Source organism: Microcaecilia unicolor, chromosome 3 (genome assembly GCF_901765095.1).
Source record: "Microcaecilia unicolor chromosome 3, aMicUni1.1, whole genome shotgun sequence".
In the NCBI taxonomy this organism is placed as follows: domain Eukaryota; kingdom Metazoa; phylum Chordata; class Amphibia; order Gymnophiona; family Siphonopidae; genus Microcaecilia; species Microcaecilia unicolor.
In genome coordinates this window covers 189,580,336-189,723,226 of record NC_044033.1, presented here as the reverse complement: position 1 = coordinate 189,723,226, position 142,891 = coordinate 189,580,336, and the positions used below count along the sequence as shown (strand labels likewise).

Here is a 142,891-nt window from a genome sequence, read left to right as displayed (position 1 = left end):
CAGCTGAAGTAATATTTAAAAAAAACGGCAGGAGCGGACCTCGGGGGTAGGTGACCGCGGTAGGCGGGGAAAGGGTTGGCGGTAGGCGGGGGAGGGTTAACGGTGGTAGGGGGGTTCCAGGGCGAAATATGCGGGGGCCCAGGCCCCTGTGGCCCCATGCAGATACGCCCCTGATATCAAGTTCTGGAAATAAATAAAAATAAATACTAAAAGGTGCGGTAGGCCTAACGTGGGCCTACTGCATGCTAAAAAGGCACTACCGTGGGATGCGCTGAGGTGTTCCGCGTTGTTTTCCGCTTAGCATGCACTAATCCCGTGCTGGAAAATATTTATTTTCTAGTCTTAGAGGCGTGACCATGGGTGGAGAGTAGGCATGCCTGCGCTAATTGGGTGGCATGGGCTCATTACTGCGACCTACCCAATTAGATTGAGAACTCTTACTGTCTCCTAAATAGGTTGCGGTAATGGCCACGTGCTAATGGAAATGTGGCCATTTTACCACCATGCTAAAAGTGGCCGCAGTGCATGGAAAACCCAAGTGCTGACAATAGTGCTAGCCACTTTTTAGCTTGGTAAAATACCCAAGAGCCCTTTTACCAAACTGCAGCAAAAGGGGGCCAAGGCCCCCTTTTACCGCAACTGGTAAAGAAATGGCCGTGCGGCAAGTAAAACACTTGCTGCATGGCCATTTCGGAGGGGAGCCCTTACCGCCACCCATTGAGGTTGCGGTAAGTCTCCCGCGTTAACCTTGCGGTACTGGGTAGCGTGCAGCACTGCCCGATTATCGCTGGATACACTCCAGCGCTACAAAATTTTTGTAGCGCCGGTAATGATGGCACGCTAGGGGTGGGAAGTACCGCCGGGCTGCTGCGGTAGCCCGGTGGTACTTCCTGTATAACGAGCAGTAAGCCTGCATTAGGCTTACCACTGCTTACTAATAACTAAGGGCTCCTTTTACTAAGTAAGGGGTCTTAACAGTAAAACAACACATCCCACTTCAATAACTTCCCCCCTAGTTCTGTTTACTTTTTAAACCATAGTTCAAACTGTACTTCAATGACTGTGATTTACATTATTGAATGTCCATGTAGATTAAGTGATGTAGGAAAAGACAATGAGAAAATAAGACACAAATGTTAGAAGGCAGAAGCAACATAAAACATGGGGTAATCACAACTCCTTTAGATGAACACTAGCATTGCGCATGGTCATTCTTTTAAAGATTTAACTTTAAAAAAATTATAATTGGTACTTGGATCATTGAGTAGTGGACAAAGTTTATAGAGAACTTTATTTCCTTTAAAATTTTTTTGTTTCCTTCTGTATTTTCTGAATATTTCCATTTACATTATATTGTGAAATAAAATGTAAAAAGATATAAAGAATTAAAAAAAAATTATAATAAGATCACAAATCTTCGCTGTATAGTCACAGTGCCAGCCACAGCGAAGATGAACACATTAGTTCTGTGATAAAATCCTGTTTTTATAAATTGCGTCTAATCTACCCGATCCATCAATCCCTAACTACTTCTGCTTTGTGGTTCATTATATACTCTTTAATTATATCTCAGACTATTGTAATTTGCTTTTGATTTGATCTTCTGTGTCGGAACTTCAACGTATCAGCTTGTGCAAAATTCAGCGCACCACCTGTGTACGCCTAAATATGATCACATTGCCCCTTCCTAATGTGCAGAACATTGGTTGCAGATATCTTCTCACCTTGTTTATATGATATCTTTGCTGATCTTTAAGGTTCTGGTTAGTGGCTTTGCCTACCTATCTTGTAAAGTACTTCCCTATATACCTAGATGTTCATTAAGATCATCCCAAGTTAACTTATTAACAATGCCCACCTATACTATCATGCGTTTGAAGTGTTTTCACAAATGTTTTTTTGGTATTGTGAGACCCAACTTTGGAATCAACTTCCATTATCTCTCTGTCTGGAAGAGTAAGGAAGGCTTAAAAACTCAATCTGTTTAATACAGCCTTTCTGGACTGATAATCTAGTGTGGTGTGACAGAAGGGTGGGCCTCCTCTGTGTACTTTATGTTGTTTGTGTTTTTATGTTTATGTGTTTTTATTCTCTTTTCATTTTTCTCTCTTTATATGCTTTATTTTTACTGATTCTTTCCTATTACATTTGTAGTTCCTTACTTTTTAAAGAATATTTTGTAAACTGCTCAGGATTCTAATGACGTGGTATATTAAATTGCAATAAACTTGAAACTTGGTTACTTAGCTCAAACAGTATTACAAAGATAAGCAGGAAAGACCCAACATTAGGTGTGTTTCGCCTATATGCCTGCATCAGGGGTCACAAATTAACTAATTCTACACTCTTGAATCTGTTGTGACACTTTGAATTTATCTGTTTAGCTGACTGGAGTTCTGCTACACATTTTTTTATCACACCTTGCCACAATAGGGGTGCCACTTATTCGTGACCCCTGACGCAGGCATATAGCTGAAACATGGTTGCTGCTGGGTCTTTTCTACATATCCTTACAAATAGTTCTTGAGTTAATAAATCCTTTTTACACATTTTACTTGCCTTGTCATTTTTATTCTAGATAGTATTGTTTAAAAATTAGCATGCCTTCTTGGAGGCGAGGTGATACAGATACAAAATTTGTTATAAGAGGAACAACATTAAATTTTTTGGTTAGACTAATACATCAAATCTTTTGAATCATGACTGATTTTCAGATATTTTATGAAATAGACCCTAACATCGCATATCATGACCTTCACATTACATTAAAAAGAAAATATTGCCATCAGCTTTTTGAATAAATTTAACCTCCTTATTTTAAGCATTTTTGAATTGTTCCAGTGCCTTATTATTTAATTAATTTTATTATTATTATTATTATTGTGGCCCTTTTACTAAAGTGCATTAGATTTTGCAGTTACTGCATCTTAACGTAAAAAATAAACAAAAGTAAGTGTAAATCTAATGTATTAACTACTGGGGTAGGGGGAAGTTCTTATACCATCTTCTCTTATCTAGCCACATTGAGCCAGCAAAAAGGTGGGATAATGTGGGGTACAAATGCAATAAATAATAATACCAGATTGTTTTGGGGGACAATTTCACTAAATGGGTTAGTTTTGTGCATGCTATGACAGGAATGAACCTTACTCCTAAGCCAGGATGGCTGGTATGATCCTTTTTATTCACTACTTCAGGGGCGATGGCCTGAATTAATCAGTTTCCATCATCTCCCACTTCTAACTTTAATACCTCAGAAGTATGGGATGCCATACCAAGAATGCTGAGACCCCTGGACCAGGCTCTCTGAGGTAAGGGAAACTGTATTAAGAAACCCTATGGTAAGGAACCAGATACTTGGAGGCATAGAATATTATACCAAGAAAGGCCAGTTTAGTGGCTCCAGCTCTTGGGAAAACGGGATTATAGAATGCACGTGAGGAAAGAGAGGCGAGGCCACGTGCACTGTGCCTCTGTAACTGTGAAGCAAGAATGTGAAGCTCAGTGTAGGATATGCCACAGCATGTTTCTTTCTTTGGCTGCTCCTATCCTTAGGTCATCAAAGTATTTCAGAAACCACCCAACTCTTCACTTTCTACCACGCTTAAAAAAAAAAGTAACACAAACATGAAAATCATATTTCAGCATATTCCATGTTAGCATATAACTATAATAAATAAAGAGATTACCCAACCCACAAAAATGATCATGGTGGGACACAGAACAGGAACCCAGGGGAAAAAAAAGACAGACAGAGATATAGGGAAAGGGAAATGAGTGGAGGAGTGGCCTAGTGGTTAGGGTGGTGGACTTTGGTCCTGGGGAACTGAGGAACTGAGTTCAATTCCCACTTCAGGCACAGGCAGCTCCTTGTGACTCTGGGCAAGTCACTTAACCCTCCATTGCCCCATGTAAGCCGCATTGAGCCTGCCATGAGTGGGGAAAGCGCGGGGTACAAATGTAACAAAAAACAAAAAATAAAATATACCGCCTTTCTGTGGTATTTCGCAACTACATTCAAAGAGGTTTACATATATACAGGTACTTAGGCCCAGATGCATCAACCAAACGTAAAAAATCTAAAACGTAAAAGTCCTTAACGAATTTTAAAAAACGAAGAATGCACCAAAAAAAACAAGCCGAACATGTTCGGTGCGGTATTGTTAAGTACAATGCATTGAAGATTCGTTAAACTGGTGTAATCCACGTCGGTAATCGGCCCCTAAAGCATGCGCAGAGTTGATGAGAGAAAGGAAGGGAGGGGGGCCGGGGCTGCTAAAGTTTTGATTTTATTTAATGCGGGGGGGGGGGGGGGGGGAAGCGGGGAGCAGCGGCGACCTCGGGGGGGGGGGGGGGGGGGCAAGGCCGTCCATAAAGGCCGCTCCTGACGAGCGCCTTTGCCCTCTCCCGATCCTTTTTTTTCACTTTTACATTGATGCAGGGGGAGCGGGGAGCAGCAGCAACCTCGGGCGTCAATAAAGGACGCCCCTGATGCGCGTTTTCGCCCCCCTCGCTTTTTTTTGTTTTTACATTAAAGTTTTTAGTCGGACTGCCCTAACGACAGGTACAGACCTGTCGTTAGCTTTCTGGCAGTTTTCCAGCGTTAGGGCAGGTGGAAAACTTTAGTGCATCTCATTTCAAGAGGGTTTCTACACAATTTGCTCATCTGCATTCCGTTTTCGTTTGCTGCTACAGTCGTCGGAAATTGGGCTTTAATGCATGCCAAGGTAGGAAAACTGTTTGTTAAAGGGTCGTTAAAGTTTAGTGCATCTGGCCCTTATTTTGTACCTGGGGCAATGGAGGGTTAAGTGACTTGCCCACAGTCACAAGAAGCTTCAGTGGGAATCGAACCCAGTTCCCCAGGATCAAAGTCCGCTGCACTAACTACTAGGCTACTCCTCCACTCAAAAGAGGTGGGGGGGGGGGAAGAAAAAAATATATAAAACAGATAACAGGTATTAAAAAAAAAAAAAAAAAGATACACACATACAGATAAAAGGAGGAAGGGGGAGAGGGCAGGCAAGTGACAGCAGAGAATATTAATAAAGCAGATGAAGAGGGGAGAAGGAAGAACCAGTAAGAAAAGTACTAGTGTTACAAGAGTCTTGCCACTGGCATACCTAAGTGTGGTTTCTTAACCCTGAGCCAGATGCACAAAGGTCCCGTTAAGGATCCGTCTGCGTTTCCAAATCGGTAAAAATTTACCAATTTAGAAACACAGAGGGATTCACAAAGAAAATCACATACACATGAGCTGCTCGTTGCTTTTGCGACCCAGCTCATTTGCATGCAATATGGGGGAAGCAGGTCGGTGAGCTGAGCATGCGCAGAATGTATGCGTGGCTGCTCTGCGCATGCTACAGACGGCTCTCATACATGCAGACATGCTGCATGTGTGAAAGAAGTAGATTTAATCTTTTTTTTTTTTTTTTTTGCAAGCACAAAAGCGCTTTTTTTTGGATCGGCATACCTGTATTGCAGCTCCCTGCCTCCTGATGCTGGGAAAAACCTCTCTGCTGCTCTCCGCTCTTCTGTGAAGAATTCCCTGATATCACTTTAAAGTAGTGAACTGATTGGATCTGAACTTCCTGGTGTTCCCCTCCTGTAGTGAGTGGGCGGGACATCCCAGGCTGATGCTGTCCAATTGGTTTAGCTCTTCCCTGTGGAGAGGGACACCAGGAAGTTTGGATCCAATCAGTTCACAGCTCTAAAGTGATAAATGCTATTACAATGAAACCTCAGTTTTTGTCGATAATTAGTCCGAAAATAATCGACGAAATCCGAGGCAATTTATTTTAAATTCTTCTAAATGAATAAAAAGACTAATCCTACTATATAAATGATGATGCGGCACGTCACACAACGCTTCAGATATTATAACAGGCTGTAACAGCGCCAACAAGCTACTAAGGGCAAATCAGCGCCCCGATCAAGAGGACTCCGGATTCCCCTGCCCCGCTTACCTCCGCCTACCCCCCAGTGCACGTCCCCAACCAGCAACTACTTACAACGCACCACATCTGCAAATCGCTATCCCGTCCCGCCCTCACAGATCAACACACACCTCCTCCACCAGCCCCTCTCTAACGATCCCACACACTTAAACACACCCACCTCCTGCTCCCGCCCTTCAAAAATGCTAAACAAATGCAAACAGGAACAAGGGGAAGGGGGGAGTGGCACTAGAAATATCCCACGCCTTCCACACCAACAGCCAGCCAATGCAATTAACACACATGATGTAAAACACACCCACCTCCTGCGCACGCCCTCAAATCACTAGCAATAAATGAACATTTAACATGGCATTTACCGACGAATTCCGAGGCGACCAACAAAAACAGAGACAAAAATGTCGCGAAAAAAAATTGACGATAACTGAAAACAACAAAATCCAACGTCAACGAAAACCGAGATTTCACTGTATCGATATTTTTTATTGTGGTGGGGAGACAACACAAGCTTGAAAGCCTTTTTCTCCTAGTTAAACCAAAGGGATCCATATCTCACATTCAAGTTACCGTATGATCATTTTGACATTAAGTTTTTTAGACCTACTTATCTGTAAAAAAGAATATGGATTCACCACCAATATGTACTAGAAACCAACAGACAGAAATGCATTCCTATATTACTCTAGTTCTCCATAATCCCTCATTAAAACGCAACCTACCATATTTTCAATTTCTATAACTGAAAAATATCTCCTCTGACTTTGAAGATTTTCAACACCAGTCAAATATCATAAAGGAGAGATTTGAAATGAGGGGCTACCCTAATGCACGCAACAAGGAAGGATACCAAAATGCCAGCAACAAACCCAGGAGTAAACTTCTAACAAGGAAGGAGAAAAGGGCACCTGATGCAATATGCACTCTAAAATATTCACACACAGCAGCACAAATTCAGAAAGTCATCAGGAAGTACTGGCACATTCCTGAAGGGCACGAATGTTTTAAGAACAAGGACTTAGTAGTAGAGTACTCAAGGAACAGAAAACAAAGACAAAATAGTGCCATCTGCCCTCCCAAATCCCTTTGATGATTCTTTTGAAGACATTTTCTTTGGAAACAAGAAGTGTGGCAAATGCCTTGTTTGCCCCCATGCCCTTGAAGTCACAAGCTTCACTCATCCTCACACCAGTAAGACACACTTATTAAGACACAACTCAATTTACAATACAACCCAGGCCATTTACATCACCATATGTCCATGTAAACCCCTGTACATAGGCAAAACCAAATGCCCCTATTAAGACACGTATTATAGAGTACAGGAGTTGTATCAGACGAAATGTGGTACTTGCTCCATTAGTAGAACATTGGTATAGCTTAAACCACACTATCAGTGACCTTCAATTTCTGGTGTACAGAGTTGTAAAAATGTCCTGGGGAGACATGGACAAATACCTCCTGCGAGAGGAGCAAAGAACTATTACATGAATACTCTGATTCCTCATGGTCTTAGACTTCTGGCCTTTTTTTGTAACAGTTTTTTTTTTTTTTTTTTTAACTTTTCCAATTTTTATTGAATAAAGATCCAACATACAACCATAAATTTAGGTACACAGTCGGACACCCTCCAACATATCAGTATAACATCTTCAATACATTTTTAACCAACTGTTTATGGCCCCCTTTCCCACCATCCCCCCTCCCCCCTATTGAATTGTCAGGGTAGAGTCTGGTCGTGCCAACCACTCCGTGTAGGGGTCCCAAATTCTGTGGTATGGCAGCAAGCGACCCAGACGCATCGCAGTCAACTTAGACATCAGCTGAATATAGTCTAATTTGCGCAGAATCGACTTCAGTCCCGGCAGCGTCTGCTGCTTTCATGCCGCCGCCAGCACCAGTTTGCTGGCCACCAATATCTGAGTGGCCAATTGGTGCGCGTGTGTTTTGCTGCCCTGAAGTCGCATGTGTAACAAGCAATGGTCCATTTTCATGGGAAAAACAATTTTTGTTATACTCGCAATCAATTTCAGAACCCTCATCCAATACTGTTGAGCCTGCGGGCAAGCCCACCAGATATGGACCATGTCACCCTCCATGCCACATTGGCGCCAGCAGAGAGCAGACCCCCCCCTTAAACATCTTGGCTAGTCTCTGCGGTGTGCAATACCAACAATATAATATTTTATAGCCATTTTCTACCAATGCATTAGAGATTGACACTTTAAGTAAAGATGTAAACACCCTTTCCCACATATGGTATTCATAAGATACTCCCAATAGTTTTTCCCACTTCTGTGTGTAGTGCAGGATGGGCTGCGACTGTAATAGGAGCGCTTTATATAGTCTAGATATCCCTCCTCTTCCTCCTCCTCCAGCCAGTGCCCGCTCTAATTGTGTTTCCTCCAAACACAGCTCTTCTTTTGTACGCCTCAGAATAAAATCTCTTAACTGGCGGAACTGAAAGGCGTTGGAGGCAGGAATCCCATTTTTGTAGCAGTTTTTGTTATGGATTTTACATTTGGAGCCATACAAGTGATCTTATAAATACTTCACACATGAGTACCTAAGCATAGCCTCTATATATAACTAGCCGTTAAGCCCATTAAAACGGGCGCGTATTGGAATGTTTTTTTTTCCCAAGGCCCCCCTCCCGTTGCAGCTGCAAGGCCCCCTGCCATCCTCCTTCCCTGCCAGCTCCAAGGCCCCCTCTGTCCCTCCCTCCCAGCTCCAAGGCTCCAGTCCTCCCTCCTTCCCAGCTGCAAGGCCCCCTGCCCGCCCTCCCTCCCAGTTCCAAGGCCCCAGGCCCTCCCCCCCAGCTCCCAAGGCCCCCTTCCCTCCCTCCCAGTTCCAAGGCCCCCTGCTCTCCCTCACAACTGTAAGGGGCCCCATTCCCTCCCTCCCAGTTCCAAGGCCCCTTGCCCCCCCCCCGTGCCTTCTTCCCAGTCAGCTGGAAGGCCCCCTTCAGTCCAGCCCTCCCAGCTCCAAGGCCCCCCCTCCTCCTTCTGAGACCTCCCATGTCCCCTCCCCCCCCAAGGTAGCCGCTACCGCCCCCCCACCCCGGAGTCGCCCCCTCCCCCCCTTCACCCGGCCCGGGCCCTCTCTTCGTTATTCAACTTACAGCAGCGCCAAAACAGCAGCAAGCTGCAGCTCCCGTTGGCCTTCCTTCACTGCCTGTGCCTCGCCCTCGTGTGATGTCACGTCGGCGAGGGCGGGGCACAGGCAGGGAAGGAAGGCCGACGGGAGTTGAAGCTGAGCTGCTTGCTGCTGTTTCGGCGCTGCTGTAAGTTGAATAACGGAGAGGGCCCGGGCCGGGTGAAGGGGGGGGGTTGGCGACTCGGGGGGGGGGGGCGGTAGCGGCTACCTTGGGGGGGGAGCGGTAGCGACGTCAGCAGTTCCCTCCCTCCCCTTCCGCGCAGTTTCCCTCTCTGTCCCGCCCCCCTCGCCCCGTCATCACGTCTTGACGCGGGGGCGGGACAGAGAGGGAAGTCTCTACTGCGCATTTGCAAGTGAGTACGGTCACTTGCCTTTTATATGTTTGATGCTTCATTTCTTCTCTGTGTAGGTGTGTTTATTTAGGTGAACCATTTATTTTATTGATACAATGTTTATTCATACAATAGTTTCCATTCATATGTTACATTCTTACATTTTTGAGACCTTGCCCATTATATTTTTTTATAACTGGTTAAATATATAACTGGCTACATACATAACTGGTTAAATCACATAGCCACAGGTTCAGTTTCCATATGGATATTTTTTTTTGTGACTTTGTACCCCGCGCTTTCCCACTCATGGCAGGCTCAATGTGGCTTACATATACAGGTACTTATTTGTACCTGGGGCAATGGAGGGTTAAGTGTCTTGCCCAGAGTAAACCATAGTAACATAGTAGATGACGGCAGAAAAAGACCTGCGCGGTCCATCCAGTCTGCCCAACAAGATAAACTCACATGTGCTACTTTTTGTGTATACCTTACCTTGATTTGTACCTGTCCTTTTCCGGGCACAGACCATATAAGTCTGCCCAGCACTATCCCCGCCTCCAAACCACCAGTCCTGCCTCCCACCATCGGCTCTGGCACAGACCGTATAAGTCTGCCCAGCACCATCTCTGTCTCCCGCCACCGGCTTTGCCACCCAATCTCGTCTAAGCTCCTTAGGATCCATTCCTTCTGAGCAGAATTCCTTTATGTTTATCCCACGCATGTTTGAATTCCATTACCGTTTTTGTTTCCACCACCTCCCGCGGGAGGGCATTCCAAGCATCCACCACTCTCTCCGTGAAAAAATACTTCCTGACATTTTTCTTGAGTCTGCCCCCCTTCAATCTCATTTCATGTCCTCTCGTTCTACTGCCTTCGCATCTCCGGAAAAGGTTCGTTTGCAGATTAATACCTTTCAAATATTTGAACGTCTGTATCATATCACCCCTGTTTCTCCTTTCCTCCAGAGTGTACATGTTCAGGTCCGTAAGTCTCTCCTCATACGTCTTGTAACGCAAATCCCATACCATCCTCATAGCTTTTCTTTGCACCGCTTCAATTCTTTTACATCCTTAACAAGATACGGCCTCCAGAATTGAACACAATACTCCAGGTGGGGCCTCACCAATGACTTATACAGGGGCATCAACACCCCCTTTCTTCTGCTGGTCACACCTCTCTCTATACAGCCTAACAACCTTCTAGCTAGGGCCAGCGCCTTGTCACACTGTTTCGTCGCCTTCAGATCCTCAGATACTATCACCCCAAGATCACTCTCCCCATCCGTACCTATCAGACTCTCCCCGCCTAACACATACGTCTCCCGTGGATTTCTACTCCCTAAGTGCATCACTTTGCATTTCTTCGCATTGAATTTTAATTGCCAAACCTTAGACCATTCTTCTAGCTTCCGTAGGTCCTTTTTCATGTTTTCCACTTCCTCCGGGGTGTCCACTCTGTTACAGATCTTAGTATCATTTGCAAATAGGCAAACTTTACCTTCTAACTCTTCGGCAATGTCACTCACAAATATATTGAACAGAATCGGCCCCAGCACCGATCCTTGAGGCACTCCACTACTCACCTTTCGCTCCTCTGAGCGAATTCCATTCACCACCACCCTCTGGCGTCTGTCCGTCAACCAGTTCCTAATCCAGTTCACCACTTCGGGTCCTTTCTTCAGCCCATCCAGTTTATTTAAGAGCCTCCTGTGGGGAACCGTGTCAAAAGCTTTGCTGAAATCTAAGTAGATTACGTCCATAGCTCGTCCCTGATTCAATTCTCCTGTCACCCAATCAAAGAATTCAATGAGGTTCGTTTGGCACGATTTCCCTTTGGTAAATCCATGTTGTCTCGGATCTTGCAACTTATTGGCTTCCAGGAAATTCACTATCCTTTCCTTCAGCATCGCTTCCATTACTTTTCCAATAACCGAAGTGAGGCTTACCGGCCTGTAGTTTCCAGCTTCTTCCCTATCACCACTTTTGTGAAGAGGGACCACATCCGCCGATCTCCAATCCCTCGGAACCTCTCCCGTCTCCAAGGATTTATTAAACAAATCTTTAAGAGGACCCGCCAGAACCTCTCTGAGCTCCCTCAATATCCTAGGGTGGATCCCATCCGGTCCCATGGCTTTGTCCACCTTTAGCTTTTCAAGTTGTTCATACACACTCTCTTCTGTGAACGGTGCTCTATCCACTTCAATCTCATTTGTACTTTTTGCAGTCCATCGCGGTCCTTCTCCAGGATTTTCTTTTGTGAAAACAGAACAGAAGTATCTAGTTAGCAAATTTGCTTTTTCTTCATCATTATCCACATAGTGGCTCGCAGTATCTTTTAGTCTCACAATTCCCCTTTTAGTCAGTCATTCTCCTTTCACTAATATACCTGAAGAAAATTTTGCCATCCCTCCTTACATTTCTAGCCATTTGTTCTTCCGTTTGCGCTTTCGCCAGACGTATCTCTCTCTTGGCTTCTTTCAGTTTCATCCGGTATTCCTCCTCGTGTCCCTTTTCTTGAGTTTTTTTGTATTTCTGGAACACCAACTCTTTAGCCTTTATTTTCTCAGCCACTTGCTTGGAGAACCATATCGGTTTCCTTTTTCTCTTGCTTTTATTTACTTTCCTTACATAAAGGTTCGTGGCTATATTTATAGCGTCTTTCAGCCTGGACCACTGTCCTTCCACTTCTTGTATTTCCTCCCATCCCATCAGCTCCTTCCTCAGGTATTCCCCCATTTTACTAAAGTCAGCATGTTTGAAATCCAGGACTTTGAGTTTTGAGTGGCCACCCTCCTCTTCAGCCGTCATATCAAACCAAACCATTTGATGGGCACCCACTCGGACATTTGACACATTATCCCCATTTGTGAGTACCAGATCTAGCGTCGCTCCCTCCCTTGTGGGTTCCGACACCATTTGTCTGAGCAAAGCACTTTGAAAAGCATCCACGATCTCTCTACTTCTTTCCGATTCCGCAGACGGAACCTTCCAATCTACATCCGGCAGATTGAAATCTCCCAACAACAGCACCTCTCTTTTCTTCCCCAACTTTTGAATATCAGCGATCAGATCTTTATCTAGGTCCTCCAATTGTGTTGGGGGTCTGTAAACAACACCCACATGGACAGAGGTTCTATCCTCTCTTTTTAAGGTGATCCATATCGCTTCTTCCTTTCCCCAGTTCCCTGTCATTTCAGTCGCTGTGATATCATTTCTCACATACAGAGCTACTCCTCCACCTTTACGCCCCTCTCTATCCTTCCTAAAAAGATTATAGCCTGGTATGTTTGTATCCCATTCATGGGAATTGAGCCATGTCTCTGTGATTGCAACTATGTCCAAGTCTGCCTCCAAGATTAGGGCATGAAGGTCATGAACTTTATTGCTTAGACTGCGAGCATTTGTGGTCATCACTTTCCATCTACATTTCCAAGTATGTGTTTCGGTTTTAGTGATTTGGGGGTGTCTTTTCTCTTTGGGTACCTTCATATCTTTTTGTTCCACCTTCTTTGCTTTTTCTTTCGCCTCAGTTTTATTTTCAGGAGCATCACAGTGCTTGGTCTTGAAACTAAAGCACCACAATTATTACAGAGAATAAAAGTCATCTTGATTTGTTGAAATGGGTATGAACAGGTGTACTATGATGGGGTTGTAATTAGGGTGGGGTTAATTTATGATGTGTAGTATATTTGGTAAAGCTATATAGGAAGTGTCAGTCTTGGGGTGGGTGGGCTTAAGCGTAAGACCTATGGAATGTGTTTGCTGTAACCTATCTCTAGAACAGCATTGAAATGCCCAGAGCCACAAGTGTAAGGTAGGGGGAATCAGAAAATAATCTTATCTGAGAGCACCCAAATCCGTCCAGCTTCTGTTCTGTGTAGAGACAAAAACCACGTGGAGAGAGAAGCTCCACCTGTGCTATGCAATTACCTTACAACAAAAGCAGATAGAGGAGGGGAGGAATTCCACAGTATGGAAGCAGAAGGGAAAAATAAAAACACAAGAAAAACTACTACCGATTTTAAAGCACTTTTTAAAAAAAATTATATTTATTGATAGGTAAGTACTGCTAATACAATAATATAAACCTAGGAAAATTACGAAAATTTCTTATTAGCGTCCTTAAGGTTCACAATTAGGGAGTCCAATATTCCAACTATGGAGAAAAAAAAAAGGAAATTAAATAACTTAATACAAAATCGAGACGTATTCGTTTACAAGCTCAATTAAATTTTTTCTTGAGAAACCTTTTTTGATGTTATAAAGGTAACCAAACATTTATAGGGATATTTTAAATAAAAAGTTGCTCCTATCTGTAGCGTCTCTTGTTTCAATTGCAAAAATTTTTGTCTACATTTTTGCGTTTCCCATGCCAGGTCTGGAAATACACGAGTTTGTAATCCTTTGAAATTTTTTTCCTGTTTCTGAAAAAATTTCTTTAGTATCCAGACCTTATCCGAGGTTAACAGAGGTGTCTTTGCAGGAATGTAAAAGACCTGTACCATAGGTGGAATGTGTTCATCACTTATATCCAAAACTTCTTTAAAATAACACTAACATTTTCCTTGGGGAAATCAGAGGTTGAAAAGGAAAATTAATGAAATGCAAGTTATTGCCTCTAGACGTATTTTCAAGAAATTCTGATTTCCTCCTCAGGTTTAATAAATCTTTCACCATAGTCATTTGTACTGTCTGTATCTGTTGAGATTCTTTCTCCAGTTTATTAACTTGTGATGATAGTGACCTCACTCTCCATTTCTCTTACTTTCCCTTCAAAAACAACCATTTCTTCTTTCATTTTCATTATTTGGGGGCATATTGCCCTACCAAGGTCTGCAATTAGCAGCCACAAACTATCTAATGTTACTTCCGCAGGTTTTTTTTTAGGAAACTTGTAATCAAAGTATCTTCTGTCTCACCAAGTTGTTGTATTTTCTCACTTCCAACCACTCCTCTCGAATCCTCATCAGATCTTATAGCGGCGTGTGCAGTTGGAGTGGGGGTTGAAAAACACCCTAATTCTTCCGATAACAATAAACTTGCCTCCCGTCCTGCAGAACCCGCAAACACTCTGGTACTCGGGCCTACTGGTGCCGCTATTGGAGAACTGCTTCTCATCGGTTGAGGGGGAGAATCTCTTCCGTCGGGGCTCAAAGAAACTTCCAGCCCATTGCTCTGCCCACTGTCTCCATTCCTGGGCTGAGCCTGAAGGCTGCCCTCTGGCGGTATTGTCGAGCTTGCGGCTCTCTGCAAATATTGAATAGTCGAGCCCGATGAGGCTGGAGTCCTTTGCTGCTGGGAGGCAGCAGCGGCAGCTCTTCCCCTCCTCTTCGGCATAATCACAGGAAAAAGCAACCATCTAGCGGAAAGTCAGAGAAGCATTCAAACGCGTCCGTCTCGATCGACGGCCATCTTGGACTCCCCATGAGTAGGGTTATCATACGTCCGGATTTACCCAGACATGTCCTCTTTTTGAGGACGTCCGGACGGATTTGGCCAGCCTGTTTGTCCGGATTTCTGGACAAACGGGCTGGCTGGCGGGGGACTCCTCTCCCCTACTCTACTATCCCTGGTGGTCTAGAGGTACCTCTTCGGGACAGGAAAGAGCCCCCTCTTTCCTGCCCGGAGCGCTGCTGCTAGCTGCCCTGCATACTGTGAGTCCGGCTCTCGGCGTTTCAAAATGGCCGCTGAGAGTTGAAGCAGCCTCACGAGACTTCAACTCTCAGCGGCTATTTTGAAACACCGAGAGCCGGACTCACAGGATGCAGGGCAGCTGGCAGCAGTGCTCCGGGCAGGAAAGAGGGGGCTCTTTCCTGCCCCGAAGAGGTACCTCTAGACCACCAGGGGAGGGGAGGTGACAGGGGGGAGGGGAATATGCGTCAGGGGCGGGGCGAGTGCCCTCTTTTTATGAGGACAAAAAATGGTAACCCTACCCATGAGTAAATCATTTTTATGTATTTAAAACTAGCGTGTAAGCATTGCCGCCTTTTCATGTAAACATTTATTGCAGCAGCACTTTCATTTTGGTGCCTTTTTTATGTTTGTTAACTACAGTGTTTTAACTAGATTCTTACATTGTTAACCGGACACAGTATCTACATAACTGGCGATCCAGCACATAGATAACCAGCGTTTTATGTAATGTGAGCCACTGCTGTAACATTTATAGCCTTTCTTTTTGTACTTTTTAAATATGCTTTTATTATATGGTTACATTTATATGCTTTTCATAAGCTTTTTACCACATTGTGATAATTTATTTATTGTAGTCCACTTTTTATTTTTATATTCTATATCTTATATCGTTTATTTGATGGATGGTTTTAGAGATGTATCTTTTTATGTGAAATTATGAATGCTTATTTATTATGTTTTCTTTTCACAAACAGTTGTGCATAGTGACCCCTGAGGCAGGCAGCTGCATCCGCCAAAACACAGCCCATATTGGGTCCACTTGTTTTGGTGCTTTAATAAATCCGCTTTAAACTACATCTTCCTGGTGGATTTGGAATTATGTCATTCTCTACTCCTGTACAGGCAAGGTCAGGAGGCAGGCAGCAGACAGAGTAATCCAGGTACAGGCTAAGTCAGCAACGAAGAACAAAGTAGAGGAGAAGCACACTACTGAGCAAGTAACACCTACCAAAGTAGAAGCCGAAGCAAGGAGTGTAGGGAGAGCTCAGCTGATAGAAGTGCTGGTGTCTGACATAAGCAGAAAGAAGGGGCACAGCCATAGGACAAGAGCAGGGGAAGGAGGAACCGGAAGACCAATAGGAGAGAAGCAAGGGAAGCCAGGCAGAGGAAGAGCAGACCCAGGTGGGTGGAAGCAAAGCAATCAAGGAGCCTGCAGCCAGAGAAGTACTACACACACATGACTCAGGGCTGTGCCAGTCAAGTGTGCATGTCGACGGGACCCTGCGCAGCCCAAGGACACCACTTGCGTTGAGGTAGGGGACATGACATTATGACACTAGTGGATGAACTGACACTGATCTCCCGCTAACTTGCAACTGTGGTAGACCATGATTGCTGATAGATGCAGGTACACCAAATGTATTTTTAGGCCAGAGTAGAAGAACATCAAGAGGAAGCTTTGACAGTTTTTTTTGTAAACGCCAGCTGGTGAGGTGGGTACATTTGGGTCAGTAAGATTTGTTGGTGGATGGTTTTCTGGAGGCAAGAAGGCTGTTACAGTCATCTTACAATATGCTCTTCAATAGCCATGCTTTCAGTAAAAGGGATCTGAACCTGGGTTAGGACAGAGAACTTGCTGGCAACAGGAACCACGTCTGGTGAGGCCACTTAAGAGCTAGGTGGATGATGAAAATTATGAGTGCAAGGTCTTTTGTATTAGTTTTGACGGCAAATGAACTGGAGGGAGCACATACAGGAGACCATTATTCCAGCTGATGACAAAGGCAGGCCTGTAGGAACAGAAAAGCCAGCACTTGCTATTCTGATAGTGGTTGAACAGGTCTATTCTGGGCATCCTCCAGCACAGGGGTTCTTAACCCAGTCCTCAGCTCAGCACATACCTAGGCAGTCAGGTTTTCAGGATACCCACAATGATGTGCATGCACTATTCCCACTGTATGCAAATCTCTCTCATTGTGGATATCCAGAAAACTTGACTGCCTAGGTATGTCCTTAGGAGTGGGTTGAGAACCCCCTGCTCCAGTGACTTGAATATGGCGTGCACAACATCCTTGTTGAGGAACCATTAGTGAGAGCATAGTCTTATTATAGGACCAAGCACCATGCATCTGGCATAGGACCAAATCTAGAGCCTCTTTGTTTACCGATATGTCAGTCTGGATAAGGATAACACTATCTATGGTCCATGCCTGAATACTCACAAACTGTGATAAACAGCTGTGTTCAAACTGGTTATGAAGGGTGCTCTTATTCATCCACACAGGGGCGGACCAACCATTAAGCAACCTGAGGTAGGGGCCTCAGGCAGCACTCTTTCAGGAGCAGTATCTCCCCCCTTCCTTCCTCCACCTCGTTCCCTGATTTTACCTTCTTTTTACATTGTTTTTAAAAGTCAGCAGTGGTACAGATTCCCATATGATGCACTGCCACCGGCACCTGCTTCTTCCCTTTACTGCGGCTGCCTCTCTGATGTAACTTCCTGTTTCCTCGAGAGGCGGCCGCAGCAGAGAAGAGGTCGGTGCCAGCAGCAGGGCAGCGTATAGGAATCGGTGCCACCACCGGCTTTTAAAGAAGATAAAAAGAAGGTAAAATTAGGAAATGAGGTGGAGGAAGGAAGGAAGGGGGAGATGCCAGAACTTGGCCTGGAGGGGGGCATCTCAGCTCAGCCCCAGGCAACATCCTTGCCTTGGGCCGCCCCTGCATCCATAGTCCTAGACTGCAGAACATACATAACCCACCTTGCTGTAAGCATCGGTGGACAGGGTGAGGATGCGTTGAGGTGACTGAAAAGTGCACTCTTTTAAGGCTGGAAGGTGTTTGCCACCAAAGTGCTTATTTCTTGACTGATGTCATTTGAGACCTCTGTTGTCCAGGGCTAGCTCTTACTAGAGCTTGAGCCACCACTAAAGGGTCTCGTATGTGGCCCCAGAACTTGAAGGACAGTGTGAACAGAGGCCATCTGTATCATGGACTGCTGTCAATACAGAGTGCACACAAGGAGTATTCTGCTGTCAGGAAGATATGGAGAAATTAGATCTTACCTGATAAATTTTCTTTCCATTAGTCCTTCCCCACTATTCCAGAAACTGTGGGATAGCTATGTCCATCAACCAACTATCCTCAAATATAACTTTCTTGGCGTTCAGTCCAGCTCCTCAGTATTTACGTAGACAAGCAGTAAGGAGAAACTCTGAATAAACACAACAACCTTAAACAAGTTGTTAACCCACCAGACAAGCAAACATGTGTGGATCTCTCTCATCCCTTGACAATTTGTAGAGAACAAGAGATATGTAGGAAGCGCAATGCAAGGTAACAGTCGTTATCTGACCCATTACTTTGCACTGACTAAATATCTAAGAAACCTTGGGCGGGCTTCTGGAATAGTAGGAAGGGCTAATGGAAAGAAAATTATCATCAGGTAAGACCAATTTCTCCTTCCATTACATAACTTCCCATTATTCCAGAAACTGTGGGACATTCAAAAGTTATCTCTAGAGTTGGTGGGATCCTGACACTGCTGCCACCACCGCCCTGAAGACTGAAGCCCCAAAATTGCTTTCTGAGCATGCAGCAACATCTACCCTATACTGCTTGGCAAAGGTATGCAGTGTCGACCACTTTGCTGCCTTGCATATATCCATCACAAACAGTAAAGGTAGTCTCTACCCAGGATGTCACTGTACGCTTCATAGAACTTGAATTGGGGCCCCGGCCAGAAAGGAAGCCAAGTCGCATAAGGCATTCTGCACTGCCCTGAGCTCTAAGTGATCTAGTAACCACTGAGACTCCTGTTCCATCCAGGTGCCTTGTGCCTTATGGAATTTGTAATGAGCTCCCCAACCCAATTTGCTGACATCCGTTGTTATTGGAAAGGGAGCTCTGACAGTCAAATTCCTGGGCGACAACCACCAATGCATACTGCATCTGGCTACCAGTGATCAAGGATAATGAAGGCCATATTTCTGTGACACCGGAGACTAACAGCTGAGAAAAAGATTCCTGTAATGGCCGCCAAATGAGCCCTTGCCCATTGCACCACTTCCATTACTACCACTGCTGTTATTGATCCCAGAACCTAGGCCTGCCTTGACTGAGGAGAAAATGAATCTGTTGAACCAGCTCTGACCTCCTGTGCTCCATGAGGAAGATCCTCTACAGTGCTGTGTCAAATAGAATGCCCAGATATTCCAGCATCTGTGATGGAGTTAGTCTGTTCTTCTTGAAATTGATTGCCCAACCCAACAACTGCAAAAGACAGTCAACTTTGTCCATCACCACCACACAATCTGAATAGGATGACACACAAATGAACCAGTCATTGAGATACGGGTGAACGATTCCCTGGCACCGGATGACACCACCACCTCAGTAAAAGTCTTGAAGCCGTGGCAAGACCGAAGGGCAAAGCCCTGAACTGGAAGTCCAGCACCACAAAATGTAGAAACCTTGATGCAGCGACCATATGGGTATATGCATATGCACCTCCTTGAGATCAAGGGTGATGAGAAATTCTCCAGCTTGAACCGCGGATATGACTTCCTGAGCTGGTACATCAAGCTCCATCTCTGGCCATCTTCAAATCTAGGCTAAAAGTCCACCTTTTTTGCTGCTTTTAACTCCTAACCCTTACTCATTTGTTCAGTACCCACGTTTTATCATTCCCACCATAGTAATTTCCTTATCCCTTATTTGTCCTAATTAGATTGTAAGATCTGTTGAGCAGGGACGGTCTCTTCATGTCCAGTAGCACTGTAAAAATAAGTAGTAGTTTTGATACCCTACATCCTGGAGACTATCTAGGTGGCTTACAATTAAAAGTTATAACTATGAGATCACAGGGAAGCAGGAGAGAGTAGTCTTGGCTAAGGATACAGGAGGACAAAAAAAAAAAAAAAAAAGGAAGAAAGCATAATCACTAGCTACAAGGTATATGCTGGACTATACAGATACACACACAAGAGTCCCTGCTTCATGGAATTTACAAGCCAGTAAAGAGGAACACAGCAAATAAGTGTTTGGGAGAACTAAGGTTAAGAAGTCTATATCAGCAAGTTTGCTGGAAGAATAATATGGGGAAAGTTAGGGTGGTAAGGCTGGGACTCTCAGTGGTGGCACAGCACCTACATCTCATTAAAGTTGGGCTGAATTAAAAGGACCTAAAGAACAGAATTTTTGGTCACACAGACATTTCTGGGCTACAGCACAATATTCCTCTTGCTACATCTGGGAGCCTGGTGCAGGCCCACCTCCAACTGCCTCTTAATCTGCTTATTGCCCAAGATATTAAATTCCATCGGACCCAGACAGCATTAGTCATGAACAGGGAGGGTGGGGGGGAGCCAGGGAAGTGAAGATAAGGAAATATTCAGAGTCTTGTACACTGAGCAACAAGTTAGTTGCAGCTTTTACCTGCACATAAATGTGAGGCTGCCAAGAAAGTCTGGAAAAATTCCCACTGTGGGAGAAGAGAAAAAGCTGGAGGCCGTGATACAGGGGGTTGAGAAAAGTGATTTGGAAATCCAAGGCAGTTTAAAGCAATGTGGCTAACGTATTAAATTAGTACACTTGAATACACAGAAATAGAGATTAAAAATAAGGACATGCCTTATTGAACAATACAAGAAACTAAACAATGATCTTTGAAGCATATTTGATACATAAATAAAAAGAGATACAGTACTAACAAACTTCACTTCTTTCCAGAACAAATTCTTCTGACAAAAGTTGACAATGAACATGGAGGGGCAACAGAGCGTAGAAAACGAGAAAGGGTTCAGGGTACAGGACTAGGAAGATTGGATACAAAGAAAATGGAATACATTTTCCTCCTTGTTACCTTTCTTTTTATGCCCTCTTTTTTTCTAGGGTTTATTATTCTCTATGCTGATCCTAGACTTCTCCGTAATTACGCTATTTGCAGTCATACATATATCATCCAATGCCAATTCAACAAAGAGCAAATTATATCCGCCAACTGCCTACAAATCACTCCTACAAAACAATAACAGCACTCTCTAAACTCACTAACCTTGTAGAAGAGAACTGGCCCACGTACAACACCTGCTGGTATCGCAGGGAATACACGGCAATACCACAACCGCTCCCAACCAATCACAAGACCCTACCACGAGATTCCTCCTCTCCACGGCCGTCGCTAAGGAACCTCCTTGGTTTCATTTGCCCCGCTGTACGTCACCGGAAGTACTCGCCGGTGCCGGCCGGCCGGGTCTTTCTAGCCGGAAGTCGTGGTTACTAGGAGACAGGTTTATACATTTGGCGCGGAGGATCTCCGGAAATTTTGCAGGTACCGGGGGTGAGGGGACCGTTAATGATGCTACTAGGAGGCAAAAGGTAAAAAACGGATACAGCGGGATGCTCCCGGATTCGATTTAAAAACCTTTAAAAGTTAATTTTTTTCTTTGCCCAGTCGTTTACATATGGACGTTTTACATATATCCTCCAAAATAAATGTTTTTAGAAGAAGACAGCTGATGTATTTAACGCTGAGGATTATTCTCCCGGGATCCTCCTATTTCCTTACCAATCTTGTCCTCCTTAAAAGTTGCGATCCTCCGTGCGACGGTAACATTACGTCACAGGGGGTGTAACTTAGCGGATCGGGCGTTCTGAAGCTTAAAATAAGGTTTAATGACAGAAGGAGAGCTTTTTTTTTAAATTATATTTTTATTAAAGGTTTTGTCATACAGAGAATACAAAAGTAAACACAAAATCAAACAAACCCCCCCCCCCCCCGGAAATTAACCCCCCCCCCCCCCTCAAAAAAAATCATAAGCATAATCAAAGTCAAAGTTCCATGGCAATACCTGGAGACAAATTGCAGGGTTACACAAGGTCAAGGAGTGCTATGTGGCTCCTGACAAAAAAGGTCTAAACGAGCCCAGGTCCTCAAAACAGACCTAATGTTTCGACGTCTATGGGCCAAAATTGTTTCATATTTTCTGATCACGCATACATAACTCCTGATTCATTATAATTCAGGTACACATTATTTTTCCAATTGGAGACAATTAAATGCAAGGCAACAGCTAGCAGTATGTTATACAATTTCTTATCAGACTCCAAAAGAGGGATAGTAGGACAAGAAGCTCGTAAGATCACAACCTCATAAGAGAGCGCAGTGGACTCAGGCAAGTGAAAGATAAGACACATTTTTGACCAAATTAGTTGCCAGTAAGCTCTGACGTTTTTACAATAGAAAACCATATGTGCCAGTGAACCATCTCTTTCCTGACAAGAGCTTCTTGGTTTTCACGGCTGCTACTGCTTACACTATGCAGCGACCACCAGCCATAACCCAGCGCTGCACAAATGTTTTAGAAAGTTAAATAAAGAGGTGCAATAGATTGGAGTGGAAGTGAGCCTACCTAGTCCACTGTAATTTAAGCCTAAAGCTGTTTCAGTTGGATTGGCAGGTCTTACAAGGTGGTGGATAAAAGACATAATTGGGGTGACATAATACAGACGTTCAAATATTTGAAAGGTATTAATCCGCATTCAAACCTTTTCTGGAGACGGGAAGGTGGTAGAACTAAAGGACATGAATTGAGGTTGCAGGGGAGCAGACTCAGGAGTAATGTCAGGAAGTATTTTTTCACGGAGAGGGTGGTGGATACGTGGATGCCCTTCCGCGGGAGGTGGTGTTGATGAAAACGGTAATGGAATTCAAACGTGTGGGATAAACACAAAGGAATCCTGTTTAGAAGGAATGGATCTATGGAATCTTAGCGGACATGGGTGGCAACACCGGCATTTGGAGAATAAAAAAACTTCTATGGTCTGTGCCCTGAGAAAGGCAGGGCAAATCAAACTCAGATATACAGTGCAATCCGCTTAAGTGCAAGGGTCTGGGACCAAAGAAATGCATGCAGTTAACCATTGTGACCCAAAGAAGCTTGACATCTGATAAACATATGTACAGTACTGTTTATTATTATACGTACAGTATACAGTCTCTGCTAACTGACATTAGGCTTACTTGAAGTAATCAGTGATAGTCCTCTGTACACTAATGGGTCTGTGAGTTCCACTGACTATGTCTGCTAGATGGTAAAAACTGTCATAGTACTGACATCCAGTGGCCTCCTAATAGGCCCGCACGATGTTGAGACTCTCCAGCACTCTTGCAAAAGTGACAGGTGGAGGTTGTTGAATTTTGTCAGTATGTGCCTCACTGCTCATTTCATCCTCTGTTTCATCATCGGCCGTTGTTGCCTGCATGTAGGCACGTATATCCACATCAGTGCTGTCGTCAGCTGTTTGTAGATTATAATCAACAGCTATGTAGCGATGAAACTTCTCTTCAGTAACACCGGCTGAGATGTCAATAACCTGTTCATATGACACGTTTGCAACAGCTGCATCTGTTTCGTCCCTCTCCACATCCGTAACAAAGCTTGCCCGCTTGTAGCAGTTCACAATGGTTGCCTGTGTAACATGATTCCAGGCTTCTTTCTGCATATGTAGGGAATCCAACAGTGATAGATTACGAGCCAGTTCAACAGCACATTTATCCTTGCCAGTCTGGTCATCCATAATGCTCATCAGACGACGTAGCACAAGAGCCCGATAATGTTGTTTGAAATTGGCTATTATGCCCTGATCCATAGGTTGGATCAGAGAGGTAGTGTTTGGTGGCAGGAAGATCACCTTGACGTTAGACAGCCTGACATCATCCCTGTGTGCAGCACAGTTATCACAAACCAACAAAATCTGACTCCTGCCTGCATTCTAGTGTCTAACTTCTTTAGCCACTGCTTCAAATTTCCCTAGTCATCCATGAATTTGCATTAGCCTCGTATGACACAGGAAGTCGCTTAACTTTCTTGAAGCAACGGGGCTGTTTGCTCTTTCCAATGACGAGGGGTTCCAACCTTCTCACGCCCATCCATATTGCAGCAAAGGAGGATCTTGAGTCGGTCCTTCGACGTTTTACCTCCAGTAGTTTCGGCATGTTTGAATGCAAGTGTTCCATCAGGAATCGCTCGCCAGTAGAGACCGTTTTCGTCAGCATTGAAAATGTCACGAGGTGTAAACTCGTTCAAGATGGTAGGAAGAACTGAAACAACCTAATTTTCAGCACCAAAGTCATCAGCATCTTGTTTCTCACCATGCTGTTTTTTGAATGTTATGTTGTTCCTCTCCTTCCATCTTTCCAACCATCCAAACCTGGGCCTCAGAAGCCAAACTAAAGCTAAACAAAGAAAAAACTGAATTCATGGTCATTACCAACCTACAGTGGTGGAAATAAGTATTTGATCCCTTGCTGATTTTGTAAGTTTGCCCACTGACAAAGACATGAGCAGCCCATAATTGAAGGGTAGGTTATTGGTAACAGTGAGAGATAGCACATCACAAATTAAATCCGGAAAATCACATTGTGGAAAGTATATGAATTTATTTGCATTCTGCAGAGGGAAATAAGTATTTAATCCCTCTGGCAAACAAGACCTAATACTTGGCGGCAAAACCCTTGTTGGCAAGCACAGCGGTCAGACGTCTTCTGTAGTTGATGATGAGGTTTGCACACATGTCAGGAGGAATTTTGGTCCACTCCTCTTTGCAGATCATCTCTAAATCATTAAGAGTTCTGGGCTGTCGCTTGGCAACTCGCAGCTTCAGCTCCCTCCATAAGTTTTCAATGGGATTAAGGTCTGGTGACTGGCTAGGCCACTCCATGACCCTAATGTGCTTCTTCCTGAGCCACTCCTTTGTTGCCTTGGCTATATGTTTTGGGTCATTGTCGTGCTGGAAGACCCAGCCACGACCCATTTTTAAGGCCCTGGCGGAGGGAAGGAGGTTGTCACTCAGAATTGTACGGTACATGGCCCCATCCATTCTCCCATTGATGCGGTGAAGTAGTCCTGTGCCCTTAGCAGAGAAACACCCCCAAAACATAACATTTCCACCTCCATGCTTGACAGTGGGGACGGTGTTCTTTGGGTCATAGGCAGCATTTCTCTTCCTCCAAACACGGCGAGTTGAGTTCATGCCAAAGAGCTCAATTTTTGTCTCATCTGACCACAGCACCTTCTCCCAATCACTCTCGGCATCATCCAGGTGTTCACTGGCAAACTTCAGACGGGCCGTCACATGTGCCTTCCGGAGCAGGGGGACCTTGCGGGCACTGCAGGATTGAAATCCGTTATGTCGTAATGTGTTACCAATGGTTTTCGTGGTGACAGTGGTCCCAGCTGCCTTGAGATCATTGACAAGTTCCCCCCTTGTAGTTGTAGGCTGATTTCTAACCTTCCTCATGATCAAGGATACCCCACGAGGTGAGATTTTGCGTGGAGCCCCAGATCTTTGTCGATTGACAGTCATTTTGTACTTCTTCCATTTTCTTACTATGGCACCAACAGTTGTCTCCTTCTCGCCCAGCGTCTTACTGATGGTTTTGTAGCCCATTCCAGCCTTGTGCAGGTGTATGATCTTGTCCCTGACATCCTTAGACAGCTCCTTGCTCTTGGCCATTTTGTAGAGGTTAGAGTCTGACTGATTCACTGAGTCTGTGGACAGGTGTCTTTCATACAGGTGACCATTGCCGACAGCTATCTGTCATGCAGGTAACGAGTTGATTTGGAGCATCTACCTGGTCTGTAGGGGCCAGATCTCTTACTGGTTGGTGGGGGATCAAATACTTATTTCCCTCTGCAGAATGCAAATAAATTCATATACTTTCCACAATGTGATTTTACGGATTTAATTTGTGATGTGCTATCTCTCACTGTTACCAATAACCTACCCTTCAATTATGGGCTGCTCATGTCTTTGTCAGTGGGCAAACTTACAAAATCAGCAAGGGATCAAATACTTATTTCCACCACTGTATTTGACCAAAATGACTACAACAGTTTCACAATTGACAACACTTCATTCCCCATTGACAGTAATCTGAAAATTCTAGGTATAATTATAGACAAACATTTAACATCTGATACTCAAGTTTCCTCACTAATCACAAACTCTTTCAGGTCTCTTTGGAAACTAAAAAGGATCAGACCCTATTTCTCATCAGAAACATTCAGACTTTTGGTACAATCATTAACACTATCCAAATTCGATTATTTTAATGTCATATATGCTGGCTGTAAGGAGAACCTGTAGAAAAAAACTCCAAACAGCTCAAAGCACTGCAGCCAGGTTCATATATAAAATCTCTCGTTTTGAAAGTGCCTCCCCTTTATTAATCAAATTACACTGGCCCATACCTTTATTTTTCAAATACTAAATGGCACAGCTCCGGACTATATGGTACCATTAATAAACTTACCTCAAAGAAACACTAAATATGAGGCAAGAAACTATCTCAGACTATCGGCCTTATTTTCGAAAGTGATGGGCACCCATATTTCGACCCAAATTGGGAGATGGACGCCCATCTCACAAAGGCGCCCAAATCGGTATAATCAAAAGCCGATTTTGGGCGTCTTCGAATGCACTCCGTCGCGGGAACGAAGAAAGTTGATGGGGGCGTGTCGGAGGCGTGGCGAAGGCAGGACTGGGGCGTGTTTATTGGCCGAGGAGAGATGGGCGCCTTCGGCCGATAAAAAAAAAAAGGGTGGCAGAAGCGAGAATTTGGGTCGCTTTTGCTGGACCCTTTTTTTTCATAACCCAAGTCCCAAAAAAGTGCCCCAACTGGCCAGATGACCACCGGAGGGAATCGGGGATGACCTCCCCTGACTCCCCCAGTGGTCACTAACCCCCTCCCATCACAAAAAAAGAACTTTAAAAACTTTTTTTGACAGCCTGTATGCGAGCCTCAAATGTCATACCCAGCTCCCTGACAGCAGTATGCAGGTCCCTGGAGCAGTTGTTAGTGGGTGCAGTGGACATCAGGCAGGTGGACTCAGGCCCACCCCCCCCCCCCCCCCCCACCTGTTCCACTTGTGCTGCTTAATGTTGAGCCCTCCAAACCCCCCTGCACCTTTTAGGGCTATGGTAATGGTGTAGACTTGTGGGCAGTGGGTTTTGGGGGGGGGATTTGGGGGGCTCAGCACACAAGGGTGCTGTGCACCTGGGAGCTATTTTAAATTTTTTTTTTAATTTGTAAAAGTGCCCCCTAGGGTGCTCAGTTGGTGTCCTGGCATGTGAGGAGGACCAGTGCACTACGAATCCTGGCCCCTCCCACGACCCAATGCCTTGGATTTGTTCGTTTTTGAGCTGGGCGCCTTCGGTTTCCATTATCGCTGAAAACCGATAGCGCCCAGCTCAAAAATGTCCAAATCCTAGGCATTTGCCCCGCACAACCCGTATTATCGAAAAAAAGATGGGCGCCCATCTTTTTTCGAAAATACGGTTTGTCCAGCCCCTTTGCGTGGCCGCCCACAGAGATGGGCACCCACTTTCGATTATGCCCCTCCACACCTCCCAAATTGCAAAAAAGTGATCTACTAAACAGTCCACTCTGCCGACTTCACTTACCTAGGAACCAAATGGTAGAACTCCTTACCACCCAAAATAAGAAATATACAGGAATATACTAGATTCCGCAAAATCCTCAAATCATTCCTATTCAAACAAACCCTCACAAAGAACAACCATATCTCAATTAATTATTACCTGAATTGGTTATTACTCTATTTACCATTAACTTTCTCTTTGCTTCATGTACAATTTCTTATTCATAATATATTTTCTAAATGTTAATATCCATAGTTATCCCAATATGTTTATGATACTGTATTATAAAATTGGATTCTTACAACAAATTACTTTCTTATGCATTACTCTTTGTTATGTATCCTATACTATTTATTGTAAGCCACATTGAACTCAAACTTGTTTAGGATAATGTGGGATATAAATGTCACAAATAAATAAATAAATAAATAATGAAAGGTGAGTTTAAGTTTACTTCCATTTAATTTCAATATAGTTCATCTCACTTTATAACACCAGGCTTCCTAAGGCACATTACAACAGCTGTTAAGATGAACCCATCAGGAAAAAGGATATCTTCACTGAATTTGGCAATCTCTATTGTATAGAACAGAGTAGAAAAATGAGCACAAAATACAGAGTTTACAACTGCTCGGCAGCCACCCGAGATACGTTTATTCAGCAGGAAGGAGGTCTTCAGCTGGCAGGGCTTGGGGATCCCCGCCAGCACAGGTACTTCATTTACTTTGGCTGGGGGGTGGAAATTAAGTTAGGGTTTTGTTTTAGTTGAAGGGGTCCAGGGGATCCAAGATTTACCCGACCCCAGGTGGAAATTAAATTAGGATTTTGTTTTAATTGGAGGTTCCACATTAGGAGTCACCGACCGGGGGAGGGATCTAGGTGTCATTGTTGATGATACATTGAAACTTTCTGCTCAGTGTGCAGCGGCGGCTAAGAAAGCAAATAGAATGTTAGGTATTATTAGGAAAGGAATGGAAAATAAAAATGAGGACGTTGTAATGCCTTTGTATCGCTCCATGGTGCGACCGTACCTTGAATATTGTGTTCAATTCTGGTCACCGCATCTCAAAAAAGATATAGTGGAATTAGAAAAGAGGAAAGGCTAAAGCGGCTAGGCTCTTCAGCTTGGAGAAGAGACGGCTGAGGGGAGATATGTGATATAGAGGTTTATAAAATACTGAGTGGAGTGGAACAGGTAGATGCGAATTGCTTGTTTACCCTTTCCAAAAATACTAGGACTAAGGGGCAAGCAAAGAAGCTATTGAGTAGTAAATTTAAAATGAATCAGGGAAAATCTTTCTTTATTCGACGTGTAATTAAACTCTGGAATTTGTTGCCAGAGAATGTAGTAAAAGCAGTTAGCTTAGCGGAGTTTTAAAAAGGTTTGGATGGCTTCCTAAAGGAAAAGTCCATAGACCATTATTAAAATGGACTTGGGGAAAATCCACTGCTTAATTCTAGAATAAGCAGCATAAAATATATTGTACTGTTTTGGGATCTTGTCAGGTACTTGTGACTAGCATAACCCTGACCAGAAAAGGAAGGTCCTGTTGAGGGAATAAAAGTCTTGCACATAGGGGCCAGAAGTCGGACACCCAAGGTCCCCAAGGGAGAAAGGAGACCAGGTGGAGTGGGTCGTTGGGCACAAGGGGTCATCACAACATACAGCAGTCAGTTCTATGACATGGATGTAGCACACTGATTTATTTATTTATTAGGATTTATTTACCATATTTTTGAAGGAATTCACTTAAGGCGGTGTACAGTAAGAACAGATCAAACATGAGCAGGAGGCAATTAGAGCAGTAAAAATATTCGAACAACAATACAAAGTATGGCATGGTATACTACTTGCAATGACAAGACAATATGTACTAGAACACTACAACTGGTAGTGAAGGGTAAGGCAAAGTTGCAACATACAGATGAGTAAGAAAGCAGGAAGAATTAGAAAGTAAGGTGATTGATTTGAAGAAAGTTGCACATGAGGTCAGAGAGATGGTTAAATATTATCTCAGCTAGGGTAGGAGTGTATAAACATGTCCCGCTGCAGTATGTGCAGCCCAAGTCAATCCTTGTATGTGTGAGTGAGACTAACAAGTTAGTTACTTCTTCCGTTAAAGGCTTGGTTGAAGAGCCAAGCTTTCACCTGCTTCATGAAGTAGAGGTAGTCTTGTGTTAAGCAGAGCCTTTCAGGCAATTCATTCCAGAGTGTGGGGGCTACTTCAGAGAAGGCTTGGTTGCGGATATCACATCGTGTAATGCCTTTTGGAGAGGGTGTAGTTAGTGAAAGTCCTTGGGGGGACCTTAGTGTCCTTGGCGGTGTATGGAGGATCATCCTATTCTTCAGATACTCGGGGCCATTTCCTTTCAGGGCCTTGAAGATCAGACATAGAGTTTCACCTGCTTTCTGAAATATAGCTAGTTTTGTGTTAAGTGAAGCCTTTCAGGGAGTGCATTTGTGGATGATGCCTCTTGGATACTCTGGAGTACAAGTGTGTCATGGCCCTATTATAATGTGGCTGGAGATAGAGTGCTGTGAATTTGAGCTATGGTGGGCTAAGGTAAAAAAAAAAAAAAAAGTAATCTCAAACTATGTATTTTATTTTTGGGATTCTTCTCACTTCAGTCACACGAAGTAGGATCTTGAACTGTTGAGGGGATGGGAAAGGGGGGACGGGGTGGGGGGCAGGAGTTCATTTATTGATCATAATGTGCACTGCATATGCAACTTGGACACTTGAACACGTTTCTTTATTGTGTTTTGAATACTGTCGTTACAATCCGTACATTTTGCACTGATGCCAATAAACAAGAGTTATTAAAAAATGTATTTTATTGTGTTTGCAAATGATAGTAAGGTACCTCAACATATGTCCCTGATTTTTTGTATCTCTTTTGACATAAGCTATGGCTAGGTCTCCAAAAATGTCGCAGATGAATGAGGAGGAGAGATTGCTCTTCATGCAGCAGAAGCTGTTAGCAGAGGAAGAAGAAGCCAAGAAGAAGGAAGACATGTTGACACAGTTTTTAAAGGTAACCGCTTTCTGACTGCATTTAAATTCCTGCCAGTGAATAGGACAAAGATGGAGAATATCCTGATTGGCTAGTATGGTTGCTTGATCTTTGATTTAGGACAAGTTGGCAAAGGAGGAGCGGAACAGTGCGATTAACCTGAATAAGCTGACTCTGCAGTGGCGCACAATCCTGCGAGAGGCAAAGGCAAAGGAGCTCCGCAAAGACATGGAGATCCTTAGCCAGACCTTTGAAAGAGTGGTGGACTGCAAGGATAATGTCATCAAGGTGGGCTAGTCAGTGGTGGTGACGGAATTATATCCTTTTCTGCACTTCTTCCAGGGACAGTGATACACCTTTTTAGTTAGAGAGGCTAAACAAACTAATCACCTCTTCCAAGGTCTTTAGTTACTGATCCTGTGTTGGGCAAAATATTGGTAGGGCCACACCCCAAGTGGCCCACCCCATCCCCTGTACATACCTTCAAAGCAGAATTTGTACAGTTCAAAGGCATGAGCCTGCAGCATCTCCAAATGTGAGCTGTATGGTTTAGCCTTGTGAAGCTGATGAATATGAATTCTTAGTAGGAGTAAAAAAAACACACAGTATACAAATTATTGTTGTTTTTCTGGCTAGGATGGACAGCAGATCTCACTACTGCCATATATACTTCTTACTGTGTGCCAGTTGTCTCTAGTAAACATGGCATACAACCCTTCTTTCTTCCACCAATATGAGTTCTTCAAACCCCAGCTGGCCTATAAACCAGGAACCCAAAATGAGATGGAACCTGTAGGTTTGCATGCAGTCAGTGCCATACCTAGACTCCTGAAAAACCCCAGGCAGACTTTTAGTATCGGGTCCCCTTTCCTCCAAAACCAATTTCTGATTCCTCCCCTCGTATCTCTAGCACTTCTTTGGAATAGTGCTCTAAAGCCTTCCAGTGGCCCTGGCTCTCCCATAATTTTCTAAAAGGAAGCTTATGCAAGAGGAGAGGGGGGCTATTGCAGGGCCCCCATGTGCATGCCTCCTGATAGACCCCATGCTGATTGTCCTTCTCGTTGTTGCTGCTGTAGCAGGCCCCCAGGACTCATTCATCTCGGGTCCACTTGCACTATACACTTGGGTGCTGTTTACACCACTCTGCAGATTTTTCAGTTTTGGACCCCTTACTGTCTGGGCATCCAAGCAGCCACCTAGTTCGCTCAAGCCTTTCCTCTGTGTTGAAAATGATATATAGGCATTGGTTCCTGAACATGTCTTCTAGCTTTACTCTACCTGCTTTTACTCAGTCATTAGCAAAGGATGTGCAAGAAGCGGAAGAACAGTATTCATACACACTACGGAGTCATTTACACAATGTGGACCAGTTAATTCATCTACAGAGGCAACGCCTGGAACACCTGAAGCAAGAGTATGATGCAGAAGTAGAGACTCTGACAGAGGAGTTTGAGTCTGAGAGGTATTGTTGGCCTAAAAAGTACCTGGTAAAAATTGGGGGCAACCTCTGAAAAGCAGAATCGTGGGAGGGTAAGAGTGAGAGACACATACATATCTTCTGGAAGCAAAGAGGAAGGGAGGAGGTGAGGGGAATGCAGATAAAGGGGCACCTGGGAGATGAGACAGGTCCAGAGAAAGGAAAAAAAAACAACAACCCAGAATTGTTAAGGAGAGAGAATGGCAGGAAGTAAAAGCAAAGAAAGAAGTGAGAGGTGTTGGGCATCCTGAATGAGAGACTGCAGATTAGAGAGGAGACTCCTGTTGCAGAAAGATGTGTGCAGCAGTGTTTTCTCTTCTGTCTTTTTAGGAAAGTGATCATTAACCAGAGTATAACAGAGAGCAACTACCTGCAGAATGTGCTTCTTGCCATGGAGCAGAACTACACAGAGAACGAGTTTGAAGCCAGGCAGGAATTTGAAAGTTTAAAGGACGATATCAAAAACAAGGTAGGGAGAGGAGACATGTGAAGGATATTGGGAGGATAGATCAAGTGGGGACTACAAGTAAGATTTCATGTTTATGATATGTATTTGACTAATGTAGACACACAAGATATGGGGCTTAACTGTCACGGATACGTAAGACATGGATTGTTTGACTGTCGAGGGAGCTTGAGATCTGGAGCATGTCTGACTGCCACAAACATACAAGTTATGAAGTGTGTGAGGCAGTAATAAATGGGGCACAGAGCTTATGTATCATGTTCTTGCTTCAGAACCTGGAGGAAAAGCATGCTCTGCGGATCCAGCTGGAGGGGCTCGTGGAAGACCTATGGAAACAGTTCCAGCACGCACTGAAGAACTACAATGACTCCACAGAAGATCGGAAGATTGCCTTTGAGGCCCTGAAGCTGCGGGATGAAAAAAGTGCCCGAGAGATTGACATGCAAATGAAGAAACTGCAGAAGCTTCAGGTTAGTTGGAATTGGTTGCTATACACCCACTCCTCAGTTGCATTCACTGAAATGACACAGGCCCCGATGCTCAAAAGTAAATGCAAATGCTAGAGGCCATTAGCACCCTACTAGCTCCTGCATTTGCCTCACAGAAAGTTCAGAGGCCTGGAGCGCAGGAACAAACAAGCGCACAGACAAACAACGCAAGTAGCGTGCTAATGTAGTCAAGTTTATGTCAATGAGGTAATTTTGTATTCCTCCTCAGTGCTCAGAAAAGATCACCCGAAACAAAACTGCCTTACTGCTGCAAAAAACAGCGCCAGGTCAGAGCAGGCATTAGGGTGCTGGAAGAGAGGATTTCTCATGATTCTCATGCTTCTTTCATGATTCTTTCTGAAGTAGAGAGGTGTGGTAGCCGTGTTAGTCCACTCTTAAAGGTTATCAATAGAAATTAAACAAAATAAAACATGGAAAAGAAAATAAGATGATACCTTTTTTATTGGACATAACTTAATACATTTCTTGATTAGCTTTCGAAGGTTGCCCTTCTTCGTCAGATCGGAAATAAGCAAATGTGTTAGTTGATAGTATATATAAGTGAAGCTTCAAAGCATTTCAATGACAGTCTAGCAAGGTGGGGGTGGGTAGGAGGTATGCATGGGTACATCAAAGCATTTCATTTCATTGATAGTCTAACAGGATGGGTGTGGGTAGGTAGGTAAGAGGAGAGAGATAAACAGAGAAATACAACTTTATGGTTTATAATGGGCTAGAAAACCCAGATCCTTGTTAAGTCCTGTCTGTTGGGTGTCAAAATATTCAATCATTCTGACTTCAAAGGTCTTACGTTCCTGTATTGTTTTAAAGTTACGCTTCAGGATTCTTACTGTGAAATCACTGGTGCAGTGTCCTGGTCCTGTAAAGTGTTGGCCCACAGGGGTGGGAATCTAACTGGCACCAGCTTTCTTCATGTTGTGTCTATGTAAATTGAATCTTGTCTTAAGCATCTGGCCTGTTTCTCCAATATAGCATCCTTCGTTACATTTTTTACACTGAATAATATATACCACATTGGAAGATGAGCATGTGAAAGATTCCTTTATGTTGAATGTTTTTCCTTTGTGAATGACTGTGGGGTCCTGTGAAATGTTTTAGCATAGCTTGCAGCTGGATATGTTACAGGGAAACGTGCCCTTTTCTTTTTCAGTCTGTGTTGGGAGTTTACTTCTGATTAGCTTGTGTTTTAAGTTGGGTGGCTGTCAGAAGGCCAGTTTCTTTCTGCAAATTCTGCTGGTTTTGATTGCTTTTGGAAACAGCAGGAAGCCCGTGCAAGCCCTTAAGCACTGGTTGTGAGTAACAGCAGACCCAAGTGAAAGCACACGGCATCTCTAAATTTAAAGCATCCATGCTTAACAAAAAAAAAAATGTAAAACTCCCAAAATGAAAACACATATTGGCGTCTGTTTCCTGCGTCTAAATATAAGCATCCAAGCTAAAAAAAAAAAAAAAGAATTAAACATACATATTTTTAGGCCACAGAAAACAGACGCCAATGTGTGCTTTCACGTTCGGGTTTTAGCAGGCGCATGTGCACAGGAGCCAAGCTTACCGCAGAAATCTTCTCATGCACCAAGCACAATCCTCCTGCCGAATTCCCTAATGCTCAACGGTATGAGCGCACCTATATTTGCATCTCATTATCATTGAGCATTAGGGCGTTCTGCGCTATTCGGAACAGCGCTTGAGTTTTGAGCATTGGGGCCAAAATTCCTCCAGGACTTAGTTGGCAAGAATGACGTGCACTCACTATGTTCTCCCACTTGCTCCCTACCCTCTATAATTTTGTAGGGGAGGGCAGACTGGTGGAAGTATATGGTGAATGCGTTTCTTCCCTGACTGCACATCACCACTCATATGCAGCTGTGTAACCTTAATCAATCTCTCTCCTTCAACACCACTTCCTTGTGGCCTTTTCACTCTACTTCACCTTCCACCCCTGTGCAGTCCAGTGATTCTACCCTTTCCCCACTACAGCTCTTTCAGTCATCCTCTCTCCCCCCCCCCCCCCCCAAACCCCTCAGCTGTCGTGCTCTTCTCTTTCTCCCACCACCTCAGCTCTCCCCTGCTCTAGTCAGCCCTCTCACTCTCCTTTAATCCCCTGCCCATGCTACAACCCTTTTCTCTCTGTGGTCATTCTGCCTTCCAGGCCCTGATTGAGGTGGAATATACACTTCTCCCACTCCCCCACTGTGACTGGCATTGAAGATTCTTCTGCAATCCCTTTGCTGTGCAATTTTTGTCTGAGGGAGGGGACATTCCCATTTTGCCATCTCCACTGTTTTCTCTCTCTGCTGCCTCAAGGTTCTTTAGTCTTGATTTGCCTGCTTGCTAGCATTCACAATGAACTAGCTGGTAGCGAGCAGGTAAGTACATTTTTAAAAAGTTGTATTTCTCTGTTTATCACCCTCCTCTCACCTACCCACACCCATCCTATTAGAATATCAATGAAATGCTTTGATGTCCCCATGCATACCCCCACCCTCCCACTGTGTCAGACTGTCAAAGTAATGCTTTGATGTTTCTCTTATATATACTATCTGCTACCACATTTGCTTATTTCCGATCTGACGGAGAAGGGCAACCTTCGAAAGCTAATCAAGAAATGTATTAAGTTATGTCCAATAAAAAAGGTATCATCTTATTTTCTTTTCCATGTTTTATTTTGTTTGATTTCTATTGATAACCTAAAAAGCCTAGGAATGCCTCCCCTTACTATACTTTCTCCTGCTTCAATCCTGACCCCTGGGTCCTCAATTGAGTCTAAAGGCACTGGGTAATGGTGCCATATAAGCTCCAACTCATCATCTTCCTGGTTGCATTGCAGGAGTCCATTGCTGTGCTGCGAATCAAGATTGCACAGCATGCTCGAGAGAGTGAGGAGCAAAACCGGCGGCTACGGGAGGAAAAGGAGATCATCCATAAACACTTCCAGAAGCTGAAGGGTCAAATGAATCAGGCCCGAGCCAATGAGCGAAACCGTTTGGCTATGCTGACACTACAGAGCAATGCAGCCATTAAAGAAATGAAGCGTATTGTTGCAAAAGTAAGGGCCAAACTACCAACACTTTGCTCATTCATCTTGCAACTTTGGAACCATTTGCTACATCTCCACACTGGTGCAACTCTTTACCGTCATCTGTACGGCAAATATCTCATTACTGACTTTTAGAAAGGCTCTTCGTTTCGAGTTTTTTCATGTTATGTTGATACTTTATATTTGACCTTTTTTGTATCTTTTCTTTAATCTGTCATTTTGTAATTGCATCCTTTGATTGCCCAGTATCTTTTAGATTGTACACCACATTGAACTCTATTTGGGGACCCTGCAGGATAGAAGTATAGTATTGCATTGTGTCCACTTGTAACGCCGCTTAGGAGTTGCATGCCACATTCAGTCACACTGTAGGCTTGTGAGCTCCTGCTTTGCCTAGTTTTGGTGCAGCCTTGTGATTAGTGATCTTGTTCCATGACCAACTGAAGTCCATTGAGAGCTAACAAGCAACTAATGAAATGCCAAGAATGTGGATATGGCAGTGCTTTGTCTTGTCCCTTTCAGTTTTCTCTGTCTTAAGCATATTGCTGTTAATTCGTCACCTCTCATTCACACAATATCTTCACCCAGGGAGACCAAATCCTGCGCTTGACCGAAATGTGTAGGAAGTTGGAGACAGAAGAGGAGAAGGTGTTACCGTTTTATGTTTCCTCACTTAGCCCAGAGGAGGAGGAGGAAGTGCAGCAAATCAGCATGGAAAAGCCCTCTGAGCAGCTGGCTGAAGTAAGTACATAGGAAGAAAGTATGATCTGGGATTTTAAAGAGAAAAAAGTGGAGAAGGGAAGAGAATGGGAGTAGAGAACAGAGAAAAGATTAGAATTAGGCCAGAGTTGAAGTGAATTTAGCTGCATTATAAGAATGAGAAGGTGGATTGGAGTTGGGCTGTAGAAGACAGATGGGGAGGGACTGTAGAAGGAAGGTAGGAAAAAGGGTCAGAATTAAGCTACAGGATAAAGATGAGAAAGAGGTTGGCTATAAGATGGGGACATTTAAGTCTGTCATTTAATGACTTTCTCTTTCTTCTCTTCCTCTCTCACAGCTCATGGAGCTTTATGTATCTCTGGATGAATTTTGGAAGCGGTACAATAAGCTGCAGTTAGATCGCTGTACACTAGATCGGGAAAAAGCCATTCTGACTCAGGATAATCAGAAGCTACGATTCCTTCTCAAGCAATATCTGGATGGCATATCAGTGAATGATGAGGTGATGTCCCAGCTGAACCCTCTGCTGATCCTCAACAACAAGAGCAACATCCAAATGCATGTGCCTGTCACTGAGAGCCGGGTGAAGCGAGCTAGGCCTCCTGTCGTGGAGGCTGCCCATGTGGTGCAGCATTGCCTTTGAGCTCAGACGGAGGCATTCTCCTATCATTTGAGCCACCTCTGCAAAGGTGGCTTTTGATTGATTGTTATCTGTGCCTGACTTCTGGCTGCAATGAATTTAATATTAAGAGGTTAAAGCAGATGCTGTTCTATTTTTTTAATTGTACTCTTCCTACCCTTGGTTGAAGGTTACGGTGCTGTGCACCCTGTGATTGCCTTTTATGTATCAGCTAAAAGTAAGGTGTTTCAAGAGAAAGAAAACCCTCACTTTAACACTGAGGGGAGTCCATATAAGCTTCATCTGGGTTTCCAGATCCGGTACTTGAGATTCCTTAACAGGTCTGTTTTTAGAACAAGCCAAATATGCAAAACAACCTGGTTGCCGGGTGGATTTAGAATGTAGGCACTGCTCAAACAAAATTAATTTATCAAGGGAAGGTGGGGATGTGAGCCTCATCTATCTTTAGAACTCATTAGCTGATACAGATGCCGAGACCGATCCTCCCCTCACTTCTGGGGGCCTGCCACTGCTATCTTCCTTATTATCTCCAGACTTTTCACACCCCTCACATGTTTCCAGAAGTCCTCTAGGGTCCAGCAGCCTCCCGTGCCTGAAGAATCTGTTCTATTTCCTGGAACTCTGCACTTCCTTTTTATAGCCCTGCAAGATGGCGCTGACTGATGATCACTTCCTTAAATACATCCTGCCTAGGTATTTAAGGAAGTGCCCTACACTCAACCAGTGCCTCAGCAATAGGCTTCCTGGTGTCTTGCAGACTTCAGTTTGCTTTGCTCCAGCATTCTGATCAGCCTGTATCCTGGACTTTGTCAGGTGTCTGTGTCAGCAGCTGTCAGCAAGGACCTGTGCAGTGCTTGTGCTGCACAGGTAGAGCCAACTTCGCTGTGGTCCAAGGGCTGACTTCTTTGAATTGTGACAAGGCCATTCCTAACAAGCGGGTATATACTGTACTAGCAGATGGGGAGACTGAGAACAATTGAGTTACATCACGTAATAAGGTGGTGTGCAGCCCTGAGCTACCCACTATTTTTCAGTCTCCTCAACAGCAGATGGAATGTGAGTGCAGCCTTCTCCTTTTTTGGACATATTTTATTGGTGCACCTTCTTTGGGCCAACGTTTGGTTGGTCTTTGTGCCTTTGCAAAGGGGTTTGATTCCCTGTGACAACAGACTTTTAAAAAATTATTAATAAAGCTAAAGCCTGCTCAGATCAGCCTTGAGAGGTTGGCTGCCGCTACAGGGGGTGCAAACGCTGGTCTCCTGATCCTCCTGAGTTGGAGCCAGTGCCTTGGCCACCTCTCCCATGCCTAAAAAGGGTTCGTTAAGGCTTACTTCATAGATATTTTGAGTGAAATTAAAAAATGCATCAATATTAATGAAAATTGAGCAAATGAATTCCAACTGAAACTTAATCAGGAGAAGACAAAATTCCTGTGACTAGGCTCTCAAAAAGAGATTTGAGGGTAAAGGAAATTTTTCTACCAATAAGATGCAATTTAGATTTGAATTTTTTTTCCAGGAGTTTAGGAATTGAAGTGGATAGAAATTGATGATGATTAATCAAATTAATAAGATAGTAAAACATTTGTTCTTCTTATTAAGAAAATTAAGATTGATTCATAAAAACTTTGAACAACAATCTTTTAGACTTATTATTATCAAAATTAGATTATTGCAATGTGCTACATGGGATGCACCAATACTTTATTGAAGAGGTTGCAAATGATGCAGAATTTAGCTATGAGTGACTTTTTTCTTTAAGATCGGATGTATGTATTACTTATTATTATTATGAGTTACACTGGCTCCCAGTTATAAAGCAAGGCATCATTTAAAGTTGTGTGCACTGGTTTATCAGACTGTACAAGGAAATATACCTGTTTATTAGGTGGGATTTTTCTCTGTATTGAAAAGACTGCTTTTTGAGGGGGCAAATATCTTTGTTATTTCCTACAGTTAAGTCGGTTAAATATCTTAACAACTTTCAGCTTCAATCTCATATCAAGCCACAAAAATATGGAATTCTCTTCCTCCTTCTGCTCGCTCTCTATCTCATTTGTGGTCCTTCCATAAATAACTGAAGACGGTTTTATTTTAAAAATATGTGAAATGATTATATTTGAAGTATTGCTTTTATGTTTTGTAAATTCTGGTTCTCTTTTTAACTGTTATCTGCATGGAGCTGATCAGGTTATTGTGGAAAAATTCTTGATGTAATGTAATGGTGGTTGGAAACAGCTGTTGAGAAGAAAAAAAGACTAGGGTTCATGAATTTGATATACAACCTTTCTGTGATACAGCCAAAATGGTTTACTTATATTTATCTGTAGGTACTTTCACTGTCACTAGTGGGCTCACAATCGCTACCAAACAAGGCAAGACTTGGTGGAGCAATTGGGCTTCTCTGCGGCTCTGGAATGAGTGGCATGGAGTTCTGAGTAGGCTGATAGATGTGGCTGTGCGGGTTGCAAACAGAGGTGCATCGGAGAGCCAGCCCAGTGCAGCAAAGTCTCTTCAAACTTCTGCGGAGGCCCCAAATTTGGTGGGAACCTCTGCCGTCTTTGGGCAAGCTGCCACTGTTGCTGCCACTTGAAACCTCCGACCCTGACCAGGTATGATGCGGGGGAGGGGGGGTGCTACCTTCTCCCTGGAACTTGTTCTCCTGCTTCATCAGGCTTTTTTCCTGAAGTAGGGTCTGCCTGTGCCATCCTACCTGGAGCCTTCAGGGACACAGGATAGTGTTAGACCCTTGGTCCTTAAGAGAGATCAGTTAGAATATCTGGCCTCCCTTCCTCCCTTGGATGAGGATCTTCACGGGGATGTTTTGGGCCTGGATGGACCTTTGGAGGATGGGTCTGACCTTTGTCCACATTTTCAGGCAGCCAGAGTTGCCGTGTTTAATTATTCAAGTTCTGCAGATTTTGAGCTTAGAGGATGACCAGCCTCAGATACCTAGGAAAGGTGATCCCCTTCTGATAGTTTATTAAATTTGCTATAGTGTTTGGCTTTGTTCAAGAACACAGCAGCAGTGGTGTACCAAGGGCGGGGTGAACGGTGCGGTCCACCCCAGGTGCAGGCAGTAAGGGGGTGAATTGAGCAGGTGTGCAGCTGTCAGTTCCTGCTCGATGCACCCCCTAACAGCTTGGAGGAGGAGGAGGGAGGTGGAGGGGTGGGCAGCCTGGAGGAGTGGAGTATTCTGCCCTGTGTGGCAACCAAGGTAGGTACACCACTGCACAGCAGGTGTATATAATAATAGAAGCTATTGTTAATAATATGTAATTTATCCTTAAAATCGAGCGTGGTACCAGAAGATTGGAGGGTGGCCAATGTAATGGTGATTTTTTAAAAAGGTTCCAGAGGAGATCCGATAAATTATAGACCGGTGAGTCTGACGTCGGTGCCGGGCAAAATGGTAGAGAATATTATTAAGAACAAAATTACAGAGCATATTCAAAAGCATGGATTAATGAGACAAAGTCAACATGGATTTAGTGAAGGGAAATCTTGCCTCACCAATCTACTACATTTCTTTGAAGGGGTGAACAAACATGTGGATGAAGGTGAGCCGGTTGATATTGAGGCATATTTTCAAAGCACTTTGGGAGGCTAAGTTCCATAGGTTTCTATGGAACTTTGGGAGGCTAAGTGCTTTGAAAATGAGCCTGATTGTGTATCTGGATTTTCAGAAGGCGTTTGACAAAGTACCTCATGAAAGACTCCAGCGGAAATTGGAGAGTCTTGGGATAGGAGGTAGTGTTCTATTGAGGATTAAAAACTGGTTAAAATATAGAAAACAGAGAGTAGGGTTAAATGGTCAGTATTCTCAATGGAGAAGGGTAGTTAGTGAGGTTCCCCAGGGGTCTGTGCTGGGACCGTTGCTTTTTAACATATTTATAAATGACCTAGAAATGGGAGTAACTAGTGAGGTAATTAAATTTGTTGATGACACAAAGTTATTGAAAGTCGTTAGATCGCATTACTTTCTCTTGCTCTAGTACTGCACTGTATGAAGAATCTGGCTTCTTGGTTCAGTTTAATTTTTATTTCTGTTTTTATTTTGTGGTTACTTATTCTATACTGGGTGTTCTGTGTGTGTGAAAGAGATGTAGTTTTCTGTTAGCACTGACTGCATGATCGATCTGTTCTAATCTGGTTTGTTTAGTTTTCCAATAGGTTTATTAATGTTCTAGTGTTACAGTGTTTGTGGTACTGTTTTTTCCTAGGTAGATGCTTCTTGTGTGACTTTGGAAGTTGCTGCTATTATAGTATGGTAGACTTGCTCTGTAGGTCCTGAGTGACATTTGTAGTGTTTTGTATAACTTCACACTATGCCTGGTATGCTCCAACCATATTTGGAAACTGATCGCAAACTAAGGGCTCCTTTTATAAAGCCGCAGTAGTGATTCCCACTCAGAAAAATTCGATGAAGCCCATTTCAATTGAATGGGCATCATTGTCATTTGCTGTGCCGGGAATCACTACCGTGGCATTGTATAAGTGTTTCTGTGCATGTCTGTATATGTATCTGTAAGAAGTGTTGAGAAGGTAATGTATTGGAAAATTTTTGCTCATGTAAACTCAGTCCTTTGCTTGCGCAGAAAAAGTTTTGCTCGTTCCAATGCATTGGCTAGCACCTAGCAAAATTTGGTGCCAGGGCAATTGCGTATATCTACATTTGGGCCTGCCTGGTTGTTAGGTTAGATCTTTGTAAATTTCTTATGAATATGCACTAAAGATGTCCTGGGCACCAGATCCGATGGAGATTCTCAAGGCCTGAACATGGGGATCAGTAGCGTTGGGTAATGATCCCTTTGTTGCCATTCTGAGGGATAGCAGTAGAACAGATTGGAGCAGTCCTTGAAGGCAGAGGAGAGAAGAGGGATCTGCTTACAGTTCCATCCCTATTCCTTCACGCACAAACTCTTAATATTCTACACACACAAGAACAAATTCTACTGTATGTATAACAGGATTTATCTAGAAATTTTACTATTTATCAAATATGTAGTTGCTGAGTCTACTGTTTTAGACTCGACAACTAATAAATAGACTTCCAGGAATCATTTTGTAATCTTAAGGCCTGGTCTTTGAATTGAGCAGACCACACAAACTACTACTACTACTACTACTTAACATTTCTAGAGCGCTACTAGGGTTACGCAGCGCTGTACAAATTAACAAGGAAGGATGGTCCCTGCTCAAAGGAGCTTACAATCTAAAGGACGAAATGTCAAGTTGGGGCAGTCTAGATTTCCTGAGTAGAGGTGTAGTGGTTAGGTGCCGAAGACGACATTGAAGAGGTGGGTTTTGAGCAATGATTTGAAGATGGGCAGGGAGGGGGCCTGGCGTATGGGCTCAGGGAGTTTGTTCCACGCATGGGGTGAGGCGAGGCAGAAAGGGCAGAGCCTGGAGTTGGTGGTGGTGGAGAAGGGAACTGAAAGGAGGGATTTGTCTTGAGAACGGAGGTTAACCAGATAATAAGGTAATATACAATTTATTGAAGTGGAAAAGATTAAATAACAGCACCTAACGTGGCCACATTTCGCTTACAGAAGGCTGTGTTGGGGCAAATAACTAGAGGGAATAATTAAAATGCACTTCACTCTAGAGTTAACAGTAATAATGGAAAACAGCCACAGCAGTACTCCGCACAAGTTCTCTCAGGCTTTCCTTATTTCTGGTTTGTGTGGTCTGCTCTATACTTTTGCTGCCTGAGCACCTGCTGATCCTGCCTCCTATTGTGCTCTGCTGGCCTGGAATTGGAATGCAGTGATAGAGCAGACCAATCATATTCAATCACATCTGGTACACCTCAGTTGTTGAGCCATGCAATCCACACTATTTCTTGCAGCTCAGCTAGCTTCATTCTTCACTGACACACCAGTGGACTTATCCACCACTAAGAGTCACTCTGACAGCTATAAAGCTCCATTAGGAATTTACTGTAACAACCAGTTGGATAAAATCCCATACGTGTTTGGATCAGCCTATTGCAGAGTGTATGCCTGTTAGGTTTAATCTATAGATGGGACCAGCTTTTAGACTGTAAGAATAACAGACCAAAGGGATGGGACTCTATTAGGACACACTCTGCCATTTAGATCACAATCTTCAATTAGTTTAAGGGTTGATATTTTTTTTAACAAAATGCTAAGACTTAGTGTTTATTGAAAAAAAAAAATCAGTTCAAAATGCAGGACCTATTTGAAAATTCATGATGTCCCATTGCTAGAGCATCGTTGTTGCACACATTGGGCCATATTAGAAATGATTAGTAGCAGGGGCGTATCTGGACTCTGGCAGTAGGGGGGGCCAGGGCCAGAGGGAGGGGGCACATTTAGCCCCCCCCCCGGCACCACCGACCCCCCCCCCCGCCATTGCCAGAGTCCCCCTGCCACCAACAACTCCCCCCCCCCCGCCATTGCCAGAGCCCCCCCCCTGCCACCAACGACTCTCTCCACCTCCTCTCCCGCCGCCAACCCTCCCCCGCTGACGTTGTTTACCTTTGCTGGCGGGGACCCCAACCCCCGCCAGCCGAGGTCCGCTTCTGCCTGCTTTTACAAATAATTCTTCAGCTGGCGGGGGACCCCAACCCCCGCCAGCCGCCGAGGTCTTCAAAGTTCTTGTTCGTCGTCCTCCTCCGTGGCCATGCTGTAAGCTGCTGATTCGGAGTCTGTCTGACGTCGCACCACGTACGCGCGTACAACGTGGTGCGACGTCAGACAGACTCCGAATCAGCAGCTTACAGCATGGCCACGGAGGAGGATGACGAACAAGAACTTTGAAGACCTCGGCGGCTGGCGGGGGTTGGGGTCCCCCGCCAGCTGAAGAATTATTTGTAAAAGCAGGCAGAAGCGGACCTCGGCTGGCGGGGATTGGGGTCCCTCGCCAGCAAAGGTAAACAACATTAGCGGGGGAGGGTTGGCGGCGGGAGGGGGGCCAGGGCGAAATCTGCGGGGACCCAGGCCCCTGTGGACCCATGCAGATACGCCCCTGATTAGTAGTAGTAAAGAACTTATTCAATTCTCTGATCCAGGCACATATTCATATTTATGCAGGCAAATGTTAGAATACTAGCATGTGTGTGCATATACCCATGAAAGGCCAGCAGGGGGCCCAAGTGCTATTCTGCAAATACATACTTAAATTACATAGCAGTGCTCTCACTTACAGAATGCTGTAAATGATGCATATCCCTGCTACATTTAGGCACCCGCACTTACACCAGCTCTAGGGCCGGGGTAACTGCAGGCACCTGTTAGGTGCGCTGATTACGATAGCTATGCGCCCAGGTGCCATTACAGAATAGGCTTCTACCGCATGGCCTTAGGGCACCTAGCTGGAGGCATTCAGGTGTACAATTGACCCTTATGGCCAGATGATCGAAAGCCCCGCGCTATTCCAAATAGCGCTCTAAAAATAGCACTGGAACAGCACAGGACTTTACTGCCCCTATGATCAGAGATAATAGCATGCAAATTTATGTATGCTATTATTTCTGATCATAAAGTGCTAGAGGATTGGGCTTGAACGATCCTCCCACACTTATTTGACAGGTCTGGGCTGTCAAAAGCCCAGACCCCAAACAGCATGGCCCTGGTGGCTTAGTGCCTCCACCAAACCCCCACCCTGAGCCAGTGACACAGGGGCTGGAGGTCCTCCAGTCCCCCCGACTCCCCCCCCTACAAGTTCATGGAGGGGCTAGAGATCCAGTGGGTCTTCAAGAAAAGCCCTGGTGGCCTAGTGGGCTGCAAATCAAGCCCCACCCCGCACTGGTGGTCCAGTGGACCTCTTTCCTGACCTCTCCCATACCTTTGTTGGAGGAGGGAAGTACACCTCCTCTTCCAGCAGTGCCTCCTTGAAAATGGCGGCGCCCGGCCCTGCCCAGAGCATCCTGGGAAATGCTAGGCGGGGCTTCACACCATATGAGTGTTTTCACACCATATAAGGGAGAACACTTCCTTATATGGTGTGAAGCCCCACCTAGCACATCCAGGATGCACTGGGCAGGGCTGGGCACCACCATTTTCGAGGCGGCATTGCTGGAGAGGAGGGAGTCTACCTCCATCCTCCAAAGGTACAGGGGGAGCGGGGAAGAGAACTACTGGGCCACCAGGACTTTTCTTGAGGAGATGCTAGATAGGGTTAGGGGGGTTGGAGACCCCACCTAGCATCTCCTCAAGAAAAGCCCTGGTGGTTCAGTGTGTCGGGGGAGGGGAGGTCAGAGGGACTGGAGGTCCGCCAGACCTGCAGCACACATGGCGCAGGCTCAGGGTGGGAGGGTCGGGGTTCCTGCTTCTGCAGGAGGGGGGCTGGAATGGGGGGCCTGCTAGTGTGCCAGTGTTTGAAGAGCTGCTCGCTGAGGAGGAATATGTTTAGCATGCATTTGCATGCTACTTGTGCTAAGAGCCCTGTTTTGCATGCATTTGCACGCTAGTTGCATTCAGAACCCGCAAGCGCGTTGTATCATGTGCTCAGGGGCTCTGATCATGGGGCGGTAGCAAATGTAAACACTAGTATTGCGCTAACAGCCTCTAGTGCTTGTGTTTGCTTCTGATCATCGGCCCATTAGTGAATATAAGTCTAAAACTATTAGCTAAACAGACCATGGTGTATGCAGCTCCAGAGCTCATCACAAGTAAAAGACTGGAGCCTGGATCTCATAGCAAAGTCTTTATTTCTTTTTAATTTTGTTCCTTTTCTCCTCCTTGAGCTTTTTCTTGGAGATTTGAGGGGTCTTGGCTTTGGAGTAGAGATGGATGCCTATCAGTACGAGAAGAGCCGGCACCAACCCAATACAGATCATGGGCAGAACTTCATTTTTGATCTTCTGCCAGAATGTGGCCTTCAATAGTGCTATTACGGTTGTTTCAAACTGTAAAACTGCATTCTCTGCAAGACAAGAGCAAAGACAGGTAGGTCAGAAGTGTGCTTCTACTCAGCCCTTCTATCCTACACTGATCAGGACCCATCCTATAAGCCTTTCCATCTTGTTTTCACTGGGCAGACATTGTGCACAGCTTGTCTCAGGGGTAAGTTTGGGCTTTTCTAAAGTGCCTTGTTTCTTGGTCTCTTCATAGCACTTCATTCAATCCACTCTGCACACTTTTCTTTCTCATACGCCACTTTCCCTACTTACATATCAATTGCAGAAAGTATAGAACCATACCCTCTGCATTCCAAAAATGTCAGACCAGTACCTCAGGCCATGTTGAGATTGTAAGAGGGAGGGGAGACACAAACATTAATATGATTTCATAAGCCAGGTACCAGGTCAAGGCCACCACTAGCCTCCTCCTTCCAATCTAACTGTAGTAGCAAAAAGGAAGCCAATTCAAACAAGTTCCAGTTCAGTGGCCTAGTAGAAAATTACTACTGGCCTATTCCTATTCTTTCCTATCTTGTTCTCATCCATGTGGAACATTGCACAGTCTTCTTACCATGGAACAAACATGCACAACCTTTCTCCTTTTCAGCTGGCTCTCAGCCAGTTCAGCTCTGCATCTTTTAATGTTTCCCTGGAGCTTTTGCGTGTTGTTCCCCAAAAGCACCTTCTTTTTTCATTCTAAACCAGCATTTTCCTTTTCTGTTTCTTTGTGTTTGGATCTGGCATCCTGAGTTTTTACTTACAACTGCTACTTGGATCACTTCTCAAAACTATTAGGGGTGCTAATCTAAACGCAAATTATCGCTGCTTGGCTGTAATGAAGGCTTTTGCTCACCCACAGAGCTGGCACTTATGGCAACTACCTTACGGATTTCCCCGTTTTATATTTTGTGTCTTCCCTATAACATACATACTCTGATCATTGCAGCGACATGGTTGGGCTGGAGGTACCATGGCTCCTTTGAGAACCGGTACTTATAGGCTCTGAATCTAACCACTAACGTCACACTTTTTTAATGCATGTTTATCGGAGATATGAAAGAATTAGCTTTTCTACACAAATACAACTGAAATAAAATTCCACATTTATCATGTTAACCAGGTACTTTAGCTTAGGGTTTAGGATAGTCTAATACAAAAATGTGTCCCTCCTATCATTTTTTTTTTTATTGGGGGCTGATGCTCAGGCTCGTGGTAGAGTGAAGACTCTACCACAAAATTAGCACCAAAAAAATACAGCATACTCAAACTAATGAGCATGGAATTGCTGTCAAGTTAAATCGTGGCAGTAATTTGCAGCTTAACACAAAATCTCAACTTTCCTATCAATGCTTTAGCAGTGATTGGCTCAGGCACTGACAGAAGGATTGGCATTTTAAAAAACACACAAGCAGCATCGGCCCCAACTCCCAATCTGATACTTCCAGCCCTCCTCCCCCCAAAAAACATATCCCTGGTGTCTTGAAGCACCCACCCCCACCCCCCCCCACGACCCTCTTCCCCAAATTAAAAAAAACATGCATATTATCAGCTCTTCATGGGTATGTTGTATGTAGTGGAGTTTGCAGAAAATCTTCTAGAGAGAGGGCCAAGGAATTCTGCATGCTTATAATTCATGGGAAGGAGTGTGGAAAATACATGGTCCATTTGACCTATATTTTTTATATGGCATCAAGAGCTTCTGCTATGGCTATTCACGCCCACAGACTTTCCTTGCTGAGGATCTCAGACCTGAGATTAGATGTGAAAGTTAAACTAACTGACGTGCCATGCCGTGGAGAGAATCTTTTCACTGACACTCTGAACCCTCTCCAGGCCCACTTCCAACTTCATCTCCTTTTCTAGGAGTTATCAGCAGAGGGCAATGGTATAACTCTTATAGGTATAGATATCCTCTGCCCTCCCACTTCTCCCAGTCTAGACAGGGATCTTGCTCTCATCCCAGGCAACAGAAGGCCCAAAGGTCCAAGCCTTATGTTAAGCCTGTGTTGCAGACAAAACCAGGGCTGGATTTTGACTGCCTTCACAAGAACATATCTTCAGTCCCTGTATCCTTTCCGGATGACCTTTCTGTAGAAGGGAGCTTAAAATCTTTTGCAAGCAGATAGCCTCTATAACCTCAGACCAGTGGGTTCTCAAAATCATCTAGTAGGATACTGTGTTCAATTAGTGGATCAGCCTCCAAATTGCCCACTGACAGCATTATAGTCAAGCTTTCAGCATTAGGAAATAATTATAAAGGAACTTTCTTTCCTCTTACAGGTCAGTGCAGTTGAGCCTTGTACACCACAGAAAAGAGGGCTGGGATTTTATTCCAAGTATTTCCTGATCATAAAAATGAGAGAATTCTGCCCCATTCTAACTCTAAGAGCCCTGAACAAACATTCAGGATTGTTTTGTTAGGCCAAGTCTTCCAAAAGGGGACTGGCTATGTTCTCTGAACTTGAAGGACCCTTGTACCCATAACAGACACATCCCAACATGCAGGTGATTCATTATAAGAAAACACTACCACTAGTACTGGAATCTACCGTTTGGCCTTACAAAAGCACATTGGGGGTTCAAAAACTGTTTAGTAGTTGTAGAAGCATATCTATGCAGACTTGGGGGGTGGGGTGCATGTGTTCCCTATTTGGATGATTGGCTGGTAAAGAATGCAAGTTGAAAAAGAGCTTTAAGATCAGTTCACTCAATCATTTGGGTGCTGGAGTTGCTAGGGTTCATCATAAATTATCCAACCTCTTTTTTTTAAGCCCAGCGTAACAATTGGTATTCATAGGAGCCTTGTTAGACATGACTCAAAGAACTGCCTTTCTTTCACAGCAAAGGATTTCCACTCCAAAATCTGTTGTAGAGGAAATTGAGGAGAGTCGGCAAGCATCAGCTGGACAAATGTTGAGGATAGTGGGCCACATGGCATCAACAGTTCATGTCACACCGATGGCACATTTCTATGTGAGACAAGCTCAATGGACCTTATCCCCTTCCAAATTCAAGCAACTCTAATGATGGATGCGTCCAAATTGGGCCAGGAACTCATCTAGAGGAGCTCCAACCCAGAGAACATGATCTGCTCAGGAAAAAAATTCAGCAGATAAACCTAGAGCTAAAAGTAGTGTGGAATGCTCTAAAGGCTTTCAGAGATCATTTATCCAACAAAATTATTCTGGTTCCAACAGACAATCAGGTACCCATGTACATTACTCAGATAAGATCCGGGAAACATGATTCTCATATCCCCCTATTGGCTGAGGCAGGTCTGGTTCCTGCTTCTGTTGGATCTTTCCGTAAGTCCAGTGTTTTCTAATGCTAATCACACAAGAGTGGGGTACATTACAGCATTCCAACATCAATTTCTTAGCCCTCATTTCTTGGATGTTGAGAAGTTAACACTGGCTTCCCTGAATTTGCCTGATAGTGTCTCACAGGTCTTGCTGGCTGACAAAAAGGATTCCACTGAGGTAGCATATGGGTTTACATAGAAGTCTGCCGTTTGAGGGCAGGGCCTTAGATCTTTTTCTTGCCCCACATAAAATCTGTTTGAATACCTTCTCCGTCTGTCAGAGGCAGGTCTCAAGACCAGCTTTGTTAGGGTTCATCTTAGTACAATTGGTGCTTATCTCATAGAAGATGAATAATTAAAGGCTATACAGAGAATGGGTTTATTTTATGTAAGGTTTGCTTTTCTATTAAAGCCTCCTGCTGTGACATGGGACCTCTAACTCTTATTTGGATTTGGTCCACACCTTTTTCAGCAGTAGCTCAAGGCAAATTAAATTTGGGTACAGTAGAATTTGAACCAAGCTTCCCTGGTTCTCAGTCCACTGCTCTAATCATTAGGCTTCTTCTTGTTGTACTTACCCAGCTGATGAAAGCTCTATTTGAGCCACTAGATACCTACCATTTGAAATACCTGACCTGGAAAGTCGTAATTTTGGTGGTGGTTACTTCAGTTTGCAGGGTTAGGTGAGCCCCAGGCCCTAGTGACTTATACAACTTACACTAAGTTTTTCAATAACAGAATGGTTCTGCACAGTTCCTTTCCAAGATAGTGTTGGCGTTCCATCATAAGAAGTCAATAGTCCTTCCAACCAACAATTAAATTCATGAACCAGATTGAATTGAAGACTCCTGCCAGTGGTGTCACTAGGGTGCCAGTGAAATGTTTAAAAAATGTAGGTGTAATACCAGTGAGGCCTGGAGACTTACCTAGTAGCCCACAGTACTTACTCCTCCCCTATTTCTGTCTCCATGATATCCCATTCTCCTCCCTCAACAATGGCAGATCTATCTTAGCCAAGTACATCTCTATTCCTTTTTCTCTGTCCCAGTATCTGAGGTATTGACCTCTAAGATATTTTAGGGACTGAACGACCTCGCCCCTTTCATCCATCACTTGTGGTATTTATTTATGCACGCATTCTTGTATCCCACTATTATCCCAAAACAAGTTTTGGTTCAAAGTGGCTTACAATTTACATTTAGGTGAAGTTACACTACTATATTATAGTAACAAAGTGATAATGGGACATCTGTTCCATTATTTAACTATAGAATGTTTTTGAAAAGGTACGTAGGTCTTCAGTTCTTTTCTGAATTGAAGATAGTAGTGCTTCTTGTAGTCTTGGGTATTGAGTTCCACCATTTGGATCCCAGATAAACGAAATCCAGCCATTTACATGATTTTATAGTTGGGTAAGTGAAGAATTAAGTAGTTTCTGGGCTTGCATTTCTTGGAGATAGCTCAATCAAATCTAGCATATGTTCAAGAACCATTACAAATATTATTTTTGAAAATGAGAGTGGTGGTTTTAAAAAACAGTCTTGCCTTGATTGGAAGCCAGTGTAGCATTTCAAGCAATGGTGTTGCTCTTTTGTATTTCGACTTTTTAAATATCTGTTTGTAGAGATTTTAGTGTGTTCCCTTTACATCCTACATATTCTTCATTACAGTAGTCTACTTGTGACAATTTCAACAATTGCACTATTAGTTGGAATGATTGTTTAAGAAAATAGTCTCTGATCCTTCTCAGTTTCTTAGTGTTTTGAAGCTTTTTGCTGTGACTGCTGATACTTGACTGTCCATAGATAGATGTTTATCAAGTATAATTCCCAGTATTTTTAGAATTTGCTGCATCTGCCCTCTCAATATGAATGCCAATAAGCAGCTGGCCTGGTCCCTTGCTCAAAGAAAACTTGTCTGGCTCTCCTGCAATTATAATCAGTATCAGTTGTTCTTTTATCTCCCTCTCAGTAGGGCAAGTTGTTCCTGCCTTGCTTGACTAGGTCTCGCCTAGTTTTCCCTTTCTGTTTTGATATATCTTTATGTTTAAACAATTTTATTGAGAAAGCAATGGAACACTTAACAACATATCTGTATTTTGTCATACAGGAATAGCATCCTCATCTAAAACATTCCAGCTCTTCCCTTATCCATCTCCCCACCAATCCAGGACAGCTCCGAAAGTCTGTACTCTTATGACCTTCGGGCTCCAAATAAGGAACATACCAATCTATCTCCCAACTGACACCCCCCCCCCCCCAGGTCCCTTATACCTGAGAAATCACTCAATATTCAAGACATGTGTAGTCCTTCAAAATCCAATCCCCCTCAGATAAATGTTATAAGGTATTAATGAGTAGACTACGGCCTTTGGGATGCAGAGATTGAAGGTATGGCTCCCATACCTGGAGAAATCATTTCCATCTCTTGGGGAATCCTTTAGCGTCTCTGGCCTCCCAGGTCAACTAAAGGTATAGCTGGTTCCTCCAATGCCAAAATTTGGAGGCTCAACAGCTATCCAGTGTTGCAATACGCATTTCCGCACTACTAAGCTCATCTTACATAAAAGCATAGTTTTACCCTTAGACCTACTCCCATAAGCCCCTTTCTTATCCAGTAAGAACTGCTCCAACGCACCTGTCACCCCTCCCCCTACCAGTGAGTTCATGTACCTTGTGATCACTTCCCAAAAACCCTGTACTTTGGGACAACTCCATAATAAGTGAAAAAAGGGGAGCTCGGATGACCTCCGCATTTTACACAGCTATTAGTTCGTATCCCCCCCCCCCCCCCCCCCGCCCACACACACTCACACAATGTGGAATAATTGAATCTGAGCAAAGTAAGCATGACGTATCACTCTGAAATAGCATTCTTGCAGCCTAGCACATGGCGTTAGTCTCGGAGTGCTAGCCAAACTCACCAAAATCTCCCATGTTGCTAAGGACCTACCCATCAATCTGCCTTCTACATACCTCCCAAGTACATAAGTATTGCCATACTGGGAAAGACTAAAGGTCCATCAAGCCCAGCAACCTGTTTCCAACAGTGGCCAATCCAGGTCACAAATACCTGGCAAGATCCCAAAAAAGTATAAAACATTCTATACTGCTTATCCCAGAAATAGTGGATTCTCCCCAAGTCCATTTAATAATGGTCTATGGACTTTTCCTTTAGGAAGCCGTCCAAACCTTTTTGAAACTCCGCTAACCTAACCGCCTTTAACACATTCTCTGGCAACGAATTCCAGAGTTTAATTACACGTTGAGTGAAGAAAAATTTTCTCCGATTAGTTTTAAATTTACTACATTGTAGCTTCACCACATGCCCCCTAGTCCTAGTATTTTTGGAAAGCGTAAACAGACGCTTCACATCTACCCATTCCACTCCACTCATTATTTCCCCTCCCAACTGCTTTATAAGGGTCTTCCACACAGCCCGAACTTGTCCCAGTACTAAACTATATTTAAAATCTCGAGGGATATAAACGGACGGATGTAGTAATGAATAAAAAATTATAAGGCACATAGAACGCTCTCTCAAATTGTAGAGGGGTATAGAGGTGTGCCAGAACCAATCCCCTAAATGTCTTAGCAAACAATCTTGATTATACAGCTTTAAACAAGGTAATCCCGATCTCCCTTGTCTCCATCCCACCACCAAGAATGAAAATCTAATTTTCGGCTTTTTATGGGCCCAACAGAATTTCGATGTTAATTGATCAAGCCCCTTCAAACCTTTCTGTAAGAGGCATAAAGGCAAAGTTTGTAAAAGATATGACCATTGTGGGATTATCACCATTTTCAGCAGGCTGATTCTGCCCGGTAACGCCAAGGGTAGATCACCATCAACTGCCCAACATTAAACTGATAAATCCGTGAAATGTCCATAGCGAGTTGGATTCCTAAATACCTAAAGGAGCCTTCTGCCCAACATAGAGGGAAATCTGTACCCCTTTCTCACCGCACCCGTCTAGATGAAAACTGAGCCTCAGATTTATCTAGGTTCAGATGAAAACCTGCATAGTCTCCGTATTCCCTAAATGTTTCCAACAACACCATCAAGGAGTCTCTGGGTTGCGTATTGTATACTAAATGGATCATTGGCAAAGGCAGCCACCTTAAAGTAGTATGGTCCAACCCCCACTCCATATATCGCTGGATTGAACATAATATCTTGAAGCAAAGGATCCAGTGTCAAAATGAACAGGAGTGGGGAAAGGGGACAACTCTGTCTTGTCCCTCGAACGATTGAAAAAGATGGTTATTCTATCCCATTAACCATCAACCGAGCATGTGGGCTGGAGTATAGAGTTCTAATGACCGCGAGAAATGAACCTGAGAACCCATACCAGTCTAGCACCGCATAAATTCCCAGTGGACGTGGTGAAATGTCTTTTCAGCATCAAAACTTACTAAAAGTGATTCCACCTCCATCCGCCTTCTCATTTCCAATGTTGCCACAATTTTACTCAAATTCTTTGCAACAGACCGCCCATGGACAAAGCCCACTCGAGACTCATGAATAAGAGCAGCAGTACTCTAGTTAGTCAATTTGCCATTATTTTTGCAAGCAATTTCACCCCTTAATTTAATAAAGATATTGGCCGATATGATTCTGGTAGAACTGGATCATGCCTCTGTTTGGGGAGCACAATGATTTGTGCTAAATTCAATAGTGATGGAAGGAATTCTGTTGAGACAACTTGGTTAAACACTTTGGTAATAGGTGACACTATCTCTTCCCCTAGCAGCTTATAAAACAACTCGAAGGCCATCTGAGCCAGAGGCCTTCAGGAAGGTGCTGCATTGAATAGCCCAGTGAATCTCATCCTCCTGTATTTCTTCATTTAGGAACTCCCTATCAGATTGTGTCAGTACAGGCAAATCCAAATTATCAAAATATAGGTTGCTCTATCGAGGCTGCATAAAACTGTTGGTAGTAGTCCTGAAACCTGTCACATATACTCTCGTCACTCTTGACTAGGCCTCTTTTCTCATTACTCAAAGTTAAAAGCTTACAGCGACCCCCTCTTTGTGAAACCGAATGGGCTAACAACTTTCCGGTTTTGTTTCCATGGCGGTACAGCATATCTCTCTAGTAAAGTTGTGATTTAGATACCCGTCAGTGAATCAGTTCATTGAGCGCCATCTGTATTTGCAGTACCTGTTTATGTTCCTCATCATGCAAAAACCCCAAATATTGGCGCACCTGCCTCAAGCTGGTGCCTAGACGCAGTATCTCTCTATCATGGGCCCTCCAGGTATGATGGCAATAGCTGATAATCTCACCATGTAACACCGCTTTCACAGCTTCCCAATAAGTGACAGGATTAGTTTCATGAATAACATTGTGACTTTTGTACTCCTTCCAACATTTAATCAATCTATCCTTGAAAACTGTATTGTTATAAAGTTCTAAAAGAAACACCCATTTCCAACCCCTCTGGGCCTTCCCCCCGGGAACAGACCAATCCAGCCACACCCAAGCATGAAATGACATAGGGGCTTATCTCCGTTCTAGTTACAGTGCCAAATAACTGCCTCGAGACCAATAATCTATCCGGGACTGTGTGGAATGACCCCTTGACATATGTGTATAATCCCGCTCTGTAGGATGAAGCACCCTCCAAACATCAACAAGGTCTAAGATTCTACACAAGTTGGGTGGGCCCCGACCTTGGGAAACCTGTGGGGAGAACTCATCCATCTTGGGACCACACACCATATTAAAATCCCCCAAACTATTAAATTTTGACTTTGGTTGGGCAAATGATAGTCACTTTTTGAAAGAACTTGCGGTCAAACTGTTTAGGAGTGTACACATGATCTATAATCAGTTCACTACCCACTACTATTCTACCCACTAGATCTTGAAAAAGAGTACGTTTACTTTGCTACACCTTTCCTGATTAATATAGCCACTCCTCCCTTTTCCCCTGTGCCACAGCTGCTATACCATCTCCCACCCACCATGTACAATGTGGAGTCTCAATGTGTGGATGAGACAATGGTGCAGGGAGGAGGGTTTTAGATTTGTTAGGAACTGGGCAACATTCTGGGGAAGGGGGAGCCTATTCCGAAAGGTTGGGCTCCACCTTAACCAGGGTGGGACCAGGCTGCTGGCATCGGCATTTAAAAAGGAGATAGAGCAGCTTTTAAACTAGAAACTGGGGGAAAGGCCGACAGTCGCTCAAAAGCGCATGGTTCGGGATAAGGTATCTTTCAAAGATATCACCAAAACAGGGAAGATAGGGTATCCTGATAGTGAGGTTGTAAAAGAGACCATAGTAGATCAGGTGTTCTTAAATAAAAATAAAACATCAGACAAAACATTGCAAATTAATAGTCAAGTACTGAGCATGATGTAAATAGGAACAACAAACATAGTTTGAAATGTCTATATGCGAATGCAGGAGCCTAAGAAATAAGATGGGAGAGTTAGAATATATTGCACTAAATGAAAAATTACATATAATAGGCATCTCTGAGACCTGGTAGAAGGAGGATAACCAATGGAACACTGTCATACCGGGGTACAAATTATATCGTAGTGATAGGGTGGATTGAATTGGTGGAGGGGTAGCATTGTATATTAAGGAGAACCTTGAATCAAATAGATTGAAAATTCTGCAGGAAACAAAACACATCTTTGAATCACTATGGATTGAAATTCCATGTGTAACGGGAAAAAGGATAGTGATAGGAGTGTACTACCATCCACCTGGCCAGGATGAACAGATGGCTGCAGAAATGTTAAAGGAAATTAGGGACGCAAACAAATTGGGAAATACAATAATAATGGGTGATTTAAATTACCCCGATATTGACTGGGTAAATGTAACATCAGGGCATGCTAGGGAGGTAAAATTCCTTGATGAAATCAAGGACTGCTTTATGGAGCAGCTGGTAAAGGAACTGACGAGAGAAGGAAAAATTCTACACCTAGTCCTTAGTGGAGCTCATGATCTGGTGCGGGAGGTAATGGTGCTGGGGCCACTTGATAACAGTGATCATAATATGCTCGGATTTGATACTAGCTTTGAAGTATACATAGGAAATCAAATACGTTAGCGTTTAACTTTAAAAAAGGAGACTATGATAAAATAAGAACAACGGTGAAAGAAACTTAGAGGAGCAGCTGTGAGGGTCAAAAATTTACATCAGGCATGGATGCTGTTCAAAAACACCATCCTGGAAGCCCAGGCCAAATATATTCCACGTATTAAAAAAGGAGGCCGCAAGACCAAACGACAGCCGGCATGGTTAAAAAGTGAGGTGAAGGAAGCTATTTTTTTTTTTTTTTTCAGGGGGGTTTTGTTTGATTATGTGTTTACTATGTAAGGCAAAATCTTTAATAAAAATATAATTAAAAAAAAAAGAAAATGGAAGAAGGAACTGACTGAAAATAATAAACAGCATAAGGAATATCAAATCAAATGCAAAGCGCTGATAAGGAAGGCTAAGAGGGCCTTTGAAAAAAAAGATTGCGTTGGAGGCAAAAACACATAGTAAACATTTTTTGAAATGTAGGAAGCTGGCAAAAGAATCGGTTGGACCACTAGATGACCGAGGGGTAAAAGGGGCCATCAGGGAAGACAAAGCCGTAGCGGAGAGATTAAATGAATTCTTTGCTTCGGTCTTCACCGAGGAAGATTTGGGAGAGATACCGGTGCCAGAAATGGTATTCAAAGCCGATGAGTCGGAGAAACTGAATGAATTCTCTATAAACCTGGAGGATGTAATGGGGCAGTTCTACCAACTGAAAAGTAGCAAATCTCATGGACCAGATGGTATTCATCCCAGAGTACTAATAGAACTGATAAATGAACTTGCGGAGCTATTGTTAGTAATATGTAATTTATCCTTAAAATCAAGTGTGGTACCGGAAGATTGGAGGATGGCCAATGTAATGCTGATTTTTAAAAAAGGTTCCAGAGGAGATCCGGGAAATTATAGACCAGTGAGTCTGACATCGGTGCCAGGCAAAATGGTAGAGACTATCATTAAGAACAAAATAACAGAGCACATTCTAAAGCATGGACTGATGAGACAAAGTCAGCATGGATTTAGTGAAGGGAAGTCTTGCCTCACCAATCTACTGCATTTCTTTGAAGGGGTAAACAAACATGTCGACAAAGGTGAGCCAGTGGATATTGTGTATCTGGATTTTCAGAAGGTGTTTGACAAAGTACCTCATGAAAGACTCTAGAAGAAATTGGAGAGTCATGGGATAGGAGGTAGTGTTCTATTGTGGATTAAAAACTGGTTAAAAGATAGAAAACAGAGAGTAGGGTTAAATGGTCAGTATTCTCAATGGAGAAGGGTAGTTAGTTGGGTTCCCCAAGGGTCTGTGCTGGGACTGCTGCTTTTTAACATATTTATAAATGACCTAGAGATGGGAGTAACTAGTGAGGTAATTAAATTTGCTGGTGACACAAAGTTAGTCAAAGTCGTTAAATCGCGGGAGGATTGTGAAAAATTACAAGAGGACCTTACAAGACAGGGAGACTGGGAGTCTAAATGGCAGATGACGTTCAATGTGAGCAAGTGCAAAGCGATGCATGTGGGAAAGAGGAAACCGAATTATAGCTACGTCATGCAAGGTTCCAAGTTAGGAATCACAGACCAAGAAAGGGATCTAGGTGTCGTCGTTGATGATATGTTGAAACCTTCTGCTCAGTGTGCTGCTGCTGCTAAGAAAGCAAATAGAATGTTAGGTATTATTAGGAAAGGAATGGAAAACAAAAATGAAGACGTTATAATACCTTTGTATTGCTCCATGGTGCGACCGCACCTCGATTATTGTGTTCAATTCTGGTTGCCGCATCTCAAAAAAAATATAGTGGAATTAGAAAAGGTGCAGAGAAGGGCAACGAAAATGATAAAGGGGATGGGAAGACTACAGTGGCTAGGGCTCTTCAGCTTGGAGAAAAGGCAGCTGAGGGGAGATATGATAGAGGTCTATAAAATAATGAGTGGAGTTGAACGGGTGAATGTGAAGCGTTTATGCTTTCCAAAAATACAAGGACTAGGGGGCATGCAATGAAGCTACAAAATAGTAAATTTAAAACGAATCGGAGAAAATGTTCCTTCACTTAACATGTAATTAAACTCTGGAATTCGTTGCCAGAGAATGTGGTAAAGGCGGTTAACTTAAAAGAGTTTTAAAAAGGTTTGGACGGCTTCCTAAAGGAAAAGTCCAAAAACCAATATTAAATTGGACTTGGGAAAAATCCACTATTTCTGGGATAAGCACTATAAAATGTTTTTGTATTTTGGGGAGATTTTGCCAGGTATTTGTGACCTGGATTGGCCACTGTTGGAAACAGGATGCTGGGCTTGATGGACCTTTGGTCTGACCCAGTATGGCAATACTTATGTACAGAGATTGGCATGCTGTTGAGCCAAGAGATGTGTTTCCTGGAGAAGGGCTATATCGATTTTATGGCATTGTAAATGCTGTAGAATTTTTGTTTGTTAAATAGGTGAGCTTATCCCCCCCACATTTCACATTACAATTTTCACAGTAGCATTTCCAGAGTTGGGCCATCACATGTTAAATATCTCCTGTGGAACCTTAGGGTTTGCTGACCCAGCCTAAGGCCCCCCTCCTATGTACAACAAAGAAACTCTGCCCCAACTTCTGCATGCTTATAGAATAAACAGTCTACCCGCAAGAACTGATGCATCTACACGCAACCCTTCCCTCCCCCCCCCCCAAACATCTCCCTGGAGCCCACCTCAGTCCCACCAATGGAACTATCACGACTAACGCTTCCCCCCTCTTATACTCCCCTGTTGCAAAATTCCAACAAGAATGACAGCTGCCCCTATAAACCTCCATTACACCCATTTTTTGTTTTGATATATCTTTATGTAACTCAATTAAAACCTCTTTCTTGTTTGGATGCCTACATTTAAAGTTTGGTCTTTATGACTGCCTTCATGGCATCCCATAGCTCCTTAGTGGCAGTATCTTCCTTGTCATTAAGTTCAACATATTCTTGCAAATCACTCTGGATCTGTTGTACTGCTGCTTCTTCATCCAAAAGGTTATCGAGGCACCTGAACCCTAGACCTTTAGATTCTAAATGGGGTGTGATTGGATGAAAATATGTTCTCAGTCCCTGCCCTTTCAACTCTTCACTACTGATCTATTCAATCAGGAAATATATCAATCGTCAAATATGAATATGGTTAGGAAAAAAAAAAAAAGGTGAAACAGAGCTAGCATGGAGGGAATGTCAGACTCTCTTCAATTTTACTCTATCCTATACCCTATGCATCTGTTCCCTGGTACTGTCCGATGATTTGGAGACTGTCAGGTTGAAAACACCTCCAATAATTACTCCCCCTCCCCCATATCTCTCATACTCTCCTCCAGGCCATTTAGAAATTTACCCTGGCATGCATTAGAGGCATGCAAACTAATTTACTGTCGCGTTCTCGAGGGCCTTGGCATGCTGTCAGGTCCTCAAGGTAGCACTGGGAATTGTGAGCCCTTGGGTCCCTGCTGCGGAGCGGCATAGGCAGGCAAGACCGTCTTGGAACTGGACGTCCGGAAGGACCGGACCGGAACTCTGGACTGGAAGTAGGTAACTGAACCGGCAGAACCGGAACCGCTTCACCTGTACTTAGCCACCTTTCCGCTAGAGTTGAGCTCTAGCGTGCGGGCGGCTGACAGGACTTGTAGGGCAAGGCCGGAACTGAAGATCCAGAGGACCCACCTCGGGTCTAGGAAACATGAGGGAACAATACTAGACTGCACTAAGCGCTGCACGCAGCCGCTAAGCCAGACACACCAGACAGACTAGACAGACAGAAGCTTATCAGGAGCAGGGACTAGGGCAGACATGCAAGCAAGGAAGAAGGGGAGACAGGGAATACCCACAGGGCAAACCCACTAGCTAGGTCGAGGCAGGTAACAGGATAAATCCCCCAGAAGATACACGCTAGCTAGACAGATACAGGAATCAGGATACATAAGCAGGGATCCGGATAAGCACACAGGATATACAAGCAAGGTACAAGGTAGACACACGGGACAGAAGGTAGCTAGGCAGAGCGGAAAACCGGATAACACTAGCTAGCCAAACCCAGGACTCAGGACGAACAAGCAGGGACCAGGATGTGCACACAGGATATACAAGGTTCAGGATGTGCACACAGAATATACAAGCAGGGAGTAGGGCAACACAGATGGGGAAACCCGGACTGAGCTGCAGAGGCTACCTCCACAGTGAAGGCAGAAGGACTAGCAGCCAGGATGTGCACACAGGATATACAAGGTTCAGGATGTGCACACAGAATATACAAGCAGGGAGTAGGGCAGGCTGCAAACACAGACAGGGAAACCAGGGCTGAACAGCAGGCTCTAAACACAGACTAAAGGCAGAAGGATAGCAGCCAGGATGTGCACACAGGATATACAAGGTTCAGGATGTGCACACAGAATATACAAGCAGGGAGTAGGGCAGGCTGCAAACACAGACGGGGAAACCAGGGCTGAACAGCAGGCTCTAAACACAGACTAAGGCAGAAGGCTAGCAGCCCACAGGTACTGGGAACCGAAGGGCACTAGCCCACACAGAAGGGCAAGCAGCCCACAGGTACTAGGCAGAAGGGCAAGCCCACACAAAAGGGCAAGCAGCCCACAGGTACTAAGCAGAAGGGCAAGCCCACACAGAAGGGCAAGAAGCCCACACAGAAGACAGGCTTAGAAGCAGCGCAGCAACACACTAACTAACCTGTCAGCCTCTGGGCATGACACCAGACAATGACACCATGCGAAGGCCCTGACTACAAGCCCAGGCCTTCCTTATAAAGGAACTCACTGATGAGTCACCACCAGCAGGATAGAAGCAGGAAGTTCCTTGCCTCCAAACAGAGGCTTGACACACAGAGGAAGTGAGCCCACAGGAAGGACAAGCAGGAGCCATCTTGGATACTGGCATAAAAGAGGCGGCAGCCATCTTGGAAGAGGCATAGCCCACACAGGTGAGGTCCAGTAAGACAATTAGCACACAGAGCCAGAGAGAAACTAAGACAGACACAGAGACAAGCAGAAGCCAGCACAGCCACTGACTCTCAGAAACAGGGTAAGTATGAGGGTGGTCACGGCCACGGACGTGACAGTTACTTTTCATCCCCCAAAGATACCTTCACAATTAAGAACCTCCCCAATGAATCACCAAATTTAGCCAGATAGGACAATTCTTAGTAGTCAATATACCTATTCTCCCTATTTTCTTTTCTACTTGGTTAGAGGCAAAAAAAAATATGTTGGTAAGTTTCAAGGATCTTACTAAGTGCTCATCCTTTTGCAATACATGTGTTTCTTGCACTAAACAGATGTTTTCTTAAATGACAATTGCTCTTCCATGGATGTGTTTAATCTCTTAATATTAAGCGATATGATGGAACTATTCAGTTTATTTTATTAAGTAGCTTTGGATAAGTTGATCACTGTATACCATTGATGTTGGTTACGTTGTTTTCTGTTTTGTCATCAATAAAAACCGTTGAAACTTAAGTGGTAAGATCCTAATCTCAACTGCCCCCATTATAATGCACATTTTTATCCTATTCCTCCCCCTCTACCTACACACTCTGACCCATCTATATCTGCATATAAACCACATCTACCTTGTGCCAGGAACCCTAGTGCACCCTTCTACCACCCCATTCCCCAGATTTTCTTTTTACTCTCTTCTGATATAGAAGCAGTCTAGCCTGGAGGTGTGATTCCAAGACCCTTGGACACCTTCCAGTAGTTTCCAGCCCTCTCCCTATTACCCAGTTCCTGGTACTAGTCCATGTTAAACACATCCCTTCCCCAATCACTGTGTTTATCGAATGCATCTGTCCCTTCCACTAATACCACTCTTCCCAAGCTCCACCTCTATTCGAAAGGGTCCACTCCTGTCTCAGTGGTCCCATGGAATTTTCAGGTTATAGCTCTCAGTGGGGACTCAGGGTCATCTGAATTCTTTCATGGTAGTGCAGTGGCCTAAGAACCTGGATAACTGGATTCGATTCCCACTGCAGTTCTTTACAACTCTGGGCAAGCCATTTAACCCTCCATTACCCCAGGTACAAAATAATGTCAGCAGGTCACCACCTTCAGGCCTTCCTGCAGATATGAACTCAGCTGACCCTGGAAGGGCCCTTCCCTGGACACAGTACTCACAGAAGCAGACTCCAAAAATAAGCTTAAAACCGCTTTATTCCATCAGCAAGGCCAAGACATTTCCTCTTCCAGACACAGTCCTCGGTTACAGGACATATCACCCTTTGTTCCTTCCCCCCGCCGACCACAGTTTCTGGATACAGTTTAAATCATTCACTGCTTCCCCAGCATGGCCTGATTCCTGGACACAGTTTTAAATCACTCACTGTTTCACAAGCATGGCAGTGTTCTGAACACAGTTCAAGTCACTCACTGTTTCCCCACCATGGCTCCACTTCTGGACACAGTTCAAATCACTCACTACTTCCCCAGCATGGCACGACTTCTGGACACAGTTCAAATCACTCACTGCTTTCCCAGCATGGCATGACTTCTGGACACAGTTCAAATCACTCACTGCTTCCCCAGCATGGCATGACTTCTGGCCACAATTTAAATCACTCACTGCCTCCCCAGCATGGCACGACTTCTGGACATAGTTCAAATCACTCACTGCTTCCCCAGCATGGCCAGGTTCCTGGACACAGTTCAAGTCACTACCTGTTTCTCCATCCGGGTCTGAGTTCTGGCCACAGCTGAAATCATTCACTGCTTTGCAGCACGGCACCTCTCTCCCCATTGAGTGGAACAGCTGCTTAACTTTTCCTCCAAGCTTTCCCAAGCCTTGAAGAAGGTTTGTTATGAAGCCTTTCAAGTTCTTCCCTTTTACCTGAGCTAGAGCAGCAATCTCCATGGGCTCACTTCCCCAGGCATCTTGGGCTTGGATCTCCTCTCCGACCTCTTTCTCCACATCCCATTCCATGGGCTCCTCTCCCTTTATGGTCCCCAGCTGGTTCTCTCCCTCCTGATTATTCCTCCTCAGCCAATCCCCCTCCTCTCCCTCGGGATCCTAGGACTTGTAGTTCCCTTGCTGCTCCCTTTGCTTGCCCCCAGCTCCTCCCTTCTCCAGCTCTTGGGAAACTTATGCCTCCGTGGGGCCGTGGCTTCCCAGCCCCTAGGATCCTGGGACTTGTAGTTGGAATCCCAGGTATGAAACCTACCCATCTTGCTCCTCTCTCGGATCCCTTCTTCCCTGACCCTCAGGGGTTCCTCACAATAAGTACCTGTATATAATATGTAAACCGCTTTGACTGTAACCATAGAAAGGCGGTATATCAAGTCCCATCCTCTTTCCCTTTGCATAGGGAACAAGATATTGTGATAAATAAGGATGGAATCCCAGAATGCAGAATTTTATACACCAAGGAAATTATCTTAAAGGTAATCCTATGAAGTCCTTGGGAATAGATTTGCAAAAACCTCTACTTGATGTGCCTCCTACCTTAGTTTTCTTCCTTGGGATGACTGCTATTTTATCCTTGAAGGGAGTCATGAAAACAGGCAATAATATCTTTCAGGACAGGGCCGGCCCAAGGCAAGATGCTGCCTGAGGCAGAGCTAAGAAGCTGCCACCGCCCCCCTCCCCCCGGGTGTTTTACCTTGTCACAGTGACGTTCCAAACCCGGCAGCGATTCCCATATGCTGCCCTGCCACCTGCCTCTTCCCTTTACTGCCTCCTTCCTGTACACATTAATTGATTTGATTTGCTTACTTTATTTTTTGTCTATTAGATTGTAAGCTCTTTGAGCAGGGACTGTCTTTCTTCTATGTTTGTGCAGCGCTGTGTACGCCTTGTAGCGCTATAGAAATGCTAAACAGTAGTAGTAGTAGTACTGCCTGAGCCTCTGATGAAACAGGAAGTTACTTCAGAGAGGCAGCTGCAGTAAAGGGAAGAGACGGGTGCCGGCAGCAGCAGGGCAGCATATGGGAATCGCTGCCGGGTTTGGAACGTCACTGTGACGAGGTAAAACGCCAAGAAGCTGCTCCCCGAGATGTAGAGTGCCGCCTGAGGCCCCCGCCTCAGGTGGCCTAATAGTCGGGCCGCCCCTGTTTCAGGACATTTTGGTCACTGAATCCCTTTTTGTTAAGAGACTAGCAGATGTTCATACCCTTGTGATAGCAACATTATATATTTTTTTCTTTTTTCATAACTTACGCAATAGCACTCTGTCATCCATGGTTTAATCGGCATGTTTTTATCTTACATGCTCTCCTGCACTTTTTTCCAAGCGTTTTTTTCTAAACTTTATTTTGATATAAACCTCGACATTGGCTTTTCAGGCATAACCTTGGACATAATCACACTTGCCTCTCTCTTATGTGAGACCTCACCTGCATACTTTGATAAGCGAGAACACAATAAGTATTTAATCAAACAGTGTTTCTTTTTTTACACTTTAAAATGTATCCCCTTGTATTGAGTCCTTTTCTGATTCCATATATGCTGCTTTGGCTGGGTTTTTAAACCTTTCAATTGCAGGCTTTTCAGTACTTCTCCGATACCACATTTAGTACTTCTTTGTTTGGTTCTTTGTGTGCATATTTAACTGGTATCCTCTCCCATATATTAACTCATTTTGGAACCTTTTTTCTTCCCTTTTTTTTTTCTCCGTTTGAATACATCACTTCTGAGATGTCAAGCACTCAGTCGACACGATGTGTTTACACCATAGGTAAGAAAAGTGCTTGCTTTTTTATGTCAGTAACTTTTATTAAAAAAATCTTTTTTTTCCTTGGTTTTTCCTCTTGACCTTATGCACAGTACAATTACTTTATTATATTTTTCAATATTCAATTTTGGAAAATTTTACGTTTATTGTTCAAACGTTTTTCCCATATGTGTCTTTTTTCAATTTTGAGAACAATATCGGGTGGAGGAGTGGCCTAGTGGCTAGAGCACCGGTCTTGCAATCCAGAGGTGGCTGGTTCAAATCCCACTGCTGCTCCTTGTGTTCTTGGGCAAGTCACTTAACCCTCCATTGCCTCAGGTACAAACTTAGATTGTGAGCCCTCCTGGGACAGAGATATATCCAGTGTATTTGAATGTAACTCACGTTGAGCTACTACTGGAAAAGGTGTGAGCAAAATCCAAATAAATTAAAAAAAAAATGTCATTAGTGACTGATGAGTGAATGTTGTTTTCATTTTTTCTCCCTCATGTAGGATTTTCAACATTAGCTTTGTTTCTTGTATTAAAAACCAGAAAACAAGGACATTTCCTTCTCTTTATATTGGACCTTGGAAACATCATCTCATTACACCATAAGGTTAGTGGTCTAGTGTTCCACTTGCACCTGATTTTCAATGTTTTATGTTAACTTGTCACTGTTATATCATTGGTGGATTTGATGAGGAAGTTTATTATTATTTCTATTATTTTTATTTTGTGTATTCATATTTTTATTCTTTATATATGCAAATTTATACGGTAATTTTTCATTTAATATATTTTCTGTTTACATATGTATAATTTTTATCATCATGTTTTGCATATTTATACTTTTATCATTGTTTTAGTGTCATATGTTTACATCAGCGTTTACACGTTTTGTAGCCTCCTGAGGCAGGTGATTTGGCACTGTAACACAGCAGCTGTGTCGAGTCGTTTGGTACTTTTCAATAAAGATCTGGAATTGTACATACACCTCCCTCGTTGTTTGGAAAGAGCCAGCTTACCCAATTTTTTTTCTTACCCTTCCCTCCACAGCATGCTCAGGTCCAGGGACTGAACTCAGGACCTTCTGCTGACAGTACACAGCAATGCTATCTGCCTTTATAGTTTAGGTACTACGAAAGTGATACATTTTATTTCTTTTAATCTCCATTCTTAATGCATTATCTATCATTCATTCATTTATTTCTGTGTGTAAAACATTTCTAGACTGCCCAAGGCAGTGTACTATAAAAATACAATGCTTGCTACAAAACATAGACATTATATCCTACAAATAACAAAATACAAATAAAGGAAGAAGTTGGATCATAAGACTAGCCCAAAATGTGAAGCATTTCTGCTCAGTTCTGTGAGCAGCTTATGCAGCCAGTGAAAGAATTACCTGGAATACTGGGTGGATATCCCCGCTTCCCATAGGCCAGGTGTGGTGGGATAGTCACTTTTCGCTTCTCTCTGGCAGAACAAAACATCAAAGGATTCATGAAGCAGCAGAACAAAGAAAAGAGGCAAAGCGTTATGGAGTAACTGCATGATCTTACAGAGGGAAGGAACTGTATAATTAGCTCACATTTGATGTTGCTTTTTGGGGTTTTTTTGTTTGTTTTTATTGATAACAAAATATAAGAAAACTCTTCCAACACAGTTGCCATACAATGAATAAAGTGTCAAAGCTTATAAAAAAACCACATAGTAACATAGTAGATGTCAGCACATAAAGACCTGTACAGTCCATCCAGTCTGCCCAACAAAATAAACTCATTGTATTTGATACTTTATATGTATACCTGTCCTTGATTTGCCCTTGCCGTTTTCAGGGCACAAACCGTAGAAGTCTGCCCAGCACTGGCTTTGCTTCCCAATTACCAGTGTTGCCACCCAATCTCCATTATGCTTCTGTAGATTCATTCCTTTGTGTATACCCCACAAATTTTTGAATTCTGTTACTGTTTTCATCTACACCGCCTCCCGCGGGAGGGCATTTCAAGTATCTACCACCCTCTCTGTGCAAAAATACTTCCTGACATTATTCCTGAGTCTGCCCCCCTTCAACCTCAATTCATATCCTCTAGTTCTACCGCCTTCCTGTCCTCAAACTCATCCAACCAAAGCCATTTCCAAAAAGAATTGTCATGGAAAGAGCAGAGGAAGAGTTTGTTTTTATAGCCCCCCCCCCCATATGAGAAAACCAACATTTCTATTTCCTCCTTCCCTCCCACCTCAGAGCCCCATATTCCTGTCCTAACCCCAACCCCCCCGTCCCACCATCCTTTTATATTCAACAAGCCAAGTCTACTGGCCATCCTTTATCATATCAGTATTCAACCTATAAATGCCTAGATAGTTCTCTCCAAAACATTCAGAATTTGGCTTTGAGCACTAGGGAATAATGCTTGTAATACAGTCTTCCCAAATGTCCAAAAAACGTTTACAATGCTTGCATAGGCCATTCACCCCTTGAAGTTATGGTTTATTTTGACTTACTATGCCGCCCTTCCTGTGAGTATCAGAGGGTGGTTTACAATTAATTAAGAAAACCAATACAAGTAAAGCACAAAAAAGAACGCCAAATGTAATAGGAAAGCGACAGTCGTACACACATGCATAGAGAAAACGAAAACCTGAAAGTGTGTCAATGGACCATGACCATTCTGTCCCAGGAGGGCTCACAATCTAAGTTTGTACCTGAGGCAATGGAGGGTTAAGTGACTTGCCCAAGAACACAAGGAGCAGCAGTGGGATTTGAACCAGCCACCTCTGGATTGCAAGACCGGTGCTCTAGCCACTAGGCCACTCCTCCACTCAATATTGTTCTCAAAATTGAAAAAAGACACATATGGGAAAAACGTTTGAATAATAAACAATTGCTGCATCACTTCCAAATGCAGTTTGGAAAAGTTGAGTTTTAAGTGCTGAGCGAAATTTGGGATAGGATGACTCTAAACACACCTGCTATGGTAAAGCATTCCACAGAGAGGGAGCTAGATAGAAAAATTCAGTGTCTTTGTTGATTTGAGCAAGGCATCCCTAGGAGATGGGATGCACAGCCGGTGATCATTCAAAGGTTGAAGCAATCTTGGTGGAGCGTAGGGTATTGTAAGCGCAGCCAAATAAGAAGGGGTCCTAGAGTGAAAAGCCTTAATTGTAAGAATTTTAAACTGAATATGAAATGCTTTTGGAAGCCAATGATGAAGAATAAAGAGTGGGGTTATATGGTTGTATCTCTTGGAATGAATCGCAGGGCTGTATTTTGTACAGTCTATAGATGATGTAAAGGAGGTTGCTGACAGGCCAGAGTATACAGTATTACAGTAATCTAACCTGGAGATGACAAAAGCATATACGAAGGTTTCCTGGGAGAATTTGTATAGTAGTTGGATAATACAAAGCTGACGAAGATGGAAAAAGGCAACCTTGGTCAAAGATTCAGTTTGCTCCTTAAAGGATAATTCTTGGTCTAGAATGATGCCAAGATATTTAAAGGATTAAATTAGGTTAAAAGGCTCACCATTTTTGTGTGGGGCAAGTGAAGAAGCTGATGATTTGCCTGTGATTCAAATAGCGACTATCTTTGTGTGATTAAAGATAACGTGATTTTCACTTAACCAGGAATATTTTGACGACAGAGCAGAATTAAGATTAGTTAGATTAGGGGACAGAGAGTCAATATGAAAAATTAACATATCTTCTGCATAATAGAAAGAATGTAAACCAAGATCCTGAATCAGTGTGGTTAAAGGGCTGAGAAACAGACTGAACAGTAAAGGGGTCAATACTGAACCCTGAGGAACTCTTAAGGGAACAGGGAAACTATCTGACGTGGAATCTTGAAAACAGATGGAAAATGTACACAAGGATAGAAAGGAAAAGAACCAGTGGGGTACAGTCCCAGCTATCCTCATGTGGGAAAGCCAAGAAAGAAGACTTTGGTGTCGAAAGCAGCTCTGAGATCTAGATATATCACTGTGATCAACTGTATACCGTAAGTTGCTTAGTAAAGTGGTCAGAATGGTTTCACAACTATGACCATTATGGAACCCAGATTATGGGCCCTGCTATGGCACCACAATATGCCAACCTTTTCATGGCAGAACTGGAAGAGACTTTTTTTTTTTTATACTTATTAGACTAAAACCCTTAAATACTATTGGTATATCAATGACATTATGATTTGGACTGAGGCAAAAGAGAGACAAACAATTTTACAATTCTTTCAGGGCATACCATCCTTCAACGAGATTCACAATTGACTACTCCACAGAAAAAGTCAAATTTCTAGACACCAAAGTTTCTATCAACAATGGCTATAAGGAAACATCTATATACAAGAAACCAACTGACAGATGCAGCTACCTTCACAATTATAGCTTCCACCCTTCGCAGAAAGTCCATTATACACTGCCAAGCTACATGACACCACTGCATCTGCTCTGACCTAAGAGACAAACACCTCAAAATCCTGACAGGTAGATGATCAAAAGCAAACGCCGGCGCTAGAGGCTGTTAGCACCATACTAGCGCCGGTGTTTGCTACCACCCCATGATCAGAGCCCTCGAGTGCGTAAAACAACGTGCTTGAGGGCTCTTAGCGCAAGTAGCCTGCAAATGCATGCTAATCAGCGCTTAACGCATTCATCCCCAATGATCAGCATCCAGCGCACCAAAGACTGGGTCGCTGGCTGCAACAAACCCTACGCCAGCTCCGAGCTGGTGTTAGGGTTTGCAGATCATTGGGGAGGAATGGTGAGCCCTGTCCAGCATGCATTTGCATGCTGGCAGGCCCCCATTCCCCCCTACAGCAAACCTGCCAGCGAGGGCAGTTGAGGACGTCCAAAATTTGGATGTTTCGGCAATGGGCAGTTAAGGACGTCCAAAATTGGATGTTTCTATGAGAAAGATGTCTTTCTCATAGAAACATCCAATTTTGGACATCCTTAACTGCCCATCGCAGAAACGTCCAAATTTTGGACGTCCTCAACTGCCCCGTCGCTATACCTCCAACACCCCCTTGAAATTTGGCCATCCCTTCAACAGGGCAGTTGAGGACATCCATCTTCCGATTTAAAGATGGACGTCCTTCACTTTTCATTGGTCTCCAGCTCAGACCTGTCAAACAAGTACGGGAGGATTGTGTTGAGCGCATGCTCAGGCACAATTCTCCCACACTTCTACCTCATAATCAGAGATAATTGCGCTGCTTAAATTTGCATGCATTATCTCTGATCATAGGTCTAATAGCGCCCCGTGCTGTTCCAGCGCTATTTTAGAGTGCTGTTTGGAACATCGCGGGGCTTTTGATCATCTGCCTGTGAGTGAATCCTTCAAACAAGAAGGCTACAACCCAAAAAATCTCCAAGAAGATTGCTTCTTCCCTTAAAACACCCAAGGAAAATCTATTGCAGTACAATGCAGAAAATGTGAAGGAGGATTGGGGAAACAGGAAATATGCTAGAGACAAGAATCAGCTCATATCAGCACCAGGTTAAACACCACAGGAAGATAACTCCGTGGGAGAGCACTTTGCAAGACGAGAGCACTGCAGCAATGACTTGATGGTCAGAATATGAAGAGGAACTTTTAAAACAATCCAGGCACGTGAGATCTTTGAAGTTAAGATGATGAAATATTTTAATATCAACAAAAGAGGTCCTAATAGATCTGGATTCCCTATCATATTGCAACCAAAGTGCCAAAAAGGAAAACAGGACAAACCCTCCGCAGAACACCAACGGAAAGCTACACAGGAGCAGAGGGTGACAAACTGACTTCCAGCCTGGGAGAGAGTGTTCAAAGGTTCTTTATTTAAAGGCAACAGAGAAATGACTCGACACGGTGGACAGAGTTGCCTGCCTCAAGGGTCACAAGAAACACTCTGTGTCTATGCAAAATGTTTGCCCTTCATTGCAGCTGTGCATTGAAAGCTGTTTTGAGAGGTTGCATACTGTATATCCAGTGCAGTCTTTTATCCTGGAATCTACATTCATCTATTGCACCAGGTTCAAATTCCATTTTACACAGACATAAGAGTATTTCTTGTGACCCCTGAGGCAGGTGGCTGTGTCCACCGAAACATGGACCCCTGATGCCTTTAAATAAAAAACCTTTGAACATGCTCTCCCAGGCTGGAAGTCAGTTTGTCACCCTCTGCTCCTGTGTGGCCTATCCTGTTGTAAACCATGCAATTATACTCTTTTGTCACCTTCTCATCACTCATCCATTTCTCCCTATTTCTCTCCTCCCCACCCCTACCTTTCCTTGTGAACACTGTCACCAAAATGCTATTATGATTCACATCTTTTCAAGAAGTCTTTCCCTCCTGGATCTGCCTAATCCCACACCACCTTACAACACGAAAAGTTCAGAAATGGAAAACAATAATATTAACCTCTCTCACAATATGCTAATATATCAAATGGCAGATGATGTTTAAAGTAAGCAAGTGCAAAGTGATGCATGTGGGAAAGAGGAACCCAAACTATAGCTACATGATGCAAGGTTCTGCGTTAGGAGTCACCAACCAGGAAAAGGCTCAATGTGCAGCGGCGGCGAAGAAAGCGAATAGAATGTTACATATTATTAGGAAAGGAATGGAAAACCAAAATGAGGATGTTATAATGCCTTTGTATCGCTCCATGGTGCAATCACACCTTGCATACTGTGTGCAATTCTGGTTATCTCATCTAAAAAAAGATATAGTGGAATCTGAAAAGGTACAGAAAAGGGTGACAAAAATGATAAAGGGGATGGGACGACTTCCCTATGAGGCTGAAACGGCTAGGGCTCTTCAACTTGAAGAAAAGACAGCTGAGGGGAGATATGATAGAGGTATATAAAATAATGAGTGGAGTGGAATGGGTAGACGTGAATCGCTTGTTTACTCTTTCCAAAAATACCAGCATTTTCGGCACACAATGAAGCTACAAAGTAGTAAATTTAAAACAAATTGGAGAAAATATTTCTTCACTCAACCTGTAATTAAACTTTGGAATTCGTTGCCAGAGAATGTGATAAAAGCAGTTAGCTTAGCAGGATTTTAAAAAGGCTTGGATAACTTCCTAAAAGAAAAGTCCATAAGCCATTACTAAGATGGACCTGGAAAAATCCACTGCTTATTTCTAGGATAAGCAGCATAAAATGTATTGTACTGTTTTGAGATCTTGCCAGGTACTTGTGACCTGGATTGACCACTGTTGGAAACAGAATACTGGGCTTGATGGACCTTCGGTCTGTCCCAGTATGGCAACACTTATATACTAACTTAAGCGTTTATTGTACTTGTGTGTTATGTACTAGACTTCTACAAATCTAAATTTTGTAACCGTCTTTTAAGTAATATGTAAGCCACATTGAACCTGCCATAAGGTGGGAAAATGTGGGATACAAATGCCATAAATAAATAAATAAATAAATAAATAAATAAACAACTATATATTCTGATACACTCTGTCGGATGATATCATCCATATTGTGAGAATTTGTATCCTGCCTGCTGTCCGAGGGAGAACAACTGTAATAGGTAAGTAACTGTTTTACTGTTTTGCACTGAACTGCTGTTCCATATTGATAATCCCAGTATAATCCCTCTCTTAGGGGTCCTTTTACCAAGCAGCAATAAGCACTAATGCGTGCTTACCACACGATAAAAGGTACTACCTCAGGACGTGCTCAGGTGCCTGTCAGCTATCGTTGTCTAGGGTTGGTCCCGGGGTCCACTTCACAGAGGCAGTGGGTTCCCAAAGAATACGCAATCCACACAGATTTGGATATATAAAGTATATTCTATTTGCATATATGTATTGGCTCACAGCACTTAGTACAGGAAAAAGGGTACAAGCTGTCTTGGGGTGTGTATTTAGAGGGAGGGAGAAAGAAAGGATAGGGTGTTTGTTCATAGGAAGAAAGAAACCTTGGACTAGGGCTTGTCTGAGAAGGGGGGGAGCAGAGCCAGGTGCTCTGGTGGCTAAAGATGGAGGTGTGCAGAGAAAGAAGAAGAAACAAAGACAGCCCAGCAGAGTCCCGTGCCCTCTGCTGCAGGGAGAAAGAAAGAAAGAGGGAGACCTAGTGCCCTGGACACAGAGAAGCACCCGGGGACAGAGAGAGGGGGGGCAGTAGACCCCAAGCTGAGCTCTGTGCTCTGCTGCACCGAGAAAGACAGAGCTCCAGAGAGCCCTAGTGAGCTCTGTTTTATACCTAATAAGAACTGAGAGGGAACAGGAGCAGAGAGAGATCAAAAACTTCTCTTTCCCAGTTATATCCTTTACAGAACTCCAGATACTTTCTGAAGTCAGGAAAGGTGACAACTTTGACAGGTTGTCCTGGAGCCACACTGTCTAGCTTTGGTTGCTCTGAAGCCCTGCTCCCCCATGGAACAAAAGGTATGTTAATCAAGAGTAATTGAGAAACCAAAGGGCTATCAGGCCTCTCTGAGCACCATTTGGCCCATTTCATCCTCAGTGGTTCCTGCAGGAGAGGGGGGAGAGTTTATCAGAGGTCAGAAGGTGGTTTAATATTGTCAAACTGATTTCATATTAATATAAGTATGTCCAGCAATAATTTTGACCTCCTGCAATCCTGACAGTGCCCTGCAGTAGTTCTGGGATCAGCGTGCACCAATCTGGTGCTAAAAAATATAAAAACAAATTTTTAACATGGGGGGCATATTTAGGGGTGGAGAGTATTGGCAAATCAGTGTGCACAACCGATTAGTACAGGAGTCCTTACTGCTTAGTAAATAGGTGATGGTAAGGGCTATCGTGCTAATGGCCACTTGGTAATTTGGCCATTAGCTTGTGGCCATTAATGGAAAAAAGAAATTGCAGCAACTTTACAGCTATGCTAAAAGTGGCCTCAGTGTGTGGGGAAACCCACACGATAAAAATAGCGCAGGCCACTTTTTTTTTTATCATGGCTTAGTAAAAGGGCCCATTAGTAATTAATAAATATGCTGCTTGAAACATGTAAATTACATGAATGCATGCATTACACCCAGACACCTCATCAGCTATATGCATATACCACCTCATAAACCTACCTAAACCTACACTATCCAAATTGCAAAGGCCTGAAATACAAAACAACTTACGCATCCGGCTTCTCCTACATAAGCGCAAAACTATGGAATAGCCTCCCTAAAGCTGTGAAAACAATACATGACCACCTGAACTTCAGGAAATCACTAAAAACCATCCTCTTCAAAACGGCCTACCCCAACGACCCCACGTACACCTCTTCACCCAGCAACACAGCACGACTATAATCGTACTGGACAACACGCAATCTTCATCCCTTGTGACCCTCCACTTGTAACTCATACAACTATGCAACCTTGTATCTGTTATCAACCGACTGTGCAAATACCTTTGATACTATGTAAGCCACATTGAGACTGCAAATAGGTGGGAAAATGTGGGGTACAAATGCAATAAATAAATTAATAAGCTAAACAGCACAGGTCCGTGACTCACCCAACACACATCTCCAGCAAGCTCTGCTCCAAACCTGTAGTAGTGGTAGAAACAAGATATGAATGTATTTCAGAATCCACATCCCTGGCCAAATATGCTCTATGACCCTCTGTCATCACTGTGCCAAGAGCTCCAAATAATGGCAACAAAAAACATAGCACATCTAACATGGGGAATAGGCGCTTCTGAATGAAGCACTGGACCTGCTCACAGATTATTTTTGGTGTATGCAGGGAGAGGGGGGCAGCATAACAAAAAGAAATATAAAATCATAGCAATACATACAACAACAATTTACCATTAAAATGGAGGGGTAGGGAATGGAAGGGGATGCTGAACACAGGGGAAGAGGGTAGTGTTTTGAGCCACTCTTGGGGGCAGGGGGACATCAATACCCTTGAGCTGGTGCAACACTACCCTCCTGGGACCACTCTAGTTTTCACAAATAGGATACTATACCTGGGATCACTTGCTTCTTCCCAAGCTCCACCACCAGGGGGTCCCGTGACAGGGAGCTGTCAATTACCCTTCCGCTCTCCAGCAGCTTCCCCTAAAACACAGAAAAGATTTGCAAGCTAGGCTTGGTGGAGGAGAACTGAAAGACAAACTGATCACAGATACTAAATCCAGCTACTGAGGGAGCCATCTGTCTATACTTTTTCCCACCTGGGGACCAAACCAGGAACACACTGGATCCCGACCCCTATACCTGAGCAACAAGGGAACTACTGTATATTGTAATGCTCTCAATTCTTGGTACTATGTTGTTTTAAGTAACTATTGGGGGTTAATGCTGAATTGGGTAGATTGTGAGCTCTTTGAGCAGGGGCTGTCTTTTCATGTATGTGTACAGCGCTGCCTATACCTTGTAGCGCTATAGAAGTGATAAGTAGTAGTAGTCCTTCTCCCCGCTGTCAATCTGATTTTCTTATCCTTTGCGTCTCCCTCCTTCCCAAAAGAAACCGCTGGTTAGGAGCCGACAGCTGTTTACCCTCTACTGGACGTGCTGCCTCCTTTCCCCTCCCGCTTTCTCTTTCCCCTCCCTCTCCCCCTTACTTCCAGATCCCTGACTTAGTGCTGACGTGTTATTCTTTACAACTCAAGTTTGTGTCACGCTGCAGCCGGGACCCCCATCCCCAATCGCTGCCCCACCCTCCTCTCACCGTATAGTGAATGTGCAGGGTGTCCCCCATAGCAGCTGTCACAGAGCACGACTCCGGCTTCAGCTACAAAACAAGAAAGGCGCATGAGAAATCAAAAGGCAAGAGACCAAAGAGAGAGAGAGAACCTAATGTCTGCTTCGTGTACAGCCTGGACTACGGAAAGGGTGCAACTTTATCAGAGAAGGAGCGGATACTGGAGGAGAGAGGAAGGGGGGGGGGGGGGCGCAGAGCAGTGGTGTTGTGGATCTCACCAGGGTCTCGATGAATAGCTCTTCAATGGGTTCGGTGTCACTTTGGGCCCGAATGAGAAGGCAGCAGAGGAGCACAGCAAATCCCCGCAGCATGGCTAGAGGGGAAAGGGAAAGAGTGTGACAGCTAGAAAGTGCAACTGCAAACGGAACCCAAGCCAGGCACTGCTGCCTGCCTGTCCAGGAGATGGAAAAAAAAAAAAAAACCACAGCAGAAAGAATAGGCAAACTGCCTGCCCGTCCAGCAGATGAAAGGAAAAGAAAGTAACAGAAACTCGGCTTCTCCCAGCCTGAAACAGGAAAGTCCCGCCTACTCTTGCCTACCTCCTTCACCGCCCAACAGTTTCCTGCCCTTCCCTCCACCACCTCCTACCTATGCATTCCTCACTCTCTTGCTTTCCTTGTGTGCCTGCTGGCTAGGGACAGCAGAGCAGGGAATCAGGTATCTGAAATCCACACAACTGTCCTTTCTGCTTTATCATTTCCCCCCAGTGCTCAGTGCTGCCACCAGCCCCATCTGGAAGTCTGTTCTTCCTCACCCAGCAGTCACCAACTTTCTTTGCATCATTTTCAGCAATAATGAACAAGGGATTTTGTTGTTGTTGTTGTTGTTGTTCAGCCATGAACGGTAGTGTTTAGTGTGTCACAGGCGTGAACACCATCTGCCAGGTATGTCACAGTGGAAGAAAGGTTGAGAACCACTGCGCTGTGTCTATGGGCTTCCTGCATAGGTGCAGTTGGCTAAAAACAGAAGGAAAACACTGAGCTGGAAAGATCAGCCTCCCTACTAGTACAGTCTGGCGTCCCAAATGGAAAATCAAACAAAGCTTAGAGGCATGAACAGGATGCATATAACAACTGTGGCTGACAGCAGAGTATAAATCCGTTAAACAAATAATACATAATTAAATCAGGCAACCATGGTGCAAGACATATGAATAAGCAAGGTGAATAACTATGGAAATCAGATTCCGATTCAAATAACTTTGTTGGTTTGACAATTGGCCAAATACATGTACCGGTTAAATTTAAAAAAAAGGTGGGGGTGGGGAGAGATAATGTACTTCCCTCTTTAAAATCTATGAATGACCCAACCTGTACCTATAGATTGATGTAAGACCATAAGAGTCTTACAGAGGCAATTTTCAAACAACTGGAATAGTTGAACCAATGGGGGGGATGCTTGTAATTCAAGTCCCTTGTACAGATTGCCAAAGGGAATATTACTTAGTTTGTTTCCCTTCGAAATTTAACAAACCTAAAGTACATTGGGTGGATGATGGTGGCAAAACAGCACAAATACTTCTGAAAGAGTAAAATGTCTAAAAAGTGGCATAAAACGGCATTTGGATTTTTTTTTCTCACAAAAACGTCCACATTGGTATTTTCAAAACCAATCTTTAGAGTTTTTCTATGAAGTCTGTCAGAAGTGCATTCAAATCACAAGGGGGTGTGTTAAAGGCAGGATTTGGTCGTTCCAAACACTTGGACGTTTTTCTGCCATTATGGAACAAAACAAAACCACCCAGAACCACGCGCGTGCAGCGGTTTGACGAGACCACGCGATTATCTTCCAAACAGTCTTTTTCAAGACTATTATACCACTGTTGAAGAATCAATTACATCATTATCCAGTCATCTTTTGTGTAAGAGACTGTTGTGACATCTTCAAAGAATCTCCCATCGTCATTTTTCTGAACCACCCTGCACAGTAGACTCCTGATGCAGGCCTGACGGCCGAAACACGATGTTGTGTCGAGTCTTCGAAACTCTTAATAAACTTTCATTTTAAGAACATCCTCCAGTCTCTCATATCCTTGGTCGCTCTCCCACTTTCTGTTCTCTGTTGTCTTTACCGTGGGGTGTTTGAGTTCTCCGCTTGCCAGCGGATTTTCTCTCACATTATAATGAATAAGGCACCTCTGGAGGGAATAAGGGATGTCTTCCCCTTACTCCCCCAGTGGTCACTAACCCCTTCCCACCCACAAAAAAATGGATTAAAAACATTACCAGCCTCAGATGTGATACTCGGGTCCATTAGAACACATGTAGGTCCCTGGAGTAGTCTAGTGGTGAGTACAGTGCACTGCAGACAGGTGGACCCAGGCCCATACCTCTCCCTACATGTTACACTTGTGGTGGAAACTGTGAACCCTTCAAAACTCACCAGAAACCCACTGTACCCACATGTAGGCGCCCCCTTCACCCATAAGGGCTATTGTAGTGGTGTACAGTTGGGGGTAGTGGGTTTTGGAGGGGCTCAGCAGACAAGATCAGGGAGCAATGGTGAGATGTGTATGAACCAAAAAACAAAACGTCCAAAGCACAAAACTTTGTTTAAAACAGTATTTAAAAAAAAAACATTTTTCTTTTTCGAAAATTACCTTTTTTCCTATTCAGATTTGGACCTAGACATCATATCGAAAATGCCCCTCCTAGTAACATAGTAGATGATGGCAGATAAAGACCTATATGGTCCATCCAGTCTGCCCAACAAGATAGACTCATTACATATGGTATATACCATATGTATCCCTGGTCTTGATTTGTCCTTGCTATTTTCAGGGCATAAACTGTAGAAGTCTGCTCAGCACTGCCCTTGTTCTAAAAATTTCTGAATTTAATGTTGAAGCCCCTGAAAAGCTCCACTCCTGCCTATCCAAATTTATTCAGCCATAATTAGGGCACAGACCATAGAAGTCTGCCCAGCACTAGTCTTTTTCTCCTTCTGAAGCTGAATCTGTCCAGCCACGATCAGAGCGCAGATGATAAAAGTTTGCACAGTACTAGCTTTGCTTCCCAATTGCCAGTGTTGCTTTCGAATCTCCGCTAAGCTTCTTTGGATCCATTCCTTCTATACAAAATTCCTTTGTGTTTATCTGATGCATTTTTTAATTCCATTACCATTTTCATCTCCACCACCTCCCACAGGAGGGCATTTCAGGTATTGACATTATTCCTCAGCCTGCCCCCTTTCAACCTCAATTCATGTCCTCTATTTCTAGCGCCTTCCTGTCTCTGGAAAAGGATTGTTTGCAGATTAATACCTTTCAAATATTTGAACATCTGTATGATATCTACTACTACTACTTAACATTTCTAAAGCGCTACTATGGTTATGCAGCGCTGTACAGTTTAACATAGAAGGACAGTCCCTGCTCAAGGAGCTTACAATGTAAAGGACAAACGTACAGTCAAATAGGGGCTATCAAATTGGGGCAGTCTAGATTTCCTGAATAGGTATAAAGGTTAGGTGCCGAAGGCGACATTGAAGAGGTGGGTTTTGAGCAAGGATTTGAAGATGGGCAGGGAGGGGGCTTGGCGTAAGGGCTCAGGAAGTTTATTGCAGGCATAGGGTGAGGCGAGGCAGAAAGGGCGGAGCCTGGAGTTGGTGGTGGTGGAGAAGGGTACTGAGAGGAAGGATTTGTCCTGTGAGTGGCGGTTTCGGGTGGGAACATAAGGGGAGATGTTTTTCTTTTCCTCCAGGGTATACATGTTCAAGTCAGTAAGTCTCTCCTTGTACATCTTGCAATGCAAATCCCATACCAGTTTTGTAGCTTTTCAAGTCTTTTTTATATCCTTAGTAAAATACGGCCTCCAAAACTGAACTCAATACTCCAAGTGGGGCCGCACCAACAACTTGTAGAGGGGCATCAACACCTCCTTTCTTCTACTGGTTATACCCCTCTCTAAGCAGCCTAGCATCCTTCTAGCATCCTTCTGGCCATTGCCTTGTCGCATTGTTTCATCACCTTCAGATCCTCGGATACCATCACTTCAAGGTCCCTCTCCTGAGTCGAGCTTACCAATCTCTCCCCACCTATCTGGTACATCTCTTTTGGATTTCTGCATTCCAAGTGCATCATCCTGCACTTCTTGGCATTAAATTTTAACTTCCCAAAATATCACAGGAAACTATAAAATAATTAAATTATATATGGCATAAACACAATAAATATAAATAAATACAGAACAGAAAAGTGAAAGTATTACAAGATACAACCTACAACTGCCATGCAAATATCTATATAAATAATTCTCACCTGCAACATTCTGAAGCTCACTCTGTGGGAGGGAAACACCGAAGGCTAGGCTGTCAGCAACACTCACTCACACTCATGCACCACTCACTCTCACTCATGGACCCGCCCTCAGCAACGCCCCTTCCGGACATAATTCGCAACCCCAACGTTCTAAATGAAGCCTCCAACCGGAAGTTGAGGCGTTGAGACTACTTTTCCCCCATTACTGTGTGCCCCGCCCTCGCGTCACAATGTGATGACGAGGGCAGAGCACTCACACTCCCTCTCCGATTGGCTATGATTGCCTCCTGCCGCTCCCTGGACCACCCTCCCTCTCTCCCCTCCAACTTCCAGCCCTGCCCTTGGACCCGCAGCACGCTCTCTCCCTCCCCCCGGGCCCCCTCCTCTCTCAAGTCGCCGGCACAACTGCACATCACCCCGCCCTCAGCCCTCCCTCCCTCACTCACCCTCCTCCCCGATGTTCACTGCCCGCACGCTCTGGCCGCAGCAACCCGGTTACAGGACCGACCTCCAACCACTCGAAGGTGCCGCAAGTGCCACTGACTGAGTTCGCGCGTCAACCCTCCCAGCCATGGAGCTTAGTAAACCCTTCTTCTTCCTACTAGCCCTTCCCCTTTCTTCCCAACCTCCTCCATCAGGGTTGCGAAGGAGGTGCAGCAGCGGCTTTTGCGGAAAGCCAAGGGAAATAAAGGCGGCCAATCACGAGCGCCGAATGGGAGGTGTGTGTGCGAGCCGACACCATCAGCTGGGAGCGTCATTTCCGGTACCTGCGCTGACACAAACAAGGACGTGCGAGTCAGCAACTGCTGCAGCCACAGCTGTTGTCCTTGCTCCATGGGGCATAGCACCACTTGCCTCTTCGCCAGGCAGCGGCTATTCCCCGCTCCCGCACGACGTAAGGCTGCTCTCAACTTTTTCAGTCAGAGGGAGGGCAGAAAGTTGCGTGCAGCGTGAACACATCTAACAAACAAGCCTTACAGTTCGCCAGATTGCATGTGTCAGGACTTGCTGTCACCCTTTCTCTGAGCGACGCTTCGCTGTGGTACGGTCGCATGGTTCCAAATCTGCCACAAAGTTTGCAGGATGCCAATTGTGGGGGGAGAAAGGGAGAGGGGGGAGGGGCGAAAGGGAGGAACAAGACGGGGGGCAAACGGGAACACTAGGGGTGGGGGAAGGGAGAATGGCGGAAAAACACATTCTCTCACACTCGCTGTGTCTCACATACCCACTCGCACACACTCATTCTGAAACACACACTCACAGATACAGAAGCACCCAGAACTGTCTCACATATGCACTCGCGCACACTCATTCTTAAACACATACACACTCACAGATACACAAGCACCAACTCTCAATCTCTCTCTGACACACAATCCCACAGTCACACTCTCTCTCTCACACAGTCACTATCACACACACACTCAAACATACACACTACAAGGAAAACTTGGCTAGCGCCCGTTTCATTTGTTTCAGAAACGGGCCTTTTATATTAGTTTATTATAAAACTAGTAAAAAAGGCCCGTTTCTGACACAAATGAAACGGGTGCTAGCAAGGTTTTCCTCGGCTCCCCTGCAGCCACCCATATCCAGCGACCCTCCTCTCCCCCTGTGCCCCCTGCAGCCACCCATGTCCAGCGAACCTCCTCTCTCCCCTGCCCTCCCTCCTGCCACCCATGTCCAGCAACCCTCCTCTCTCCCCTGCCCCCCCTCCAGCCACCCATGTCCAGTGACCCTCCTCTCTCCCCTGCCCCCCCTCCAGCCACCCATGTCCAGCGAACCTCCTCTCTCCCCTGCCCTCCCTCCTGCCACCCATGTCCAGCAACCCTCCTCTCTCCCCTGCCCCCCCTCCAGCCACCCATGTCCAGTGACCCTCCTCTCTCCCCTGCCCCCCCTCCAGCCACCCATGTCCTGTGACCCCCTGCCCCCCCTGCAGCCACCCATGTCCAGCAACCCTTCTGTCTCCCCTGCCCCCCCTGCAGCCACCCATGTCCAGCAACCCTCCTGTCTCTCCTGCCCCCCCTCCAGCCACCCATGTCCAGTGACCCTCCTCTCTCCCCTGCCCCCCCTCCAGCCACCCATGTCCAGCGACCCTCCTCTCTCCCCTGCCCCCCCTCCAGCCACCCATGTCCAGCGACCCTCCTCTCTCCCCTGCCCCCCCTCCAGCCACCCATGTCCAGCGACCCTCCTCTCCCCTGCCCCCCCTCCAGCCACCCATGTCCAGCAACCCTCCTGTCTCTCCTGCCCCCCCCTCCAGCCACCCATGTCCAGTGACCCTCCTCTCTCCCCTGCCCCCCCTCCAGCCACCCATGTCCTGTGACCCCCTGCCCCCCCTGCAGCCACCCATGTCCAGCAACCCTTCTGTCTCCCCTGCCCCCCTCCAGCCACCCGTGTCCAGCGACCCTCCTCTCTCCCCTGCCTCCCCTCCAGCCACCCATGTCCAGCGACCCTCCTCTCTCCCCTGCCCCCCCTCCAGCCACCCATGTCCAGTGACCCTCCTCTCTCCCCTGCCCCCCCTCCAGCCACCCATGTCCTGTGACCCCCTGCCCCCCCTGCAGCCACCCATGTCCAGCAACCCTTCTGTCTCCCCTGCCCCCCCTGCAGCCACCCATGTCCAGCAACCCTCCTGTCTCTCCTGCCCCCCCTCCAGCCACCCATGTCCAGTGACCCTCCTCTCTCCCCTGCCCCCCCTCCAGCCACCCATGTCCAGCGACCCTCCTCTCTCCCCTGCCCCCCTCCAGCCACCCATGTCCAGCGACCCTCCTCTCTCCCCTGCCCCCCCTCCAGCCACCCATGTCCAGCGACCCTCCTCTCTCCCCTGCCCCCCCTCCAGCCACCCATGTCCAGCAACCCTCCTGTCTCTCCTGCCCCCCCTCCAGCCACCCATGTCCAGTGACCCTCCTCTCTCCCCTGCCCCCCCTCCAGCCACCCATGTCCTGTGACCCCCTGCCCCCCCTGCAGCCACCCATGTCCAGCAACCCTTCTGTCTCCCCTGCCCCCCTCCAGCCACCCGTGTCCAGCGACCCTCCTCTCTCCCCTGCCTCCCCTCCAGCCACCCATGTCCAGCGACCCTCCTCTCTCCCCTGCCTCCCCTCCAGCCACCCATGTCCAGTGACCCTCCTCTGGACATGGATCAGCTGTGAGGCATGTTCCCCCCCCACCCTGGGTTGTGAAGTTGACATCATAATGGCTATGGTGATGTCAGCCTGATCTACGGAGCCTAGCAGACCAACTCGGAATGAGCCACGGTCCCAGGCAGCAAGTCAGAACATTGGAGGTGAGAATTATTATATAGGATAGAACAATGCACACTTATAATCCCCACATACATAAACCATCTGTAGGAAGTTGGAATAATGTCCACAAAAATGTCCAATAATAAAGTGCAGTCTATCAGTATAACAGCTCTAAACGTTTCTTCACCCTTGGGTTCTCGGTAATACACGCTCAATGAGAGCCCAGGACTTATTTGAAATCAAAATACTGTCAAACTGAGGACATTTATGATGCAGTCAAACAGCAGATCACTGTTGCTGGCATAAGTTGACAAAATCCTTGAACATATTAAAATCATGTGAGAGCACAAACATAAAATGCTCAATCAAATCCATCTTCCATGAGGGAACTTTTATCTAATCCCAAACTTTTGGTGATATGGGTCACTTTAAATGTGGAGCTTGCACCTATTGCCAGTATGCTCTTGAACCTACAACAGTACAGATTCCCCATTCAGTTAAATTATTTTATTTGTACTCAAGGACTGATTGTAATTCTGCTGGGGTTGTTTATTGTATCATCTGCCCCCACCCCTGTGGACTTTACTACATTGGTCAAACCACTAGAAAGGTGAAGACATGTATTAGTAGTATTAAAACTAATAAGAAGCATGTGTCTTTAACAGCTCATTGGAAGGAATATAATCATTCAATTACTGAGTTGAAGTTTCTGGTGTTACTGCAAGTTCAACTCTGGGGAAATGTGAACCCAGATAGATTGATTTATAAGGAACAGCGATTTGTTCATTTGTGGAACACCACACAGCCGGGGGGGATTGAACAAAGAAATTATTCCAGGTGCCCATGTGAATACATTTACATTTATTTGTACCCTTTGTGAAGAAGGGGATAAGGGAACAGAGAGGGGGGGGGGGGCTACCGGTGGAGGAGAAGATAAGGCCCAGAGGAGGGGACAACCCAGATTCTTAGCTCAGGGAGTTCCACATGTCAGGAGAAAGCATAGATCATTTTCCCCAGAGGGCTGGAGGCAGGGTAAAAACTACGATTCCCAGCAGCCCTTGAGGAAGTCTGACAACAGAATCAAAGACTTCCTATCCCAGCAGCCCCCCAGTGGAGCCCAAGGGAAAGGCAGGTAAAGGTGAAACCCAAGACACGGAGGGGAGGCCAGGAATGGAGGGGGAGCCTCAGCAGAGCTAATCAGGGGGAGGAGGATCAGCTGGGGAATGGGTGGGGCGAGGAGCCCATGGAATGGAAGAAAAGGAGGAAGAAGTGAGGCAAGAGTTGCTGATGAAGCCCTGGCAAGATCCACAAGTAAAAGGTTCAGGCAGCAGGTAACTGCTTGGTGCGGGGTCTTGGTAAACAAGGGAAGGCAGTGGCTATTGTGGAGGAGCCAGGGAGCGATGGGGTTAAGTGGGAGGAAGCCAGGAGATAGAGCTGGCCAGAGGAGGAAGGGGACCCCTGGGAGCTCTCTGTCTCTGAACTGCTGATGGGATTTCTAAACTGCTTGTTTGAACTGCCTGTTTGGAAGTGCTTGTTTTCCTTGAACTGCTTGTTTTTCTTTGTGGAACATTTTTTGCTTTTGGGATTACTTATTTTGAATTGCATCATTGGGACTGCTGAGATTCATGTCCTGTTGGTTTATGAACTGCATTTTTGAAGCTGTGGAGATTCCTGAACTGCTTTGCTTTTGGAACTGCATTATTAAAAACTACTTTTTCTAAACTGTTTGTTTTTGGAATTGCATTCTTGAAACCGCTGGGATAATTTCCCTGGTGGATATCTCGGGAGCTGTGCTGGAATAGTACTGCTGACGTACCTCAGGTTGGAGGGTACACCTGGAGGATTACAGGGAGTTGTACCTAAGTGGAATATCATATAGAAAACTTGGGCCGGAGACCAGAGTTTTCCTGAGAGGAGCAGAGGGACCCTTCACACCTTACAGAATAGCACTTATTTATTGGGATTTATTAACCACCTTTATGAAGAGATTTACCCAAGGCAGGTACAGTTTAACATAAAACTTACAATTTTATTAACAGCATAACAATAGTAAAATTGTATTTATGTATGTAAACATAAATACAATAAATGAGGTAAACTTGAAAACAGTAAATTGAAAGCTAATAATAGCAGTATAATAACAGTATCAAAAATATACACATTTAACAGCACTGGAACTCAAATACCAGAGATATAATAAATTGTTAGCATAATATTAATGAAACACCTAATAAGCATGCATTAGAACATTCAACTAACATAGATATGATGCTAAAGATTTTCTACAATACAACTTACCATATAGTTGAAGGGCCAAGTGATGGGAACAAGATGTGTGTTTCGCTACCACTTTGGGACACAGACCATAGACTGCTCAGTACTGGTCCTACTTTTCAATGACTGGAGTAGCTGCCAAAGCCCACTCATCTTGATCGTGATTTGTTTTTGCCATTTACGGGACCCAGACCGTAGAAGTCTACCCAGCATTGGTCTTACTTGAAGCTGCCGTCAAAGCTCACTCCAGTCACGAGGTCATTAAAGTTTTGCTTTCATTGGACTCCATCCTGTTTCCTGAATAAGTGTATACTTGACCATGAGAGTGACAGCATAAAGGCAGTGCTGTGTTACAGCTTTCCTTCCTCAGTGTCCAAGAATCTTCCTCACATATGTGACACACTCAGCGCTAATGATAAACATAGATGGTAAATTCTATAAATTGCTGCCTCATTTTACGAGCCGAGGCATACTTCGTGCCAATTTTATAACGGCTGAAGGACACGCCTCATAGAATATTAGTAGAAAGTCACATTGGTACACCGAACGTTAGGCATAAGACATAGGACATAAGCATCGCCACACTGGGACAGACCAAAGGTCCATCTAGCCCAGCACCCTGTCTCCGACAGTGGCCCATCCAGGTCACAATCACCTGAACTGCTATGGAGAGTCAGCGCCGGCAGCAGGCAAGAAAGACTGGGGATCTTTCCTGCCTGCCCCGAAGAATCCACTGGACCACCAGGGTGGTTGACTTCTTCAGGTATGTACTGGAATCAGAGCCTGGGACCCTGTAGCTTGTGGGGGAGGGGGGGAGGAGAGCTGGCTCGCCCTGCAGCACAGAATCTCAGTCTTCACAACATTTTTACCGTATGAAAACTTTCATCTTATATGTGGTTTAAAGATCAGCTATGCATTTATTATTATGCCTAAGTAGCAAACCTTATGACAAATTGAAATCATGGTATGGATGGGCAGATTTGATATGCTATTGGTCTTTATTTAGGGTACTATAAAAAAAGTTGTATTTTCATACATGCTGGCTTGTGCAGCATATGGATACATACAGAGGAAGTATAATAAGGGAATAACTTTTCATAGGTAGAGTAGTAATTTGTTATAAATCGTAATCGGTGTGTCATTTGGAGGGACTGGTTATAGGGTCACCCTAACCCTGTTATATTGGTGCAGATATTTTTTTTTTCTCCTGGAAAAGGCCTTCTAAAACAGACATCATGTTATGAGAATCAGGTGCTGAACGTTAAAAGTTTCTATTTATTTACTTATTAGATTGTAAGCTCTTTGAGCAGGGACTGTCTTTCTTCTATGTTTGTGCAGCGCTCCGTATGCCTTGTAGCGCTATAGAAATGCTAAATAGTAGTAGTAGTAATGGCATTTTATCCCACATTAAACATGAATTAGATTGGAACCTGGGAGCATTTAATTTTTTTCCTGGAGAGAATAATGCATTGCCCCCCCCCCCCCCCCCCCCCCCAGGTTCTCTCCCCGGCTATAGTCAGCTCTGCAATTTAGGGGGGTGCAGAGGTGGACCGGGGAGAGAGCCTGTTGTTAAAAATTTACCAGCACACCACTGGGACTAGGTGTGTGATTGGGCGGGGTGAGAGGAGTCGGTGTGTGATTGAGAGGGGTGAGAGGAGTGTGAATATGAGGAGCAAGAGGACTGTGAGTGGGAGGAGTGACCGGAGTGTGATTAGGAGGGGTGAGATGAGTGAGAGGAGTGGTGGTGGTGGTGGTGGTGAGCATGGTGTTGGTGGTGGGTGTGGTGTTGGTAGTGGGTATTGTGTGATGGAGCAGCAGGAGAGGCCAAGTAGAAGCCAAGGCCATGAGCCAGCATCTGGGTCAGGTGGCCAGGCCAGTGGTGAGGTTAACCTGACACCTGAGGAAGTTAGGGAGGAGGCTGCACAGGCACCACCTCCAGCAAGAGAGGTCTCTGCACCTCCACCTTGCCTCGGCAAGGGGGTGAAGAGAAAGGCCAGCGGCAAGACATCAGACCAGCCCCCAGAGCGGCTGTGGGCTGTGCGGTTTTCAGATACAGAGAATGATTTCATAGTGGAAATGGTGCTAGCAAACTATGATGCCCTGTATGGGGCAGCCAGCATTCGGATGTCCAGGGCATCCAAAGACTGTATCTGGGCATCCATTGCAAGAGCTGTCACCAACCTGGGAGTGGACAACCGCACCATGGAGCAGATCAAGCACCGGTTCAGGGACATAAAGTCTGATGTCAAGCGGAGGAGAGCTGCCATAGCAAGCCATGTTAGAGGAACAGGGGGAGTGGGAGCCCATGCACAGAGAGGACACCATTACATGAGCAATTCATTGTCATGGCTGGCCCAGAGGACTTTGGAGGCCTGGGGGAGCAGTTCGACACTGAGGCCGAAGGTGCAGGTGGGTGTACAGAGGAGCACTTTTCAATACTATTAACAGACTCTAAATATATGTACATTTCAAAATGGGTTTGTGACTGGGTGGAATCCTGGTAGGCAGACGTCGACAGCTTACCAGAAGCATGGGCACAGATGAATATGACCATTGAGCCTAACATCAGACAAATGTAGTGGGCTATGTGACTGCATCATCCTTTATAATAATTTGCACCTCCAACATTCTACATCTGGATGCCTGGGTTCGTAACATCCATTCCCACTCATTGCCCCGCCCTCGTGTCAAAACGTAATGACATCAGAGGGTGGAACAATGAGGGGGAAGGGAACGCTGGAGGCGAGATGATGTCAGGATGGGTGGATGGAGGAGAGGGCAGAGGAGAATGGAGAGTTGCTGGACATGGATGGATGGAGGGGAGGGAAGTCAGGAAGGAGATGCACATGGATGGAGGGGAGGGAAGAGAGGAGAAATGCTGGATATGGATTGAGGGAAGGGAAGAGAGGAGAAATGCTGGATGGCAGTGAAGAGGACAACACAGCGGGCTCGCCTCCAGCTTCTCCCTTCCCTCACACAGTGCCCCGCCCTTGCAGAAACAGGAAATGATTTGATTGAATGGAACACGGTGATTTAATTTATTTGACTTATCATCTTCCCGTGTGTATTTAATCTGTGTTCATTTGGGGGAAATAGAGATGACATCATTTCCTGTTTGGGATCAATTTATATTCCTCAGATGGAATGGAGGATACTGAAAATGATAACAGCGGCACCTTTTTCTTACTTTATTTTTCTATATCATATTTGAGTTCCTGAAGAAGTTTACATGAAACCCTGCAGAGTCGGACTCTTTATGATACATTGAGAGCGCAGGAGCGCTTCGGTGCAAGGACAAAAATAAGGACAGTTTGTTTATTGGATTCTTTACCATTGATATTGTGGAGGGCGCCGAGGTGCTGCTGTGGAAGGACTATATAAGCTTGAAGTGTTTCCAGTAGAGAATCTGTGGAACTACAAAGTAACTGTGATAGGTTCCCCGAGTGGAAGAAAATATTGAACACCGACGGGGGAATCCATTAATCACATCACGATAAGTGCCCTATTGTTTATATTGTTCTATTTTGAGGTCAGAAGAGCAATATATAGGACTGATTTATTCAGACACTTTTTAATAAAAAATTATTTAGATCACTTATTATTTGGTAAAGAGCACAGGTGTGCGGTTTATTGACACAGTAATAATCACGGAGAGGTTCTATGATTGAGAAGCTTATCCACCCTTAGAGACATGTAAATCACTTTGGTGTTGTCTCACTTGGGTGAGATTATACTCTGAGAACTCTCCATTATCACAAAAAAAATTTTTCATAAAGATTTTAGTGTCTGGTAAATCTATCTCATATATATTTTGTATCCTTTGTTGTACTCTGGTTATTTGATGCATATTACCACAGCATTAAAAAATGTACTCTGATAAGAAAAACAGTGCCCCTCACCATGATTATATGTTGCCATTTTCTATATTGAGCAGCTGTTTTTTTCTTTCTCCTTTCCTGTCAGCTTGTAAACCAATCTCCATTCAGAATTCATGACTTTCCCCCTTTAAAAAGGCCAGGGCCGCCGAGAGACTGGGCCGCCTCCACCACCGAGCCGGGCCCCTTCCATCCAAACCCCCGCCAGCAGAAGTGCTGTCTTCTGACTCCGGCGTGCGCAGTCCACACAGACGCTCTCCTCTCAGCTGATCTTCGCTGTACTCTGCAAGGCTTCTGTGCGTCTGACGTCCTGCATGTCAGATGCACAGACGCATAGAAGCCCTGCAGAGTACAGCGAAGATCAGCTGAGAGGAGCGCATCTGTGTGGGCCGTGCACGCCGGAGTCAGAACAGAAGACAGCACTTCTGCTGGCGGAGGTTCGGGTGGAAGGGGCCTGGTGGCGGGTGGGACTGCGGCGCCGGGCCCCCTTGGAGGCCCGGGCCTCGGGAATTTTGTCCCCCCCTCTCGGCAGCCCTGAAAAAGGCTATTTAGGTCCAGAGCATCCCTGCCCTGGTTACCTGGCACAGTGAGGTCCTTGGACAGTGGAAAAAAACAGTGAGGTGAATCCAAGGAGGATAACACTTGCATCACTTACATTAGCCGGCAACACAGCTGTTTTCCAGCGTTCTCGCAAAACAGAGGATAATCAAAGGATTTTACAGCCAGGACCTTGCTTTAGACTTACCTGTTGTTAAATACTATGTTATAACATCAGAGATTCATCAAGACCCCTGAGGCAGGCCTTCGGCTGAAACATGGCTGTGTCGGGTCATATTTTAGCTATTCCCAATAAAGGGAAATGGGATGATATACTGCCTTTCTGAGGTTTTTGCAACTACATTCAAAGCGGTTTACATATATTCAGGTACTTATTTTGTACCAGGGGCAATGGAGGGTTAATTGACTTGCCCAGAGTCACAAGGAGCTGCAGTGGGAATTGAACTCAGTTCCCCAGGATCAAAGTCCACTGCACTAACCACTAGGCTACTCCTCCACTCCACATAAAGACTACTTTGTTATCCTCCTTGGATTCACCTCACTGGTTTTTTCCCACTGCTCAAGGTTTCGTGAGGATTGTTCCTCCTTTTTGGTTGTTTCATTGTTACAGTGAGGTCATTGACCAGAGAGTCTCTGAAGCTGCAGCACACCCATGGATGAAGCATCCAGCACTGTCCTCTTCTTATACCACCATTTTTAAAAAAGACAGCGCATCAGAACATACCATACCATACAAATTTATAACCCATTAATACCTCACAGTTCAAAGCAGATAACAAGGTAAGGCAAAACCAGAGCAAACCTCTGGGAATAATAATACAATTAAATTAATTTAAAACAGATTTTGAAACAATAAAGTCTTAATCTTTCTCCTAAATATCATATACGAATCAGCGAACAGGAATATCTGCAAACTCTTTGCAATGTCGAGCAGCTTGGAATGCTAAGGTAAATTCTAACATTCATCAACTTCCTTTTTCCTGTGAGTGAAGGAAAGGAGAACAAGTGATTACAATTAGTCCTCATAGATCTGACAGAAATTGCAAACTAAAAATGTGAATACAGATAATCCAGGGCTAAAACTCTATCCTCAAATGCTAGCTGTTGATGCTCTACATATTTGATTATATTTGGTCAAACTAAACATCAAACGGACTGCAGTATTTTGGACAGTTTGAATTCTTTTCAGTTGAGATTTTGTACATCTTAAGGGAGTCTTTTACTAAAGCTTAGCTCGAGTTATCTGCAGCAGGGCCTATAGGAATAAAATGGGCCCTGCTGCAGATAACTCGAGCTAAGCTTTAGTAAAAGACCCCCTAAATATGCTAAGTTTCAGAAATCCAGCTGTGAACAAAGCAAATCTTGTATCAGTAAATGAAATTAAGTTGTTTCAAAATAATTATGAACATAGCGTAGTTTTCTTATAAGTCTTTCCTTCACTTAGCAGAACTCTAATATGATCTAATAAGGAAACAATTACTGTTTCTGTACTATACATTGAACGAAACCCAAATTGTGAATCATGCAAGATATTATGTTTAGCCAAATACAGTTCCAACTGTAAAGTAACTAGACCCTCAGTGAGCTAGGTGTTGAAGCTATTGGTCTATAGTTAGAATACTTTACTATCAGAGTTATTATTATTCCTCTTAAAGCAGCTGGAAAAATATCTTCAGAAAGCTGTAATTTGATCCAATCAAACAGATAATCAAGAAAAACTTCTGGAGCTGATTGAATGAGTCTCAAGCATAGCAGGAAACACTATACTTTTCATAAAGCCGTATAAAATCATTCCAATGGAGTGGGGGAGGAGGGGGGGGGGGGGGGTAGAAAAAATCCAACCAAGGGGCAGATGCACTAAAGCTAAATGAGCCTTTAATGACTCTCCAACGAGGAAAATTTGATCCGTTGCATGCATCAAAGGGCTTTTACCGAGGAAGCCAGCAGCTAACGAAAACGGAATGGAGATGAGCAATTAGTGTGAAAACCCCATTGAAACGACATGCACTAACCTTTTCCAATTGCCTTTACGCAGGAAAAAGGCAGGAAAACTAACGACAGGTCTGGACCACTCGTTAGGACAGCTCTGTGCCAGGAAAAATCATTAAGAGAAAAAATAAACAAACTTTGAGCCAATCCCAGCGCATTAGCAGAGCTAAAAGCGCTGTGATTGGTCCAAAGGACGTCAGAAAAACATAAATAAATAAAAATAAAAAAAAAGGGTCGGGAGGGGGCAAGGGCGCTCATCAGGAGCGTCCTGTACGGACGGCCTTGCCCCCCCCTGCTGCTCCCCACTTTCCGCCGCTCCCCCCACCCCGAAAAAGCAAAATTCGAGCAGCCCCTGCCCCCCGCCCTTCCTCACTACTCTCTCACCTCAGCTCCGCCTCCCGACATCCTCCGTCCTGTCCCCCGCCCCCTTTTGGGGTCGTCGCCGCCATTCCCCTCCTCCATCGGGCCCCCTCCCTCTTACCGGGCCCGTGCAGCGCCTCTCTCCTCTGTCCGAAGGCGCTGCACGGGCAAGAAGATCAACTGGTATACCATCCTTATTAGATAAAATAAAATGTTCAGAAATCAAATCAGGGTATAAGATTCTGAGCTTACTTAGTTTACTCTGGAAGTAATCAGCTAGTTGATCTGCAGTTGGAGTAAGCCCAGAATCTTCTGAGTGAGATAAGCAGGGCTTTTTTTGAGGGGGTACTTGGGGGTACTGAGTACCGGCACCTTTTCCATTGTTAATTAAAACTGACCCATGGATCCAAAGTTTTAATGAAAAAGCTCAGGCTCTACACACCAATTCTGCCTTGTCATAGATTCTGCGACTGGTTGCAGGGGGCCTGGCTGTTGTGGGGTGATCACCCCACCCCTGAAGGGTGGCCTAGCATTTGAGTACCGGCACCTTTTTTGCTAGAAAAAATGCACTGGAGATAAGGAAGTATCAACGAGAGTGTTAAGAATCTGAAACAAATATTTGATATTGAGTTGATCAATTTCTATTAATTTGGAAAAATAACTTTTTCTAGATGATTTCAATTTTTTCTTATAAACATGAACAACCTTCCTCCAAATCTGTCTAGATTGCTCTGTTTTATCCTTCATCCATTTCTGCTCAAGCTTCCTACAGTTTTGCTCTAATTTCAATAACTACTACTACTTATCATTTCTATTGCGCTACTAGACGTACGCAGCGCTGTACACTTGAACATGAAGAGACAGTCCCTGCTCGACAGAGCTTACAATCTAATTAGGACAGACAAACAGGACAAACAAGAGATAAGGGAATATTGAAGTGAGGACGATAAAATAAGGGTTCTGAACAAGTGAATAAGGGTTAAGAGTTAAAAGCAGCATCAAAAAGGTGGGCTTTTAGCTTAGATTTGAAGACAGCCAGAGATGTAACTCAGATGTAAACCATTTATTGCTACTTCTGGGATACTTAACTTTCAATTTAAGTGGAGCAATCTCATCGAGAACTGCAGAGCTTATCCTTTGCCAATCATCAGTAAATTTGGCATCGAGTGGCAAAAGTGTCCCAAAAATGAACAGGATCAACTTTGCCTCTGGTGGCATACTGAACAGGTTCAGATTTAGTAATATCTCTAGCTTGCTTCCAATGCAGTATAAAAGAACACCGATAATGATCTGACCAGAGATTTTGTTCCCAATTAATATCTGCTAAACTAATATTTGAGATTGCAGTAGTAGTATCACAAAAGGAAATTAAATCCAATTGATGCCTCTTATCATAGCGCCTGAAGTCAGGCACTGCCATTTTTCAAAATGGCAGCACTAGATACAGGATCGAGTGAGCATCAGTCCTGCTTCCTAACCAAACAGTGGGGTGTTCATACCTACTTGGGCAACCAGGGATTTTTTTTCTAGGTAGGGGGCATTCAGAACCCATTTGGGCCACAAAGGATTTTGCGGCAGCCCATAAAGTTAGGAATTATTAGGAAAGGGATAGAAAATAAGTTCAAGAATATTATAATACCTCTGTATCGCTCCATGGTGCGACCATACCTTGAGAATTGTATGCAATTCTGGTCACCAAATCTGTGACCAAAATGATTAATGAGATGGAACTCCTTTCATATGAGGAAAGGCTAAAGTGGTTAGCACTCCTCAGCTTGGAAAAGAGATGGCTGAGGGGGGATATGATAGAGGTCTACTGAGTGGTGTAGAATGAGTAGAAGCGAATCCATTTTTTACTCTTTCAAAAAGTACAAAGATTAGGGGACAAGGAAATTACATGATACTATTTTCAAAACAAACAGGAGGAAATATTTTTCACTCAACAAATAGTTAAGCTCTGGAACTCATTGCCAGAGGATATGGTATCAGCGGTTAGTGTATCTGGATTTAAAAAAAAGGTCGAACAAATTCCTGGAGGAAAAGTCCATAGACTGCTATTAAGGTAGACATGGGGAAAGCCACTGCTTATCCCTAGGATCAGTAGCATGAATCTTGCTCCTATTTGAGATGTCAGGTACTTGTAACCTGAATTGGCCACTGCTGGAAGCAGGATACTAGGCCAGATGGATCATTGGTCTGATCCAGTATGACTATTCTTATGTTCTTATTTCAGGGCTCACTTGAGAGCTTAGTTATTTTTTTGATGAGGATGGAGGGGGCTTTAGGGCTTACTTAGGCCATCAGAAACCTTTCATTGCACTTCACCTCAGATGATCCTTGTGCTCCTGTGCTAGAATCTTTAAAGCTCAGAGTTGTAGGAAAGATTTGGTGTTAAAGGGAAGTGAAAAAAAAAACACCTGTTTTTTTTCCATCATGTGCAATTTCTGATTCTGCTGGTATGCAGACTGTGCTACCCTTTAGTGTGGTAGTTATACTTAAGATTCTTCTGTGCTAAAACCCTTACTTAGTACATTGAGTAGTAAGATCAATGCAGGGAAATCCAGAGTAAACCACTGCATTAAAGGATAGTACAGCTTATTACATCAGCTCCTCAGTATGGGGATGGTGCTAGTCTCAGGGTGGAGCTTTGTTTCCATGAATCTTTATCAGAAATGATAAGTAGTAGCAGTAGGTCTAAATGCTGAGGTCATTTCAGCACAAGTGCTGGTCTCAAACTTTGGCACATTTCACCATGCTACCAGAAGATGGCAGCAAACTATCAAACATTTAGCACCACTAAACCTCATGCAGTCATATCAGTGTATGAATTTTGGAGTCCATATGTCTGAGGAACTGCAGTAGCGCACACTGGGGTCTCAGCTGGAACTGCTTGCACAGTTATGAGCAGCAGGTCTGATGCAAGGTTATTAGACAACCTAGACAAAGCTTCAGAAGGCTGAGAGACATGAGCGTGGGCAGAATTAAAAATGGCAAAAGATGTAAAGTGAGTGACAAGACTTTTTTTAGGTTTATTGGAGAAAGGAGGAAGGCCAGAGCTGGAATTACTACCAGGGGCGTAGCCAGACTTCAGCGGGAGGGGGGTTCAGAGCCCGAGGTGAGGGGGGCACATTTTAGCACACACCCCCGGTGCCGCCACCCCCCCGCCATTGCCGACCCCCGCCGCCGCCGCCGCTGCCACCTACAACTTTGACGACCCCTGATGACGACCCTCTCGACCCCCCCTCCCACCGCCAACCCTCCCCCGCTGATGACATCATCGCCGTGGGCTACCTTTCCTGGCGGGGGACCCCAATCCCCTCCAGCAGAGGTCCTCTTCTTCCCGCGAAGGCTTCGTTCTGTTTCTGACATCCTGCACATTGTACGTATAGGATGTCAGACTCACAGAAACAGAACGAAGCCTTCATGGGAAGAAGAGGACCTCTGCTGGAGGGGATTGGGGTCCCCCGCCAGCAAAGGTAGCCCACGGCGGCGACGGTGGCAGGGGAGGGTGTGGTGAAGGCGGAACTGGGGCGTGGTTATCTGCCGAACAAAGATGGGCGCATTTCACCGATAATGGGAAAAAAGTATGCGTTTTTAGCTAGAATTTAGGAGGGGGTCGAGAGGGGGTCGAGAGGGTCGTCATCAGGGGGGTCCAGGGCCAAATCTACGGGTGCCCAGGCCCCCGTGGCCCCACGTAGCTACGCCACTGATTACTACACTCAAGGATACTGATGGTCAATGTATAGATAGTAATGGAGGAAAAGTGGAATTACTCAACAGTTATTTCTGTTCAGTATTTATGGGAGAAAAACCTGCCAAGGTCCGCAAATGTTTGCAAAGATATATATAGGAATGGTGTAGATATTGCACAATTCACAGAAGAAAGTATTTATGAACCTGCAAAACTGAACCAGTGGTGTAGCTACTGGGGCCTGGGGCACACCCCAAATTTGCTCTGGGCCCCTGGTTTGCAGGCAGTGGTCCCCAACCCACGCCAGCTGAAGCCTTCGTCCATGCTCAATTTCACTAAAAGAAGCATGCTGGATGTGAGGGGAAGAGAGAGCAGGGCAGGCAATGCGTCATCATCAGAGACCAGCGCTGGACAAAGGCTTCAGATGGCAGGGGTTGGGGACTCCCGCCAGCCGCCAGCCAAGATGTACAGTGGCGGCAGTAGGTGGGGAGCGGCAGGGCAGCGAGGCAGTGGTGGGGCAGTGGACCAAAATGTGCCTCCCCCACCTTGGGCTCTAGCCCCTCCCATATCGAGGTCTGGCTACGCCCCTGAACTGAACATGGACAAAGTCATTGGACCAGATGAGATACATCCTGCAATGAGAGGTTTTGGTGGGTTTTCTAAAGGATGTGATGAATAGATCCTTGAAGACTGGAAAGGATAAAAGCAGCTAGTACTCTTCAACTTGGAGAAAAAATGGCTGAGGGGACATATGATAGAGGTCTATAAAATAATGAATGGAGTGGAACAGGTAAACGTGAATCACTTGTTTACTTTTTCCAAAAATACTAGGACTAGGGGGCATGCAATGAAGCTACAAAGTAGTAAATTTAAAATGAATCAGAGAAAATATTTCTTCACTCAACGTGTAATTTAATCTCTGGAATTCATTTTCAAAGAATGTAGTAGTTCATAAGCCATCAATAAACTGGACTTGGGGAAAATCCACTGTTTAGATAAGCAGCATAAAATGCATTGTACTGTTTTGGGATCTTGCCAGGTACTTGTAACCTGGATTGGCTACTGTTGGAAACAGGATGCTGGGCTTGATGGATCTTTGGTCTATCCCAGTATGGTAATACTTATGTTTTTAAGTGCCACGAGTTTGAAGAAAGGCTGATGTGGTCCATCTTTACAAAAGCAGTAACACAGTGGGAAACTTCAAACCATTGAACCTTACCTCGGTGGTGGGAAAGGCAATGGAGATATGCTGCTAAAGGAAATGAGTCAACTTTCTACAATCTAATGATTTACAAGATCTGAGGCAACATGGCTGTATCAAAGGCAAATCATATCAATCTGACTGGCTTCTTTAACCTTGTGACAATAGAACTAGATCAAGGGCATGTGTTGGATGTGGTCTACTTAGATACTGGTCCTCATAGGAGACTCCTAAATAAACTGAGTGGCATGGGGGATAGGACCTGAGGAGGTAAACTTGATCAGAAATTGGTTGACTGATATGGAGGGGCATAATTGAACGAAAACGCCTATCTCCATGGGCGTTTATCTCCGAGAACGGGTCCGTGAAGGGGTGGACCGAACCGTATTTTGGGAAAAAATAGACGCCCATGTTTTATTCAACAATGTGTGAGCTGGGCGTTTTTGTTTTTCAGCGATAATGGAAAATGAAAGCGCCCAGCTCAAAAACGAATAAATCCAAGACATTTATTCGTGGGAGGGGCCAGGATTCGTAGTGCACTGGTCCCCCTCACATGCCAGGATATCAACCGGGCACCCTAGGGGGCACTTTTACAAAACCAAAAAAACAGGTAAAAGAGCTCCCAGGTGCATAGCACCCTTCCCTTGTGTGTTGAGCCCCCCAAATCCCCCTCAAAACCCACTGCCCACAAGTCTACACCATTACTATAGACCTAAGGGGTGAAGGGGGGCACCTACATGTGGGTACAGTGGGTTTGGGGGGGTTGGACGACTAATAAGCATTAAGCAGCACAATTGTAACAGGTAGGGGGGATGGGCCTGGGTCCACCTGCCTGAAGTCCACTGCACCCCCTAACAACTCCTCCAGTGACCTGCATACTGCTGCCAGGGAGCTGGGTATGACATTTGAGGGTGAAAATAAAAAATTGTGAAACATCATTTTTTTGTGGTGGGAGGGGGTTAGTGACCACTGGGGGAGTCAGGGGAGGTCATCCCCGATTCCCTCCAGTGGTCATCTGGTCATTTAGGGCACTTTTTGGGGCCTTATTCGTGAAAAAACAGGGTCCAGGAAAAGTGTCCTAAATTCTAGCTAAAAACGCATACTTTTTTCCCATTATCGGTGAAATGCGCCCATCTTTGTTCGGCAGATAACCACGCCCCAGTTCCGCCTTCACCACACCTCTGACACGCCCCCATCAACTTTGTCCGCATCCGCGACGGAGTGCAGTTGAAAACGTCCAAAAATCGGCTTTCGATTATACCGCTTTATTCGTTTTTGTGAGATAAACGTCCATCTCCCGATTTAGGTCGGAACTTGGGCGTTTTTCTCGTTCGATTATAAGCAGGATAGTGGTGTGAAAAAGTTTGTTCTCCATCCTGATTTCAGAATCAGGTTGTTTTTATTTAACCGCTTAGGGACAACCATATGAAAAGAACTTCAACATTATACAGAAAAGAAAAAGATAAAAGTACTGCTACTATGTTCCCAGGCCCCAGTGCACAGTCCCATCCATACTATTACTACTACTTATCATTTCTATAACACTAATAGACATATGCAGCACTGTACACTGGACATAAAGAGACAGTCCATGCTTGACAGAGCTTACAATCTAATTAGGACAAACAGGACAAATAAGAGATAACATGGGTACTGAACAAGTGAGTAAGGGTTAGGAGTTAAAAGCAGCATCAAAAAGGTGGACTTTTAGCCTAGATTTGAAGACAGCCAGAGATGGAGCTTGACGTACCGACTCAGGAGGTCTATTTCAGGCATATGGTGCAGCAAGATAAAAGGAACGGAGTCTGGAGTTAGCGGTGGGGGAGAAGGGTGCATGCTGTCTAAGCCAGTGTTTCCCAAGTTGTTCCTGGAGTACCCCCTTACCAGTCAGGTTTTCAGGATATCCAAAATGAATATGCATGAAAGAGATTTGCATACAGTGGAGGCAGTGTATACAAATCAATCTCATGCATATTCATTATGGATTTCCTGAAAATCTGACTGGCAAGGGAGTACTCCAGGACTAAACTGGGAAATACTAGACTAAGTTGTATTATACCTGAGAGGAGCTAAATCCAAATCAATAGTAAAAGCATTCCAAAAAAGATGTGTCTTTGTTTTTTGAAGGGCAGTAGGGAAGTTTCCCCTATTATTGCATATATGCCACACTGAATGATTTCTGATCTTTAAACAACATGTAACATTAAGGAAACCTGAGTAAACACATAACACAATCTTTAAATTATTACTTCATTTAATGAACAAAATTATCCAACACTCATTTTACCCAAGTGAAAAAGTAACTGCCTCCTAAACTTAACCTGTTACTCACCTTTAAGTACATAAGTATTGCCATATTGGGAGCGACTGAAGGTCTTTCAAGCCCAGCATCCTGTTTCCCACGGTGGCCAAACCAGGTTACAAGTACCTGGCAAGATCCCAGAACAGTACAATACATTTTATGCTGCTTATCCTAGAAATAAGCAGTGGATTTTCCCTAAGTCCATTTTAATAATGGTCTATGGATTTTTCCTTTAGGAAGCCACCCAAACCTTTTTTAAACCCCGCTAAGCAAATTGCTTTTACTACATTCTCTGGCAACGAATTCCAGAGTTTAATTACACGTTGAGTGAAGAAATATTTTAGTAGCAATAACTGTAACCAAATGCTTCCTATAATTTGATACTAGTCTTTCACATCACTGTTGAGGAATCTTCTTTGCACATTCATAGGTTTTTGTGCAAAAACTGTTTGTTTCAGGTCCTGCCACAGCATCTTTTTTTAGTTCAAGTCAGGACTTTGACTAGGCCAGTCCAAAATTTTAATTTTGTTTCTCCTCAGCCATTCAGATGTAGACTTGCTTTTGTGTTTTGGATCATTGTCTTGTTGCATATCCCAATTACATGTCAGCTTTAGTTCACGGACAGAAAACCTGATATCAGCCTTAAGAATCCTCTGGTACAGTGCAGAATTCATGGTTCTTTTAGTAATGGCAAGATTTCCAAATCCTGAGGCAACAACGTAGCCCACACTATCACACTACCATAGCTAACATAGAGGGGCATTTTCGAAAGGGACGTCCAAGTTTTGATGAGGACATCCTCGCAAAACATCCCCATCCAGGGGCTGGGGAAACCCGTATTTTCGAAACAAGATGGACGTTCATCTTTCGTTTCGATAATATGGTCAGGGACGCCCAAATCCTGAAATTTGGTCATCTTTAGAGATGGTTATCCCTAGACTTCGCTATTTCTGATTTTCGGCAATAATGGAAACCAAGGACGTCCATCTCAGAAACGACCAAATGCAAGCCATTTGGTCATGGGAGGAGCCAGCATTTGTAGTGCACTGGTTCCCCTGACATGCCAGGACACCAACCGGGCACCCTAGGGGGCACTGCAGTGGACTTCATAAATTGCTTCCAGGTACATAGCTCCCTTACCTTGTGTGCTGAGCCCCCCCCCCCCCCAAAACCCACTACCCACAACTGTACACCACTACCATAGCCCTTACGGGTGAAGGGGGGGCACCTAGATGTGGGTACAGTGGGTTTGTGGTGGGTTTTGGAGGGCTCGCTGTTTCCTCCACAAATGTAACAAGTAGGGGGGGATGGGCCTGGGTCTGCCTGCCTGAAGTGCACTGCACCCACTAAAACTGCTCCAGGGACCTGCATACTGCTGTCATGGAGCTGAGTATGACATCTGAGGCTGGCAATCAATATTTTTAAAGATTTCTTTGAGGATGGGAGAGGGTTAGTGACCACTGGGGGAGTAAGGGGAGGCCATCCCCGATTCTCTCCAGTGGTCGTCTGGTCATTTCAGGCACCTTTTTGTGCCTTGGTCATAACAAAAACATGACTAGGTAAAGTCGTCCAAGTGTTCGTCAGGGACGTCCTTGTTTCTTTTGATTATGGGTTGAGGACGTTCTAGTGTTAGGCACGCCCAAGTCCCGCCTTCGCTACGCCTCCGATATGCCTCTTTGAACTTTGGCCGTCTCTGCAATGGAAAGCAGTTGGGAACGTCCAAAATCAGCTTTCGATTATACCGATTTGGACGACCCTGTGAGAAGAACGCCCAGCTTCCGATTTATGTCGAAAGATGGGCGTCCTTCTCTTTCGAAAATGAGCCCAATAGTAACATAGTAGATGACAGCAGATAAAGACATGTGCAGTCCATCCAGTTTGCCCAATAAGATAAACTCATTGTATGTGCTACTTTATATGTATACTTGACCTTGATTTGTCTTTGCCATTTTCAGGGCACAGACCGTAGAAGTCTGCCCAGCACTAGCTTTGCTTCCCAATTACTGGTATTGCCACCCAATCTCCTCCAAGCTTCTGTGGATCCATTCCTTCTGAAAAGGATTGCTTTATGTTTATCCCACGCATTTTTGAATTCTGTTACCATTTTCATCTTCACCACCTCCCGCAGGAGGGCATTCCAAGTATACACCATCATCTCCGTGAAAAAACACTTCCTGACATTTTTCCTGAGTCTGCCCCCCTTCAACCTCGATTCATGTCCTCTAGTTCTACCGACTTCCTGTCTCCAGAAAAGGTTTGTTTGCAGATTAATACCTCTCAAATATTTGTCTGTATCATGTCACTCCTTTTTTTTCTTTCCTCCAGGGTAAACATGTTCAGGTCAGCAAGTCTCTTCTTGTATGTCTTGTAACACAAATCCCATACCATTTTTGTAGCTTTTCTTTGCACCGCTTCAAGTCTTTTTACATCCTTAGCAAGATATGGCCTCCAAAACTGAGCAGAATACTCCAGGTGGGGCCTCATCAATGACTTGTATAAGAGCATCAACACCTCCCTTCTTCTGCTGGTTACACCTATCTCTATACAGCCCAGCATCCTTCTATACAGGCCACCACCTTGTCACACTGTTTCATCGCCTTCAGATCCTCAGATACTATCACCCCAAGATCCCTCTACCTGCCTGTGCGTTTCAGACTCTCACCACCTAACACATACGTCTCCCATGGATTTCTACTCCCTAAGTGCACTTCTTTGCATTGAATTTTAATTGCCAAACATTAGACCATGTTCTTACTGTGGAATGCTGCATTTTCTTTACGTGAGACACAAAGAGGGGCATAATCAAATGGGGACAACCATCTCTAAGGGCGCCCATCTCTAAGGACGTCCTGGCGAAGGGGCAGGGAAACCCGTATTATCAAAACAAGATGGGCGTCCATCTTTCATTTCGATAATACGGTCGGGGATGCCCAAATCTCAACAATCAGTTCGACCTTAGAGATGGTCGACCTAAATGCTGAGATGGTCAACCTTAGAGATGGTCGTCCCCGGTTTTCGACCATAATGGAAACTGAGAATGCCCATCTCAAAAACGACCAAATCCAAGGCATTTGGTCAAGGAATGAGCCAGCATTTGTAGTGCACTGGTCCCCCTGACATGCCAGGACACCAACTGGGCACCCTAGGGGGCACTGCAGTGGACTTCACAAATTGCTCCCAGGTACATAGCTCTCTAACCTTCGGTGCTGAGCCCCCCCCCCTCCAAACCCACTCCCCATAACTGTACACCACTACCATAGCCCTAAGGGGTGAAGGGGGGCACCTACATGTGGGTACAGTGGGTTTTGGGTGGGTTTTGAAGGGCTCACATTTACCAGCACAAGTGTAACAGGTAGGGGGAATGGGCCTGGGTCTGCCTGCCTGAAGTGCACTGCACCCACTAAAACTGCTCCAGGGACCTGCACACTGCTGTCATGGAGCTGAGTATGACATTTGAGGCTGGCATAGAGGCTAGCAAAAAATGTAAAAAAAAATTATTTTTTTAGGGTGGGAGGGGGTTGGTGACCACTTGGTGAGTAAGGGGAGGTCATCCCCGATTCCCTCCGGTCGTCATCTGGTCAGTTTGGGCACCTTTTTGAGGCTTGGTTGTGAAAAAAAATGGACCAAGTAAAGTCGACCAAATGTTCATCAGGGATGCCCTTCTTTTTTCCATTATCGGCTGAGGACGTCCATCTCTTAAGCACGCCCCAGTCCTGCCTTCGCTATGCCTCTGTGAACTTTGGTCGTCCCACGACGGACTGCAGTTGAGGGCGCCCAAAATCGGCTTTCGATTATGCCGATTTGGGCGACCTGAGAGAATGCCCATCTCCCGATTTGTGTCGGAAGATAGGTGCCCTTCTCTTTTGAAAATGCCCCTGAAAGGGACCTGGGTTGTCCAAAAGATTCCACTTTTGACTCATCTATCCGTAGATCATCCAAGTGTGTTTCTGTAAATGTGAGATGAGCATTGATGTTATTCTTGGATAGCTGTGGTTTCCACCTTGCTACTCTCTCACAAAACCCATTGTTGCCTAGTCTCTTTCTTATTAAGGAGTCATGAACACTGACCTTAGCTGATTGTTCCAAGTGCTCTCTGTTTGGAGATAACGGTTCTCAGTGTGGTCAATGGAATCCCGGGCCTTTCCAGTCTGATATATTTCAATAACTTTTTTTCTCATCTTCCCTGGAATTTCCTTTGATCATGGCATAGCATTCTTATAGAAACTTTGTGGTGACTACTTCACTGTCATGGTTTCAGTATATAGCAAGAGTTTTCAACCCTGTCTTTGGGACACACCCAGCCAGTCAGGTTTTCCATAATGAATATGCATGAGATAGATTTGCATACAACGGAGGTAATGAAATTTATCTCCTGTATATTCATTGTGGATATCCTGAAAACTTGACTTGCTAGGTGTGTCCTGAGGATTAGTTTGAGAACCCTTGGTATATAGTGAGGTTTAGATTCAACGGGGCTGGCTGCAGTCAAGCCTGGCTGTGTTCAGTCATATGAATCTAATTATCAATTAAACTTAGTGAATTGGTTGATTAACTAAGGGGCAGTTACTTTTTCACATGGGTAATATGGGTATTGGATAACTTTATTCCTTAAATAAATGGCATTATAATTAAAAAATTGTGTAACATGTTTACTCACGTTTCCTTTGTCTAACATTACATTTTGTTTAAAGATCAGAAACCATTCAGTGTGACATATGCAATAATAGGGTAAATCAGGGAGGTTGGAGGTGGGACTTTTTCATATAACTGTGGGTGGCAGAGGCTGGTGGTAAATGGAACTCACTCAGAGGAAAGAAAAGTGAGTACTAGAGTGTCTTAGGAAGTGCCTGGGGCTGATTCTGTTCAATGTATTTGCCAGGGCCTGTGCAACCTAGTAAGCATGGCAGAGGGGCGCCCGGCCTTCGGAGGGCGCCATTGAGTTGACAATCACCGCAGATATGGGATCAAAACTTTTTATCGCCCCATGGGAATGGTAAAAAGTTTTGTTCCCGCAGTAAAAAAATTCTTTCCTCCCTTCCCATCTTCCTCCCTACAGGTCCCACATACAGAATCTTGCAGCAATTCACAGTAAGAGGCTGTCTCTATGGCCTTCCTCCTGCTACATCCTGGAGGGGCACCTGGAGGGAAAGGAGAGAGGTGCTGGCTGGACACATGGGAGGGAGAGGGAAAGGAGAGAGGTGCTGGCTGGACCCATGGAGGAGGGGGGGGGGTCCTAGAGGGAAGAGAAAGAAATGCTGGATCAAGGGAATGAAGGAAGAGGGAGTCAAATACTGAACCCACAGTGGGAAGGAGAAAGGGAAAGAGGGCAGCCAGGTGAGCCAGATGTTTGAAGGGGTGGGGAAGAGAGGGAGAGAAGCTGGATACAGGGAGGTAACAGAAACAAAGGAAAAATGATGTGCATGGGGAGGCAACAGGGACACAAGGGAGATGCTGTATGGGGCTAGTATATAGACACAGAGAGGCAATGCAGACACAGAAGGGAGATTTTGTTCAGCACAGGAGATAGGGAGATAGAGAGGTGATGATGGATGTGGGGTTATGAACACAGGGGCATAGGAACCAACCTTTCAAAATTATTGGGGGTGCTAAGCACAATGGAAATAACCCCTCCCTGGACACATACAAGGAAGTTTCTCAATATTAGGGGTGCTCAAGCATCCACAACACCCACAGAGCTGGTTCCTACGCACAGGGGATATATTGGACAGGAAAGTATAGGGACACAGAATGGAGATGCTGAATATGGGGGATGGTAGGGTCACAGAAATGGAACATGGAAGGTGGACATAGAAAGAAAAGAGATGTCAAATGGACATGAGAACCTGGTAAATTAAGAGAAGACAGAGGAAAGCAGAAACCAGGGCCTGAGACCAACATGATTTAAAAAATAAAATGACCAAACAACAAAATGTAGAAAAACATATTTTTTTTCTATTTTGTGATTATAGTATGCCAGATTTGAAATGTACATCTTGCCAGAGTTAGTGTTAGACATGGCTGGGACCCAGAGAAGAAATTTGGGAGTGGAACTCAAAGCCCACTACCAGGCTGCACTTTCTTCAGCTTCAGGCTTGGGACTTTCCTTGGTCAGGGGCCAAGGACAGTTGCCCTAGACACTCCCCTAACACCATCCCTGGCATGTGACATCTTTATATTTTTCACAATACAGGAATAAATGCATCTCCTTCTATATCTCCGGTGTTGTACTACATAACTGTTTGAGGCTTGTGCAGATGGGGTCAGAGCTGACAGGGATGGAGAAAGAGACAAACTTTGTCCCTGTATCATTCTGTATGAACCAATTCTGAGAGTGCCAATTTATAGGTTTGCAGGGGGTGCCAGAAACCCTTGCACCGGTCTTGGCATTTGCGAGTGACATTGCTGAAGGGTAGAAGGAAAAGTTTGCCTTTTTGTGGATGACACAAAGAAACTGAATAGCTTCAGAATTGACATCTGGGAGGGATTAGACAACCTGATCTACAAAAATCAGAAGAATAGTCTAATGTTTGGCAGTTAAAATTTAATGTGAAAAAGTTTAGAAATCCAAAGGAGCTGTATGTAATAGGGGGCGAGAAGCCTCAGAGGCAGCCTGTATGAGTTGCTGCCAGTGCCAATAGAGTAAGTTTGAAGGATCATGGGGGGGGGGGGGGGGGGGAGCAGTGGCGTAGCCACAGGTGGGCTTGGGTGGGCCAGGGCTCACCCATTTATGGCTCAGGCCCACCCAACAGTAGCATATGTTTAGTGGTAACTGGTGGGAATCCCAAGCTCCGCCAGCTGAAGATTTCCCCCTGATGGTAAAAAAACGCTACAGTTCATGACATCGGCACCTGCGCATGCTCAGTTTTCAGTGCTTTCCTGCTGCCAAGGTGGAAAGAAGCATTTTCCCACCAGCTGAGATTTTTTTTTGGGGGGAGGGGGGAGAACACTTGGTGCCCACCCAATTCTTGCCTAGGCCCATCTAAAATCTGTTGTCTGGCTACGCCCCTGGGGGAGGAGAGGAAGACCCAGAGATTCCAGACTTGCTGGGAAGAGAGGGAAGGGAGAGAGAACTGACAGACCTTGGGGATGGGGGTGGGCTGCTTCTGGGGGCCCTAAGGGGAAAGTGGCTAGGCCCAGGCCCACCCATAGCCATGCCCCGTTTAGATGTTTAAATACTTGAAATGTATTATTATACATAACATTAAAATTTCTACACTGCTCCTAGTACCCTTCCTCAGATTTTGATAATCAAATGCAACACCACCCTCTCAGAATAATCTTGTGAAACTGCAAAACTGGACCACATACTTTTAAAAATTAACTTTCTTGCACGTATATATAATGAGGGGAATTTCTAAAAGCTATTTGAAAACAGTCCACCTTCCCCTGATGGTTCTTTGAATCTGTGGCTGTCAGGATCTATTGTTTTGCTTTCCTTACAGCTTCTCTTTGCCACCCTCCAGAAGCTGCTGCTCTAGGTGACCTACTTTGTTTAATGGTTAAGCCAACCCTGGTGAGCAGGGAGGTACACCTAAATTTTATCTACTTACTTTATTTATTTTAAACAATTTATATTTCACCTATCTTAATACTGCCCTTTGACTGATGACAGCTGGGCAGTTTCCCTCCAGAGTAAGATCTGCATCTGCTTTTGCCATAGTTCCTAAGCTTTTTCTGTCCTGGTTCTTCAGTAGAGCATTTTGAATGGCACAATTGTGAGGTACTAGGAGGTGCCAGAGCAGCAAAAGTGCCTTGGCTATATTTCCCAGGAACCAATATTGCCCTTATTTAACCTCTGCACAATATTAAATGTAACTGTCACCCTGCAATGACAAGGTTAACAAAACTATGTAAGCCACATTGAGCCTGCAAATAGGTGGGATAATGTGGGATACAAATGCAATAAATAAAAATACCATTTCCAGACCCCTCTTTCAGTGAATCCAAAGTTCAGTTTTTGCTAGAGTGAGAATGGAGATGTGCTGCACTTATTGGAAGCTCCCTGGGTTTAGACACTGAGGCACATGTTTCAGCTTAATACTAAACAGAGTAGTTTTTCACGAATTGTATTTGTTTTATTTATGGTTCATTTATACCCCACATTTGGACCTCTTAGACTCCTTCCAATCTGCCTGTGTATACCCACCTGCTGTGACAGTATAGCTTTTACACACATTCTGGTTGCCTCACTCCCTTGCTTTGGTGTCCGTTCCAAGCATCTTTGAATTTTGGCATCATTCTTTTGGTACTCCCTTCTGCTAAATGGAGATTCCAGGTATTGACTAGTCTCGGTAAAAAAGGATTTCTATATGTCTCTTCTGAGCTTCTCTCCTTCCAGCTTCAAGCCCTTGTGTTGACGTTTCTTCAGTATGTACCTATGAAAATGTGGCAGATATGGGGAGGTTTCTAACATACCCCTTTCTTCCTTCCAGTTTCCTAAATCTTTTCATGTAGGTTTTAGCTATACGTTGCATATCACTTTGACAACCCTCTTCTGAACTACCTGTATCCTTTCAGTGACCTTACAAAAGGGTGGAATAAGGAACTGAATGCTGTAGATTAGGTGGGATTTTAATGGAGTCTTGGACAAGGGCAAAATTATATCCTTTTGCTACTACATATGCATCTGAGCTGTTAGTCTTTCCCACTGCTGTGTCAGACTGACCGATATTGTTTAGGTCATCAGAGACAATTACTCTTCTTCTGATGCTGCTCAAACCCTGGTCAAATGAGAAATGGGAGAAAGTATTTTCTGACATCCTTATATGCCTCATGTTACACATGTGGAAAATCAAGGAGTAGACATGAAGGATGAAGCAATAGGTTAGAAATGGAGTCTGCTTTCAGCTAAAGGAGACAGTAAATCAGCTCTTGAGGGAATGTCTTGAGTGACTTGGAAAAAAAAAAGAGAAAAGTTGTCCCCTACTGGAGCACCAACTCATTCGCCCCCACCTTGCCTACCCCTGCTGGCTCCCTGTCTGCAGCTGTCAGTATCACCATCAGGGTTCCATTCACTAGAGAATGACTAATGGTCTCAATACTGCTTGGGCGGAGAGGAATTAACAGCCATGGTCACGCTCTGTAAGTTACTGATTAAAAAGCCTTCAATTCATTCAACTCCAGCCCCTCAGAGCTGAGGCCTGCAAGACCCATGAGCACAGCCCACCTCAGCCTGTCACAAGATATTATAAGAATTGCTCACCTCATCCTGGCACAAGCTTTCTCCCCACACTTTCCCAGGCAAGGAAATGATGAAAGGTTGGATTTAGCGAGGCCACTGGAGAATAAGCTAGGGACTGGCTGGAGACTCCAGCAGGCCAGCGTTAATAGTGAAGGTGACAAATAGGATCCCTCAAGGGACCTGTCCTTTTACCAATGTTATTTAAGATCCTCACGTTCTACGAGGAACACACATTCTCTCCGCTCTTAGAATGGTCTTGGGGTAAAGGGGAGACAGTATCCAGCCAGGGCATCCCAGCAGACATGCTCCCTGTGCTCCTCTGAATCAAGGCTCAACAATGGGCTGAAAGTGGCCACACTGTGAAGACATGAAGATAAATTGTGTACTTAGCACCATCCATTTTTTCCTCGATTTTCACAAGCCTCCCCATCCCCACTGCTGCAAAGCATCTGCATGCTTTACTGTAGAGGTGGTATCAGCTCGGTGCTGGGTTTGTTTTATGCCACCCATGATCACATGGTTCTGGATGAGTGTCAGTTTGGGTTCCTTACTAGTTACAGAATGGGGACCCTTTTGATATTTATGTTTTGTTTTCTTAGCTTAGGCAAAATAATAGTTTTTTGTCTTGATATATCAGCCACTTGCTTCCATTCTGTACTCAAGTCTTATAATCACCCACACTGCATCAGGACTAGCTCGCTACACCACCTATGAGATGAGTGCCATCTATTTTATTCAACTATATGTATAATTTACCCTCAGTCTAGTGACCCACTTTTACTTATCCCAATGTCTATGTCTCAATTTTACTGGAACCCTCTGCTACCTACGACGATGTTTCATCATACCCAGCAGACGATTGTGAGCATATCTGTTACATGAACATTCAACTGTGCTCCCTATTGTGATGTATCATTTATATTCTGCTGATATTGGATCATATCTCTTCACCATACAGTTGAAATGTGTACATTACTGATAGTGTATCATATTATTGCTGTAACTAGGATTTAATTTGCTTGTTTCTGTGTTTATTTCATAGTTTTATTTATTTCATGGCATTTGATATACCGCTTTTCATAACATCAAAGCAGTTTACAATATATAATAAGAACATAAGAATAGCCATACTGAGTCAGACCAATGGTCCATCTAACCCAGTATCCTGTTTCCAACAGTGGCCAAGCCAGGTCACAAGTACCTGGCAGAAACCCAAATAGTGGCTACCAATCCCAGGGCAAGCAGTAGCTTCCCCATGCCTATATCAATAGCAGACTATGGACTTTTCCTCCAGGAACTTGTCCAAACCTTTTTGAAACTCAGATATGCTAACCGCAGTTACTACATCCTCCGGCAATGAGTTCCAGAGCTTAACTATTCGCTGAGTGAAAAAAAATATTTCCTCCTATTTGTTCTAAAAGTATTTCCATGTAATTTCATTGAGTGTCCCCTGGTCTTTGTACATTTTGAAAGAATAAAAAATAATAATAATAACTGGACAGCAAACATAATTCAAACAAGACAAAGCACTATTTAAGTACAATAAACAAAAACAGAAACAAAAGTTATGGAACTGGGATTGTACAAGAATCAGAATCAGCCTTAAAAAACCATATCTGAGACACAGAAGGAGATAATCCAGAAGAGCTTTAACGCTCTAAAACTAGATTAAAAGGCTTGTCTAAAAAGCCAGATTTTAACTCCTTTTTTTTATATTTGTGTAAGAGGATTCCAATCAAAGTTCAAGGGGAAGGAAATTCCACAATGTAGGAGCAATACAGCTAAAAGGAGTCCATTGTGATGAATCTAATCACAGTTTATTATGATGGGGTGCTATCAGTAAGTTCTGCTATGATGATCTTAAGCTTCTTGAAGGTTGATAAAGGAATAAGAAGGAAGTGAAGGTAAACGGGTATCCCTGTGTAAAAAGTAATTGAAAAGGAATAGGCATCCAATGCTGATCCTTCAAAAGTAGTGTAACATGATCATGAGCATTTGCATTATGAAGAAGCTGAACTGCCATATTCTAAAGCAACAACAAACATTTTATTTGATTAGGGCAACCAGCAAGTAAAGAGTTACAATAATCAAGTCTACTTATTACTAAGGACTGTAGAAATAACTGAGGGCCAAATGCATCAAAGTCCTGGTAAAGCACCGAACGCTATTTCCACCTCGGTAAAAATGACCAAATTGGAAATAGCGAGGGATACTCAAAAGAATCGGCATGCAAATGAGCTGCTCATAAAAACAGTGAGCAGCTCGGCAGGGGAAAAGGCAAATGGTCACCTGAGCATGTGCAGAACAGCTAATCGCCAAGCGTGGTTGCTCTGTTCATACTACAGACATCTTTCATACATGGAAAGCAGTGTGTAGCTTTTTTTTTGTTTTTTCAAACTTTATCACTGCCACATGTGTACTACAGATGTCTTTCATTCATGCGTACAAGCTGCGTGTATGAAAGCAGTGTGTAGCTTTTTTTGTTTTCAAACTTTTTTTTATTACCGCCAGACCCTCGGCAGCAGTACAAGCAGGGAAAGAAGCAAGGGAGAGCGAGGCAAAGGACAGATTGAAGGGCTGCCATGCATGCTTGGCGAGTGGGGGGAGGGCAGGCTGTAGAGATGCCACAGCTCTCCTCAGCCAACCCACAGCTGCTATTTCAGCGATAATGGGAAGGAAACAGCAGTACTGGCAGCTCTTGACCACCCATAAAAACTTCATCATTAAGGTAGGCAGTCCCTTTCTGTGCATCACTAGGAAAACGGCTGTGCATCTGTCAGAATGAACATTTGAATAGTAATTAGCTCATTATAATAACTTTGCATACAGTTTTCATTAGCTGCTACTGTGACAGAAAAAGAGCTTGCAGAAGCCTTTTGTGCATGTCTCACTGCTGTGCTCGCTAAACCGGCTAGAACCAGTGTAAAAACCACATTTTGTGCATCTGGTTTTGAATCACCTTCTGATCTAAGAATCTCTTTAATGAATCAGTTTTCTTCAGATAGTAAAACAAACTTTTGACTATCTTTAAAATAACAGAGGCAAAGGTTAGTTTGTCATCCCAAATAACACCTAAACATGTTATCTAACTCTTTACCTGTATCGAATGCTTTTGTATTTTGGAGGACTGGGAGGGGAGTCAGAATATTTAATCCATAGTGCTTCACATTTATTTTGCTTTACCAACCATTCATTTATTTATATTGAACTACACCTGTTGTACATGCCTTGGGTGAATCTCTTCATAAAAGATGGGTTATAATTCTAAATAAATAAATATTGCTTAGCATCCAGACCGGAATTTATCAGATCAGAAAATCATCTCCCACACATGTGCAAATATGGGGCAGCACATCATATGGCTTTTTTTTCTTGCCAGCCTCCTATACCAGCCATGTTTGTGGAATAATCTTGAAATTACTGAACAGTCATGGTTTCCTCCAGTTTCAACCAGACACCTCTGTAATTCTTTTAAGGTAATCTTAGGCCTCACATTTCTTTGACTTTGGAAGAACTGCCTGCTTGAAGCATTGTCTGGGTGGTGCCAAACTGATTCTGCTTCACACTGATGGATCGAACAGTGCCCTAGTGGAAATTCAAACACATTTCGATTTGCCCACCTTTTCCAACTCTAACTTCAAGCTGAGTTACAAGCAAGTACACTATTTCCTTCTTGGAGTGGCTTTACAGTCTAAGTTATACCTGAGGCAATGAAGAGTGAGATGTGTCAGAATTGGTGGGGGGTTTGGGCTTCCAGGTCAAGATTTAGGCTCTGTTTAATGTTTATTGAGTGTATTGATGGTGTTTTATGTGGTTTATATTTGTTTTATTGTACTCCACCCAGATTTTTGGATGGGCGGAGTATAATTTTTGTAAATAAACAAATAAATAAATTCATATTATTGATGAACTGAGTAGCCCTAACAAGGCACTCCTTTCAAGTAGCTCACACTGCTGCCCAGTGGCACCTGCCTGGACGCTGCTGTGAGTTACAAGGCTAGTACAAGGCACTCCTCCATTAGCTTTCAGCCCCCCCCCCCCCGACACTCACTATAAGCAAATCATTCCAACACCACTTCTCCAAGAACAATCCTGTAAAAATGCATAATTAGACATCATACTTTAGAAATATTTAAACTTTGTTTTGTTTATATTTTCTTATTGCCTTCCCCCAAGCTGGCATTTACTTTTTTTGTTTGATTTGCACTTCATACAGCAGAAAAAAGGTTGAAGGGGGGCAGACTCAGGAGTAATGTCAGGAAGTATTTTTTTCACAGAGAGGGTGGTAGATATGTGGAATGCCCTCTCGCGGGAGGTGGTGGAGATGAAAACGGTAATAGAATTCAAACATGCGTGGGATAAACACAAATGAATCCTGTTTAGAAGGAATGGATCTATGGAATCTTAGCGGAGATTGGGTGGCGACGCTGGTATTTGGAGAATAAAACCGGTGCAGGGCGGACTTCTATGGTCTGTGCCCTGATCATGACTGAATAGATGTGGAGGGGCTGGAGTGTAACTTTTAAGGGGCTTCGACGTTAGCTTCAGAACATTTAGTACAGGAACAGTGCTGGGCAGACTTTTACGGTCTGTGCCCTGAGTAAGGCAGGGACAAATCAAACCCGGGTATACATATAAAGTATTACATACCATGTAAAATGAGTTTATCTTGGATGGACCGTTCAGGTCTTTATCTGCCATCATTTACTATGTTACCACGTCAACTGTATCCACAAGTATTGTCTTAATACTGCCCTTTATGCTTCCCATTTTCTCATTCCAATGTATCAATGTTGATGTCCCATTGTTATATTCCTAACGATACTTTGATGATCTCGCATAACTTGTACAATGTAACCCATAACCAAGTTGTAACAAATGTATTTCCATTATTCATATCTTATTGTAAGCCACACTGAGCCCGCAAAGAGGTGGGAAAATGTGGGATACAAATGCAATAAATAAATAAATAAATATTCAGATTAGCTTAAGTATCATGACTAGTCACAAGTGGCTCTAATTTATGGACCTTAATGCAATGGTTGGACACTAAACTAATTTGGGTTTGCTGTGACAAAGGTTTTCCATTTTGGATTCTTACTTTTTGAATATTTCTAAAATGAAGCAAATTCCTATTTTAATGTATTTTAAATTGTATTTTTCAGACAGCAGAGTATTAAAAAAAAGTGCATAAGTGTGAAGACTTTTACAAGTCACTGTATCAAAGACTTCTTCCAGTCTATGCCTACGGGAAATTCTTTCACAAATCCAAGTCAGATACTCTGTTAGCGGACTGTGTTAGTACTATATGCTCAAACAAAAGGTTGCCTGCAGCTTGGTCTAGAAAGCAACACATTTAAAAACAGACCATACACCTTTCACAGCTAAAAAGGATGCCTGGGTTCATTTTCCTCTACACTTTCTAGCCATGGGAAAAAGTGTTTCTAAAAAGTATTTGCAGACTCATTATGGGCCTGCAAAGGAGGGTCTCATGGTACTGTGTGAGGGTTCATCCTCTCCCCTCCCTGCCTCCATTCCTGTGCTCCCCAGGTGATGGAGCAGGAATCTGAACTATGGGGGCTCATGCTCATTAGCAGGGAGGGGCTGTATTTTAGCATAGCCGTCTGCTGATCTTCTATTCCCACTACTGCCAGTGACATACCAGGGCCTGTTGCTGTGATGTAGGGAAGACAGACTGGCGCGTAGCATGGCGAAAGACTTAATGGGATTATGGCTGCTGGGTCAGCACTGGGCTCTCCCCTGCTCCTCTGCAAAACAATGCAAGATGGATGAGTAACTGTACTAGGGGAGAAGGCTGCTGAGAGCCCATTCAGGACAAGAACAGAGTGCAGTGGGAGAAAAGGAGGGTGAGGAGGGGCAGGGAAGGAAGATAAAATTGACTGAAGTATAACAGAATTGCTTCACTTAATATCACTGATTTGGAACTTATTGGACCCTGTCAAACACAAATGTGTGTCATGGAGAGACCTGAGAAGAGCAGAAAACATCTTATTAAGAGCTTATTAAATCCACCTAAGGAAGGAGGCAAAAAAAAAAAAGAAAAGAAAAAGAGTCAAGCTCACGGAAAGAGCCCCTTCATCCGCAGGGAACATATTATTTATCTGCATAAACTCCCTCTCCTGCCCCATCAACCCACCACGTTCCAGTAGCCACAGGGACTTAGCACCTTTTTGCCTAATACCAACATCTTTGTGGGCATCATCACTATTTATACAAATGTTAAAGAATAAACACATATGCCTTTAGCTATACACTACTGATTTAAGGCCCTAGGCTCTGCAATTAATGAGCCTTGCCTGGTAGATATTCATTTGAAATTAGGTGAAGCAGGAAACATATTGTTAGGTTAGAGGAGTGCAGTCACATCTTACTGCCAGCATGAGTTAATATCTCAGCATGGTGTTAAAGAGTTCTGTTCCATCTAATCCCATGTCTTATTATTATGTTATGGGGCTTTCTTCCATATAACCCTATGTCTAACTATGGTGGCATAGACACCTCAAATGCTCCAGATGCTATTGTCTCCCTCTCACTGCTAGTATGACTTCCCTATCCGTTACCCCCATAAGCTAAGCAGGCATACTGCACCTATGGTGTAGTAATACTCTTTCTTCTGACCCCTGTCTCAGCAGTCTGTTAGGAGGCATTTTCCCCTCTGATTCCATGTCTCAGTATAGAGTGGTAGGGGAACTTCTCCATCTGACCCCATGTCCCTGTATGGTGTTGGAAAGCACAACTCCATGTCTCTGAATAGTATTAGGAACGCTCCCTTCTGATCCCATGTCCCAACAGGGCTACTGAGAGACTGAACTGGGCCCAGGGCAGAGCAGCCTCCACTGGGCCCGGGGCGGAGCCACACAATCGTCATCTGCTCTCTCACCCCTGATTGCTGCCACTACTGAAATTCAAATACCTTGGCTGGTGGGGATCCCAAGGCCCCGCAGCAGAAGAGGTCTTCCTCCAGTGCTGACCTCTGCCAACTGCCTGCCCCTGCGGCTGCTTTTTCTCTCGGGGCATGCTCGCTTTCAAAACTGAGCATGCGCGCCTGAGAAGAAAAGCAGCTGCGTAGCAAGCAATGGGCAGAGTGAAGAGCAACACTGGACCTGCAGTGTCTGCTCCTCTTGGTCCAATTAGGGGGGCCCGGAACTGGAGTTTTCTCTCTCTTGCTCCTTTTGGGATGTGATCACACGGGTCCTCTGAGGAACAGGAAGAGAGAGAGAGCAAGGCCTTGAAGGCCCGGGCCTGGGGAATTTTGCCCCCCTTCTTGATGGCCCTGTGTCCCAGAATGGCGTTATGTGGCTCTCCTCCATATGAGTCCATGGTGTGGCAGAGCCCTCTTCCCTCATGTCTATCTTGTGATCATATTTGACTTGTTTTTTTGTAACTTTCTACCAATAATCACCATAAAATTCCCTACCACTGCAATCTAGCTCTATACTCTCCGCAAGACACCACAGACTCGCACTAGCTATCAAATTGTTAACCTGCTCAATTACTTGTAACTGCCCCCTTTGTTCCATGTAAGCCACATTGAACCTACCAGAAGGTGGAATAATACGGGATACTAACTAACTAACTAACTAACTAACTAACTAACTAACTAACTAACTAACTAACTAACTAACTAACTAACTAACTAACTAACTAACTAACTAACTAACTAACTAACTAACTAACTAACTAACTAACTAACTGTCAAACCATGGTATTGAGGGTGGAGTGGAGGAGTAGCCTAGTGGTTAGGGCAGTGAACTTTGATCCTGGGGAACTGAGTTCAATTCCCACTGCAGCTCCTTGTGACTCTGGGCAAGTCACTTAACCCTCTGTTGCCCCTGATACAAAAATAAGTACCTGAATATATGTAAACCACTTTGAATGTAGTTGCAAAAACCTCAGAAAGGTGGTATATCAAGTCCCATTTCCCTTCTCTCTGACCGATGTTATAGGATAATATTGAGCATAATAATAATATACTCCTGGGGAATTCTGAACAACAAATTTAAATTCTACATGCTTTATTTGCAATTTTCTAAATATTGAAACCCCTCCTCTATCAGGCTTGACCCCCCCCCCCCCAACTTTCTCTCTTCTAGGGTTCCCCCTTCCCCAGTTCTATCCTTACTATAGCTTGAAGCTCTCCCTATACTTGATTTCCTTTCTTCCTGGCAGCTTAACTCCCCAGTTTTCTCTTTCTGCCACCCAGACCCTGCTTTTTTTACTCTTTGTTATCCTGTTTTTTCTCCCTCCCTAACTCCATGCAAGATACCAAAATTTTCTCTGTTCCCAAACTCACTCACTCTCTATTAACCCCCAATCTCTTTTCCTGTCCAGCTTACTTTGCCCCCCCTCCCCACCTCACAGTCTTCTTGGCAAATGCTCTCACCTTGCTCTTTTCAACCCCAGTGGCAACTGCTCCCGGTCCTCAAAACCACAAATTGCTCTATTTGGTACTGCATGACAAGGATGAGGAAAACAGCTGCTCATTGGGCTACATCCTCCTTGACTGCTAATATGAATAGCATAGGGCACTGTACAGCTGTGTGGTTCAAACTTTTCAGTCTGACAATGGGCAGAGACGGACACGGTCCACTAAGCAGTTGCTTTCCTCCTCCTCACCATGCATTGCCAAACAGTTAAGATGCAGGTTGTGGGGAGATAAACTATGCCACCTACCACTACCTGAGTCTTTGACCCTTTGCAGAATTCCCTCAGGAATAAGCATAGCACTTAGCTTCCTGTGGTGAGATAGGAAATCCTGCAGCAAACTGTCTGAAATCCAGTTGCATAAATTATTATTTTTCCACTCTTGCTTTGAGTCTGTATAATTAATTTTGTTCTGCTGGGAGTTTTATGGGTAAGGTGTCATGGGTGGGGATTTTGGGTACAGAGAAAGAGGAGATCTCATGGATGAAGAGAGAAAAGCAAGGGAAAATAGAGGATGTAGGGAAGATGAAGAAAACTGAGGTGAAAGGATGAGGGAATGAGGAGAAATGAGAATCAGGGATACAGAGAAAGACAGTAAGCAGAGGGGAGTGTTTCTCCTACCTCAACAAATTCCTCCCTCCATTTCAGGGGTAATTTTATGCTGAAATTATTTTTATTAAGAAAGTTGCTATACAATTGTGTGATTATAACAAGAACCAAAAGCAACAGTACAAAGATGTAGAGTAAACACGTACACAATTGAATAATAATATACAAAGCTCTTGTCAGCAACTCAATCAACCCTCCCTCCCATCCAAGGGGCATTAGAATTTCCAAGAAGGAAACTATATGTTGCCTAAAGCTTCATATTTAAAATTTGACTCTGTGTAACAGATGTAAAAGTGTTCCAAAAGGGTTCCCAAATCCTTTAAAAGGAGAGCCCTCTGTGATTATATCTTGGATCCCCAAATGCTCCATTATTAACAAAATGTATCATATGAGATCACCATTGTGAGAGGGTTGGTGCATCCTGAAGATTTTTTGGATATTAATATGGCTCTCTTCAGGAACCTTGTCACACCCAGTGGAATGGGAAATGATATATCAAAGTTATCAAACAGCAGCCCTGGGTGTGTAAGAGACCACATGCTGGAAATAACAGAAAATGTTGCCAAAATTGTAGTATTGCAGGGCAAAACCAGAACATGTAGTCCAAGGTAGCAGCAGTCTGTAGACATTTAGAAGTCTGACAACTGCAATGTAGCCCTAAAGGCTCTTCTGGGGGAGACATACAGGCACAGTATAAATTTGTACTGCATTTTCCAAAGTTTAATATTATCAGTGATAACTCTGACTCTGGTTAAACACAATTTAAGTAGCCTCCCCCCTTCAAGATTTCACAGTGTAATTCCCACTTCCAATTCAAGCTCAGTATCATAATCAACAGGGGAAGCAGACTTTGCAAATATTTATGGTGAAAAGAAATAGGCACCTCCAATTGGGAGTCCAAGGTATAAACTGTGTTTCTTGAAAATCAATGAGCAACTTGGTAGGCTCCAGCCTAGATGTATAATGTTGAAAGTGCATGTAAAGAAATTTGTCTTTCAATTCTAATTTATATTCTTCCCACAATGCCTGAAAACAATTTTTCCTGCATTATCGAACACACGATACAGATAGAGGAAACAGAAAAATAGGAGGAGCCCCTAAACCAATCGTTTATGTGGCACATCCTACAAGCTACAGTTAATATTCAGAAGGCCAAGGTCCCCTTGGTCTCTTGGAGTCACAGCTGTTGATAAAGGAAGACGAGTCTTCTTTCCTTGCCATAGATATTTCCCTCAACATCTTCTGCGGTGCTTTCTCATCTCTTCTAGTGAAATACAGTGGTAATATTTGGAATGTATACAACCAAAGGGGGGCAATCAACATAATACAGAGCTTATCCTACCCATCAGTCTCAATGGATATGCCTGCCAAACCTGCAGTCTATTTTTTTGTATCTGACAGTAATGGCTGAACATTAAGAGTGTATAAAGAAGATAAGTTGTGGAGAGAGAGAGAGAGAAATAGAGTTGTTGACCTGGTGCACAGGAGTAGGCCAGGAGAGTGAACAGAGGCAGTGCTCTGGAACAATGCATTGAGCCACTGATATCAAGGATGTAGGAAGCATAAAAGCCAACAAGCCCCTGCAGCACAGCTGCAGGGTATGGCCAAAAAGGCATGCCAGACTCCATTGGAACCTTGGTGGGCCTAGGAACTCTGGCCAATGGTTATTTGATCATACTTACTATTCAAGGTAACTTATCTTTATTCTTATTATGGGAAAACATAAGGTCTTAATCCCTACTAATGAAGGAAAAAGAGTAAGTATAAGAAAATACTAGAAGAATCTTTTGGTTACCAAGCTGTTCAATTCTGGCTCTCAGTACCTGGGTTATTTTACCTCTTTATGCTGCTTTCTGAAAGGATTTAAAAAACATATTTATTCAGGAAATATTACATCTGAATTCTGTAGAATTTATTGTGTTTCTTCTTTTTCTGGTTTAATATGTAATTAGGCTGTAACCTGCTTTGAACCACCGTTTGGTATGGGATGTAGCAGGATCTAAGCTCTATATATCATATCAAGGTGAAACTTAGATTTCCAGCTGTAAGTACTCTCTCTGTACTAGGCTCAATAGAGAAACATCTTGTACCCTGAAACAAGGAAAGGAAATTAATAGGTATGCATAAGTTTCATCTTCCTTTTCATCCTGCTAGCTCAGACTAGTGGGATGCACCAAAGCTGTAGCTCTCTGGGAGGGCAGAAGACAAGGCCCTCTCCAATTCATCAGCCTTTCCAAATATCAAATCATATAGTTCTTCACAAAGGAATGCTGAGACAACCAGGTTGCCACCCTACCAACACCCTTCACAGACACTGTATGAACTTCTGCTCAGGAAGTCATCTGAGCTCTCATCAATGGAGCCCTGAGACTTACTGGGACCACTTTCTGACCCAAAATGTAGGCTGTAGGCAGAAGAAAGAGCTGGAAAAAATCTGTTTAGTATGGCAAAAAGAGTGGAGGAGTAGCCTAGTGGACTTTGATCCTGGGGAACTGAGTTCGATTCCCACTGCAGCTCCTTGTGACTCTGGGCAAGTCACTTAACCCTCCATTGCCCCTGGTACAAAATAAGTACCTGAATATATGTAAACTGCTTTGAATGTAGTTGCAAAAACCTCAGAAAGGCGGTATATCAAGTCCCATTTCCCTTTAATAATGTCTAGTTCATTTGTGGGTACAAAAGTCACCTGCCTGACATGGCCATGTTTCGGCTTGTACCTGGGTCAGGGGCATATGTTGTTACCTTTATAGGGAGACTCAAATTTAATTGTCAAAATTTCAAACAGTCAGCAAAGCGAAGATACTTACCTGTAGCAGGTATTCTCTGAGGACAGCAGGCTTCTTACTCTCACAAGTGGGTAGATGCCATCCCACGTCGCCTGGTTCGGCAAAATTGCCAGAGGAAAAATCTAGAGCTTTGAGGAGTGCGAGTCATGCTCTAGCGCGCATGCACAAATGCCTTCCCACCTGCCACACAAACACACTGCTTCAGTTTAATACAAAAGCAAAAACCAATTAAAAACATGAAAAAGACAACTCCAAGGGGAGGTGGTTGGGATTGTGAGAATAAGAAGCCTGCTATCCTCGGAGAATACCTACTACAGGTAAGTATCTTCACTTTCTCCAAGGACAGGCAGGCTTGCTTCTTCTCACAAGTGAGGAATCCCTAGCATCCAGGCTCACCAAAAACAACAAACGTTGGTCAACTGGGCCTCGCAACAGCGAGGACTTAATGCAGATTAACCTGAAACTACATACAAACTAGATGAGAGTGCAGCCTGGAACAGAATAAAATGTGCCATAAGTATTGCCACACTGGGACAGACCAAAGGTCCATCAAGCTCAGTATCCTGTTTCCAACAGCAGCCAATCCAGGTCACAAATACCTGACAAGACCCCAGAAAAACTTAATACATTTTATGCTGCTTATCCCAGAAATAAGCAGTGGATTTTCCTAAGTCAATTTAATAATAGTATATGGACTTTTTCTTTAGGAAGCAATCCAGACCCTTTTTAAATCTCGCTGCCTTTACCACATTCTCTGGCAACAAATTCCAGAGTTTAATTACAAGTTGAGTGAAGAAAAAGTTTCTCAGATTCGTATTAAATTTACTACTTTGTAGTAAACAAACGATTCACGTCTACCCATTCCACTCCACTCATTATTTTATAGACCTCTATCATACCTCCCCCTCAGCCATCTCATCTCCAAGCTGAAGAGCCCTAGACGCTTTAGCCTTTCCTCATAGGGAAGTCGTCCCATCCCCTTTATAATTTTCATCGCCCTTCTCTGTACCTTTTCTAATTCCACTATATCTTTTTTGAGATGTAGTGACCAGAATTGAACATAATATTTGAGGTGCAGTCGCACCATGGACCGATACAAAGGCATTATAACATCCTCACTTTTGTTTTCCATTCCTTTCCTAATACCTAACATTCTATTTGCTTTCTTAGCTGCCGCAGCACACTGAACAGATCATTTCAACGTATTATCAACAACGATGCCGAGATCCCTTTTTTGGTCGGTGACACCTAACTTGGAAACTTGCATTACGTAGCTATAATTCGGGTTCCTCTCTGCACTTGCTCACATTAAACATCATCTGCTATTTAGACACCCAGTCTCGTAAGGTCCTCTTTTAATTTTTCACAATCCTCTTGCGATTTAACAACTTTGAATAACTTTGTGTAGTCAGCAAATTTAATTACCTCACTAGTTACTCCCATCTCTAAATCATTTATAAATATGTTAAAAAGCAGCGGTCCCAGCATAGACCCCTGGGGAACCCCACTATCTAACCTTCACCATTGAGAATACTGACCATTTAACCCTACTCTCTGTTTTCTATTCTTTAACCAGTTTTTAATCCACAATAGACACTACCTCCTATCCCATTACTCTCCAATGTCCGCCGGAGTCTTTCATGAGGTACTTTGCCAAATGCCTTTTGAAAATCCAGATACACAATATCAACCGGCTCGCCTTTATCCACGTTTGTTCAATCCTTCAAAGAAATGTAATAGATTGGTGAGGCAAGATTTCCCTTCACTAAATCCATGCTGGCTTTGTCTGGCCTAGGAGGATGGAGTTGGATTCTAGACACCAAACAGATTCTGCAACACTGACTCCCCAAACCAACTGTCTCATCAGGTATCCTGCTCAAGGCAGGAGTGAGATGTGAATGTGTGGACTGAAGACCACATCAGAGCCTTGCAAATCTCTTCAATGGAAGCTAAGTGAGATACTGATGTAGCCATGGCTCTAACATTTTGAGACGTGACCCTCCAAAGTCAGTCCAGCCTTGGCATAAGCGAAGGAAATGCAATCTGCTAGCCAATTGGATATGGTGCATTTCCCCGATGGCAACCCCCATCCTGTTGGGATCAAAAGAAACAAAAAGCTGGACGGACTGTCTGAAGGGCTTCATCTGCTCCATGTAAAAGGCCAACGCTCTCTTGTAGTCCAAGGTGTGCAAGTGCTTCAGATGGCAGGATTTCAGCGGCTCAAAAGGAGCTTTCATCAGCTGGGTGAGAATGACGTTGAGATCCCATGACACCGGTGGAGGTTTGACAGGGGGCTTCGACAAAAGCAAACCTCTCATGAAGCGAACAACTAAAGGCTGTCTAGAGATAGGCTTACCTCTACCCACTGATAAGCGCTAATTGCACTAAGGTGAACCCTTTTGGAGTCAGTCTTGAGATCAGACTCTGATAAGTCTAGAAGGTATCAAGCAGGGACTATGCAGGACACAAAAGGGGATCTATGGCTTTGCTGTCACACCAAACGGCAAACCTTCTCCATTTAAAGGGATAACACTTCCTAATGGATTCTTTCCTGGAAGCCAGCAAGACCCGGGAGACACCCTACGAAAGACCCAAGGAAGCAAATTTTAGGTTCTCAACATTCAGGCCATGAGAGCCAGAGACTGGAGTTTGGGATGTAGAAGTGACCCCTCATTCCGAGTAATGAGGGTCAGAAAACACTTCAATCTCCATGGTTCTTTGGAGGACAATTCCAGAAGAAGAGAGAACCATAGCTGCCGTGGTCAGTATGGGGTGATCAGAATCATGGTTCTGCGGTCTTGCTTGAGTTTCAACAAAGTCTTTCCCACCAGAGGTATCAGAGGATACGAATACAGAAGGCCTGTCCCCCAATGTAGAAGGAAGACATCTTACACTAGTCTGTCATGGGCCTGAAGCTTGGAATAGAACCTTGTGGTTGATGTGAGTGGCAAAAAATAACCACGGAAGGGGTGCCCCATGCTCAGAAGATCTTGCGGGCTGCGCCCATATTTAGAGACCACTCATGTGGTTGCATTATCCTGTTCAGCCTGTCGGCCAGGGCATTGTTTACACCTGCCAGATAAGTGGCTTGGAGAAACATGCCGTGTTGGCGAGCCCAATGCCACATCTGGATGGCTTAATTTGGTGGGATAGCTGTTCTCTGAAGCCTTTAAGAGCACTCCAGATTGCTCGGAGCTCCAGGAGATTGATCTGAAGATCCATTTCCTGAAGGGACCAAGCTGCTTGAGTGTGAAGCCCATCCACAAAAGCTCCCCACCTCAGGAGAGATGCATCCATAGTTAGCAATTTTTGCAGCTGAGGAATTTGGAAAGGAATCCCCAAGGTCAAACTGGACGGAATTGTCCACAAGTGAAGACAGCGTACCAGCTCTGGGGACACATGGATAACATCCTTTAGATTCCCTGTGGCTTGGCACCACTGAGAAGCTAGAGTCCATTGAGTAGATCTCATTTGATGGTATGCCATGGGTGTAACGCACCCTGTGGAAGCCATGTGACACAACAATCTCAACATCTGCTGAGATGTGACCTGCTGTGATGTCCAAACCTTGGATGCTAGGGAGACAAGATTGTCTGCCCGCATCTCCAGGAGGTAGGCTCGAACAGTCCTAGGTAGGCTCCTATAAACTCCAATTGTTGAACAGGATGGAGATGGGACTTGGGGTAGTTTATAACGAACCCTAGTAGCTCCAGCACCCAAATAGTCATCCGCATGGACTCCTGAGCACTGTCCTCTGAGGTGCTCTTCACCAGCCAATCGTCAAGATAAGGGAACACATGAACTCCCAGTCTGCATATTGACGCTGCGACTACCACTAGACACTTGGTAAAGACCCTGGGCGCTGACGCAGTACTGAAAGTGATGTGTTCCCAGCCAAAATCAAAGATACTTCCAGTGGGCTGGAAGTATCGGGATGTGTGTATATGTACCCTTCAAGTCCAGAGAGCATAGCCAATCATTTTCCTGAATCACAGGAAGAAGGGTGCCCAGGGAAACCATCCTGAACTTTTCGCAAACTAGGAATTTGTTCAGGGCCCTTAGGTCTAGGATGGGACGCATCCTCCCTGTCTTTTTCTGCACAAGGAAGTAACTGGAATAGAATCTCTACCCTTCTTCCCCTGGTGGAATGGGTTCGACCGCATGGGCCTTGAGAATGGCAGAGAGTTCTTCTACAAGTACCTGCCTGTGCCAAGAGCAAAACAAATGGGCTCTAGGTGGACAATTTGGAGGTTTGGAAAGCAAATTGAGGGCGTATCCAAGCTGGACTATTTGAAGAAGTCACCGGTTGGAGGTTATGAGAGGCCACCTCTGGTGAAAAATCTTTAACCTCCCTCCAACCAGTAAGTCATCCGGGACGGACAATTATACAGTGGCTATGCTTTGCTGGAGCCAGTCAAAAGCTCGTCCTTTGCTTTTGCTGGGGAGCAGCAGGGGACTTTGGTGCACGCTGTTGATGAGAATGAGAGCACTGGGATGGAGCCTGAGTAGGTTGACAGGCTGCAGGAGTGTACCTATGCCTAGAGTAGGAATAGGGAGCACTCTGTGACTTGCCAAAATACCTCCTGGACGAAGAGGCAGTTGCACAAGATGCCCGGCGGGGGAGAGAAGGCATAGCTTCAGTATGATTCTTGATTTGGTCAGCGACCTCCTCAACCTTCTCTCCAAAAAGGTTATCCCCCTGGCAAGGGGCTTCCACCATCTTCTGCAGGACCGAATGGTCCAGGACAGAAACATGCAGCCATGAGAGTCTGTGCATTGATATACCTTGGGCAGAGATCCTGGATGCCATGTCAAAAGTGTTGTAAGTGCCCCTGGCCAAGAACGTGACACATCTTCTGCTGCTTGACCAACTGGCGAAATGGCTCGGCCTGCTCTGGAGGGAGTACATTGATCAAGTCTGACAGATGCCTCACCGAACTCTGCAAGTACACACTCGTGAAGAGCTGGTATGACTGGATACGGGCGATGAGCATAAGAGGCCTGATACATCTTTCTCCCAAAAGAGGCCAGGGTCCTAGCTTCCCTGCCTGGAGGACCCAAGGCATAGTCCTTAGTACTCCTGGCTCTCTTGAGAGCAGCGTCCATCACCATGGAGTTGTGAGGTAACTCAGACCTCACCAAACCAGGTTCCCCGTGGACCTGATACTGGGTGTCAATTTTCTTGGGAACCACAGGGACAGACAGAGGGGACACCCAGTTCCTAACGAGGACTTCCTTGAGTACCTCATGGAAAGGAGCCATCACTGCCTCCTTAAGAGGGCTCATCCTCCACATCTACGGGGAATAGAATGGCCTCAGCCATTTCCCGCACAAATGCTGTGAAAGAGAGGTGGAGTCAGTCTCCTCTCAGGTAGTGGGGAGGGCTCAGAAGGGATCCCAAAGGACTCATCGGAGAAAAAGTACCTGGGATCCTCTTCTGAGTCTCACAAGTGCTCCTTCTCAGTGTTGGATAGCACCTCTCTCAGGGATGTTTGACCAGGCCCACCTCGATTCGATGAACCCCGTCCTTGAAAGCGGTGTCAGGAAACCGGCTCACATCTCAACTCCGGTGAATATTTTTCCACCGACGTTGAAGGGGTGCTGGCCTGGGTGGCAGGCGACACTGGGGCTGCAAGCAGTGCCAGAGGCTGCACCGCAGGCTGAGGGCCAGGCGGGGCCGCAGCGGAAGATATGGCAGGCGTAAGCACCCCTGATACCAATGCACATTGTTGCATGAGGTTGTCCAGAAGCTCAGAGAGCAATGCTCGGATGCAGTCATCAAGGGCCACCGTCAGGAAAGGCTTTGGGGCCAGCTGGAGCACAGGCTGAAGAACCGCCAGGGCCGGTGCGGGAGCAGGATCTTGGCTGCTAGGAGATGCATGCATCAGCACCTCCTGGATGGAGAAGCGGTTCTCCCAGTGCTGATGCTTCTCAAGTGCCAAATCATTCAGCCCTGGAGCTCCCGGTACCAAGTGTCAGTGGAGATAGATGACAGTGCTTCTTGGCTTTCACTCAATGCACATCACCCAAGCTCCTCGGTGCTGACGAGGACATTGAATCTTCCCTTCACTTCAGGGTCTGGTTCGATGAAGGACAGTCTCAGGGGTCCTGCATAGCAGGAGACCTCAAGACAGGCGGAGACCCACTCAATACCTCACTGCTCCCAGTGTCTCGGGGTCTTGAAGCAGCCATTCCTACCATGATTCCCGATGCCAGTGCAGCACTCGTTATCAATGCCAACAACCTCGATGCTGATGTTGAAGAACTGGACATGGCTCCAAAAATCTTTTCACGTTGAGTCTCCCGGGAAACCTGGGTCCTTTTCTTCATATGAAAACAAAGGACACAGTTGGCAGGGCTATGGTCAGGCCCAAGGCACTGAAGACACCAAGAATGGGTGTCTTTTCCTGAGATGGTCTGGTTGCACCAGGTACACCACTTGGAGCCACTAGGAGTCTTCGTGGACATGGAAGGAAAAATGGCTTCAGCAAAATTAAAAGTCGTGATGGTGCGTAAAAAGGGAAAAGGCACAGAAAAAAAGAGACTCGAATGAGCAGGCCTAAAAACGACCCACGTCATAAACGAAAGGAAACTTAAGATGTGGGACAAACAGTAGTAAAATTTTAAACACTATAAAAGAAAAAGACAAGCGGGTACGAAAAACCCGAAAGGCACTCAACAAAATCGCTGTACTGGATGTATGATAAGCGAGCAGAAAAAGACAGCTGCTTCTCATGTGGAAAAAACGAAACTGAAGAGGCGCATTCAAGCGGCGGACAGGAAGGCGCTCACGCTCCTCAATGCTCTACATTTTCCCTCTGGCAATTTTGCCAAAATGGGTGACACAGGATAGCATCTACCGACTTGTGAGACAAAGCAAGCCTGCTTGTCCTCGGAGAATGGGATCTTATCAATTCCTTTTTACAGTTCAAAGAGCTATTGAACAAAAGGGCGTTCACACATGACAGAACCGGCAACTCAGGAATTTGGTGAGTGGTGCATATTGCCACCAGAAACACCATCTTCAGAGAAAGATCCTTTAAGGATGTATGTCCCAGGGATTCAAAGGGAGGGTCTGACTAGACCCACAGGACTAGTTTACATCCCACTGCAGGAAAGCTGCCCATTGAAGGGGCCACAGACGCTTGAACCCCATCAAGAACTGTACATCTAGCTGTACTAAGAACTTGCCGCCCATTGGATCACAAAAGCAGGCCAAGTCATTTAAGGCCAGCCCTTGGTTGAACCCATCTTAGAGAAAGGAGATGATGGAAGTCAGGTCCACCTGCTAGAGTGAGAGCAGCCTGGGAGAACACTATGTCTCAAAGGCTCTCCATACCCTGACATGTGCCAAGGAGGGGGAAGGCCTGTGCGCCTTTATCAGTGTCTATGTCACTGCTGCTGGGTAGCCCTTGCGTCTCAGGTGGTACCTCAAAGGCCGGGCCATAAGCAAAAATGAATCCAAGTCATCCATCACAACTGGGTCTTGCTGCAGTCCCTGCTCTTTAGGAAGTGGCAGTCCACAAGTAGGTGAACAATCAACCAGGATGACAAAGCATGCTCTATGAAACCCAGCTGACCAGGGCATCTAGTCCTGCTGTCCCCTTTACTACTCTGGTTGAGAAAAAGTGGTTACTTGACATTCTCCAGGGTGGCCATCAAATCAATCCTTGGCATGCCCTAGCAGTCCACTATGAGCTGAAAAGCTAAGTTGCTCAGCTCCCATTCTCCTGGGTCCAAAGCATAGCAACTGAGAAAATATGCTTCTTTGTTGTCCATTCCTGCAATATCTATTGCCTAGATTACTGTGAGGTGGAATTCCACCTAGCTACACAGCTGGGGTGGATCTCTTGAACCACTGACTCACCCTTCTTTTTGATGTAGACCACTGTGGTCATGTTGTTCAACAGCAGCTGCAGTTTTCCTTAGAGCCAATCTGAGAGCACTCGCCTCCAGGCAATCGATAGACCAGGTCATTTTCATCACCAATCACATACCCTGAATGGAATAGCCCTGATGATGGGCTCCCCAGTCTCAGAGACACACCTGTCATCACCACCATCCACTCTGATGGCTCTAAGGGGATTCCCCTCAATAGATGAGATAGAACATCTCACCATCCCAGCTGCTTCTTGAGGTTTCCCCGAGAGTGGGAGGTGGAGCTCAAACTCCTGGGAACTGGGGCTCCACTGTGATAACAATGCTCTCTGGAGGGGCCTCATATGATCTCACACCCATGGAACCACTTCCAGCGTCACCATCATTGACCCCAGGAGCTGGAGGTAGTCCCACTTCCACAGAGCTTGCTAGATGCAGAAGGCCTTCTGATTCTGGAGCTTGATCATCTGCTTGCAGGTCAGGAACACCAACTCCTGTTCTGGTGCTGGACTCCCAAATACTCCAAGTTTTGTGAGGGAACCAGGATATTCTTTGGATAATTTACCACACAGCAGAGACATTCCAACAACTGAATGACTCTGGCCATAGCCATCCTGGATTCCTCCTCCAAGCCAGCCTGAATTATCCATTTGTCCGGATACAAGTGTATATGGAGAATATCCTTAAATTGGAAGGCAGCCACCACTGCCAGTAAAAGGGTCTGAAGGGTTGTGGCAAGCCCGAATAGGAGTACCCTGAACTTGACCTGCTTACCCATCATATAAAATCGTAAAGCCCTTATGCGCCTCTTGGATGGGAATATGAAAGTAGGCTTCTACCAAATCCATAGGGATCAAGGATTCTCCTGGCTGAACTGCGGCTATGATCAATCTCAATGTCTCAGTGCAAAAGAATGGGACCCAAAGAGCAGCATTGACCCCTTTCAGATTCAGAATGGCCTGAACTCTAGATTTGGATTTCAAACTCTCTACTCCCCCCTTTCGTGCCACCCGACCACTCAAAGGACCTCCCCAGGCTTACCTTTAAATGCCCTGGTGGTTTAGTGGCCTCTTCCAGGCAGCAGTGATCCCTAGTCACTCTTGCCCTTACAGTTCCCTCTAAGCTGAGCAGAAGTTCTCCAGTTGCATTGCTGCAGGTGGGAATAGTGCTTCAATATTGTGTTTTCAATCTCAAGGAACAGGCAGGTTCCTCGGAATCCTGCAGAGCTTGCCTGTCCTTCACTACTGAAAATGAGATTGGGCATCCAAATGGCAGAAGATGTTTAATGTGAGCAAGTGCAAAGAGATGCATGTGGGAAAGAGGAACCCAAACTAAACTATGTGATGCAAGATTCCACTTTAGAAGTCACCCCTCAGGAAAAAGATCTAAGTGTAATTTTTGATGATACATTGAAACCCTCTGCTCAATGTGCAGCAGTGGCTAAGAAAGCCATGACCGATCTTAGGCAGGGGCGACAGGGGCAGTCGCACAGGGCCTCATGCACCAGGGGCCCCGCTGCACTCCCTGCTATTGCTACGATCTCTTTGCCTCTCCTCCCCTGAGCTGTAGGTGCCCTCCCAGCACATACCTGAAGCTACCCTGGTGGTTTAGTGGAGTCTTCGGGGCAGTAAAGATCCCCAGTCTTTCCTGCCTGCTGCCGGTGCTGACAGCTGCATCGCTCATTAAAAATGGCTACCGAGACTTCCACTGAAGTCTTGCGAGGCCGCCAGTTTAAGTCTCGGCAACCATTTTAAAGAAGATGCGGAAGCAAGAGGGTCAGCGCCGACAGCAGGCAGGAAAGACTGAGGATCTTTCCTGCCCCAAAGACTCCACTAGACCACCAAGGTGGCTTCAGGTATGTGCCAGGAGGGCACCCTGCGGCTCGGAAGTCTGGAATAGGTAGGTGGGTGGGAGGGGGATACTGTTAAAAAAAAAAACAAATCGGTAATCTGTGTCATTTGGAGGGGCTGGTTAAAAGGACACCCTAGTACTATATTCCTGAAGATTTTTTTTCTCCTGATAAAGGGCCACTAAACAGACATCATGTTAAGAGAATCAGGTGCTCAACAAGAGTTTCTATTTATTTATTTATGACATTTTGTCCCACATTAAACATGAATTACATTGAAACCTGGGAGCATTTAAAATAATATTTTTTCCTGTGCCTACATCAAAAGAAAAAAAAGATGCCATGTGGGAACTTGCTCCCTTTGCTTTGTGGAATGCAGTGCTATATTATAAAAATGCACTTGCCTTTTTTTTTTTTTAATTATTACTATTTCACAGAGAAGGGTATTGATTAATGAGGGAGGGGTTTCCTTTGTGTAGAACTGTACAGAGTCAGTCTAAATTTGCCAACATTCTCCAGTTCAGCACGTATATACTCTTAGCAGCCAAGTTCATACAAAGTTAATTATGTTTAGTGGAAAATAAATCTGTTGGCTCAGGCTGCTTACTATGTGAATATTCAATCATTGTTTCATTATTGCTACCAAAGTATTACATATTAAGGGGATTTGTTTTAACTCATTTATCCAGTCCTTACATGCACATGGTTTTGCTTTTTAAACCGAAAGGGTTTTTAGAACTGTGCATATTCGAATTAGTTTTTCTGTACATGTTTTGCTTAATTGTCTTTATTTGAAATAAAAAAATGTTTAAAACACATCTTGTCAACAAGGGGCGGGGCTAGGTGGGACAGGGGGCCCTACTGAACTGGTCTGCACAGGGCCCTGCAATTGCTAAGACCGACCCTGCAGAAAGCAAATAGAATACTGTGTACAATTCTGGTCATCACATCTCAAAAAAGATATAGCAGAATTAGAAAAGGTACAGAGAAGGGTGACAAAAATGATAAAGGGGATGGGCCACCTTCCCTATAAGGAAAGGCTAAAGCAGCTAGGTCTCTTTATCTTGGAGAAGAAATGGCTGAGAGGAGTTATGATAGAGGCCTATAAAATACTGAATGGAGAGGAAATGGGTAGATGTGAAACGCTTATTTACTCTTTCCAAAAATACTAAGACTAGCGGGAATACAAAGAATACTAAGTAGTAAATTAAAAAAAAAAAAGAAGAGAAAATATTATTTCACTGAATGTGTAATTAAACTCTAGCATTCATTGCTAGAGAATGTGCTAAAAGCAGTTAGCCAAATCTTTTTTTAAACCCTGCTAAGTTAATTTCCTATAGAAAAGTCCATAAGCCATTATTAAGATGGACTTGGAAAAATGCACTGCTTATTTCTAGGATAAGTAGCATAAAATATGTTTTACTCTTTTGGGAACTTGCTAGGTACTTGTGACCTAGATAGGCCACTGTTGGAAAACAGGATACTGGACTTGATGGACCTTCAATCTTTTCCAGTATGGTAATGCTTATGTTCTTATGAAACAGCATTTCCTATGGGCAGGGCTATAGGTGAAGGACTTCTGCTCAGCTTAGAGGAAACAGTGCTTGCCACTGCCGCTTCCTCAGCCAAAATGGCTGCCGAGACTGCAACGGGAGGTTCTGGTGACCAGTTTAAGATTTAAACCACCCTAAGCAGGAGCAATTCCTGCTTATGCTGGTTCCAATCTTAAAATGCCTGCTGGCACCTCCCACGCAAGGTTGCTGTAGGAAGAACTCGGTGGCCATTTTGGCTGAGGAACTGGTGGGGCCAAGAGCAACTGGGAATCGCTCTTGCCCAGAGCAGGCCATTTAACTACCAGGGAATTTAAAGGTAGACCCGGGGAGGATGGTGGGAAAGTGGAGGGTTATGGTTGGGGTTAACCGGGTTTCGATTTCAGTTGAAACCACAGTAAATTTTGGCTGCTGATTCAATTTTTGTCGCCCTCTATATGGTACCTCACAAGATGCTCATGAATAAATTTAGTGGGCTGTAGTTAAGACACAAAGTAGTGAATTGGATTAGAAACTGGTTGACAGAGTGTGGTGGTAAGTGGTACGCAATCAGAGAAACGAAAGGTGGGTAGAGGGGTGCTTCAGGGCTTGAAAGTGGGGCCAATTTTATTCAATATATTTGTAACATTGCTGAACAGTTAGAAGGAAAAGTTTACCTTTTTGCGGATGACAGAGTGGACACCCTGGAGGGAGTAGACAACGTGAGATAAAATTAGAAGAATGGTCGAATGTTGGAAGTTAATGCAAAGTGCAGAGTGATGCATTTTGGGCTGTAGAAATCCAAAGGAGCTCTATAGCCTGTTATGAATGGATCAGGACAGGGGCAACATCATGACAGTGCAGTGGCCAAAGCCAGAAGGATGCTAGGCTGGTGAGAGAGAGAAATAGTAGGCAAAAGTAGAGACTAACCAAAGACGATTCACCACTGGAGACTTGAATCCAACAGTCTTTATTAGTATAAGTAAGAAAAGGACCCGACACGGACCGTATGTCAACGCATACAAGCACCTACATCAGGGATCAAACAAAATAATCTAAGGATAAAAACATAAAATAAACATGAAATAACCATAACCAGGCATATATTATGAAATTTGGAAAAATATTGATATTAAAGTTTAAAATTCAGACAAATGTACTCATTGATCAAACATGTATAACACTCCCCCAGTGGTCACTACACCCCTCCCACCCTCAAAAAAAAATCTTTAAAAATATTTTGTGCCAGCCTCAAATGTCATACTCAGGTCCATCACAGCAGTATGCAGGTCCCTGGAGCAGTTTTAGTGGGTGCAGTGCACTTCAGGCAGGTGGATCCAGGCCCATTCCCCCCGTTACACTTGTGGTGGTAAATGTGAGCCCTCCAAAACCCACATCTAGGTGCCCTCCTTCACCCAAAAGGGCTATGGTAGTGGTGTACAGTTGTGGGTAGTGGGTTTTAGGGGGGGGGGGGGATCAGCACAAGAGGTGAGGAGGAGGGAGGTCTCCTAGAAGGAGAGCATCACCCTGGTGAAGTATGAAGTACTTCTGTAGCCAGGACCTGCCCACCAGGGGACGTACTATCCTCTCGCACCGAGGATATGTCTCCAAGTGCTGCCCAGGAGGGAAGGGTTAGGACAGCTGTTGTAGTCGGTGATTCGATCGTTAGGCAAACAGATAGCTGGGTGGCTGGTGGATGTAAGGATCGCCTGGTGACTTGCCTGCCTGGTGCAAAGGTGGCGGACCTCACGCGTCACCTAGATAGGATTTTAGATAGTGCTGGGGAGGAGCCGGCTGTCTTGGTACATAGGAAAATGTGGGAGAGAGGTTCTGGAAGCCAAATTTAGACTCTTAGGTAGAAAGCTCAAATCCAGAACCTCTAGGGTAGCATTTTCTGAAATGCTACCCGTTCCATGCGCAGGGCCCAAGAGACAGGCAGAGCTCCGGAGTCTTAATGCGTGGATGAGACAATGGTGCAGGGAGGAGGGTTTTAGATTTGTTAGGAACTGGGCAACATTCTGGGGAAGGGGGAGCCTATTCCGAAAGGATGGGCTCCACCTTAACCAGGGTGGGACCAGGCTGCTGACATCAGCATTTAAAAAGGAGATAAAGCAGCTTTTAAACTAGAAACTGGGGGAAGGCCGACGGTCCCTCAAAATCGCATGGTTTGGGATAAGGTATTTTTCAAAGATGTTACCAAAACAGGGAAGAAAGGGTATCCTGATAGTGAGGTTGCAAAAGAGACCATTGTAGATCAGGTGTTCATAAATAAAAATAAAAATCAGACAAAAGATTGCAAATTAATACTGTCAAGTACTGAGCATGATGTAAATAGGAACAACAGTTTGAAATGTCTATATGTGAATGCCAGGAGCCTAAGAAATAAGATGGGAGAGTTAGAATATACTGCACTAAATGAAAAATTAGATATAATAGGCATCTCTGAGACCTGGTGGAAGAAGGATAACCAGTGGGACACTGTCATATCAGGGTACAAATTATTTCGTAGTGATAGGGTGGATCAAAATGGTGAAGGGGTAGCATTATATATTAATGAGAGCCTTGAATTGAATAACTGAAAATTCTGCAGGAAACAAAACACTTCTTGGAATCACTATGGATTGAAATTCCATGTGTAAAGGGGAAAAGGATAGTGATAGGAGTGTACTACCATCCGGTTGGGCAGGATGAACAGATGGATGCAGAAATGTTAAAGGAAATTAGGGACACAAACTGGGAAACACAATAATAATGGATGATTTCAATTACCCCGATATTGACTGGGTAAATGTAACATTGGGGCATGCTAGGGAGGTAAAATTCCTTGATGAAATCAAGGACTGCTTTATGGAGCAGCTGGTACAGGAGCCGATGAAGATAAGGAAAAATTCTAGACCTAGTCCTTAGTGGAGCGCATGATCTGGTGCGGGAGGTAATGGTGCTGGGGCCGCTTGATAACAGTGATCATAATATGATCGGATTTGATATTAGCTTTGAAGTATACATAGGAAATCAAATATGTTAGCATTTAACTTTAAAAAAGGAGACTATGATAAAATGAGAACGGTGGAAAAAAAAAAAAAAAAAAAAAAAAAAAAAACTTACGAGGAGCGGCTGAGAGGGTCAAAAATTTACATCAGGCGTGGATGCTGTTCAAAAACACCATCCTGGAAGCCCAGGCCAAATATATTCCACATATTAAAAAAGGAGGACGGAAGACCAAATGACAGCTGGCATGGTTAAAAAGTGAGGTGAAGGAAGCTATTAGAGCTAAAAGAAAATCATTCAGAAAATGGTAGAAGGAACCGACAAAATAATAAGGACAGCATAAGGAATGTCAAGCCAAATGCAAAGCGTTGATAAGGAAGGCTAAGAGGGACTTCGAAAAAAAAGATTGCGTTGGAGGCCAAAACTAGTAAAAAAATTTTTAGGTATATTAAAAGCAGGAAGCTGGCAAAAGAATCGGTTGGACCACTAGATGACCGAGGAGTAAAAGGGGCCATCAGGGAAGACAAAGCCATAGTGGAGAGATTAAATAAATTCTTTGCTTCGGTCTTCACTGAGGAAGATTTGGGTGGGATACCGGTGCCAGAAATGGTATTCAAAGCTGACGAGTCGGAGAAACTTAATGAATTCTCTGTAAACCTGGAGGATGTAATGGGGCAGTTCTACAAACTGAAGAGTAGCAAATCTCCTGGTACAGATGGTATTCATCCCAGTATTCAGTACTCTGAAAAATGAACTTGCGGAGATAGTTAGTAATATGTAATATATCCTTGAAATCAAGCATGGTACTGGAAGATTGGAGGGTGGCCAATGTAATGCCGATTTTTTAAAAAGGTTCCAGAGGCGATCCGGGAAAACCGGTGAGTCTGACGTCGGTGTCGGGCAAAATGGTAGAGACTATTATAAAGAACAAAATTACAGAGCATATTCAAAAGCATGAATTAATGAGAGAAAGTCAACATGGATTTAGTGAAGGGAAATCTTGCCTCACCTACATTTCTTTGAAGAGGTGAACAAACATGTGGATAAAGGTGAGCCGGTTGACTGTGTATCTGGATTTTCAGAAGGCATTTGACAAAGTACCTCATGAAAGACTCCAGAGGAAATTGGAAAGTCATGGGATAGGAGGTAGTGTTCTATTGTGGATTAAAAACTGGTTAAAAGCTAGAAAACAGAGAGTAGGGTTAAATGGTCAGTATTCTCAATGGAGAAGTGTAATTAGTGGGGTTCCCCAGGGGTCTGTGCTGGGACCGTTGCTTTTTAACATATTTATAAATGACCTAGAGATGGGAGTAACTAGTGAAGTAATTAAATTTGCTGATGACACAAAGTTATTCAAAGTCGTTAAATCGCGGGAGGATTGTGAAAAATTACAAGAGGACCTTACGAGACTGGGCGTCTAAATGGCAGAAGACATTTAATGTGAGCAAGTGCAAAGTGATGCATGTGGGAAAGAGGAACCTGAATTATAGCTACATAGTAGATGACGGCAGAAAAAGACCTGCACAGTCCATCCAGTCTGCCCAACAAGACAACTCATATGTGCTACTTTTTGTGTATACCCTACTTTGATTTGTACCTGTGCTCTTCAGGGCACAGACCGTATAAGTCTGCCCAGCACTATCCCCGCCTCCCAACCACCAGCCCCACCTCCCAACCACCGGCTCTGGCACAGACCGTATAAGTCTGCCCAGCACTATCCCCGCCTCCCAACCACCAGCCCTGCCTCCCAACCACCGGCTCTGGCACAGACCGTATAAGTCTGCCCAGCACTATCCCCGCCTCCCACCACCAGCTCTGGCACAGATCGTATAAGTCTGCCCAGCACTATCCCTGCCTCCCAACCACCAGTCCCGCCTCCCACCACCGGCTCTGGCACAGACCATATAAGTCTGACCAGCACTATCCCCGCCTCCCAACCACCAGCCCCCGCAGCACATCGCTAGTTTTGGCAACTTCATTTCCCTGAGTTACGGGGAGCAGCCAAATTTAATGCAACATCACTAATTAGCCCACATTAAATATTACTCCAATTCAATGTGCATGCTGTCAATTGCGATTTCAAAGTCAATATCAAATAGTGAAGGCAGCAGGCGTAAAGTAAGCAATCTGCTCACCCGGCTGCACTCAACATTTTCAGACCACTTGTGCAAGCAAATCTCAGGCATATTCATGGAGCCTCGCTCCTTAGTATCCTGATGTGGGATGAGAAACACTACACTTAAAGGCTCCCTTCATTTCACTTACGTTGAAGAACAGAACTAGTCTGGTGACTCTGTGCTGCCACGTGAAAGCTCTGGGCTTGGTTTCTGAATCTCGAGGCTGCTCTTTAGCAGTAATAGGTAGTGTGGGAAAGATAAACGAAGATCACTGCTCCTATCTACGTCATGCAAGGTTCCACGTTAGGAGTCACAGACCAAGAAAGGGATCTAGGTGTCGTCGTTGATGATACATTGAAACCTTCTGCTCAGTGTGCTGCTGCGGCTAAGAAAGCAAACAGAATGTTAGGTATTATTAGGAAAGGAATGGAAAACAAAAATGCGGATGTTATAATGCCTTTGTATCATACCATGGTGCGACCGCACCTCGAATACTGTGTTCAATTCTGGTCGCTGTATCTCAAAAAAGATATAGTCGAATTAGAAAAGGTGCAGAGGAGGGCAACAAAAATGATAAAGGGTGGGATGACTTCCCTATGAGGAAAGGCTAAAGCGGCTAGGGCTCTTCAGCTTGGAGAAAAGGCGGCTGAGGGAAGATATGATAGAGGTCAATAAAATGAGTGGAGTGGAACGGGTAGATGTGAAGCGTCTGTTTACGCTTTCCAAAAATACTAGGACTAGGGGGCATGCGATGAAGCTACAATGTAGTAAATTTAAAACGAATTGGAGAAAACATTTCTTCACACTCAATATTAAACTCTGGAATTCGTTGCCAGAGAATGTGGTAAAGGCAGTTAGCTTAGCGGAGTATAAAAAAAGGTTTGGATGGCTTCCTAAAGAAAAATTCCATAGACCTGGGGAAAATCCACTATTTCTGGGATAAGCAGTAGAGAATGTTTTGTACTTTTTTGGGATCTTGCCATGTATTTGTGACCTGGATTGGCCACTGTTGGAAAAAGGATGCTGGGCTTGATGGACCTTTGGTTTTTCCCAGTATGGCAATACTTATGTAAAGGTAAGGGAGCTATGTAACTGGGAGCAATTTATGAAGTCCGCAGCAGTGCCCCCTAGGGTGCCCGGATGGTGTCCTGGCATGTCAGGGGGACCAGTGCACTACGAATGCTGGCTCCTCCCACAACCAAACAGTAAAAATGTACGTGCATACAATTTAGTTGCAGTTTCTGTGTACACCTAATGTTTTATAAACACACATAGGGACTTATGCGCCTTTTATAAGATAGAAACTTCTTGTCCTCTCAACCTAGGTGACCTGTTATAACAAAGCCCTTCCAGTTATACACATGTATACATACACACATTCTTCTCTTAGCCTCTCTTTCACACACACACACACCCAACTGATTTTTAGGCAGCCTTTTTCATGCATTCCCAATATCCTTTCACTTCCTCATACCCTCTTTCAACCTCCAGCATATTTCAAGACCCCTATTCCAAACTTTTAATCCCTAGTTCCTCTTCCACAATCTCCTATTCAAAAACCACACTGTTTTCAAAGCTGCTTATTCACAACCCCCTAAAAACAGACCAATCATCAGCGTCTTATCTCTTTATCCCTTCCACTCTCCCACACCTGCTGGGCAGGAGGCGGGGAAAAAAAAAAAGAGTGGTGGTGACATACTTCCCTCTTTGCTGACGGTTTGAACTAGAGATATGCAAGGGGATGGGGATCACGGGAATCCACACTATTGGTGAGAAAAGATTTATGCCAAGGATGAATCCAAATTTCCGGGGACCAGATTCTGTTGCTGTACAATTACAATTAAATTTATATTCCGCTACAAACCATTTTTGGATCAGTGTGGATTAGAAACAAGAATACCAGGCCATCACTAGGAAATGAAATCATTTAAAAATATATATAAACGCATAAAAAATTAAAAAATATCAAATATTTTTGAAATAAATGTGCTTTCAATAATTTACAAAATTTCAGATAAAGTCAATCTGAATTTCTGATGGGAGCATATTCCAACATTGGGCCACTCGAGAAACAAAACCCATTGAGTGAATAGATTTAAATTTCACTCTCTTAAGAGTAGGGTATTGCAACATACAAAGGACTTTCAATCGCAAAGAGCGGTCAGTAGACCTAACTGCTAATAGGCTAATCATGTACCCCAAAGATTGTCCATACATCACCTTATGTACTAATGCACAAAGTTTAAACTGACAATGAGTTTCTATTGGGAGCCAATGAAGACTTCTCAACAATGGTGTTTCCCAATCTGATCTATGCTTACCATATATCAATTCTGCTGCAGTATTCTGTAAAACCTGCAAATGCCTCAGAGTGTCTTCAAACAGCTTACATACAATGAATTACAATAATCAAGCTGGGATGACACCAACACTTGTAACACTAATTGAAAACATTCCTGATCCAATAGTTTTTCCATACGCTGCAGTTGTCTGTTTCATAAACACTTTCCCAATCAGTTGTTTAATTTGATCCGTCATAGTAAATGAAATGACGGCAGAAAAAGACCTGCATGGTCCATCCAGTCTGCTCTACAAGATAAATTCATATGTGCTACGTTTTGAGTATACCTTACCTTGATTTGTACCTGTCCTTTTCAGGGCACAGACCGTGTAAGTCTGCCCAGCACTATCCCCGCCTCCCAACCACCAGCCCTGGCACAGACCGTATAAGTCTGCCCAGCACTATCCCCGCCTCCCGCCACCAGCTCTGCCACCCAATCTCGGCTAAGCTCCTTAGGATCCATTCCTTCTGAACAGGATTCCTTTATGTTTATCCCACGCGTGTTTGAATTCTGTTACTGTTTTCATTTCCACCACCTCCCGCGGGAGGGCATTCCAAGCATCCACTACTCTCTCCGTGAAAAAATACTTCCTGACATTTTTCTTGAGTCTGCCCCCTTTCAATCTCATTTCATGTCCTCTCGTTCTACCGCCTTTGCACCTCCGGAAAAGGTTCATTTGCGGATTAAATACTTTTCAAATATTTGAACGTCTGTATCATATTACCCCTGTTTCTCCTTTCTTCCAGAGTATACATGTTCAGGTCATCAAGTCTCTGCTCATACGTCTTGTAACGCAAATTCCTTACCATTCTCGTAGCTTTTCTTTGCACCGCTTCAATTATTTTTACATCCTTCGCAAGGTATGGCCTCCAAAACTGAACACAGTACTCTAGGTGGGGCCTCACCAACGACTTATAGACAGATTATAGTCTAATAATATTCCGAAAACCCTCAAGGTAGTTTCTAAAACAAACGGCTTACCCATAGTACTTAATGTTTTAATAGTGGGATCTCTCGAAGGGGGTGTAAGCCAAAGAATCTTGGTCTTACCAGTATTCAATTTTAATTTGTAGTGGGTTGCCCATTGTTCCATCTTTTGAAAGCAAACAGTTATATCCCCTATACCATCATCGAATGAATTGACAGGAGAAAAATCATAATATCATTGTATATAAATATATATCATTCTTTGGAAAGATCCCAAACATTAAGTTCCTCTAGCGTTAACTCAGTGGAACAGCAAGAACATTGTGAACTTTGATATTTAAGAAAACAGCTTACTTACCGGTATTACTTACTTGTTTAACAAAAAGTGTTAAGAACGCACTTTTCTTGAATTTACAAGATCACTCAAATGTGGGTTGAGTACAGGAATGTGAACGAAAACTAATGATGGTGAAGGTACGGAAGTAATATGATAGGGAATGGAGAAAATGTAGGGATGTGGTGAGGCCAGATTATGTCCCTGTGCACACCTCTAGTTTTGAGTTGCACAGCAGCAGTTAGGCTACATCATCTTTTCTGCTGCCTGAGGCTCAAGGTACCACTGTTGCTCTTTGCCTCTGTCGTCCAGTGTGGCAAGGAAGTTTGGAATTTGTTGCAAGATTGCTACCATATTTCAGCCCTGACTTGGTCAGTGGTGATTCTGTGGGATTTGGAAACTTTCCTGTTACAAGCTGTATTGTGTCGTCCCCCCCCCCCCCCCCGAGATTGTGGGAAACAATAGCCCTAGTATTATGGGCTATCCTCCATATGATCCCATGACCCAGTAAGGTGTTAGGGGTTCTCTTCCATTTGACCCTCTGCTCCCACATGAGGTTTTGGGGTGGTAGAGGGCATTCTTCCTTTTGAACTAGCACTGTCAGCATGGATGGTGCAGATCACATACAGGACAAGACTGTGTATATGTGACATGTACTGCGGTAACTCAGGAAATGTAGTCAAGTGTCACAAAGATGGTTCGTATTGTACTGCTGCTGTCTAGGGACATGTAATCTCCACCCCCACACAAAGCAAGACAGGGGCTCCCCAGTTCTCTTGTATCCGAGCAGTGTGTGGAACGAAGGCTAGCAGAACTCACAATATGGTCCCAACTTTGCTTTCAAAGAGGAAATCATCTTCCCCACCCCCAGACTGAGCCTGGGACAATGGATTACAGCTAACAGGATTACTTTTCCATCCAATATTCCTTCAAATAAAAGGAGGGGGCTTTTAAAACATCTTTCCAACTCTAATTTATACTCCTCGAAAGACACGGAGGCCTCCATATTGTTAATCTGTTTCTAATTAAACTGGCACTTGTTCCGCAGTCAGTTTGATGGATAGTAAACATATAAGATCAGCTGCGGCTCATTAAATGCATGCCACTGCACTATGCTGAGCTGCAGACTCTGGCATTCCCCCCTGCCCTTCCCCATTCTCACAGGCTGGGACCAAACCCAGTGTGAACATGATACAGCCTTGTTTCTTCCAATGGCACACACCCGTACCAAATCTCACTTACAATGATCCCTGTCTCACCGTCTTGCACAGCATTTTCTTTGAGAACAAAGTACACTCCAGCATGACTCACATACAGGTTTCTGGGCACAGACTGCACGAAAGAGGCATGGACAGATATACATAAAACATGTTTAATGTCAGTGTTTACAGGACAGTGTATTCCAATATTTGCAAAGCAAGTAACCAGATTTTAAAACACATGATCCACATTCCTTCCTATCCCTGCCCACAAAGAACCATCTCCCACCCCCCCTCCCCACTGCCAAACAAGGAAACCAAACCCTCAGCATAGAACCACAATTACCACCTTACATCACAAGCAGAATAGGAAGGAAAAGAACCCCCCCTCCCCCACCCAAAAACAAGTAAATCTTATTTACAGTTGATATGCAGAAATATTCACCCACTCATGGAAAAAAAAAAAGCAGTAAATGATGGTCCCTGTCTATTAGGAAGGGATGGCTGCAGAGGCACCACTTCAAAAACACTACAGAAAGCAAGCCACGGGAAGCATTCTGCCACGCACAGCGACCATAGGGGTGTCAGCCAAAGGAAGTGCAGCAGCATGAACGGAGTCCATTCAAAGGCAAAGCATCAGGCACATGAAATGTCTCAAGGGTCCAGCCATATTTCTGCAGTCTGCTATCCAGACACTTGATGGACATCTTATGAGGAAACTTGTCATGCAATGTGTAAGCTAGGCAGCGTCTAGTTCAGTTTCCCCTCCTGGGAAGGGGCAGACATCCCAAGAAGATGAGGAGCACAAGTGCAGGAGCTGGAGAGAAGCATGAGTGCAAATGAAGGGGGTGGGGAATAAGTGAAAGACAGGAAGAGAGGAGCCAGGGAAAGGAGCACTGGTACAATGTGCTCACCAGGAGCACAACACTTAGTGCAGTAAAGTGAATTGAGGTGACCATTGGAGATATTTGTCTTAGTAATTTACTCTGCACAGCAAAACCTTACC

The 142,891-nt window shown here is 44.4% G+C and overlaps 3 protein-coding genes across 4 annotated transcripts in view; 1 reads left to right on the top strand and 2 right to left on the bottom strand.

The window, feature by feature from the left end:
- The first annotated feature begins 21,342 nt into the window (after positions 1-21,342).
- CCDC65 (coiled-coil domain containing 65) lies at positions 21,343-38,042 on the top strand. 2 transcript variants are annotated; one of them, XM_030195253.1, is made up of 9 exons: positions 21,343-21,403; positions 30,428-30,555; positions 30,655-30,822; positions 31,827-31,996; positions 32,342-32,480; positions 32,750-32,947; positions 35,814-36,032; positions 36,612-36,764; positions 37,081-38,042. In XM_030195253.1, the coding sequence occupies exons 2-9, from the start codon at positions 30,430-30,432 to the stop codon at positions 37,384-37,386; spliced, it is 1,479 nt and encodes a 492-aa protein (XP_030051113.1). In that variant the 5' UTR covers positions 21,343-21,403; positions 30,428-30,429; the 3' UTR covers positions 37,387-38,042. The 2 variants fall into 2 exon arrangements, with proteins under 2 accessions (XP_030051113.1, XP_030051114.1); XM_030195254.1 differs by lacking the exon at positions 30,655-30,822.
- A 7,998-nt stretch (positions 38,043-46,040) lies between these two features.
- On the bottom strand, positions 46,041-76,458 carry FKBP11 (FKBP prolyl isomerase 11). The gene is made up of 6 exons (XM_030195252.1): positions 76,173-76,458; positions 75,922-75,984; positions 75,218-75,308; positions 74,759-74,792; positions 66,679-66,749; positions 46,041-46,274 (listed from the first exon to the last, which is right to left on the bottom strand). Exons 1-6 carry the CDS (start codon positions 76,263-76,265, stop codon positions 46,057-46,059), a joined length of 570 nt encoding a protein of 189 aa, XP_030051112.1. The 5' UTR covers positions 76,266-76,458; the 3' UTR covers positions 46,041-46,056.
- Positions 76,459-142,062: 65,604 nt separating this feature from the next.
- Positions 142,063-142,891, bottom strand: part of ARF3 (ADP ribosylation factor 3) — a 4,906-nt gene continuing 4,077 nt past the window's right edge. Inside the window, exon 5 of the mRNA XM_030196824.1 lies at positions 142,063-142,891. This exon is cut by the window's right edge and continues 1,027 nt beyond it. The gene's annotated coding sequence lies outside the window, so the exon portion shown is untranslated.

What these genes read in the sequence shown, in the direction of transcription:
- CCDC65 (XM_030195253.1), top strand. Translation starts at nt 30,430, where the DNA reads ATGGCTAGGTCTCCAAAAATGTCGCAGATGAATGAGGAGGAGAGATTG. An exon ending in AGAAACTGCAGAAGCTTCAG is followed by an intron (nt 32,948 to 35,813) that starts GTTAGTTGGAAT and finishes GTTGCATTGCAG; the next exon opens with GAGTCCATTGCTGTGCTGCG. An exon ending in CCTCTGAGCAGCTGGCTGAA is followed by an intron (nt 36,765 to 37,080) that starts GTAAGTACATAG and finishes CCTCTCTCACAG; the next exon opens with CTCATGGAGCTTTATGTATC.
- FKBP11 (XM_030195252.1), bottom strand. Translation starts at nt 76,265, where the DNA reads ATGCTGCGGGGATTTGCTGTGCTCCTCTGCTGCCTTCTCATTCGGGCC. An exon ending in CCCTGCACATTCACTATACG is followed by an intron (nt 75,309 to 75,921) that starts GTGAGAGGAGGG and finishes TCTGTGTTTTAG; the next exon opens with GGGAAGCTGCTGGAGAGCGG. An exon ending in GAAGAAGCAAGTGATCCCAG is followed by an intron (nt 74,793 to 75,217) that starts GTATAGTATCCT and finishes CCACTACTACAG; the next exon opens with GTTTGGAGCAGAGCTTGCTG.